The 144179-nt window shown below is 40.5% G+C and overlaps 2 protein-coding genes and 2 long non-coding RNA genes across 10 annotated transcripts; 2 read left to right on the top strand and 2 right to left on the bottom strand.

Annotated features, from left to right (window-relative positions):
* Positions 1-31900: 31900 nt before the first annotated feature.
* Positions 31901-66453, top strand: CR2 (complement C3d receptor 2). Of its 7 annotated transcripts, XM_058701377.1 has the most exons (27): positions 31902-32068; positions 39527-39706; positions 41018-41117; positions 41535-41620; positions 42197-42595; positions 43596-43772; positions 43854-43956; positions 44611-44696; positions 45884-46273; positions 47615-47803; positions 47888-47987; positions 48241-48323; positions 48829-49239; positions 49814-49990; positions 50070-50160; positions 50457-50533; positions 51576-51983; positions 52576-52752; positions 52827-52914; positions 53271-53353; positions 54309-54701; positions 55930-56115; positions 57211-57399; positions 58129-58152; positions 59244-59319; positions 63597-63705; positions 65709-66453. In XM_058701377.1, the coding sequence occupies exons 1-26, from the start codon at positions 32011-32013 to the stop codon at positions 63688-63690; spliced, it is 4425 nt and encodes a 1474-aa protein (XP_058557360.1). In that variant the 5' UTR covers positions 31902-32010; the 3' UTR covers positions 63691-63705; positions 65709-66453. The 7 variants fall into 7 exon arrangements, with proteins under 7 accessions (XP_058557362.1, XP_058557360.1, XP_058557361.1 ...); XM_058701378.1 differs by lacking the exon at positions 52576-52752; XM_058701380.1 differs by lacking the exon at positions 42197-42595 and having other exon boundaries at positions 31903-32068.
* LOC131496143 (uncharacterized) lies at positions 66234-69887 on the bottom strand. The gene is made up of 2 exons (XR_009254343.1): positions 69752-69887; positions 66234-67722 (listed from the first exon to the last, which is right to left on the bottom strand). It is a non-coding gene; the product is annotated as an uncharacterized LOC131496143 (long non-coding RNA).
* Positions 69888-70293: 406 nt separating this feature from the next.
* Positions 70294-140303, top strand: CR1L (complement C3b/C4b receptor 1 like). Its single transcript, XM_058701400.1, has 19 exons — positions 70294-70501; positions 75805-75984; positions 76629-76728; positions 83657-83742; positions 94483-94881; positions 96577-96753; positions 96847-96949; positions 98226-98311; positions 102967-103194; positions 105472-105651; positions 106277-106376; positions 111729-111814; positions 120123-120350; positions 121345-121521; positions 123893-124078; positions 127599-127622; positions 128398-128473; positions 133146-133247; positions 136894-140303. The coding sequence occupies exons 1-19, from the start codon at positions 70384-70386 to the stop codon at positions 136904-136906; spliced, it is 2649 nt and encodes an 882-aa protein (XP_058557383.1). The 5' UTR covers positions 70294-70383; the 3' UTR covers positions 136907-140303.
* Positions 135665-142779, bottom strand: LOC131496140 (uncharacterized). The gene is made up of 3 exons (XR_009254335.1): positions 142128-142779; positions 141223-141332; positions 135665-136382 (listed from the first exon to the last, which is right to left on the bottom strand). It is a non-coding gene; the product is annotated as an uncharacterized LOC131496140 (long non-coding RNA).
* Between the last annotated feature and the right edge of the window lie 1400 nt (positions 142780-144179).

Here is a 144179-nt window from a genome sequence, read left to right as displayed (position 1 = left end):
TTTGCAACTACATCGATGGAACTACAGGGTATTATGCTCAGTGAAATTAGTCAGAGAAAGACAAATATATGATTTCATTCATATGAGGACTTTAAGAAACAAAACAGATGAACATAAGGGAAGAGAAGCAAAAATAACATAAAAACAAGGAGGGGAACAAAATATAAGAGACTCTTAAATACGGAGAACAAACAGAGTTGTTGGAGGGGTTGTGGGTGGGGGATGGGCTAAATGAGTAAAGGGCACTAAGGAAAACACTTGTTGGGATGAGCACTGGGTGTTTTATATATATCGGATGAATCACTGGAATCTTCTCCTGAAACCATTATTGCACTATCAGCTAACTAACTTGGATGCAAATACATACATACATACAAACAATAAAAAGTGAAAGAGTATGATTCTAGAAAATATCTGACTTGAGAGGCAGTACGATGGAGCTCTTAAGACTACACATTCTTCAAGGTAGGATGGTAAACAAGACTGACTTTTGAAGCTTCCCATCCCAAGCAAAGGCTTAGAAAAACTGGATACAGGGGTGCCTGGGTAGCTCAGTTGGTTAAGCGTCCAACTTTGGCTTAGGTCACGATCTCACGGTCTGGAAGTTCGAGCCCCCATCGGCTCACTGCCATCAGCACAGAGCCCACTTCAGATCCTCTGCCCCCCTCTCCTTCTCTGCCCCGCCCCTGCTCTCTCTCTGTCAAAAATAAATAAAACACAGGGGCATCTGGGTGGCTCAGTGGATTAAGCATCCAACTTTGGCCCAGATCATGATCTCAGGGTTTGTGAATTCAAGCCCCGCGTCAGGCTGTGTGCTGACAGCACAGAGCCTGGAGCCCACTTTGAGTTCTGTGTCTCCCCCTCTTTCTCTGCTGCTCCCCTGCCCCTGCTCATATTCTGCCTCTCAAAAATAAGTAAACATTAAAAAATTTAAAAGAAAAAGAAATAAAACATTGAAAAAACTGGATACAATAAACTCACATTTCATTTTTTAAACAGACAGCTGAGCTTGAAATTGAGACTAGGAAATCCCCAGATAGAAGAAACAAATAGAATATTCAAAATCAATGCGGTGAGCAAGAGCTAAACCCAGTGACCTGTGGAGGAGCCAGAATGGAGTAAATCCCTATGGGAACCATGGTTTTAACACATACGAAGCTGTAGACTGGAGTCTGAAGTCCCAGGCAGCATTGCCACGTAGAAATGGGCCCTTTCGTAAATCTGAGAGCCAGTCCATGAAATGGAAACTAGAATAGCCTGCTAACTAAGCCAGTGAAGCAGTAAGAGGGTGGAGACAAAAGAAGTCGGAAGCCTACATCTGAACCTTGCTTGGTGTGGTATATGAATTTGCATTATCCTGTCTATGTGGAAAACCCCAATTTATAAATTCTTATAAAAACGAAAACCTCTGGGGCCTCGGCGGACAGAGTCAAGTGTGCTTCTGCCCCACAGAGGATCCTTCGCGAATCGGGACACTTGATTCCTGTAGAAATAGCTCCCGCTGAAGAAGAGTTCCCAGTGAAAACGTGTGTCCTACGAGAGGAGACCAAGGACTGGGGAAGAGAGAGGACAGTGAATTAAGTAAATCACGTCCAGAGAAATACAGATAATAGAAAAATATAAACATGCCTTAAATAAAGGATCTTTTTTTTTTTTTTTAATTTTTTTAACGTTTATTTATTTTTGAGACAGAGAGAGACAGAGCATGAATGGGGGAGGGTCAGAGAGAGGGAGACACAGAATCCGAAACAGGCTCCGGGCTCTGAGCTGTCAGCACAGGGGCCCGATGCAGGGCTCGAACTCACGGACCGCGAGATCGTGACCTGAGCCGAAGTCGGTGCTCAACCGACTGAGCCACCCAGGCGCCCCAATAAAGGATCTTTACAATGTTCAAAGAGAAGTAAAGAGTGGAAACCACCATGGAAGAACAAAACACAATGAAAAGGAACAGATAATTTTAAAAAAGGACAAAACAGAAATGCTAAAACTTAAAAAAATACAGTCATTCACACTTCCATACCCAGTACCAGACTTGCCCCGGTACCATAAACAACAAGTAAACTGGATAAAATACAGACTGTAATTTTGAGGCATTAAAGAACAGCCCGAGAGAAAGAGAAACAATTGCTCTGGCTTCTACATGGGCACATATTTTAGGTCACAACAGCAAAAGGGAAAACCCAAGCGGAACACAGTGGGCTCAGAGACTTGAAGAGACGGAGATCGGTGTTCGGGGAGTCTGGAGTGGCAGGAGTCGCCGGGCAGAGTGCCAGACAGAAGACAGCCACACGCAGAAGGAGCTCCAGGAATCTGCCAAGGGGTCACCTGCATGAGACCCTGTACCAGACACAGCACTGGCCTGTGATCCTTGTAAGGAGGGGCACAGAAAAGGTGAGCTGCACCGCAGGAACAGCTGGGTACCTGGAGACGGTCACCAAGCCGTAGCACCAGGAGCCAACAGTCTCACCGAGCTGACAGGCAGACGCTGGAGTTTGGTGGGTGCAAGGTGACTCGAATTGCAGGGCTGAGTATCACAGAGAAGACAAGCCGCCCAGAAAGCAACAGAGGGATACGCTCAAGTAGTTGGCGAAGTACTCGCTATATGTGAGAATTCTCCTGAAGCCAGAGAAACAAGCACCAGGTGGACAAAGGCAGAAAATTCTCGAAGCCCAGCAAGCCTAGGAACAATTTGTTTCCCACTGGCAAAGGTAGAAAGACCTCAACACATGAGGCATCATGTAGAAACCTAAAAGGCTATTCATTGCTTCACCGCAGAAGCTAAATTAACTCTAAAGGCTCTTCTGAACCCACTTAATAAAACTTAAGAACAGAAAACCACAACTTAAATGCTTTTTTTTTTTTTTAAGTATTCTTTGTATTGTGGTAAAATACGCATAGCATAAAATTTACCATTTTAGTTACACCTAAGTATACAATCCAGCAGCATTAAGTATATTCACCATTTTGGGCAACCTTCACCACTACCCATGTCCAGAACTTTTTCATCATCCCAAACTGAAATGGTGTCCTCATTAAACAATAACTTCCTATCCGCCCCCCCCCCCCACCCTCCAGCCCTTGGTGACCTCTGTTCTACTTTCTGTCTCTATAAAGTTGCATATTTTAGGCACCTCATATAAGTGGGATCACACAGCATTTGTCCTTTTGTGTCTGGCTTATTACACTTAGCATAATGTCTTCTAGGGTCATCCACGTTGTGGCATGGATCAGAATTCCATTCCATTTTAAGGCTGAATTCTAGGCTGTTGTATGTATATATCACTTCCTAAAAATTCGTTTTCTGTTGATGGACCTTTCGGTTGTTTCCTCATTTGGGCTTTTGTGAATAATGCTGAAATGAACATTGGTGTACGAGTATCTGTTGGAGGCCTTGCTTTCAAGTCCTTTGGGTACATACCAAAAAATGGAATTGCTGGATCATATGCTAATCCCATGTCTAACTTTTTGAGGAACTGTCAAACTGTTTTCCATGGCGGCTGCACCATTTTACATTTTATGAGTAATGCATTAGGGTTCCATTTTCTCCACGTTCTTTTTTTAAACCTCTTAAGACAATTTAATAATTAATTGCATTAATTTCATTAAATTCTTTTTTCCCAGCTGGTGGAAAATTCCTCTTTACTCCTTCCTGTGCCTTCCGTACCCATCCCAGCACTGTATCAAACTCCAAGGGACAGGGTATTAAGGGCTGAGCCCTTTGGCCCACACAGGTGATCATGAAATGATCTTTTCCATTGTCTAACAGATTCAGGGGTGGCAGCTTTCTGTTGTTTTCACACTATCTTTGAGACATAAGACATTCTTATTATGCAGAGAACCCCAGGGTCAGTAATGCAGTCATTTCCCTGACAAATCATGCAAGACCCTAGCACTACCAGAAAGCTCATTCTGATCCCTCGTCCTCTCAAATTCACAGACCCCTCTCTCAATCCCCAGAAGTCACTCTGCTTTCTGAGGGGCAAGTTTCATCTCAGTCCTCCTTCTGTTTCTTCCCAACCCCTAATTTCTCTTAAAAATTTTGCAAACCTTTACACACTCAAACAGAACACCGGAAATCTTGTAGATAACTTCTGCCTTCCTGCTGACCACATAGTTTCCCAGAAGCAAAGTAGCTTGGTTAGTCAGTTACCTGATCAATTGAATGGGAAGGAAATGGGGAAATTTGGGAGGGGTGGGTGTCATTAACACTACAAAGTATTACCCGGATAAATAACCAATTGGATTTAAAACAAAAGCAAAAATAAAAACTTTTCCATGCTCATAGAGAAAATCTGAGAAGGGCATTTTAAGCATAAAGAAAAAAAATGGACATTATTTATAACCACACCATCTAAAGGTAACGCTGTGAAATATATCCTTCCAATCTTTTCTCGGAGCACAGAAAACTACTTTGCAACTTTAAGTTCATACAATGTATGTGCTGCCTTTCAACATTTTATGGCCACTCTTTCTTAAATAACTGAATAAAATATTTTAAGCTTCTATTTCATCAGAAGTCTCGTGCCCTCTCCACTAGTTCTGAGACTTCTGAAAGACAGAGAACCTACCTACTTTCTTGTGATTATTTTTTACCCACTGTTTCTAGTTTACCCAGCCTGCAGCCTGCTCTTCACTGTCCAGTATGGTAGCTGTTAACCACATGTGCCAATGCTTTTTGATTTTTTTTTCTTTTTTTAAGAAAACACTTAAAATTTTACTGGTTGAAATTGAACTGTGATTTTATGGAAAAGCACCTATGGAATTGTGGTTTTGGTTGTACATTTTTAAAAAATATAATTTATTGTCAACTTAGCTAACATACATTGTATATGGCGTGCTCTTATTTCGGGGGGGGGTAGATTCCCGTGGTTCATCGCTTACATACAACACCCAGTGCTCATCTCAACAAGGGCTCTGTCCTTGATGCCCATGACCCATTTTCCCCTCTCCCCCATCCCCCCCATCAACCCTCAGTTTGTTCTCTGTATTTAAGAATCTCTTATGGGTTTGCCTCCCTCTCTGTTTGAAACTATTTTTTCCCCTTTCCCTATGGTCTTCTGTTAAGTTTCTCAAATTCCACGCATGAGTGAAAACATATCTTTCTCTGACTGACTTATTTCACTCAGCCTAATACCCTCCAGTTCCATCCATGTTGCTGCAAATGGCAGGATTTCATGCTTTCTCATTGCCAAGTAGTATTCCATTGTATATATAAGCCACATCTTCTTTATCCATTCATCTGTTGATGGACATTTGGGCTCTTTCCACGATTTGGCTATTGTTGAAAGCACTGCTATAAACATTGGGGTACAAATGCCCTTAGGAATCAGCACTCCTGTATCCTTTGGATAAATTCCTTGTAGTGGTATTGCTGGGTCGTACAGTAGTTCTATTTTTAATTTTTTGAGGAACCTCCACACTGTTTTCCAGAGCAGCTGCACCAGTTTGAATTCCCACCAACAGTGCAAGAAGATTCCCATTTATCCTTGCCAACATCTGTTATTTCCTAAGTTGTTCATTTTAGCCACTCTGAACAGTGTGAGGTGGTATCTCAATGTGGTTTTGGTTTGTATTTCCCTGATGATGAATGATGTTGAACATCTTTTGATGTGTCAGTTGGCCATCTGGATGTTTTCTTTGGAAAAATGTCTATTCCTGTCTTCTTCCCACTTCTTCACTGGACTATTTGTTTTTTGGGTGTTGAGTTTGGTATGTTCTAAATAGATTTTGAATACTAACCCTTTATCTGATATGTCATTTGCAAATATCTTCTCCCATTCTGAAGATTGCCTTTTAGTTTTATTGATTGTTTCCTTTGAAGTGCAGAAGCTTTTTATTTTCATAGGGTCTCAATAGTTCATTTATGCTTTTATTTCCCTTGCCTTCAGACACGTGTTGAGTAAGAAGTTGCTGCGGTCAAGGTCAAAGAGGTTGTTACCTGTTTTCTCCTCTAGGGTTTTGATGGTTTCCTGTCTCACATTCAGGTCCTTCATCCATTTTGAGTTTATTTTTGTGAATGGTGTAAGAAAGTGGTCTAGTTTCATTCTTCTGCATGTTGTTGTCCAGTTCTCCCAGCACCATTTGCTTAACAGACTGTCTTTTTTCCACTGGATACTCATTCCTGCCTTGTCAAAGGTTAGTTGGCCATATATTTGTGGGTCCAACTCTGGGTTCTCTATTCTATTCCATTGGCCTATGTGTCTGTTTTTGTGCCAATACCATACTGTCTTGATGATGACAGCTTTGTAGTAGAGGCTAAAGTCCTGGATTGTGATGCCTCCTGCTTTGGTTTTCTTCTTCAATATTACGTTGGCTATTTGGGGTCTTTTGTGGTTCCATACAAATTTTAGGATTGTTTTTTCTAGAATTTTATAACCGGTGAAAATAACTTTGAAAAATAAAGGCAAGACAATTTTTTTTCTGACATACCGAAAGAATTCATCACAAGCAGACTTAACACTATACGAAATGTTAAAGGAAAAATGGAAATACTGACCTAAACAAAGGAATGTAGAGCTCCAGAAATGGTAACTACATGAGTAAATGTAAGTTTTTTCTTATTATTCAAACACTAAGGGATATTGGAATTCCGAAATGGATTATATAAGCTATTAAGCTGCCACATATGAGTATACGCTATGGGTATCTAGAGGATACTGCGTCCCCAAGAATTTGAGACATACATTGGTAAGAGGAGTTCCAGTGTTAAGTCCTGTGTACTAGATTCTCTTTGCAGGCCAGAAATGATAGTGGAAAATTCTGCTATTGAAAGGGCTTCTTTGAATCCAGTGGGGATGATTGGATCCTGAACTGATGAGGGCCAAGTGGTAACACTTATTTAATGGAGACTTAGATGGTCCTTATAATTAATATCAATACCAAAGCAGTAACATGAATGGTTAGCCCACAGATGTCTTTGGCATTGGCTAATTAATTAAAGTTGACCTTTGATATAAACTAATGGTGAGTGGAATTTTGACTCAGGTCCATATCAAAGTGAGCCCATGTGGTTCCTGGACAAATTTCATAAATGTAACAGTGAAGAATTCATTTTAGCTGAGAAGAAGAAAATGAGAACTGCATTTTTTTTTTTATTAAAATTTTTTTTTCAACATTTTTTATTTATTTTTGGGACAGAGAGAGACAGAGCATGAACGGGGGAGGGGCAGAGAGAGAGGGAGACACAGAATCGGAAACAGGCTCCAGGCTCCGAGCCATCAGCCCAGAGCCTGACGCGGGGCTCGAACTCACGGACCGCGAGATCGTGACCTGGCTGAAGTCGGACGCTTAACCGACTGCGCCACCCAGGCGCCCCGAGAACTGCATTTTAAAGAGATCACCCAGGGGCGCCTGGGTGGCTCAGTCGGTTAAGCGGCCAACTTCGGCTCAGGTCATGATCTCGCGGTCCGTGAGTTCGAGCCCCGCATCGGGCTCTGTGCTGACCGCTCAGAGCTTGGAGCCTGTTTCAGATTCTATGTCTGTCTCTCTGTCTGACCCTCCCCTGTTCATGCTCTGTCTCTCTCTGTCTCAAAAATAAAGAAACGTTAAAAAAAAAAATTTAAAGAGATCACCCAGAATGTTGTCAAAAATGGATGAGAATGGGTGACGCACAAGAACTGAAAGGAAATTAATTAAAAGACTAGTTCACTAGAATGGATAGAAGAGATATTTAGAATAAAGAATAAATGATTTCACTCAAATGGGTAATTTGAGAAACATAACAAAGAAAAACAAACAAAAAACACTCTTTTTAAAAAATTTTTTAATGTTTATTTTTGAGAGAGAGAAAGAAAGAGAGAGAGAGAGACAGCATGAGCCAGGGAGGGCCAGAGAGAGAAGGAAACACAGAATCCAAGGCAGGCTCCAGGCTCCAAGCTGTTGGCACAGACCCCAACATGGGGCTTGAACCCACAAAATGAGAGATCATGACCTGAGCCAAAATCTGACGCTCAACCAACTGAGCCACCCAGGTCCCCCTGGACTCTTAAATATAGAGAACAAACTGGTGGTTGCCCAAGGTGGGTGGAGAATGGAGAAACAGATAAGAGGAATTAAGAGTACACTTATCGTGATGAGCACTGAGGAATGTACAGACTATTGCATCATTATATTGCATGCCTGAAACTAACAGTGCATGTTAATTATACCTCAATAAAAAAAGAAAAAGAAATCTCTACTTAGATTTTAAAAAAATAGATGGATCTCAAAGATGGATTAAATGTTGGGGTTTGAAGAGAATGCAGTTATCATGGATTTTTAACTTATGCAACCGGATGCATGGTGTCCCTATTCAGTGAGATTAGAAACATTGGAGGGAACAAACAAACTTTGCAGGGAGTTTGGCATTTGACATATGGAGGCTAAAGCACCTGCATGGAGATGTAAAATAAGACACATAGGGACGTAGGCTCAGAAGACAGATGTGAACTAGGTTTAGAATTTTTTAAGCCATGTAAATACACTTGGTAACAGCTGCATTTACCTGTGGAAGTATAATAGACTGTGAAGAGATCAGGCTTGAGTCTTGAAAAACCCCAACATTTGGGGCGCCTGGGTGGCTCAGTTGGTTAAGCGTCTGACTTCAGCTCAGGTCACGATCTTGCGGTTTGTGGGTGGGAACCCTGCACTGGGCTCTGTGCTGACAGCTCAGAACCTGGAGCTTGCTTCGGATTCTGCGTCTCCCTCTCCCTCTGCCCCTTCCCAACTCACACTCTGTCTCTCTCTCTCTCTGTCTCGAAAATGAATAAACATCAAAACATTTCAATAATAAGAAAATAAAAGAAAAACATCAAATTCTACCAAGAACTGAAAAATGTCCATTTGCTTTGGCAATAAGGAGGTGATTGCTCACCTGAGTGAGACAGGCAGAGGCCAAATTAAAATAGAATTAACATTAGTAAAAGATGTCAAAAAGAATAGGGAATCTCTAACTCTTTTAATAGGTTAAAACATTTGGCTTTGAAAGTGAGGGGAAAGGTAGGGAGTGAGAGTGAAAAGGGGTCTGAGTATAAGAAGTTGAAAAAAGGCCTTTAAAACATTTTTTTGTGTCTCATATGTAGGTCTTTAATCCATTTTGAGTTTATTTTTGTACATGGTATAGGAGAGTGGTCTGGTTTCATTCTTTTGCATGTTGCTGTCCAGTTTTCCCAACACCATTCCTAGAGCAGAACACAAGCAGTAATCTCTTTCACATCATCCATATCAACTTTTTACTAGACATGTCTCCTGAGGCAAGGGAAACAAAAGCAAAATGAACGATTGGAACTTCATCAAGTAAAAAGCTTCTGCCTAGCAGGAAGGAAACAATCACCTAAACTAAAAGGCAATCTTCAGAATGGGAGAAGATATTTGCAAATGACATATCTGATAAAGAGTTGGTATCCAAAATGTGTAAAGAACTTATAAAGCCCAACACTCAAAAAATGAATAATCCAATTTAAAAAATGGGCTGAAGACATGAATAGACATTTTCCCAAAGAAAACGTACATACATATGGCCACATGAAAAGATGTTCAACATCACTCATTATCAGAAAAATGCAAATCAAAATTCCAAAAAGATATCGCCTCATACCTGTCAGAATGGCTAAAATCAACAATACAAGAAGCAGCAGGTGTTGGTGAGGATGTGGAGAAAGGGGAACCCTCCTGCACTGTTGGTGGGAATGCAAACTGGTGCAGCCACTCTGGAAAAAAGTATGGAGATTCCTCAAAAAGTTAAAAAAATTGAACTACCCTACAATCTACTAATTGCACTACTGGGTACTTACCCAAAGAATATAAAAATACCAGTTCAAAGGGATACAAGTACCCCAATGTGTATAGGAGCATTATCTAAAATAGCCAAACTATGGAAACAGACCAAATGTCTATTGACTGATGAGTAGATAAAGAAGATGTGGTACACACAGGCAATGGAATATTGCTCAGCAATCAAAAAGAACGGCATTTTGCCATTTGCAACAATGTTGATGGAACTAGAGTGTATTATACCAAGTAAAATAAACCAGTCAGAGAAAAACACATGCTACATGATTTCACTCATATGTGGAATTTAAGAAACAAAACAACACAAAACAAACAAGCGAAAGGAAAAAGAGAGAGAGAGAGAGAGACAAGCCAAGAAACAGACTCTCGGCTAGAGAGAACAAAATTATGGTTGCAGGAAGGGAAGGGGTTGGGAGATGGGTGAAACAGGTGATGGGGATTAAGGAGTGCCTTTGTCGTGATGAGCACTGGGTGTCGTATGGAATTGCTGAATTACTATATTGTACACATGAAACTGATATTACACTGTATGTTAACTAACTGGAATTTAAATACAAACTTTTAAAAACCTATTTTTTTTTTAGCATGTTTACCTGTCACTGGGAATGATTCAATGTTAGGAAACTGTTGAATATGCAAGAAAGAGAGAGAAGTTGCTTGGTAATGTAACGTTTACGACAAATCAGGCAAACGTAGAATCCAAGACCCAGGTGAGAGATTGACTTTAAGCAGGAGTAGAGACAAGAGAGAAGGAAAAGATAAACGCAGACAGAGGTTCATAGAATCGGTAGCAGGAAAATGGGACAATAGATCTCCGATGGCTTCTCAGTGAAAAAAGGGAGAACTTCGTCTGCTAAAAGTGGGGAAGAAAACAATTTTAAGCTTGCCACGCAAGGTGGAAGTCCCATTTGCAATTGGTTACCCTGAATTTATCCATGAGGGCTACCTACAGCTGATGAAGAAGAAGGTACAGAGAAAGTGGAAAATAGGCCTTTCTAAACACGTGTAGTAAGAAAACAGAAAAGCAATGTGTTTTTGTTATTGGCAATACTGCTGAATTTGTGGTTATAGTCTCTACACTGATTGAGGAACTGAAGAAAGAGTGGGCAGGTAGACTTGGAAGTTGGGGAGGACAGAGTCCCCAACGTGGTCAAACAGCGGTCAAGGGTGAGTCGTTAAGTAAGTAAGTTGAACGTAGAGGTTATAGACAGAGAGCAGGATGTTTGAATTCGTGATTTTGGAAGTGGTGCAATATTATGACATAAGGTCAGGGTGTGGCCAAGGAAGTAGATTGTTGAAATTCTCTACTTGAAACCATGCTAAATTTTAACCTCACGCTTCAAGGCAGTATAATGACAATTATTATTTTTAACCCTAACGTTGGGGGTTATAGCATTTTTAAAAAAAAACAAATCCATTAGGGATAGGTTTGCATGTTCAGTCTTTGAATCAATTCTCATAGAGTTCATTTACATGTCATCGACTGGTAGCAGCTGTGAAGTTTTATATTTAGGGCGCATACTTCCTCTCGATGGCATTCAGATTTCTCTTACCCATTTACCAATTTCCTAGTTCTGTGATTTCACAACCTTGGCTGATCATCAGAATCCTTTGGAGAGCTTTTTTAAATTCGCAAGTTCCCAGTCTGCCCATGGTTAACTAGATTCAGCAGTTCTCATCTGGGGCGTGGGAATCTGCATATTAACAAATAGCTTCCCAAGTAATTTTTACCGGTTCGCCATAGATGACTACCCTTTCCCCGAGAGACAGGGAAGGATTCTGGCTCTGACCTCTCAAGTCCTCGATACAAACTTCTGGAGCTAGATACCTCAAAGGACCCAGTTGGAATGATGGAAGAAGGAGACACAAACTAGAAACAAATGGAGCCCAAATTTACATTTCATTGAGCTCATTTATGGATTTTGAAGAAATTAAAGATATAAAATGGTGTCGTTATTTATGATACTGATTTCAAGGTTTTCTTATCATTTGATATTCTCCTCTATATCTGGTTTGGGGAGACTGAAAAAAGATAAGTTGGGAAGCTATTGTAGAAGACTGTGCTAAGGAGAATGGTGGTGGAAAGCATAAAAAATTGCAAAATAAATCCAAAGAAGAGCAAAAACCGAAAATGATTTCAAGATAGGATGGAGACAACCTGGGGCTGGAAACCTGGGGCTTCAGATTTCGACAGGAACTCTGAATCAAGCTTTGTAAGAGCTGTACCTAAAGTGCCACACAGTAGAAAGCTTTTTCATTTGGCTGTAAGGACTGTATATATAATCTTATTTCAAATAATAGGATTACTCCTAACATTAGCTTATTCTTTAACAAAAACACAGAGGCTTAAAACCAACTTTCAAAGTGAATGTTGTCACACTCTTTAACTCCAGGACCAGAAAAAGAAGAATCGAAACACAGGTGCAATGTACCTTGGTTCCTATTTCCTACGGGAACTCTTTATGAGAGCTTAAGTTAAAACCCACAGGGGAAGGGAGGAAGTGAACTTAATTATGTAAGTCGGATCAACCAGAGAATACCTAGAGTAAAATAGTTTTAAGACTCACCAATTCCAGGTAGAGGAGATGAACCCCTTTTTAAAGTCCACATGCTCAGAAACCTAGTCAACGTCCATAAAACATGACTGAATGTGCATGATCATGAAGCACATCCATGATCTGAGTTTGTGCATAAATTAAACTCATTTTCCCTTGACTTTAATACTTACAAAATAATGATCCCTTGCAAATGATATCGCACCCTAAAAAAAAAAAAAAAAATCTGACTTTGGCCCTTTCAGTGACTTGAAAGAATTATTGATGGCTTGTGTGTAAAATTCGTGATTGATATGATGGAGGAATGAATAGCCAGAGATAGTTGGAAGAATAAGGATGCAAAATAACATCGATCTAGGAAAACTTTAGGTCAAATCCAATATGAAGAAATGTCACAAACGACTCAATAAACACTGGTACTTAATTTAAAAATGTCTTCAGATGTTCAAATATGTAAGTTTAGCATGGGAACTGACATGGCTTAAGAGCAGAACATGTAAAAATAACTTCTGGCTTTAATTAACTCGGTATTAGCCAATAATGTGATAGAATGATGTAAGTTGCTTCTGTTACTGGAACACACCCATGCAAGTATAGCATTCAGGAAAAGGGAATTAATCTCAGTTCTGCTGATTACACTGCATGGTGCTGAGGTCCACCACACTTTAGGAGCACAAGCAAACTGGGTTGTACCCGATAGCAGGTGAAGACAATGATACAAGAACTTGAATCTGTAATATAATGAATTAAAGAAGTAAAATACTTGGCCTATAGAAGAAAAGACACAGCTGGTGTTAAAAATGTGAAATAACATTAGATTTATTCTGTGTTCTGTTCCAGATGACAGGACTCAGCAAGGCCAATGAGTAAAAAGAACAGGTTAGACAAATTTTGTCTATATGCCATAACAAAGAAGGAGATGATGCCTCAACAAACTTCACCCACAAGAGGAAACTGGTAAAATTCTTCAGGGATAATGCTAACACAAAGAGTCTTGCATAAGGCAGAGGAATGAAATGTGCAGCAGCCTTCAAAAGTTATTCAAATATCGGTGCCAAGCTGCAAAATAATCACGTGGGAGATCATTTTTAAAAGTTTAAAAAATCATCTAAAAAGTCCTTCACCTGGGGCTTCTAAGTTATTTGAACTACTTTGGGTTGTAGCCCAAGAATCTATATTTTTAACATGCTTCTGAGTGATTGTGATGACCGGCCCTGTTCAAAAGCCACTGAATCATATTAAGTCTTTTTTTTTTTTTTAAGTTTATTTATTTATTTTGAGAGCAGAGAGAGGCAGAGAGAGAGGGAGGGAGAATGCCGACACATGGGGCTCCAACTCACAAACTGTGAAATCGTGACCTGAATCAACTTAACTGACTGAGTCACCCAGGCATCGCGAATCCTATTATCTCTAAAAAATATTCAAATGGATAAAGAAGATGTGGTATACATACAATGGGACTTTACTCAGTTCTCAAAAAGAATGAATCTTGCCATTTGCAACAATGTGGATGGAACTAGAGTGTATCATGCTAAGCGAAATAAGGCCGTCAGATGAACATAGTGGAAGGGAAAGAAAAGATAAAAACAGAGAGGGAGGCACACCGTAAGAGACTCAAAATACAGAGAACAAACTGAGGGTTGCTGGAGGGGAGCTGGGTTGGGGGGGATGGGCTGAGCAGGTGATGGGCATTAAGGAGGGCACTTGTTGGGGTGAGCACTGGGTGTTGTACATAACGTGCGAATCACTAAACTCTACTCCTGAAACCATCACTACGCTATATGTTGACTAACTTGCATTTAAATAAGTAAATAAATATGAGTGCCTGGGTGGCTCAGTCGGTTGAGCATCTGACTTCAGCTTAGGTCAATATCTCATGGTTCGTGAGCTCAAGCCCCGTGTTGGGCTCTGTACTGACAGCTCAGAGCCTGGAGACTGCTTAGGATCTCTCTCTGCCCCTACCCCGCTCACGCTCTGTCTCTAAAAAATGAATATTAAAAAAAATAATAAATAAATATAAAAATATATTCCTACTGAAAATGCTATAATTACAAATACTTTTAAAAGATGATGCTATTGGCTAAATTGTCTAATGAAATATTCAATAGGGCTAAGATTTAATTCATGCTTATTAATTTGTCACTAGCTAACTTACATGAATATTCTAGAAATGTGATCTGAAAGAGAATTTGGAAGAAATAAGAAACAAAAACAAACCCTAGCTTGTTTATTGTCTAGTTATTCCACTAGATTCACTAGAAACATTGGTGTTTGCTAGATATTATGGAAGTCCTCAGGTCAAAGACAATACTCCTTTGCCATCCTGCAGAAAGCACCGGTCTTTCTTAGTCTGATACAGGGATTTTCCAAAAGGGAGCAAAGGATCTTTTGTCCCAATAGCCAACTGTATTGCCTGATTGCCACTGCCACTCATTTTTTTAAAAAAAGATATTATAAAAAATCTGCTATGTTAAAAGTTTCACAAAGCACAGATGTCCTTAGTCAGCATGAAGACAAGCCAGGAAAACTCAGGAACTGTTTCTGCAATATCTGATATCTCCCTCTGGATTCTGGCTGCACTGTGCATACGTGCTCACGTGGTACATGGCAACAGGACCTCAGACAACACTTTGTTTCTGTGGAGCAAGGAGAACTGAACTGAAAAGGCTGGGACAAAGTAAGAGCTTCCACAGTTTAGGTCATTGCTGTCCTACCCATTTGTCATTAGTGGTTGAGAACTGCTTATAAGAACATGACTTGCCCTCTATGGGCCCAGCATTCTTTCATAGAGGGGAAAAAAGCAGAAGATCCCAGGGTTTTCAGTAAACAGCCTTGTGTAGAGATGAACTGACAAGGGGCATCCATAGCTGCAGCACCTGTTCTAGACCTTTTCACAATGGATGAAAGATATTCCTCAGGACCAGTCTCTGTGTTTCAGTTATTCTCTCCTTGTGTGCAACTCAAACACTTTTTTACTTACCCCTCCCACCTTCCCTGTACTGCAGATTTTTAGTCTATACTTCAAGTCCTGCTTTTCCCCCAAACCCTGGTGCCATATTCCTGGCTGTCAATAGCCTAAGCCCATTTGGAGATCTCATTGTCATCTTCAAAATTCCAAGTCTTTTCTCATTGTTACAGAAGAGCTTTGTGATTTTTACAAATATTTGTTGAGCCCTAACTACAGTGCCAGGCATTGCCGAGGTCATAGGGATATGTCAATAAATAAACTAGATTTGCCTTTACAGAGTTCAAAGTCTGAGGTGAATATAGGAATATAGGCAGACAAACGGGTGATCCTAGAGTGTGAAAAAACCCTGGGTTATGGGGCAGCCCAGAGTCTAGGAGGTGACAAAGGGACATAAACCTGGATGAAGAGTCAAGAATGTTCCTTGGAAGAAATAAGGCCTAAATTGAGACCCCAGGAATAAGTAGGTGTTAATGATCCTTGTCAAGACTGTTCGTTTTCCCAAGACCCAGCACAGGGCCTAGAACACCAGAAATTCCCAATAAGTTCTTGCCAAATGCATGAATGAGAAAACACATTTCAGACTGAGATAAAAATATATGGGAGACTCTTTCCTATATATTTAAGAGAAACCACTTTGCATTTGGGCAAATGGTAATAACATTGTATGGATAGGAAAGGAGTAAAAATATCCATCTGGGATCAATGATACTGACGCTGAAAGAGGACTATGTATGCCAATAGACAGAAATGTGACCGTAAACCTTTAAAAGTATTAGAAGGATCATCGGGGGATACGATCTCTAAGTTTGAAACCTGAGAGATGAGTAGGAGTCGTCCAAAAGAGAGGTGGTGGTGGCAGTCATGGCAAAAGAGCTGGAGAAAAGGTCAAAGGAAGACTTTGTTCAAGGTTGACATCTCAGAGACTTGACAAGTTCAGGTGGCAATGCAGGCAATTCAGTAGTGTGGAGGGGAAGACCAGACCAAGAAGCCAGAGGATCCTATCGTAAATCTTACAGATCATGTTAAGATAGTTGGGCTTTGCCTGAGGATAATGATCAATCGAGGGATTATAGATAATCAGGTAGAAGGGAAGAGTGAGATCGTGATAAAATCAGCCTGGCGGACCACCTAGACAAGGTTTCTCAAGGTTAATATTTGTGTCCCCACATTCCAAGGCCTAATTTTTGATTTCACAGTTTCAGAAGTGCGGCTCAGTAGGTTAAGCGTCCTACTTCAGCTCAGGTCACGATCTCATGGTTCATGAGCCCCGCGTCGGAGTCTGTGCTGACAGCTCAGAGACTAGAGCCTGCTTCCGATTCCGTGTCTCCCTCTCTCTCCGCCTCTCCCCTGCTCACGCTCTGTCTCTGTCAAAATATGAATAAATGAAAAATTAAGTCATGATCTTGCGGTTTGTGAGTTAGAGCCCTGCTTCGGGATGTCTAGCAGAGCCTGCTTTGGATTCTCTGTCTCCCTCGCCCTCTGCCCCTGCCCCACTCACGCATGCACTCTCTCTTTCAAAAAAAAAAATAAATAAATAAAATAAAACATTTAAAAAATATTTCAAACACACAGAAAAAAATAGAATAATAAGCAACTATGAATCCAATACCAAACTTTGCCAAATCTTACCATTTTGTAAATCTTCAGATTTTCTGTAAAATGAAAGATATGAATTTAAGTGCTCTATACGCCATGGTTACATCCAATTTCTGTCCTCTGCTTGGAGGTGACTACTATCCCCAAAGTGGTAGTCATTATTTCTCTGCACGTTTTATCCTTTTAGCAAAAGTACATGCATTTTTAAATGAATATAAAAACAGTACTTTTATATATTTATACTTTTTACATAAATGGCTTCATCCTGCATTGTAGTAGGCAGTTTTTCATCTTTGCTGAAGAGTATGCTTTTGAGAATTATTCATGAAGATACTTGTAGTTTTAGTTCAACAATTTTCACTGATGTATAAATTACATAAATTTGTATAAATGTAGCTCTCATGCTACAGTTTCTTTGGGGTATATACCTAGAAGTGGAATTGTTGGGTCCACAAGTATATGCACCCTTAACTTTACTAAATGTGACAAGTGTTCTCCATAGAAGCTCTAACTTAATTTCCAGCAGCAGGGCATGAAATTTCCCTTGTGTCACATCTTTATCAACACTTGGCATTGGTGCCGATATCAACTTTCACACTTTTGCCGATTTAATAGGTATGAAATAATATTGGCATTAATTTGTCATTTTTCAATTACTGGTGAGCGTCTTGTCGTGAATTTATTGGCCACGCGGTTTTCAAGGAAATAAGTAAGAGTCATGACGTATTGGAGCCAGCAGCAGAGAAAAGTTTATTACGTGCTTCAGGGAAAATATCTCAACTGTGATTATCGGTGGAAATGCAAAACTGAATACTCATTTGATAATGAATTATGACAAATTACGTGGAAGTATAGGAGAGATACGTGAAAAGTACACTGACATGTAAAAGCCAAAAGTGGAAAAATGTATGCAATTAAATGGTTTAGGCAAGCAAAGGACTCGGATGGAACAATGGAAATTATTTTAAAAAAGGAATTCCTCAAGGTACCTGGGTGGCTCCGTCCATTGAGTGTCCAACCCTTGATTTTGGCTCAGGTCATAATCCCAGGGTCATGGAGCCTGCTTGGGATTCTCTCTGTCTTCCTCTGCTCCTTTCCCTTGCTCATGTGCACTTGAGGACACACACACACACTCTCTCTCTCTCCCTCTCTCTCTCTCTCTCTCTCACACACACACACACACACACACACACACACAAACAAATAAATAAAATAAAGAAAGGGATTCTTCTATATCATTGGCAAAAGAGATTGACTTTTCATAGTTTTTACAAACTTCCACATTTTACCTACCAGATAAATTCTGTCTCATGAGACTTAAGTGAAGAGACTGGGAGAATCATGACAAGATTCACTGACAGGTGGAATTGTAACAGTTGAAGAAACCAATGTTAAAGGTACAAGGAAAGAGTGATGCAATGTGGGAGGGATTCAGAATTAATACAGTGAGAGGGAGACATCAACAAATAACAACCACACCCTTTACTGAGGCCTAAAACAGAGCCTCTGAGTGAGTATGTAGTTTGCTCCATCCAACGCTAAAGGAAAGACTGATGTCCAAGTTAGGTTCCCAGCATCGGATTCTTTCTGCCTGGAGGGTACCTTGTTCTAGAGGCTATCACAAGGTGGTACAAAGAGTATCTAGGCTTGCAAAATCACCAGCCAAAAAAGAGCAGAGGCTAGTAAAACTAAGGATTCCTAGAGGAAAAACTGCAGGTCTAATCACCTTGAGCAAGTTCAGATTTTATTACTCAGCCTACTTCTTATGTAAAGTGTTTTGGAGAAGCCAAGTTTTAGATGTATGATTTACAACATACTGCGGAGTTAGTATCTGTAACTTGGGATGACTGAAAACATCCAAGATGTTAAAGGATAAATGGTTTCTACTAGGACTGGAGAATATGTTTAGATGTAGTGGCTCATTAACATTTTCGTGCATTATTTAACCTCGATGAATACGCTGTTTTCTTTCCTTCCGAAGTAAGAAAGATTTTCTTTTCTTTCATTTGCCATATATCCCAGAACTAAAATGGTCACTAATTACCACTTAAAATTATATGTTAGCTGGCAAGAATTTGTAGACTTTCTGGGAGATTTACAGTTTGGGGGATGATAGTCTAAACTGCTTATCTGCTGTCACTATGGGTTCTATGTATCTTTGCTCCATATTAAGTGGAATCAAAAATGAAATTGTATATATGTATGTGGTTCAGTATATTGACTGTCAATTGTCTTGTGAATTGCAAGTTGTAAACCCTTTATGAGCTTTGACCTTTTCATCTACTTGCTGTATTTGCAAATATTAGCTATCATTGATTGAACTTTTACCAAGTAGGTACAAAAATAGCATAATCCTAAATTATTTTCATGATTTAGGAGGTTTAAAAAGGGGTCTTTGGAATGTTTATAAAATGAAGGTTTTGTTCCGTCGATTGTTGCTGTTGTTTGTTATCGCTTTGAGTTTAATTGCTTTCATTTTAATTTTCAAACCCTATGGACTCAAGTGAGCATACTGATTTGGAGCTTTTACAAATGTGTTAAAATTGCTTTAGGAAGTTTACCAACATTTTGTGTATTTCGTTATTTTTGTCACGAACAAATTAATTTTTTCACTGAGCCAATTATTTGTTATATTAATTACTAATTGTATAGCTTATAGATTGTGATAAAATTCAAAACCACTTTACTTGCTTACTCTTTGGCTTATTTCTGGTGTTGAGAATAATTCTTTCTAATTTTTCTTAATACGCAACCTGAACTCCAACTTAGGAAAATTTGCTTCCTCTTCGAATGCCGAATGCCCAGGTTTTTAAACAAAGCCCATGTTGTTCTTTTGGAAACCTGTATATATATATTTTAATCAACTGATAATCATCTGTATCACTTGGCATTGTCTTCACTTCATCTTCCAACCCTCAGTAAAAATTTTTTTAAAAAATCCTTGATTGCTGAGAAAATTAGGGACCGTGATTTCTTTTTAATGACATTATGTCTTAAGTGTTTGGAACTTAATTTAGTGCCATCAGAAAGTTAGTTGGCGCAAGTTCTTTTCAAAGTGAACTCTAGGCAAGAACGATCAACGACAGGACTTCTTCCCATGTCGGGGACAAATAGAAATAAAGACAATGAGCCATGACTCATTCTGTGTCTTCTCGAAACCAAAGATCTTTGTTGACGTGAAAATTTGGATCAATCCCAAGTAAGAGACACAGAGGAATTATGAAGAAAAAGTGGAGAAGGTCTGAAAGGAGTGTGACTGGACACCCTCTTCCACTGCTTAGTAGTCCCTCATTGTCCTTCTTAATCGGGCCACCCTAGGAGGCAAAGATAGGCCATAGATGACTGCAATCGGTCTCCATTCCCAGAGGCGTGGGCGGGGTGCACCTTTTGAGTATTCTGCACTTTGGAGGGCTGTGTCAGGTCTTTGCTTCCGTACCCACAAACACAAGATCCGCAATAGGTGAAATGCAGTAAATTCTGAGATGCAAATCTGTGACTTTTGCAGGAAGGTAGGGCCAAATGGTAGCAAAAGCCCTTCTGGCTCCTCTTTGAAAATGAGAGCAGAAATGGTGATGAAATGTCTGTCGGGATTTAGGTAGCCTGGAAAGCCCCTGTAATGTCTCTGTCCTCCAGCCTCCTGACCCACACCACATCATGAATTATCATCACTACTACCACCACTGAGCTGGTCTTAAGGTTCTAAAATGCAAGCTGACTTCTGACTCGTTTCCTGAAAAGGTCATTCGTTGACTGGTATTGTGTAACAGAACTTTCTTGAGGTAACTCACTGTTGAGTGCATTGGTTTTAAACTGACAGAAATGATCAAGTGGTTTGGGGGGGAGAAGAAATTGTCCTGGCCATGATCTAGACACTGATTCTATGGAATCTGATATTACATTAATCCTGCTTTCCAAAAGGAAAAGAATATTTCTCTTCATGTGACTCCTGAATGAACTTCTTTCACCATTGAGGGTCCAGCATTACATGCTCTGAAGCCAGTGTGGAAACCCCCCAAAAGGGAGGTTCCTCTTCTGCTTTTTAAATGAACTGACCAAAGTTTTTTTTCCAGGAAATCTCAAGGAATTGGTCTTTCTTTTCTTTTCTTTTCTTTCTTTCTTTCTTTCTTTCTTTCTTTCTTTCTTTCTTTCTTTCTTTCTTTCCTGTGTGCGTGTGCGTGTGTGTGTGTGTGTGTGCATGTGCATGTGTGTGTGTGTTTACCATATGACTTTTTATTGTATTCAAGAGACCCACATTCCAAGTTGTGGAGTTATTTCCAGAGGACATACTGTAAGCCCCTGGGAAAGTGGACGGGGTAGTTGCTGAAACATCCGTGATGTTCTGGTCTCAAGGCTGCCTGAGCCCCTAGCATTATGAGAACAGAGCCCCATGATCTCCCAGGAGCCAGTTAGGAGACAAACCCACCGTAATTGCCCAGGAGTCCTCAAAACTGCACATCTTCCCTCCATGCTTTCACGTAAACACCAGATGTCTGTTCGGTCTATGTCTAGAGGCCTCTGTGTTTTCCTCCCATGCTTTAACATTCTTTGATGTTTATACCTGGAGAACGTGAAATAAAGACTATGTGCAGTTTGCTGCTGCTGCTGTTTTGCTGGCAGAGGCAGCCCTGAGACCTTTTTCCTCAGTGCGCGGCTACACCCAGTAATGTTACTTTAATAGATGGTAGAAACATTGCAGCTGTTTTTAAATTCCATACTAATGCCATGACAGGATTAGTGTCATGACAGCTTTTTAAAAAAAATACTATTTGACTTGGGAAAAATTAAGTCTCATGGAGAATAACTTTCTTCTCTTGTGCCCTTCTCTGGGTGCCCCCCGACTATGCCCATAGACCTACTGTTCTTATGTGTTCCTGGCAATACCCCAAGACGTTCAGGTCCCAGGCACCGTCACCACTGAAAACCACAATGTGTAGATGTGTTAGACCCATTTGTATGATGGCAGTTGCTCAGTGCTGGTGCAAGGAGCTCATCTACAACCTGAAGTCCAAGGTTAACCTTAGCACGAATATATATATATATATATATTTTTTTTAATTTATATATTTATATATATTTATATATATATTTATATATATATATATATTTTTTTTTTTTGTAAGAAAGGGGGATTAGACAGAAATCATTTAGGATGATTTGATATCAATCTATCAATCTCCTTCCTAATTCACCAGAAGCTAGGAAGTTCCAAAACTGGTCGTGGTCATAGACAATATCTTTTGGTAAGTCACAGGCTGGGAAGCGTTTTGCTAGGGACTTCTGGGTTGGTTCATTCAACAAACTTAGCTGTCTTCTTGATCTATCTGCAGTAATGAGCCCAACATTTCCACTATTCACCATTATTTTTATTTTCATCCTTTATTTTTGATCACTGTCATTATTTGTCCAGTTAATTGGACTTTTTCAAGAACACGACTTGTCTCTTACTTGTTTTCTATTTGATTGATTTTAATTCTTACTTTTAGAATCACCTTCATTCGCCTTTCTTTGGATTTCTTTTCCTAACTTCTTGAAACAGATGTTTTTCAGACTTCCTTTTTTCCCCCCAAGAACTGTTTGTCAATTTTTATTTTTATTTTTTTGATATAATTTGTTTCCAAATTGTCTTACATACCACACTCAATGCTTATCCCAACAAATGCCCTCCTCAATGCCTATCACCCATTTTTCCCTCTCCCCCACCCCACCATCTACCCTCAGTTTGTTCTCTGTATATAAGAGTCTCTTGTGGTTTCCCTCCCTCCCTCTCTATCTGTAACTACTTTTTTTCCTCTCCTTCCCTTCCCCCATGGCCTTCTGTTAAGTTTCATAAGATCCACATATGAGTGAAAACATATGATATCTGTCCTTTTCTGACTGACTTATTTCACTCAGCATTTTTTCAGTATCCGTGTAAAACTTTGAACTTCCTTCTAGAACCTGCATTGGCTGAATCCCACAAATTTTAATGTGATATACCCCTATGGTTCACTTTGAAATACATATAAATATATGTTAATTTCTACTGTGATTTTTCTCTACTGCATGTATTATTTAAACATGTCTACCTTAATTTTCAAACATACGGATTTTTAAAATTACTTGTCTTTTAGTTATTGATTTTAGGCTTAAGATATGGAGGTCAGAAAACATACACTTTGTGATTTCAATCTTTGAAGTTGTTTTCCTAAATTTTTAAAATTGTTATTTTTAATAAAGAATAGTTGACATACAATAGTATATTAGTTTCAGATGTACAACATAGACCACAATAGCCCCCTCTGTGTTACCCAGCTTAATTAAAAAATTTTAGGTCAAGTTGCCTACTCAGTGCACTTCCCTACAAAGCTTAGTCTCCTGATTGTAGTAAAACTTGATGCTTGCCCTCAATACAACCTGCCATATATGTATGCCTATAACTCACTGCCCCAGTTTCAATTTTTTTGAGATTTTATATTGGTCGCGTTGGCAAAAATTTCTACGTATTCTGGGTTTTATTTATTATAAATAATCAGAAAATGTTTCCATTGCATACTAATGTCTTAAGTGCAGTACAGGGGGATTACCATATGTAGAATCCCCAGCCCCCCATGGGATTCATGTATTTATTTATTCAACAGATTTCTATTGAGTGTCCATTAACCATGTGCCAGGTAATGTTCTTGGAACTAGGGGTTTTGTCATAAAAAAATAAATACACATAGACGAAATTCTGCCTTCATGGGTCTTAGGTTATAGACACAGATAAACAAAATCAATGTAAAATATATAAAGTGTTCAATAGAGTTAAGTACTAAGGAGAAAAAAAATAGATCAAAGGGAATATAAATAGAAAGGTAGGTAAAAATGTGCGATAGACCATCCAGGGAAGACCAAACTAAGAAGGTATCTTTGAATAAAGGTTAAAAAGAAAAAGGCAGCTGGCCATCGGCATATTGTGAGATAATAGAAAATATAAGCATTGGTCTCTGTCCCCAGTTCCTGGCACAGAGCCCCTAAACTCTTGTAATTTCCTAAGTGATAAGAACCTTAGGAACATATTTCATTCTAATGAGGCTACTGTGAATGAGCTCTTCCTGGATGGCTCCTGGGCAGGAGCTGGTCACCACAAAGACCAACCTATGCTTAGAAGCTTGGGATTTTCAGCTCTCTGCCCTTCTCTAGAGACGGGAGTGGGACTGGAAATGAAGTTAATAATTGATCATGCCTGTGTGAAGAAGCCTCCATAGAATCTCAACAAGTTCAGGGTTTGGAGAGTTTCCAGGTGGGAGAACACATCCACACTGGAGGGAGGGTGATGCACCCCAACTCCACAGGGACAGAAGCTTGTGTGCTCAGGACCCTCCCAGACTTTATCCTATGCATTTTTTCATCTGGCTGTTCATCTGTATCCTGTATCTTTCCCTATAATAAACTGGTAAACATAAGTGTTTCCTGGAGTTCTCTGAGCCACTCTAGCAAATTACTGGAACCTGAGGAAGGGTTCATTGGAACCTCTGATCTATAGCTGGTCAGTCAGAAGCACAGATGATAAAGTGAGCTTGCGTGCAACTGGCATCTGAAGTGGGGGTGGGGGATGCTAGTCTTATGGAACTCAGCCCTTAACCTGTGAGTTCTGATGCTATGTGTAGATAGACCGTGTCAGAATTGAGTTAAGTTACAGGATACCTTGCTGGTTAAAGATAGGATATCTTGCTGGTGTTGGGACTTGCTTGCTGTTATAGGGAAAACCCTACAAACATTCAGGGACCAAAAGTAAAGTGTCCCACGTAAAAATAAAGGAGACACACAGGGAAGAGACACACGTGGGGAAGAGCTGGGATTTTCCCTACATAGGGAGTTTCTTCTTTATAGGTATTTGGGAGAAGAACCACTGGGTAGAGGAAACAAGACACTGAGGTCTAAGGACCTCAGTCAGAACATGATGCCTACATTTTAGAATAGCAGAAGCCTTTGCCATCAGAGCACAGGAAGGAAAGGGAAAGCAGCAGATGACTCAGAGAGGTTAAAGACAGCCATATCACATGGGACCCTGTAGGTCAAAGTTACAACATTAGTTTTTACTTTGAATGAGATAGAAAATTAGTGGACAGTTTGGGGCAAAAAGAAGTGATTTTTTTTTCTGACAAAGATTTACAGAGGATCACTGCAAGATACGAGACACTGAGCACATTTAACCTGCTGAGAACTTGGGTTTTGGTCTTGGTGAAAGGTGTTTATCTCCAAAAGAATATAGTTTGGAGAGTCAAGAACAAGTACAAGAATATACCAAATGTTTTGTGGATTTACCTGTAAAATAAGGAAAATGATACAAGTGCAAGAAAATATGGATGAATTATTTTATTTGTTTATTTTTTGGATGAAATACCTTAACAACCGCGGTAAAGGCTTTCTCACTATGGATCATAATCCAGATACAATTTAAAAACAATAGATCAATTTGACTACATTAGATAATGTTTACAAGGCAGAAAAGCCACAAACACATGATATTTGCACACCTGTGAGAAGGGAAAAAACAGAAAGCTGGATAATGTCTGGGGTTGGCAAGAATACAGAGGCAAAATGTCCCTGATTCACTGTTGCTAGAAGTATAGAATGATGCAGAGGATACAATCTGGTATTATTCTAATGAATAACACACATACTCTACAACCCAGTAATTCTGCTCCTAGGTAAATTTCTCAAAGAAATTATTTTATAATTCCATATAGTAAATATACAAGGACATTCATGATAGCATTGTAATGGCAAAGAGTTTAAAACAATCTAGGTTATGTCTCTTGAGCCAAGGGAAACAAAAGCAAAAATAAATGATTGTAACTTCATCAAAATGAAAAGCTTCTGCACAGCAAAGGAACCAATCAACAAAACTAAAAAGCAACTGACAGAATAGGAGAAGATATTTGCAAATGATATATCTGATAAAGGATTAGTATCCAACATGTATAAAGAACTTCTAAAACTCAGCACCCCAAAAAATGAATAATCTAGTTAAAAAATGGACAGAAGACACGAATAGACAATTTTCCAAAGAAGACATACAGATGGCCAACAGATACATGAGAAGATGCTCAACATCACTCATCACCAGGGAAATCCAAATCAAGACTACAATGAGATATCACCTCACACCACTCAGAATGGCTAAAATTAACAACACAGGACACAATAGGTGCTGGCAAGAATGCAGAGAAAAGGAAACACTCTTACACTGTTGGTAGGAATGCAAACTGGTGTAGTCACTCTGGAAGACAGTATGGAGGTTCCTCAAAAAGTTAAAAATAGAACTACCTTACAACCTAGCAATTGCATTACTAGGTATTTACCCAAACGATACAAAAACACTGATCCGAAGGGATACATGCACCCCAGTGTTTATAGCAACACTATCAACAATAGCCAAATTAGGGAAAGAGCCCAAGTGTCCATTGATTGAAGACTGGATAAAGAAGATGTGGTATATATAGAGAATGGAGTACTACCCAACCATAAAAAGAATGAAATCTTGTCATTTGCAATGACATGGATGGAGCTACAGAGCGTTATACTAAGTGAAATAGTTTATTTTTGCTTTTGTTTCCCTTGCCTCAAGAGACATAACCCAGATTGTTTTAAACTCTTTGCTATTACAATGCTATCATTCATGTCCTTGTATATTTACTATATGGAATTATAAAATAATTACATATATAATATTATAATATATAATTATATATAATATATAATATAATTATATATACAATTTTTATATAATATAAATTATTATTATAAATTATTATTTATAATTTAGGCTCAGGTTATGATCTCACAGTTCGTGGGATTGAGCCCTGATAATTTTAATTTTTAAAAATTTAAAAAAATTAAATTATTCAAACATTAAAAAAAAGAGGAAAAGCTAAAATGAAATCCAAAAAGAACAAATAAATTTACCTGTAAAACATAACCACACTGAAGTCAGCGGAGATGATGTGTGATAATTAATCTAAGTAACTTTTGAACAGAGCAATGTTATTTTTATGCTTCCAGGCTAAAAAAAAAAAGACAAAAGTCTTAAAAACTAGTAGGTTTGCTTTCCACCATGGTATTGGATTACAATTCCAAAACTTTCTGTGTATTCTAGGACTGAACAAATAAGTTAATACATGGTGGATATGAGTACTAGGTACCTTGCTGTTGAAAAAAGGAAGTGCAAATATGGAAAAAGTAAACATTAAAATGACATCTATGGTATTGGATTTGAATTTGAAGAACTGATATGAATTCATGACTTAGATATAAAAATAGATTGGAATAGATTTAAATAGATATAGGAATATATATACATACATATATTTCCTACACTGCCTTCTGAAAGGGTATAGATGCGATGATATTCCAATAGCAGTGAACATACTTAGCAACCAGATCTTGGCTTTCAAATACTGTACTCTGCTCAAAAGAACCAACATTCTTACAAGAAATGGTAGATTTCAATGTTGTGTCTGGAAAAATACAAGTTGAGACTGGAACAACTTGTTTGGACAACCTAGAAGAAATGCATACATTCTGAAAAACATATAACCTACCAGGACTGAATCTGAACAGACCAATTACTAGTGAAAAAATTGAATCAGTAATCACAAACCTCCCCACAAACAAAAGTCCAGACTAGATGGCTTCACTGGTGAATACTGCTAAACATTTAAAGAATTAATATCAATCATTTTCAAAGTCTTTCAAAGAAATAAAAGAGAAGGGAATACTTCCAAACTCATTTTATAAGGCCAGCATTACCCTCAGACCAAAACTAGACAAAGACACTACAAGAAAAGAACACTGCAGAACATTACATCATCAACATAGATGTAAAAATCCTCAACAAAGTATTGGTAAATTGAATTCAACAATACATTGAAAGGATCATACACCATGATTAAGAGGTATTTGTCCTAAGGATGCCAGGATGGTTAAACATCCATAAATCGATCAATGTGATACACCATATGAACAAAATAGAGAGTAAAAATCATATGATTTTTATAGATGCAGAAAAAAATGCATAGATGCAGAAAAAACATTGTCAAAATCCAACATTTGACAGAAATTCATGATAAAAACTCAACACACTGGGTACAGAGAAATGTACCTCAACATAACAAAGGCCATATATGACAAGCCCACAGCTAACATCATACTCAGTGGTGAAAAGCTGAAAGCTTTACCTTTAAGATCAAGAACAAAACAAGAAGGCCCACTCTTGCCATTTTATTCAAGATGGTACTGGAAGGCCTAGCCAGAGTAATTAGTAAAGAAAAACAGGTAAAAGCCATCCAAATCAGAAAGGAGGAAGTAAAATTATCTCCATTTGCAGATGACATGATATTATATATAGAAAACCCTAAAGGGGCACGTGAGTGCTCAGTCAGTTAAGCATCTGACTTTGGCTCAGGTCATGATCTCGCAGTTCATGAGTTTGAGCCTTGTGTTGGGCTCTGTGCTGACAGCTCAGAGCCTGGAGCCTATTTCAGATTCTGTGTCTCTTTCAGTCTCTCTGTCCCTCCCCCACTCACACTCTGTCTCTCTCTGTCTCTCTCAAAAATAAACATTAAAAAAATTTTTAAATAAAAGAAAACCCTAGACTCCATAAAAAAATTGTTTGAACTAATTCAAACAATTTGAATTCAGTAAATTGCAGGATTCAAAATCAATATACAAAAATCTGTTGCATTTCTGTACACTAACAACAAACTATCAGAAAGAGAAATTAAGAAAACAATCTCATTTACAACTGCATCAAAAAGAATAAAATGCCTAGGAATACATTTAATCAGGGAGGTGAAAGATCTCCACACTGAAAACTATAAGACATTGATGAAAGAAATTGAAGATGACACTAATAAATGAAAAGATATTCCATACTCATGAATTGGAAGAATTAATATTATTATAAAGTCCATGCTACTCAAAGAGATTTTTGGATCCAAGGCAATTCCTATCAAAATTCCAATGGCACTTTTCACATAAACAGGGAAAACATTACTAGAATTTGTAAGGAACCCCAAAGACCCCGAATAACCAAAGCAGTCTTGAGGAAAAAAATGAAGCTGGAGGCATCACACTTCCTGATCTCAAACTATATTACAAAGCCATAAAAATCAAAACTGTATGGCATTTGCATGAAATCAGGTACATAGTTCAATGGAATAGTTTAAAGTACTTAGAAATATGCTCAAACATATGTGGTTAATCGATTTATGACAAGAGAGCCAAAAATATACAATTGAAAAAGCATAATGTCTTCAGTAAATAGTGTTGATAAAACTGGACAGCCACATGCAAAAGAATGAAACTGGACCACTCTCTTACACCATACACAAAAATCCACTCAAAATGGATTAAAGACTTGAACATAAGACCTGAAACCATAAAACTCCTAAAAGGAAACATAGGGGGTAAACTCCTTGACATTGGTCTTAGCAATGACTTTTTAATTTGACACCCAAAGCAAGGGCAACATAAGAAAAAATAAATGTGACTACATCAGACTAAAAAGCATCTGCACAGCCACCATGAGAAGATACTCAATATCAATAAATGCAAATCAAAACCACAATGAGCTATCACCTCATACCTGTTAGAATCGCCATCATCAAAAACAGAAGAGGTAAGCGTTGGTGAGGGTGTGGAGAAAAGGGAACCCTCAGGCACTTTTAGTGGGAATATGAATTGTTGCAGCAACTATGGAAACCAATACAGTAGTTCCTCAAAAAATTACAAATAGAACTATCATATGATCCAGCAATTCCATTTGTGAGTATATATCCAAAGGGGAAAAGAAATCACTGTCTTAATGAGATAGATGAACAGATAAAGAAAATGTGAGATACACACACACACACACACACACACACACACACACACATACACGTAGTGGAATATTATTTAGCCATAAAAAAGAATAAAATCTTGGATAGACTTTGAGGGCATTATGCTAAGTGAAATAAGTTATACAGAGAAAGACAAATACTATATGACCTAACCTATATGTGAAATCTGAAAAAAATTGACCTTGTAGAAATAGAGAACAGATTGGTGATTGCCAGATGTGACACAGGTGGGGAGTGGGGAAAATGTGTGAAGGTGGTCAAAAGGCACCAACTTCCTGTTAGGTGATAAATAAATTCTGGGGATGTAATGTACAGCATAGTGACTATAGTTAACAATACTGTATTGTGCATTTATTTTAAATGAATAGATCTTAAAAGTTCTTAATATAAGAAGAACAATTGTAACTACGGTAGTTAACTAAGCTTACTGTGGTAATCATCATCAAATTGTTACATTGTATACCTTAACTACTATGTCAATTATATCTTAATAAAACTGGAGAACAAAATGGAAAGAATAAAAATATCAGTTACCACTGTAAAAAAAAATGTTAATCTCGTCCCAAAACACCCTTACCGAAAGACTCAGAATAATGTTTGACTATATATCTGAGCATCCTACAGCCCAGACAAGTTGACACATGAAATTAACCATCGCACTATCCAGTAGGATACTGTGGAAATAACATAGAGTGACTTCTGAGAACAGATTATAAAAGACATTGTGGCATCTGCCCTTCTCTCTTTTTCTGGGAGAAGCCAACTGCCATGTCACAAGGAGACTCAAATAGTCCTATGGCGAGCTCCACATGTTGGGACTGTGAGGCCTGCAGCCAACAGCCATGAGTGAGCCCTCTTAGACCTGGATCCTCCAGGGCAAGTCCAGCCTTCAGGTAACCAGTTCTGGCTGATGTTTGGACTATAGCCTCAAGACAAGCCTGAGCCAGAACTGCCTAGCTAAGCTGTTCTTGGATTCCTGACACACAGAAACTGTGTGAGATACTAAATTCTTATCCTTGCTTTAAACCAGTAAGCATAGGGTAATCTGTTACTGTGCAATAGCTAACCAACATAAAAATCATTCTACAAAAATACTTGCTGCGTACTCTTCAAAAACATCAAGGTCATGAGAGACATAAAAAGGGCCAAGGATCTTTTGCAGATAAATGAGGGGAAATAAAAGACATAACCCGCTAATGTAATGTGTGAACCTTGAATGATTCTGGACTGGAAAAACGAAAGGGTGAGAGAGAGAGATTGCAATAATAAAGATTACTGAGATGAGTGGAGAAATTTGAGTATAGCCTGTTGCTTAGATATTTCAATGTTTATTTCCTGTTTTTGTGCATTTACTTAGTTATGCAAGAGAATGTCCTTGTTTTTAGGAAAAACGCACACCAAGTATTTATAGCAGGGGGTATCATACCTTCACCTTACTTCAATTCCAAAGTAACAATTCTATAATTATAGAATCATGTATGTATGTGTGCACACATCTAGATCGATCTCTATATAATTACACCTATATGTCATCTGTCTATAGAAGGAATAATAAAGAAAATAATAGTGCCATGTTAACAGTGGATAATCTGGATGACGGGTATATGGGAATTCGTTGTACTGTTCTCAAAACTTTCTGTAGAAATTGCTTCAAAATAAAAAGGGCCAAAGAGCAGAGGGGACTGCTGTTTGTAAATTTCCTTTCTAAGTAAACTATTTCTTTAAACAGAGGATTTGAAACATTAATAGCTTTTGAAAATATTTTAGTGGAGTCAAACCAGAATTTTGGGATAGGATGGGATGGGATGGGATGGGATGGGATGGGATGGGATGGGATGGGATGGAGCATTGTAGATTAGCAAGGGTGAGTCCTAGTTTGTGAAACGTGTTTCATTTCTCCAGAAAAGACGAAGTGGACGCATCGTTGCACGGTAGAAAAGGTTGGAAAGCCACAACGCTGAGGGCTAGAGCCTGAGCCAAAGACCGGGTCACAGTTGCTCCGCCCCTCTGCCCCCCTGACCCCGTCGCCCCCTCAGGCGGACGCCTCGCAGCCCGGGCCAACCTAACAGGCGCCGGCGTCCCGCCCCAGGCAGCCTGCAGGTGTGCGCGCAAAGCTAGCACGTGGTGCCAGGCTCTATTTAAGGGCCCCCCCCGGCCCTCCCTTGTCGCCGTCTGTTGCTTCAGCCGCGTTTTCTCGGAGCTGCCGCAGGCTCGAGCGTCTCGGAACGCATCCCGCCGCTGGGGCTGCCGCCGGGGCATGGGCGCTGCGGGCCTGTTCTGCGTCGTCTTGGCACTCGTCGCGCCGGGGGTCCTCGGTGAGCTGGGAGGGGGAGCACGGAGGTAGGGACACGTCTGGGGCAGGGACGCCTCTGTGCGGCGATGCAAAACGGAGTAAGTGAGAAGGTGGGGTCAGGGCCGGACGCTTGACTGCCTCCCGCTCGCTCTGGGGGACCCCTAGGATCTCCTGGTCCTGAATGTGCTCGCTGGCTCCTCCCGGGGCTGGGATCACTCGCTCTGCGCTGTCTGGGCTCCCGGGCCCCGGGGACTCAGCTGATGCTCCTCGCACTCGCCCGAGGTCTGCAAGCGCTCATAACGCTGGCCACGTAACCAAACCCTACGGGGCCGGCTGTGCGAAGACCTCCCGCTGCGGGCTTGGTTCTCCCACCGTCTGCACTTTGATGCGATGCTGGTAAAGAGATCCTAAATGACAAACACCTAGAGCTATTGGAGGAAACTTGGTATGTGAATTAAAACTACAGCCTTCGTGTTATTTACCTCCTGCAATGGCAAGGGCCCCAGAAGGTCTCCTTCTACGTTGATGCTAACTCCCCCCCACCCGCGATTGGCTTCATTTTAGAGAAGCACAGCAGTTTGTTAAGACTAGAATCTCGTGGCTACGAGGTGGGTCTAACTGTGTAATTGTCTCCAGGGTAGAGTGAAATCTTAGTTAAAAGTTTACTATCTGCACATTCCAATAACTGGGTGACTTTTGGCAAGTCTTTTAGCTCCCTGACCCTCAGTTTCCTCATCTGTGAAATGAAGCTAGTGCGGTAAGCTGCCCTACCACCTTACAGCGCTGCCCTGAGTGTGAGATGAAATTAGGCAAATGAAGGTCAGGCGTTACTTGTTACTACTAAATACCAGTCCTGAGATTACTGTATAGATCCGGTTTTATGGAGCCAGCATCTACGCATAATCCGCAACCCCCCCCCCCCCCCCCCCGCCTTGCTAAGGCATCCTGCATACAATCAATGGTTCTGTTACAGCTTACTTTGCTTCCTGACATTCTGCTTTCTCCGGGCCCTCAGTTGGACATTTCCCCCAGACCAACATCTTCATCTCCCTTTCCTACGCATGAACTCCCTTGGAACAAGTGCACGTTCACAACTTTCTCTAACACCTCTGCATGGCACGGTTCCAGACCTGACTTCTCACTGACGCTCTGTTCCTGTTACTAAATTTTGCAGAGGATATTATCCATTGAAAATCAGGTACTAGGGGCGCCTGGGTGGCTCAGTCGGTTAAGCGTCCGACTTCAGCTCAGGTCACAATCTCACGGTCCGTGAGTTCGAGCCCTGCGTCGGGCTCTGGGCTGGTGGCTTAGGGCCTGGAGCCTGCTTCCGATTCTGTGTCTCCTTCTCTCTCTGCCCCTCCCCTGTTCATGCTCTGTCTCTCTCTGTCTCAAAAATAAATAAATGTTAAAAAAAAAAAAAATTTAAAAAAAAAAAAAAAAGGAAAAGAAAATCAGGTTCTACACCGGCCCTGCCAGTTCAGCGCCCCTTCCAAGTACGCCCGAGAGTTCCCCGCCCCCCCCCCCTCCCCCGTCCCAGCCCAGTACCAGCGTGCCACCGTCCTCTCTGGCCACTTAACTGCAGACTCATGAACGACCAGGCCTCCCTGCCTGCTTCCAGCTAATGTGCTTCCGTTGTTTGTCTTTGCACCCACACACCAATATTCTAATCCTGAGCATATGATTGATTACCTGTGTAACAGCCTCTTCTCTTACCAGTCACTCTGATACCCGCCTTTAACTTACCAGTGGTGACCACCAACATTTTAACATATCTTATCTAGATCTAGATCTAGATCTAGATATGTTTTTTTCATTACTCCACTCCATTGCTCAAAAATGTAAGAGGGCTTCCCACTGCCTGTGGGATTAAAAAAAAAAAAAAAAATCTAATGCCTCAGCCTTTCAAGCTTTTTGTCATTGGATCTCATCTAAACATGCCCCTCCTGACTCCCCATCGCTTCTGCTGTTCATCCTATTGCCTGACTGTCCCCTCCCCCCTGCCACCACCACCAAGGTCCTTTGCTGGTGCTGTGCCCACACATCCCTTCTGACTTTTGCTTCTACTGTGTACATCCCGCAGACCGTTCCTTAGCTCATGGCCAGTTCTTGACCTTGAGCATTCTTAAGAAACTCTTGAGGTACCTGTTGCAAAATGTAGTGATTTTTCCAGTTTTGTTGAGAAATAATTGACATACATCACTGTATAAGTTTAAGGTATACCCCATGATGGCTTCATTTACAGATACTGGAAACGATTACCACCACAGGTTTAGTTAACATGCATCATCTCATTGAGATACAATAAAAGGGAAACGAAAAGTTCTCCTTGTGATGAGAATGCTTGGGATCTATTCTCTTAACTTTCCTATGTATCCTACAGCAGCATCCGCTAGAATCACCATGTTGAGCATTATCTCCTAGTACTTATTTACCTTATAGCTAGAAGTTTGCACCTTTTGACCACCTTCTTACAATTTGCCCTCCCCCAATCCCACCTCTGGTAGCCGCCAACCTGATCTCTTTCTCTACGAATATGGTGTGGCTCTTTGGATTTTGTTTGTTGTTTGTTTTTAGAGTCCACGTATAAGTGAGATCGTACAGTATTTGTCTTTCTCTGTCTAACTTACTTCACTTACATAATGACTTCAAGGTCCATCCATGTTATCACAAATGGTAGGATTCTGGCATTTTTAATGGCTGAATAATATTGTATTGTGTATATATATATATCACAACTTCTTAATCTGTTCATCTATTGATGGACACTTCGGTGGTTTCCATGTCTTGGCTATTGTAAATAATGCTACAATGAACATGGGGGTGCAGATCTTTCTGAGTGTGTGTTTTCATTTCCTTTCGATATATTCCCAAAGGTGGAATTGCTGGCTTATATGGTAGTTCCATTTTTAACTTTTTGAGGAATTGAAGTGCCTTTTAAAAATTCAGGTTCCTGGGTTCCATCTCATTCTTCAGAGATTCATAGGTTTGGGGTGTGGCCCAGAAAGCTGAGTTTAACAAGTACTCTGGAAGATTCTGAAGCAAGTGTCTATAGGGTGCACTGCTATGAGCAAAGTCATATGGGAAGTGAATTCCCTTCTTAGAGTGTTTTCCCGCTTTTCTCCTTTTGTCTGTTTGCATAAACCGATTCTAATGTCCTGCTCTTAAATTTCACTCTTGCCTAGACTGACCACTTCATTTCATCCTACACTAAGAAAACAAAATCATTAAATAGGAATTCCCTTATTTGCCAATCATCTATCTCCATCTGAGCTCAGATTCTTTCCCCTGCTTAAAACCTGCCAAGGGCTTCCAATCACATTAGAACAAATCCATGCTCTTTAACCTTGACCGTAGATCTGTCTGTCTCTGAAATCCTCTGTTCTCCTCCCTCACTCCCTCTGTTCCAGCCACACTGGCCCTCGTTTCGTTCCTTGAACACAGTCACGTTTGTTTAGCTTTGGCACTAGGGGCTCCCTCCGTTGAAATGCTCATCCTGCGTATCATCCCTTGCCTGTCTCTTCGACATTCAGGTCTCTGCTCCACTGTCACCCTTCTCTGACTCTCATCGGAAGTAGTCTGTACCCCAGGTCACGCTCTATCACACAACCGTGTTCTGTTTTCCACAGAGCACCTATCTCTCATCCTATGAAAACTTCTTATTTATTTTTTCACTGGCTTGTCTGTTCTCTCGTTGAAATACAAGTTCCATGAAAACAAGGTCTTTATCTGTCTTCCTGCCTGATGAATCCCTCACACTAGCACATAACAAGGAGTTTAGTAAGAACGTTCTTTTTCCTCCTGTAACAATGGAAAAAGTATCCTTTCTCTTGACTGGAGTCCACTCCTCCTTCAGAATTACGGTGTGCAAGGACTTGACTTCTGCGTATACCCCATCTCGTATCACCTGTTTGTATCTCCCTGTTGGATCATCCCCACCAGCAGTTAAATATGCTGGGACGTTCTTGATTGAGGTCGTCAGGAGACTTCTCACGGCCTAGTGAAACTCCGTTTTCCCAGCCCTCTTCTCATCCTTCTCAGCAAAACTTCTCATGGACTACCTGCTCACTTCTCTTTATCTCCTTCGCCCACTCCAGACAGGCTCCTTCTCCCACATTCTCCCGAAGCTACTCTCTCTAAGGTTACCACTGACCTTCATGCTGACGCATCCAATGGCCATTTTTTCTATCCTTCTCTGTCTCAGTCTTTCAGCAAAAGCTGACTCTTTCTTCTCTCTTGGAACAGTTTTCATTCTCCTCTTCCAAAACAGGGCACTCTTATCAAGTTTTTTTTTTCCTGTACCTCTCTGGTTGCTCTGGGTCTGTTTGCCCTATCTCTAAATATTATAGGGTTTGGGGGCTCAGCCCTGAGCCTCCAGTTTTTCTCCATTCCTTTTTCCTAAGAGATCTCATCCAGTCTCATGGCTTTAAATACTATTTATATGTTGATGGCTCATTTACTATCTGTAGTCTTGAACTCTCTCCTGAGTGAAAAGCGTGTATAGCCGACTTCCCTCCTGCGTCTCCATGTGGGTTCCCAGTAAATGTGTTAAATATACCAAGACTCACATAAAACCAACCGCACACACTCCACAACACACACACACTGGTGCTTTCCCATCTTAGTTCATGGTCTTACCATCAACCGAGTAGCTCAAGTCACTACCAGTGGCCTAGAAGACATTACTGAATCCTGCCATTTCCTTACCCCCCCATCTAATGCAACAAGAAGTTTTTGTTCTAAATTCTACTTGTAAAATATATTCCAAACTTATCCTCACTTGCCAGGATATTCTTTTTAAAAGGTAAATCGGGTCATGTGACTCTCCTGCTTGTACTCTCTGGTAGCTTCCACTTAGAGCATCTAGACTTCTTACTGAAGCCTAATATGAACCCACCCCCCCACCCCCCACCGCTGAACTTTCTAACTTGATCTCCTACCACTCTGTTGTGATCACTACATTAGAGCCACACTTGCCTTCCGTCTATCCCTAAAGTATAACAAATCCATCCCTGCTCTTAGACCTCTGCCTAAAATGCTTTTACTCCATGCTTTACTTGACTGGCTCCTTCTCCGGTCACAACCCAAATGCCTCCTCTTCAAAGGCCTTCCTAAACCATCATAAGCTGATGGTCGAATTCCTCTCCGTCCCCTCCTCCTTCTGGCACGTTACATTGTGACACATCGCCCCATTTATTTCCTTTACATACCGTTTATTTACTGGTAGTACCTGTCTGTCTGTCTCCCTCTATTGGAGTATGAGTTCGGTGAGCGTGGGAACCTTGTTTCTAATGTTCACTAGAGTGTCTCCTGTGTTTGGGACAGTACCTTGGTTCATATGCATAACTGCCATTCAAAAATGATCAGAGGCGCCTGGGTGGCTCAGTCAGTTAAGTGTCTAACTCTTGGTTTTGACTCAGAATATGATCTCACACTTCGTGAGTTCGAGCCCCACATTAGGCCCCAGGCTGTCAGCATGGCTTCTCTCTCTCTCTCTCTCTGTCCCTCCCCAGCATGTACACAGCTGTGCGTGGTCTCTCACTCAAAATAAAAAAGAAAACATTTAAAAAAAAGGAAGAACAAAAACAAAAATGACTAGTCAGGAAACCCATTGTTAAAGCATTTGGTTATAATAATTCTCGTTCTCAATAATAATTTTTCCTATCTGCCTTCTGACCTAATTTTCCCTTTTATTTTTATTATCTTATATATGTGTTCTTCATTCATTTCGAACAGATTTCTAAGCAATTCTAGGTAAAGCCCCTTGGACCCAAGCAAAGAGTTAAATGTATCCCTGCTCTCCAGGAACTGCTTGGCCTCTTTAGTTTTCAACACCTTTTGAAGAATGCATATGTCGATGTCTTAACCACTATCCTCTGTTTTAGATCCAGTCGCGATCTACTCTGATTTTTTTCCTCCTGATAATAGAAAGATGTAAAGAGGGTACAGTGACCCTGAAGAAAAGTCTTCTTACTTAATGGCTCAGGGACTAACCTTTTTTTTTCTGAGATGGCAGAGACCATGATTGATGGAAATTCTTTCTGTGACCTAGATTTTTGGCAATTCGTTACAAATAACTCTTGTCCCCCAAAAGAGACAGGGTCCTCGAGTCTTCTTATCGGGGATAAGGTTTTATCATTATTTCCCATCCAGAAAGTATGACCCTTCTCTCCTTTCACCCCAGAAGATCATGTTATAAAGTGTTCTGCTCTTGCTGCTTTTAGGTCTCAGTTCCATCTCAGGCCATGTCATTGCTACTGCTTATTACAACTTTAAATTGGCTTTCTGGCTTGTAGAGCATTATTTGGTATTGCCCCTATTCACATCATGTATTTAGAGATTAAATCACTTGCTGAGGATGACTTGGTACAAGAAATACCAGGATTGTGAAGATGGTTTCATTGAGGTCAAACCTTTACTTTCCCTACAGAGTCTTGCTGTTTTGCACAGGTATGCAATTGGAGCTATTTGTGGGGGTTAATGAAGAAAAACAAAGGAGTTGAGAGAACTAGAAGAAGACCTACAAGTGATCTGGGTCCTAACAGTGATGGCTGTTCTTAGACCCTGTCTATGACTTCTCCAACAGAAGTGCCTGGCTACCGAAAGGCTGAGTCTGCCTACAACCTTGGGAGCTCTACGTTTGCCTTTGTGTCATTTCGTTCATGTTTGTTCTTGGGCTTTCACCTGTACCTGTGTCAGACTTCTTTGAAAAAGAAAGATTTATAAATGTGATATTCAGATATTCTGCCATTCTGGCATCGAAACTTGAGCTCTCTTTCATACCTAGAAAAATGACTTTTCCAGGTACATCCTCAAGTATGTGGGTGTTACAGTTTCTCACCCATCACCTATGATGATATTTGTTTCATTAAACATCATCATCATCATCATACTATTTTAAATCACAGGGAACTATTCCAAAATGACTAGTTCCTTTTATCTAGTACCCATCAGAATTATATACTGTGGTCTCTTAAGAGGCCTATTACACTATTAGGTTAATGGAATAAAGTAATGAAGAACTAATAAATGTATTTTCGTCTTGCTAAGACCTAAAGGTTTAATGATTAAGAGAGTAATGTTAATTCATTAAAGTAATTTTAGAAGATCATACATGTGCTGAGCTTACAAGGTCTCTGATGCACTTTTGTTCCCTGTGCTATCCCAGAAAAGCTTTGATTTATAAGGCTTAGTTTTTTTAATGAGTCTTTAAGGAGATGAAACAACTCCACGGTCCTTATGGGACTTTGTAAAAATTTATTTTCTCGAGCTCTTCCTCTTAGTCCGTTCTAAAAAGTCTTTGAACTTCTGAGCTTATATCTCTGTATATTCACCCATATGTTCTTTGTCCCAGAAAATGTTGCCCTATTTTAGGATCACTTTCTAAAGATCAAAATTGTCAGGATGATCGGTGACAAAAAAGCAGCGGAGTAGCAGTGTTAGCCTTTCCTAGTTTTGATATTCCTGTGGTCTTTGTCTCTAGGTCAGTGTAAGTTCCTGCCAAGGTATCATTTTGCTAAGCCTAAAATTCAGAGTGATCAGTCTGAGTTTGCTGTTGGGACATCTTGGGAATATGAATGCCTTCCTGGGTATATCAAGATGTCATTCCTTATCACCTGCCTAAAAACCTCCAAGTGGTCAGATCCTCAGCGATTGTGTCAACGTGAGTAATCTGTAATAGAAGCATCTTTGGGTCTATCTGTACCTCTGTGAGAGAGCCTGTTATTTTCAAGGTGAAAGACCAGAAAATTACTAAATGATTTCAAATGAAGGGTGCTCCTGGGTTCTCCATGTTTCTTTTACTCCCAAGAATAATATTGGGTATTGGCGTTAAATCATCACAGCTGGCCAGCCCTGTTTATCCTGTAATCTCCACAGCTTTCTTCTACAGTCTCTATACTGGGTTAAATGAGCTTAAGAGTTAGTATACAAGGAACACTTGTGTGTCAACTCATTCTTGTCCCATTCAATTCAAGAAATATTTTTTAGTAACCATTAGGTGTGAAGCATTAGGCTAGATGATGGGGCTGGGAATACACATAAAAATTAGCTAGTCTTTGCCTTTGAGGAGCTCCTATACTAGCTGTAAAGACTGACTTTTAAATTAATGCTGTACTATGATGTAATTTATGTATAGGTATAAAGCTCTGTAGGGAAGTAAATAATACTGTCTTGGAGAATTAGGCAAATGTAGGCATTATAGGCAGAGGAAATAGCATATTCGAAAGCATAGAGCTATAAAAGAACAGGACATCTTTGGAAAATAGAAAAATTCAATGTGGCTGGAGTATAAGGTACATAGTGGGGAATAATAGTTAATTAAGTGCATTGAAGCTTAATTTTGATGGGCCATGCATTTGTTCCCCAATAAACAGTGGTAAGTCATTGTAAGTTTTTCAGTGTGGGGAGGGGCATGGCCATATTTGTGCTTCCGAAAGATAGTGTGTGCTGTGCTATAGAAGATGTATGAAACCAATGGAGACCAAAGATAGAAAGGTAAATTTTGGTACTTAATGATCCAATGAGAGATTACAGCAATGACTACATAGTTGGTTTGGAGAGAGATTTCTGGAATCCAGTCGCTAAAATTTGGTAACCAATTGAGTGAAGAGCAGTAGGTGGAGGATGAGTTACAGAAAGGAAATGATGTCTGTGAGGTTTTTTAAGCCACAGACTTGGTAGATGATGCCATCAACTGACAGGATATAAAAAAGGGGAAATACAGATTATAAATTATGGTTGACCACAAATAATGTTTGCATCCATGCTCAGAAATAGAGAGTGCATGCTTCAAACAGATAGTGTTCTGAAGTTGACTGACCCTTTGGAGGATAGAAGTTTTGTAGATATCAAAACTGTCTTTGAATTAATTTAAGTAGGCTAGTTGGCAAGTCCAGTCAGGTTGGTATCTAATATGAAACACAGAACATCCCCCAAATCCCAGTCCCAAATTTTGTTTTGTTTTCCATTATAGGTAAATCATGTGGGAGTCCTGGAGAACTCCTCCATGGCTCTGTCCTCATACCCACGGGTGTCCTGTTTGGGTCGACAATTACATATTCTTGTGATAAAGGGTGAGTTGGCAGGAGACATCTCCAGAATACATGGGTATTAGAACAGTGGTTTCAACCATAAACCATCAGTTTTCCAAAAGAGATCCAAGTAATTGCCACTTACCCTTAAACATAGATAAGCAAAAAGAGAATTACCGCCCTGATCTGCTCCAGAGACAACACTTCTAGAATACCCACTAGAAGAGAAAGAAATTTGGGCTACTCTTCTTCTAATTTTACATCTCCAGCATTACTGACCAGGAGCCAAATGTCATTTGGCTTCGGATTGTTGAATTTTTTGTATGAGTCCTTAGTTTATCACCATTACTTGTCTTCCATGATGATCTATTCTTTGCCATTATTTCAGTAGAGGAAGAACTAAGCTTTCCTAAAATGTACATCTAGCTGGGAGATGATCACTCATCTGTTTGTCTTTAGATATCGACTCATTGGTGATTCATCTGCTACATGTATTATCTCAGACAATGTTGTAACCTGGGATAAGGACATGCCTTTTTGTGAATGTGAGTAAAATGATCCCTTTGTCATACCCTTTGCAATTCCTCTTGTCCCCTTCTAGAGGGAAACTGGGCATCTACACAGCAACACAAGTACCCAGGAGAGTTACACTTGGTTTGGGTAGCTCTGGGTACAGAGCTGTGGTTTATCTTCTTCCATGTCTCCCAGTCTCACCACACTTTCCTTCGATTACTGTTCTTACAGGATAAGTTATTTCATAGTGAGTAAGTGCTTGAATCTAAAATACACTATGAGATTACACACCTGCCATCTTTATTCTATGCAGAATGTCGGCCATCCTAGGTGTTTCCCAGAATAGTTTACCTGTACTTTGCAGTAGAAGGGGCGACTGGTGACCAGATCATAGTTTTTTTTTTTAAGTTTTCTTCAGGCCAGTTCCGTGAATCTTCCTACCTTGCTACTTCCTATTTAGAACCGTCTTTGAGATGAGGATGTAGAGTTTCAATAATCTGGGTTAATTGTTGGCTGAATTGGAGTGTGGTTTGCAAGAGTGAAGACAAGAGTCCAAGAAGGTATAACATTTAAATGCCTTCTCTTTTTTCCCACCTCCCCCCCAAAAGCTATTCCTTGTGCACCACCCCCAGCCATCTCCAATGGGGATTTTTACAGCAGCAGTAGAGAGAACTTTTACTATGGAATGGTGGTGACTTATAAGTGCCACGTTGGAAAGAATGGAAAAAAGTTGTTTGACCTCGTGGGTGAGAAGTCCATATATTGTACCAGCAAAGACAATCGAGTTGGCATCTGGAGTGGCCCTCCCCCTCAGTGTATTACTTTAGTCAATTGCCCAATTCCAGAAGTCGAAAACGGAATTATAGAATCTGGATTTGGACGTTCATTTTATTTAAATGATACTGTGATGTTTAGGTGTAAGCCTGGCTTTACCATGAAAGGCAGCAACATAGTATGGTGCCAAGCAAACAGCAAATGGAATCCTCCACTGCCAAAGTGCTTTAAGGGTGAGTTGGGCTGAAACTCTGGGGATCTAGAAACAAAATGAAACTTTTAGAGAAATAGACACATGGTACCTGTGGAAAAAAGAAGGGGAAAGATAGTATATGTAGTTCGGTATCTTGGTTAAAGAATTTGAAGGTATACTTTCAAAGCAATATCTAAATGTTGAAGAAGTAGGAAATTTACTATATTCTTGGACAGTACGAGATGTGCATTAGTGTAGAGCAAATTAGAAGACATTTTGAAAAGCGAAGAAAAGCAGAGCCAATGATCAGAGATTTTTTTTCCAGGACATAGGTGATTAGATTTTATTTAAATGAGGATAAAATAAACTCTGAATCCTATTGGCCATGCCAATAGAGGAAATTGACTGATGTCAATTTAATCAAATCAAATCAGAATCTGATTTTAATCAAATCATAATTTGGTTAAAAATACTGTAGACATTATACACGCTCCTGTTGAAAATGTGGCCTTTATGGAATAAGGCTAGAATTAAGATTGAGTCACTTCCCCCTTCTGCCTTTCTCCCCTACTCTTATTAAGAAATGTCTGACTTACTAAAAACATGACAATATTGGGAGCCCCTCCCACAAGGCTCAGGAACTTCATCAACCTGGTTTGGGGACGACAGGGAGAAAGAGGTAGATTTTGGTAATAAAAATGTATTATAATAGTTAGGTTCCCTTGGCTACAATATTAGTGAGAGAATATCTGAGACCTTTTTAGTTAAATAAAATGGAAAATGATGAGTGGGTGTAATGTTTTCCAGCATAGATCAAGATAGGGAAAGCAGACAGTTTCATGGTTCATCATGTCTAAAGAAGTAATGCATGTTAGTTCCATGCCACCTCCACCCCACCCGAAGGAGTCTCTGCCTTCCGCTTAGGAGAGCTGACATGGCCACCTTCATCCCACCCCTACACACCTCAAGTTGGCTTAGGTTGTAGAGGAGAAAGTTCTTATTTCAGGAATAAAAGACCTCTGGTCCTGTTCTTTTCTCAGGGTGTCTACCACCTCCACCTATCAACCATGGTAGTTATAACATCTTGGATAAGGAATTCTTTCCAATTGGACAGGAGGTGTCCTACAGCTGTGACCCTGGCTACACCCTCATTGGAACTAACCCTATTCAGTGTACATCCTTGGGAACCTGGAGCCATACAGCCCCTGAATGTGAAGGTGCCTAAATCTCTATTCCATCTTCAGGAAACTCAATTGTTTCCTACTCTTCATGTGCCAGCCTTGTCTCTTTTTTCCTAGCAAAATCATGTGATGCCATTCCAAACCAACTTCTCAATGGCCGTGTGGTGGTCCCCCCTAATCTCAAGCTTGGGGCAGAGGTTTCGTTTGCTTGTGATAAGGGGTGAGTGTGAGGTGAGAGGGCCTGAATTGAGACGTATAATATATAGCTAAGCATTGCGAAGAATAATCTGTAAAGATGGTTAAAAATTTTTTGCTCTTTCTGATTTTTTTCTCTTATTTTCTTTACCTTATATGACTCATAATTCCATTGTTAAGCAAATCCTGTTGATTTTCTCCAACTGTATATATTGTGCGTAGCCAGAGAGAGCTAGAAATTGTCCTTTAACCATTTGAAAAAGCAAAATTTAGGGTCAGAAATTAAGGCTCCTATTATGGAGAATAATGGGGGTTCACTAAGAGGGGTTCTTTGGAATGATCTTAGGGAACAAGGTCTTTGACGTTTTCGTCACTAAGAACTGAGGTTTTTTCCTTCTAAATGGTAAAGAGAATCTTGACATTTGGATGCCAAAGAGGAAATGGAGAGTACAAAAACAGAATATGATTGTTAGGAATTTTTTTTCCCTCTGTGTTTTTACCTGGTCTGAAGTCATCACATAGCTGAGCTGATTCACAAACTTGGACTTTTTCCTTAAGTCAGAAATGATTTAAAAAAAATAGAGGCCATTAATAACACGTACTTGAGGGAAGTGATTAATTCCATGCAGCCGAGAACTGATTTGTTCTGGTGATGATTTGCTACCCCTTATTGTTTAAGGTACCGATTAAATGGCCAATCTTCTAGTCAGTGTGTCTCAGAAGGAACGAGAGTACTCTGGAATAATAAGTTTCCTGTCTGTGAACGTGAGTAGAAAACAAAAATCATCAAGTATGGATCTTACCCCTTGATTTTTGGTGTATTCCCGTGCATTTATCAATCATAACATCGTCTTCGTACGTGTGCTTTGAAAGTATGGATGCCAGTCTTCTCTATGTTCTAGGAGGCAGACCAAAGCCAAATTTATTTGACTACCTATTGTATTAGATATTCTATATGTATAAAGACAAATGCTTTGAAAGTTCCCCCTGTTGAAACTGAGTAGCACCGATGTGTTGAAATGGGTTGGCTATGTCTTCTTTTGCCAGTTCCTCTACTGATGAGCAACTCTTGGGAGCTAAATGGAAATCAGCCATCAGTTGTGGGAATTGGCCATTTTCCCTTCATTCTGAGTCTCATTCAGGAAAGGTGTGCATATATCAACACAGCTGTAAGCCATCAATATCCTTCTTGTGCATTAGGACAACTAAATAAAGGATGTGAGGTCATTATTCAAAACCTCTGATCACTTTCTGTGGCTTTTTTAAAGGCGTCCAGCATCAAAGGATGACAAATGATCTGTGGTGAGGCCGTAGTATCTTCACTAGCAAAACAGAATGTGTTCTCACCACTTGTGGCCCCAGTTGTGTATTTGAAACAGACATTGAATTATTAGTATGTTCCAGGTATTGTGCTTGCCATTTTTAGGTACTCTTAGCTCACTGGATGCTTCTTGTAACCTTATAAAGTAGCTTGAATTCTACTATAGACTAAGAAATTGAGGGTTAGAGAGGTTAAGACTTGCCTAAGGTCACACAGCTATTGATGACAGTGGGGGGTTGAAACCAGGTCTGTTGAGCCCAAATTTCATTAGTGCATGGTGCCTCCCCACATGTGATTAACATGTGACTAAGATTATTTTCGTGTGCCGTTTGCCTTTTATTTCACTACTAAGATTGATGAGATCCACAACTATTCAATAAATTCTGTTTCATTGTTACTGTTTGGTCGGGATGGTATTTATAGACCAGTTGATTTGTTTGCTGCAGATTGGGAGAAAGGTAAGAACTTACGAGGTTGGGGATAAGCACAGACTATGAGTAAGAAACAAATTACACAAATATCTGTTTCTGAAAAAAAAATGACATGACCTGTATTTGGACGTTTTATCTAAATTTAGATCTTTTCGTTGTCAGGATCAGTATGACCATATCTTTCCTTGTCTACTTTTCAGGAATTTCTTGTGACCCTCCTCCTCCTATCAAAAATGGTTGGAGTAGTTATTCTTCTGGTCCCATACCTCTTAACACTGTGATACGGTACACTTGTTCTGGTAACTTCCGCCTCATTGGAGAAAGAGTCATTTTTTGTATAAGTAAAGACCAAGTGAAGGCCATCTGGGATAAAGGTGCTCCTGTATGTGAATATTATAATAAAAATTCTTTTTGCTCCGAGCCCATAGTACCAGGGGGATACAGAGATAAAACATCTAGACCACCATACAGACATGGTGATTCCGTGACATTTACCTGTAATACCAACTTCACCATGAAAGGCAACAAATCTGTTTGGTGCCAGGCAAATAGAACCTGGGGGCCAACACCACTACCCATCTGTGAGAGTGGTAAGTAAAAACCCAACACAATGCTAAGTGGGGAGGCTGGAGCCTTGCATTTCTGTGCAGATCAAGTTTTTATTCTGAAGGAAGAGCAGTATGGATATGTGAATGGTGAGGGCGGAAGGAAGGGAAGAGGGTGAAAATTAGGGTTTCTGGCTTGTCCTTAGTTCTGGAGGGATATAAGTGTTCATTCAACAACCATCCACAGAGCAAAGAATAAGAAGGAGATGTAACTGTGAACGTACCTAATAACTGAATGGAATAGATCTCACAAGAATGGGGGCAATGTTGGTTGGGATGTGGGAATTAGATGGTTTTAAACTGCGTATCTGGGTTACTGTTAAATTGAGAAGAAATGTGGGATCTAATAGCAAGATGTACGCAATGGATTTAAAACGCATCTTTGAATAGCTGTTGGGATAGTCTGGCAGAAATGATGCCTCTTTTATCTATGGTCTTTGTGGATTTTTTCTGGAGTGATCCACTATTATCCAAGTCACCTACTAAGTCATCGCATTTCAAATCAAATCCCTTTGAAAACAGGGACCACTGTAAGTTCTTAATTTTCTTTTCATTTGCTTTGGTTTATGTCACTGCCAAAACCCAAAGCTGAATTTCAGTTCTACAATTAAACGGACTGGCAAAACTTGGCAAAAACTATACCATCAAAATTAGCTATTTTCTTAATAAAGAACACTATTGACCAACTCTAAATCAGTGGAGTTGAACACACTGTTGACTCATTAGAAAAATATGGGTCTATCAATACATAGGTAAGTATGTAATCTTGGAGGTAGGGAAGATCTTAAGATAGTCACAAAATGGGGTGACCATGGAAAACAATGAGGCCTTTAGAAAGATTTAGATAGATCTATACATATAGACAGATTATGAGGCAAAGAAAAGGCATAGAGTAATACGTATTAAGTACATACACATACCTGTGTGTAGATATGTATCATATATAGGATCCCCAAAATCTATGTTACTAATGTCTTTGAGGATCCCCCCGTAAATGATAACCTGCTACTCTTGGAGCAGAGAACAGGCTAAGGGTAGGAGGACAGTATGGGTGTAAAGGAACTTCTTTGGGTAACGGAAATTTTTCACAAGGCAAATGTAACACATAAAGTGTAACTAAGAATGAAAACTACAGTACCATTTGTGGTATAAAATGCATACACTTAAACCACACCTGCCTGATCTTGAAAAGACTGAGTTGAAAATTAGTGATGACTGTTTACCGTCCACCCCATGTCTTCTGTCTGGATCTCTGTTCTAAGTCAAAGTCTAGGTTGTGAAGGATGTATCATCTGACAGCCTTTTTCCTAACGTGTGCATGTAAAGATTTCCCGCAGGAGTGTCCATCGCTTCCCAAGATCCCCAATGGACATCACACAGGGGAGAGTGTTGGCTCCTTTGCCCCCGGATTGTCTGTGACTTACAGCTGTGAACCTGGTTACTTGCTTGTTGGAGAAAAGACCATTAGGTGTCTGTCTTCAGGAAAGTGGAGTGCTGCTCTTCCCAGGTGTAAAGGTACCTAAATTTGCAACCAGTTTTAAGAATTTGGGCTATTCTGTGATTTGCCACGCTTCGCTCACCTTTGGCTTGTTTCCTTAGAGGCACAGTGTGAACCTCCAGGACCGTTTCTCAATGGAGAGATAGAGGGCCCTCCAAGTCTTCGGGTTGGTGTAACTGTGAACTTTTACTGTAATGAAGGGTGAGTGTCGGCAGGGCCTGGGAGATTTAATTCATTTGGCTTAAGTGTGCACGGTAGGACCCGTGACACCTGCACAAGGCTCCTCCATGAGGATGCAGGGACAGCCTGGTGTGAGTGAGGCTGTGAGAGAGAATGCTTATAAAAGGAGTTGGTACGTGTCAACTAAGTGCATTTGTCTTGGGTTTTAAGTGGGGGCGGTTGCCCTGTAATGCCAACTGCTTAATAGTCCTGAACGTCCGCCTTCCGTCTCCAGGTATTGGTTACAAGGCCAACCTTCTAGTCGGTGTGTAATTGCTGGACAGCGTGCTTCTTGGACCAGAATGCCAGTGTGCAAAGGTATGTTAGGAAACTGGTTTGCAGCTAGTTCTCTGGTCCTTGACCAGAACACCTCATTCTCAGCTTAACTAAAAGTTTTTGGTTCAGTCATTACTATACAGAATCTCATAGAGCAAAGATCTCACGTAGACCTCTCGAAGGGATAGGTTCTTCACTGAAGCATCCTTCAGCCACTTCTTTATTCCCTGCTTCCTCAAGTAAAACGGGGTTCCTAGGCTTTTCTTTGTCTGGAAACTATGGAGACTTGCCAGCCAGGCCAGGCATATAAAGGAGATTGTATATTCAGTAGAAGAAATCAAAGGATCATGCTAATAGATATAGTCAAGAATAAAGTTCCGAATCATACTTTTAAAATTATACTGCTGTAGGTGTCCTGATTGATACATTACAGATTCAGGTATCACTGTCCCTGAACCTTGGATGGGACCACGGTTTCAAGCAACATCTGAGGCATTCTTTGTTTGCTGTACAGCTGCAATCTTGTCATTATTTCTGATTTCTCTAGAAATTCTTTGTGGGCCACCTCCTTCTATTCTCAATGGAAGGCATACAGGCAACCCTTCAGGGAACATCCCATATGGAAGCATGGTCACTTATGCTTGTGACCCAGACCCAGAGAGAGGAGTGAGCTTCATCCTTACTGGGAAGAAAACCATCCATTGTACCGCCAATAGTCAGAAGACTGGAGGAGTCTGGAGTGACCCTGCCCCACGCTGTGAACTTTCCAGTTCTGCCATTCAGTGTCCACCTCCCCAGATCCCAAGAGGCCAAATATCATCTGGATGGAAAGAGCAATATTCCTATAATGACACCGTGGTATTTGCTTGCACATTTGGCTTCACCATGAAGGGCAGCAAGGTGACCCGATGTAATGGCCAAGGTGCATGGGAGCCATCGGTACCGGTCTGTGAAAAGGGTGGGTGTTCCAATACTCAGAAAAGTGCTACTAATTCATCTTTTTGAAGAGTTAGAAGACGGGGTTATAGATTTAAGCAGGGCCTTTTCCAGCTTCTAGTCCCCTCGATTCTACTAAATATAGTGAATATAAATTATATAGGTTTTCTTAACATCATCACCCCACCATTGTTTCATTTTGTGGAAGCATCCTTGGGAGAAAAAACACTGAGGATCACTAAGTTGCCCACTTCTCTAGGGGAAAAAAAATGCTTGTTTGTCTCAGTATTGATTTTTTTTAAGAGAAGTCAACAAATCCTCTACCCCATGGATATATCCCATGAAACACATATGAGATCGTTCCTTGAGAAACAAAGAGACAGGAGGGGAGTTGGAGCACCAAATGGAAACTGAACTAAATGCAGAAAAGAAAAAAGATGGAGAACCACTGATTTAAAATTACCCCAAACTGGACTGCACAGATTACTTCTATCCCATATAACTGCCACCAGAGCGGATTGTAGATATTCATGATAATTTCTTTGGCTGTTTCTTTCAGTTGTTTATATAAGAAAATTTTTCTTCTTTTCCTTTAGAGTGCCAAGCCCCTCCTAAAATCCTCAATGGGCAAAAGGAAGATGGACACATGGTCCGCTTTGAGCCAGGAACATCCATAAAGTACAGCTGTGACCCTGGCTATGTGCTAGTGGGAGAAAAATCCATACGTTGTACCTCTGAGGGGGTGTGGACACCCACCACCCCCGAATGCAAAGGTGCCAGGCTTTGAATGCAGATGTTTTGTGGTTTTGAGATTGCCTTGAGTTGATTTCTCATCCCGCTCTCTTTTCTTAGTGGCAGAGTGTGAACCTATAGAAAAACAAGTCTTTAAGAGACCCCGGGATCAATTTATTAGACCAGATGTTAACTCTTCTTGCGATGAAGGGTGAGTGAGGGCTCTCAGCCTGAACCAAGTCTGGCTTATCAGTGCACACTACAAGCTCTGTTGCAAGCATCTATCTCAAAGACTCTTCCCTGTCACACGTTTGCAGAAGGGTTGATTGTGCCGTTGTTCCATGCCTGGAAGCTCTGTCCATGCAATGGGTGGATGGTGTTGATGCTGGCTACATTTTTGCTCCTGTTGTTTCTTATCCTAAAAGTGGGGAGTCCGCTTTGAGCCAATAGCTCTTGCTTAGCTTAGTGGGCACCGGATGGCAAAATGACATGACTCTTTGTCTCCAGGTACCGGTTAGGTGGGAGTGTTTATCAGTTGTGTCAAGGTGCGATTCCTTGGTTTATGGAGCGTCGTCTTTGTGAAGGTGAGTAGCAAAAATTACGGAGGACCTCAAACAGGGTAAGATGTATGCGTTTCCCGGGAGATTTCCGCTTGAGGCCCTGTTACGGGAATAAGAATATTAGATTCTATTTGACTCACTCTGTCACCGCTTCTAGTTGTGCAGTCTTGCTGTCTTTCTGCTGTCCCCTCTTTCTACTTCAGAGCATGACCAGCAATGTAAACCTATTTAGTTTCTGATTCTCTTTTGTGATTGACGAGTATAAGAGTAATAAGGACAGTGAGTATATGAGCCACCATCCTTGATAGAGGGAACACTGGAGTTTAGTGGGGAGAAAGGGGAATCGTGTGGGATCTGAACCCAGATTCTGCTGCTATTGCTTGATTGGACCTTGGGCAATTTATGTAACTTCTCGGAAATCCTAGACTCTTACCTGTGAAGTTAACCTAAGGCTGCAGACTTCCACATTATTAGAATTAAGTGGTACTATTCCTATTTAGTAGCTAAGAAAATTACCTGTCAAAATAGGTGCTCAATCGACAGTCTTTCTTGCATAACCTATCATATCACATCAGCACAAAGATGATACTCAAAAAAGCTTAATTCTACTCCCCTGTGCCTTTTATTCAGCTCTTAGTGATTTTTAAAAAAACAATGATTTAAAAAAATTTTTTAATGTTTATTTTTTGAGAGAGAGACCAAGTGTAAGCTGGGGAGGGGCAGAGAGAGAGGGAGACGCAGAATCCGAAGCAGGCTCCAGACTCCGGGCTGTCCGCACAGAGCCCAACACGGGGGGCTTATTTTCTACTGGACTTTACTGCCTCACAACATGATACTGATGTACATGTTCACTTTAAACAAAGATTTCCATTACAAAGATCTTTGCTATGATATCTGTTTAAATCACATTTTACATACATAATGAGCTTTGATGTAACTTCTACCATCAAAACTCATCCATATCCTCCAGGAAACCTGATAACAAGAGGTCTGTAACCAGCCTCCCTTCTCTTCTTTTGTGCCTAATACTGGCACAGAATTCTACAGTAAATTCTTCTCTCTCCAGAAATCACCTGCCCGCCACCTCCTGTGATCTACAATGGGAAACACACCAGGAGTTCCTCCGAAAATGTTCCATATGGCACCACAGTCACCTACACATGCAACCCTGGGCCAGAGAGCGGAGTGGAATTCGTCCTCATTGGAGAGAGCACCATCCGTTGTATAAGCAATGACCAAGAGAGGGGCATCTGGAGTGGCCCTGCCCCTGTCTGTAAACTTTCCCTCCCTGCTGTTCAGTGTCCACCTGCCCATGTGGCAAACGGATACAAGATATCTGGCAAGGAAGCCCCATATTTCTACAATGACAGTGTGACATTCAAGTGTAATAAGGGATTTACTCTGAAGGGCAGCAGTCAGATTCGCTGCAAAGCCAATAACACCTGGGATCCTGAAATACCAGTCTGTGAAAAAGGTAACGACCCAATGAGGTATTTGTTTATTTATTCTTATTATCTCCAACCCAAAACTGGAGTCACGGAAAAAGGCAAGCATGCACACATTACTATCCCATCTCTTCCATTCTGTGACGGAATGCTCTATGTGGTTTTATATATTCTTCATGTGAATGCCCCCATGGATCTGTGATGTATTCAGGGTAGGTAATGAGAGGAACTTTTTATGGTTTCCAAGTTTTTAGTTAAATTCCAGTTAGTTAATATACAGTGTAATATTAGTTTCAGATGTAGAATTTGGTGATACAATATCAGCTGCTCATCACAAGTGTCCTCCTTAATCCCTGTCACCTATTTAATCCACCCCCCAACCACCTTCCCTCTGGCAACCATCAGTTTGTTCTCTGTAGCTAAGCATCTGTTTCCCAACCTTTTTAAAGGCGCCTAGTTCCTGCAAAAGAGCAGAAAACATTCAGTAATGAATTAGCACTTCGTGGTCTTTGGCTTAAGTTTCAGATTGTCTGCTGTCGAACGATGTATACTTAATGTTCTCACGTATAAATTCCTTTTTGTTGTTGTTGTTGGTATTTATGTGGGGAGTTTTCTCTTCAGGCTGCCAGCCACCTTTTGGGCTCCAGCATGGTCGGCATACAGGTGGAAATAGGGTCCTTTTTGTCTCTGGGATGACTGTAGACTACACCTGTGACCCTGGCTACTTGCTGGTGGGAAACAAATCCATTCACTGTATGCCTTCGGGAAATTGGAGTCCTTCTGCCCCTCGGTGTGAAGGTACTTTCAGTTCCAGAGTTGTCTTTCTCTGTGATATCAGGCATGTATAAGTAACTCAAACTTTGCTCGTCCAGAAGCACCGTGTCAACCTGTGAGAGAAGATCTTCGAGAGCCTCCTGTTCACTCACACGTAGTACTGGTTAATACGTCCTGTCAAGAGGGGTGAGTAGAAGAGGGTCCACTCTTGGGAAGGGTCTCCACTAGTTTTATGCATTAATCCTATCCTCAACCTGTCTTGGTGAGGTTGTCATTTAGAAGTCCCTCATTGTCTCACTCACAGGGAACGTGAGGTTCTAAAGGTCTAACATCTAGGACTTTTCAGTCCTTTCTTGACATGGAAATAACCGTGCTGTGAAAAACTCTGTTTAAAGTAGCTTTTGTGCTTGGAGGGCCGAGAGTTTTAGCTCCTGTCCCCCCAAAGTTCTTATTTAGAAATGCCCCTGCATCTGTGATTTGAGGAAGAGAGACGGCAGAGATGTGCTATCAGGAAGAGGAAATGCATTACAGTCTCTCTCTAGGTACCGACTGACTGGACATGCTTATCAGAAGTGTCAAGATGCTGAGAATAGGGTCTGGTTCCAAAAAATTCCACTTTGTAAAGGTAAGTCAGAAAAAAAAAGTTGTTGGAAGGGCAGTAGGGGGTTAGAGAGGGCAGGCCACTGAGGAGCTAGCCGATAACTACCTCAGTGGTCTGTGTGTTCAGTCTCCGTGTACATAAGATAAGGCAAATCTTTCCGTGTTTGATGGGCACTGACACTGGGAAATGAAGTTGTCAAGTAGGAACTGAGTATTTGCCGTATATCTGCTCAAGATTTAAGAAAATATATATATGGCCTAGGTTTCTAGTTCATGGTAGCATAGCCGCATTTATTCCTTTCTGAAGACTTCATCGTGTTTCCTGAATTTTTTTTGAATGAGTATGATGTATTAGTCGTATAGAGAATTTAATAAAGTTGTTTTTTTTAATTTTTTAATATTTATTTATTTTTGAGAGAGAGAGAGAGAGAGCATGAGAGGCAGAAGGGCAGAGAGAGAAGGAGACACAGAATCCGAAACAGGCTCCAGGCTCTGAGCTGTCAGCACAGAGCCTGACGCGGGGCTGGAACTCACAGAGTGCAAGATCATGACCTGAGTCGAAGTCAGAGGCTCAACTGACTGAGCCACCCGGGTGCCCCAATAAAGCTGTTTTTAAATATTTAAATTTTGTTAACATTTATTCATTTTTGAGAGTGAGAGAGAGCACGAGTGGGGGAGGGGAAGAGAGAATGGGAGACACAGAATCCAAAGCAGGCCCCAGTCCCTGAGCTGTCAGCACAGAGCCTGACGTGGGGCTCGAACTCACAGACCGGGAGATCATGACCTGAGCCCAAGTCGGACGCCTAACCGACTGAGCCACCCAGGCACCCCTAATAAAGCTGTTTTCAAGAAAGTATAACCCGGGTCCTAAAACCTAAGTTATTTTATCGCTCTGTGTAATACCTACAGTTGCCTAGTTTCATTCGTGCCTGAAGGAAGACTGTCCAACTGAAGTAGAATTTCCTAACTCTCTTCTACAGCCGTTCACTGCCCGCCTCCACCAGTGATTGACCACGGAAGGCCCAGGGGTGTGATGGCAGAACGCTTCCTATATGGAAATGAAGTCTCTTATGAATGTGACCAGGGATTCTCCCTTGTGGGAGAGAAAAATATACGATGCATCAGTGATTCTAAAGGACATGGATCTTGGAGTGGACCTACCCCCCAGTGCTTCAAATCTCCTCCTGTGACCCACTGCCCTAACCCAGAGGTCAAACATGGATATAAGCTAAACAAAACTCGTTCTTCATATGCCCACGATGACATAGTATATGTCGCCTGCAATCCCGGCTTCATCATGAATGGCAGTAACTTGATTAGGTGTCATACCAACAACCAGTGGGTGCCAGGTGTACCAACTTGTATCAAAATGGGTAAGATATTTTAAGGAATTAAGTATGGGATGGTGCAGAGAATAAAGGAAAGGGCTTTGAATCTCCACCGGCCATTTGAACTGCAGAAAAGCATGTAAAAGCAAAGACAGTCACGTTGTTTTACAAGATACCTGCCTTGTCTTGTCTTTTCATCTGATCCTTTTTTTCCCCTTTTCTTTTCTTTTTTTTTAAATTTTTTTAACGTTTATTTATTTTTGAGACAGAGAGAGACAGAGCATGAACAGGGGAGGGGCAGAGAGAGAGGGAGACACGGAATCGGAAGCAGGCTCCAGGCTCTGAGCCATCGACCCAGAGCCCGACGCGGGGCTCGAACTCACGGGCCGCGAGATCGTGACCTGAGCCGAAGTCGGACGCTTAACCGACTGAGCCACCCAGGCGCCCCTTTTTCCCCTTTTCTAAGTGCGTTGAGCAAAAGTACACGAGAGGATAATGGTTACCTCCCAAACTGATGGAGTCTCGAAAATCTATTCTTTTTACTAATTTATAATTTAAAAAAATACACAGATCTTTGGGAGGGGAAATGTCTGGCGATAATACTGCTTGATGATTTGATATGTAAAACTGTGATAGCAGCCAGAAAGAGAACTTTGTGTTTCTCAAGAGGAATGCTGGCCTTCAAACCCATTGAATTGTCTTTCTTTTTTTAGTTATTGTGTGGCAGTTTTGCTCCTGTCAGAAACTACCTACCACTGAGCCTGCCAATTGGTGCCCTAAGAACCGAAATCAGCTCACCAGAACTGTTCTCTTTGGCTGAAATACGGTGCTTTGCTTTCCTGCAAGGCGCCAGTAGCTTGAATTGGGTAGCAATGGCCGCCATTTTTAGGACAGATGCTCTTGGATTCATCATATATAGCGGCTTCCCTTCCTGGTTCCAGTAGGCATTTGAGTGTGAGACCCTTAAACTACAGCCTCTCTGCTATTTAAAGGGAAAAGAAAAGAATACTATTAGCTGATAGATTACAACTGTGGGCTACAACCATTGATTTTTCATTATTTCACTTCTGACATCTTCAGGTCACGTATGAGAGATGTAGAAAATGCACATTTCCGTCCATTGCTGCTTGGCTTGGGTGGGATGAGTATTTCTGGGTACCAATTCATTGGCTTGTTTCCGACCTTCTTTCAGTATCAATGTCACTCACGGAGAGTGTTGGCTATATGTTCCTCTGTGCTAAATTAACGATCCTTTTTTTTCTTGGTGTCCAAGCTTTCTTAGGATGTCAGCCTCCACTAGATATACCCAATGGGAATCACACTGGTGGAGATATGGCTCGATTTTCTCCCGGAATGTCAATCCTGTACAGCTGTGACCAAGGCTACCTGCTGGTGGGAGAGGCATTCCTCCTTTGCACACATGAGGGAACCTGGAGCCAACCTGCCCCTTATTGTAAAGGTACGGTGTCTATTATTTTCTTATTTGTCAATTAAATTTCTCCCACGTAGATATATTCAGTTCGGTGCTTTCAACTTAAAACAGACAAATGCATTAATTGGATTATTTAATACAATGTATTTGATTGGACTGATTTAATTGGATTAATCCATTAATTAACCACAAAATAAGAAAAAATGACTTAAGGAATAGCTTGTCCGATGAGTGATCGCTTATGTAGTCCTTTAAGTACAGAAAACTGAAGTACTTACACAACTTATATAACTAAATACAGGTTGAATTTATACTACGGTTGTAGTTATGGAAGTGTGCATTCGACAAAATGCTGATACAATGCACAATGACCTTGTCAGTGTATTTCCTATTAGTGGTGGTGGCATTATGGGTCTATTTTTTTAATAAAAGTTTCAGGATTTCACTTTCACTTTCGTTAGCATAAACCACACATGTGAAATACGCAGTGAGTTAATATCCAATACTTGTCGAGCACTTTGTACTAAATACCAGAAACCGTGCACAGCATTTTGCATGCATTATTTCATTAATCCTCCTGAGAACAATATGAAGTTGGTGCCACTATTATTTCTGTATGACAGGTGAGGTCTCGGTAGAATGAGACATTTGTAACTTACCGGAAGTCACACAGCTGGGAAGTCTAGGAGTCATGATTCAAATCCCAAATCTCCCACTATCGCCCCCTACACTGCTAGTTGAAAGAAGAAATGAGGGAGCATGTTCCTGTAAGGAGAATTCTAGGTAACCGTGAAGCAGATGAGATAGTCATTCAGAATTCTTAACATTACCCATTCAGCCCTCACCATTTCTCTGGGAAGCCATCAAAACGATCCAACGCTATCCGTGTAGAAACTAAAGCACAAAGGAGGAAAATAATCTGGCTTCAATTGCCTAGAGGTAATCGAGATGGATTGTGGACACGAAAAGACTGCCTAAGATATCCTTTTGTGTTATCACAGTGAGGCTTTACTTAGAATGAACCGAGTTGGTTTCCTAAACCATTCCCTTCAGGGTGGCATCTATTTCCTTGAGAAAAGGCTAAACTATGACCCAGCTTCCATTAGCTTTCTTCCATTTCAGAGGTGAACTGTAGCTCCCCAGAGTATATTAATGGAATCCAGAAGGGGCTGGAGCCTGGGAAAATGTATCAGTATGGAGCTATTGTCACTTTGGAGTGTGAGGAGGGGTATACCCTGGAAGGCAGTCCCCAGAGCCAGTGCCAGGATGATCACCGGTGGAACCCGCCCCTGGCTGTTTGCAAATCGCCAGGTAAGTACCAAGGGCTCTATTGCAGCTCGTGTACTTGCCTCACTGGCGAGAAGAGAGCAAGGGCTATGCCTCAGCATTAAGTTCTAGGTTTTAACTTGACATGGGTCTGTGACCAGCACTACACTGATGGAAGAGTTTGAAGTTAGTAGTCGATTCTACAAAAGGCAAAACTCTCTGAGGATGGAGGAAATAAAGGAAATAACGGGAGAGGAATACTAACTTATAAGGTGCAAGACTAACAACCTTACGTTTTGAAAGGAGTCACTACTGAGCTTTCCCTTGCTGAATCTTGTTTTATAGCCACTTACCGATTGGACAACGGTGAACATTGTTGTTATGCCAACTAAGGGCGTTCGTTCACCTGTTACAAACTATATGGTTCACCTCTGACAACTCTCTATGGTGAACAACCTGTTAGAATTAATGATAAATATCAACAGCTAATATCTGCATTGTAACCTGAGAGGTCTCTGATTATGAAATTGACTATGTTGGTTTTTTCGTTCAGGAACTACCCCGACTTAAAGTGAATTTTTTTTTTTGAAGTCCAGTGAGTTGTCACATAAAAAATGAAGCGTGATTATAATCCAGGGTCCCATCACATCTTTTTTAAGTGGATTTTGAGAGAGAGGAGCTGAATGTTAACTTTGGGGACGTGACCATGGGACTTTGGGCTGCACTGAAGCATGCAACTAGACTAATATTTTCATGATTCTGTATTCTCTTTAGCCTCACTTGCTCCTCTTCTTTCTGGTAAGTTGTCTTAAATATTTGAATTAAATCTCTACTGATGTTTTTTTAAGTTTATTTCTTTATTTTGAGAGAGCCAGAGCATGTGGGAGGGGCAGAGAGGAAGTGGGAGAGAGAGAATCCCAAGCAGGCTCTGTACTGTCAGTACAGCGACCGATGTGGAGCTCAGACCCATGAACCATGAGATCATGACCTGAGCCGAAAGCAAGAGTCGGACGCTTACCTGATTGAGCCACCCAGGCGCCCCTCTAATGTTTTATAAAAAAAATATGTAAGTCGTGCCTGGGTGGCATCCCACTTCGGCTCAGGTTATGATCTCGTGGTTCGTGAGTTCGAGCCCTGTGCTGGGCTCTGTGCTGACAGCTTGGAGGCTGGAGCCTGCTTCAGGTTCTCCCTCTCTCTGCCCCTCCCCTGTTTGTGCTCGCTTTCTCTCTCTCTCTCAAAAATGAATAAACATTTTTAAAAAATATGTGTGTATTTTGAGGCCCTATATCCTGCCTGTTATTTTTTTTTTCACTCAAATCTAGGAAATTATCCTTTTTGCTGTTTTAAGGCTCTATTAATGTGTCCTCCATATTACACACTGACACTTTTGCGTTGAGTTGAATAAATGGTTTAAACAGCCAGCTATTCCAAGTTTTTATCCTGAAAGTGTAGTTTATATTATTAACTTCTGGTCATTTGCATGATTCGGTACTATCAAATAGGTTGGCTTATTCTGCAGCGGCCAAATATATTTCACAGCTGAGTTACGCTGTTAGGCCAAGTCGTGGGACCCCGGTGTCCTGAGCTCCTCATATCATCCCAGGAACGAGAATATTGCTAATAAAACTGAAAGGAGACACAAAGGTGACCGGAGCCCTGTGGTCACATGCTCAGTGCTTTAGATTAAATGTGGGCTGGACTGAATCAAAAAAAACCCCACTTAATCCCAAGTATGATTATTTAGGAATTCAGTATTTATATGGCTGAAAAAGGATAGGTATAAAATCACATAACATTCCCCCCACACACTAGGAATAGCCCTGCAATGACTTCAAAACAATACAGGTCACACTTTTCTGGCATTTGATACTTGCTGTTTTGTTTTCTAGGTCTTTCTGCAGGTTCAGTACTTCTTATATTCTTGATTGGTGTCACCTTATGCACGATATTAAAACACAGAGAACGGTAAGTTCATTACACGCTTGACCAAAAGGCACAAAAGGTTTTGGCTTCTTGCCTGAAACTAAATTCAGAAGCACACGTTATATGCCATGAATATTGTGGTGTGATCACTGGAGTAAGGGATCTTGTGTGGATCCCTTGTCCTCTCAAGGGCTCTTGAGAGGAAGCCCTCTCTGTAAGAACTTAAAAAAATTATCAAACACTTACTTTATTTGAATGATGTTTATTCAGGTGATATATTATTTAAAAAATCTAGAAAATTAAAATTTGAAAAATCGCAGTGGTAACAACTGCAGATATTTTGGTATATTCCTATCTGATCTTTCTCTTACTTTCTTTCTCTTTTTCTCTCTTTAACTGAAATTTTAGCATGATAGTGTCCCACCTAAATTTTTAAAATTTGGCCTTTATCTTTTGTATCGTATGTTTTCTTTTTAGTTACTTAACAGCAGATTGTTCTATGTATTTCTGTATTGTAGAAATTTTAGGTTGCTTCCACATTTACTTTGATAATAAATAAAGATACAAGAAACCCATCTGAATAAAACCTTTTTGAATAAAACCTTTCCCCCATCTACTTATTTCTGTAGCACAGATGTCTAGAATTACTAAGAGTATGAACATCTAAGGTGCTTAATAAATACTGCCCAATGACTTTCCAAAAAGTTTGCTCTAACTTGACCAAACGTTGAATAATTAATGTATTTTGGATGTGTTGTGTTTCTGGACTTTTTTTTCCTGCTGTATTGACTTATCTGTTCTTCTATCACAAATCACTTTGTGTTTAATTAGTATAGTTTTATACTGTTCTAATATACGGCGGGGCAAGAATTCCCTTGCTATAATTTTTACTATTTTCTTTTCTATTGTCTTCTGTTTATTCTTACCAGGCGACTTTTAGATCATTTGCCATTTCCAAAAAAAACATATGTTGTGATTACACTTAAGTCTATGGATTAGTGGGTGAGAAATTGGCATCTTTTTCTGTAATGTGTTCCTCTTTGGAAGCATCATAGGCCTTTCTATTCGTTCAAGTGATCTTTTCTTCCGCTTGGTTGTTGTTTTCATGACTACTTTTAAATATATTACTAGGTTTTCTGTGTTTTGTTATATTATGTTTTATTATCCAGAGATTAGATCTAGTTTTATTTTTAACTTATTAAAGTTTTAAAATATTTTAATCTATAATGTAATATTGACTGCCATAGTAGGTTATGTGCTATTTGGTGGGTGCACAAAGCAAATGGTCAAGTCACAGAGAATTTGTAGCAGAAAAAAAAAAAAATTCCATGGTGAACAAAATGTTTCAAAAGCGCCTCAAGAAACTGTAGACCAGGAGAGAAAGGCTTTCCTGGAAAGAGTAAGCGAGCAGTTTGAGTGAAAACCCAGAGGCTTGTCATTCCATCATGTGTTATGAGAACCACGCAAGCAATCTGACACAACTGGGACATGGTGACTGAAGGAAAAGGCAGCATAGATTTAGGTGGAGAGATGGCGTAAAAGGCCCCTCTAACCCATAAATCTTGTTTCAAAATATTCTGATAAGTGCAAAGGATACCTTTTTAGCAAATGAGACCATCAGATGTCAGCCTAGGGATGGTCTGTGTGCATAGGTTCTTGAATCTCTGTATGTGCCAGTGTTAGAGAAGATAATCAGGTGAAGCCTTACCACGTCTCAGGTAACCTCTAGTGTGTGTGTGTGGGGGGGGGGGTGACCACGTCATGTCACCCCAAACATGTCACCCATAAATTCCAGCAACATTACTTTCACATGCTAAGTCACTTGGATCTATCAGGGCTGACGCACTGTTCACCGTTGTAAAATGCCTGATGGAGGCATTAGACATGACGGGTTACACTGAACCTCTGTAACGATGACATCTATGGACCTGAGTGCTTTGTTCTGAGCCCGGCGGGGCCTGAGCACCGCAGGTCCTACAAGGATCTACAACTGTGATATACTTTAGCCTGTAGTGTTTACCAGAATACGGACCATAGAGCCCTCATTTTGTCAATGACTTCAGGAAATAAAAAGGGTGTTCTGTGACCAAATAACATGCGTTATCTTTCTCATGAAGATTCGCAATGACCATGAGAATATTTAAAGCCCTACAACGAAGAAGCCTGTTTCATTTTATTTTCAAACCGGAGTTCCCCAAATTAATTGGACTGGAGAACCCTTTCTCAACTAATGCTTGAACATCCCATGGAACTAATGTTCCATTGAACAGTCCCTGGGAAATCTAGAGAGGTGGGCAGTAGCTAGATCATCAAAAGCCTTGCATACCATGACAGAGGAGTTGGTGGGTATCCCGTCAGATCTTGAGCAAGGTAATAATATGTTCAGATACGCATTTTCAAAAGAAGGGCAGGATTGGGCTTCCAACCAAAGCAGCCGTGGTGGGGATCGGGAGGATGGAGGTATCATCACTGTTTAGAAGAGAGGATTTCTGGGACTTAGTGACTTGCCAAATGCGGGCAGAAGGGAGAGAAAAAGAATGACTCATGTGGAGTGGATCCAGTGGTTCACCAAAAGAGGAAAGGGGCAGTTTTGTGGAGAAAGAGGAGTTCACTTTGGGGGCACTCACGACGCAGGACGCAAGAGAGGGACCCGGACTCCAGCAGGTGACATTTAGATCACATTTGAAGCCTTGAGACCACAAAGAACATAAAAGGTAAGAATAGGGATGAAAACGGACCTCAGAAGGACAGTAATGCTTAAAAGGGAGGAGAAGAAGGGACAGTCAGAAAACGGAAGGAGTAGTCTCACAGAATCAAGGGAGAAAGGGTCTCAAAAAAAAAAAAAATAGGGATGTCAGTCACATGGCTTTCCTCACAGGAAGTTAGAAGATAATTTTAGCCAAGAGTAATTAGAAATTTAAATAAATAGAAAATGTGGTCTCTATCACTTTCCTTCATACTACTAATTTTGTTATCAGAGAGTCACATGTGTAGGAAAATTGGCAAGCTTTAGGAATGCCTATAAGCTCAAATAATTTATAATGTTCCAGGCAGATTATTTAGTTTATGAATGGGACTATATCATGTACCATACTGAAGCACCTCCATTGATAAAAAACAAACCTATATGTTAAACTCCATTCCTAAGCATCACTCACTTGTTTTATTTCCAATTTGTAACTGACTTCAATTTATTTTCTGATAGTTGATCTAGACGTTTGAGCTGCCTTAAATACTTTCTGTAAACGAGATAAATAATCGGTCACTTAGAAATTTTGCCTAAGTAACAAAACTAAATATTTTCTAAAATGTTTATTTATTTATTTTGAGAGAAAGAGTTTGCACGAGGGTGAGGGGCGGAGAAAGAGAAAATCCCAAGCAGGCCCCACGTTGTCAGCTGTCAGTGCAGAGCCCAAGGTGGGGCTCAATCAAACTGTGAGATCATGACCTGAGTCGAAATCAAGAGTCAGATGCTCAACTGACTGAGCCCCCCAGGCGCCGCGAAATTAAATATTTTTTAAAGCCACCCAAACATCTGAGAGAGACCACTCTTCTTCTCTAGACATCTAAGATCTTTTAATGAAACCTAAATCTCACGTAGACCTAAAAATTACCATTGTATAATATTCTTGACGCCTCTATCTATAAGCTGACGTCTTAAATATGGTAGTAAGTGACATGCTCTGAGTAACCTTAGCAGAAATCATTCTTTGGTGATTCTGTAATACTTTATTTCAGAGTGCTACCTGGTAATGTGATCACATTTTCATGTCTCTTGCTAATTTTGGCCAAGGGGTTTTAGGAGCACAGTGAAGTGCGTGGGCTTTCAAAGTGTAAAAGTAAAAATGTCCTCTTAAAAATTATCTCAAGCTTTTAGTGCTGTAAGACTACAGAAGGGTTCGGAATTTAACATCAAATATGAAAACTTTCCTTTAAGTTAGACTGGAAGACTGTGTCCCACAAAGGTAAATTTATGGTCATATCCTAAAATTAAAGCTTCTTTTTTAAATTTATTTTTTCAAACTGAGGATCATAGTTCTAAGTTATTGAGGGCCCTGGATCCGAGGGAAGGCAACCTTGTACCAACTTTTGATTTGGACACTTAGCATCCTAGCAAGTTATTTATTTTTATGGGTCTTTCCAAATAATAGGGGTTATAGTGATCATCTCATCTGATACTTAGGACATCAAAATGAACCCATTCATGAAAAGTACTTGTCACGTGATGGGAATTACAGAAAACAAACAACTATGACATGTTTATAGTAATCATGGCCAATGAGCAAAGAGTTTACTTTTTTCTTCCTTTTTCCATTTAGGAATTATTATACAAACAAAAGCCCTATAGAAGGAGATCTTCATTTAGAAACACAAGAAGTCTATTCTATTGATCCATACAACCCAGCAAGCTAATCGGCAGACAAACTGGTATCTAATGAAATTGAAATATTTTTATTCACCCAGCCGTAAAAATGCCTTCAGTTTATATTTGTCAATAAGTATAGTACTAAGTGAGTACGGTTGTATTGCACAAGTCTTCAGCAGTCATGCCCAGAAATTAACTTACCTGCTTCGTATTGTCAAACTAATGCCATGGGTTCTTTTCAGTTCATTCAGCCATTCAACAAATACTGAACACATAGTATAATAATTAAGGATACAATGGAGAAGGTGATATGTATTTTGAAGAGAAAGAAAGCATACTCCTATAGAGTATGCCGGGTCATTGTAATGAGCTTGGTGAGTATTCTGAGATGGAAACCAGTGGAGGGTTTTAAGCAGAGGGGAGAATGGTCACTTTAACTGCTGTGTGGAGAACGGACTTTAGGAAGACAAAGGTGGAAGATGGAGGCATCCATGAAGACTTTATCACAACAGTCGAGGCAGGAGGTTGTGAGTGGCTGCCACCAGGATGGTGAGAAGAGGGCAGCTTCTGCATTACTTTGAAGTTTATTTATTTATTTTTGAGAGCAAGAAGGAGTGGGGAGGGAGAGGAAGAAGAAGAGCAAGAATCCCAAGTAGGCTCTGCACTGTGAGCGTAGAGCCCAACATGGGAGCCATCTCACAGCTTATGACCTGAGCCGAAATCCAAGAGTTGGACACTTACTGACTGAGCCACCCAGGGGTCCCTGCATTATTTTTAAGAGAGCAACAGTAGGGTTTGCTCATGGTTTGTAAGGGAGGAGGCAGTGACGATGGCAAGGTTTTTTGGCCTGACGACTGGAAGGACAGAATTGCCACTAATTAGGATGACTGGCAATGTGGAAAGGCGGGATTAGGGAGAAAAAAAAACAAGAGTTTCACGTTGGAGAGGTTAGAAATGAGATATCTAACGGGCATCCAAGTAGAAGTATCAAGAAGGCAGTGGACGTACAAGTCTGTATTTCAGAGAATAAGTCCAGGCTCAAGACATAAATACGGGCCCTGTCAGCATATGGATGTATGTAATAATGAAATCAAATAAGATTAGCAAGGGGGTGAAAGGGGCTAGGGAAGAGAAAAGGTCCACGTGCCGGACCTTGAGTCCTTCCACATCCAGAGTCATGGAGTATGAGAGGGAACCTCGGTATTATTTTGAGATAATACTCACTTTTCATGCCTTGTCTCAGTCCCCGCTACAACAGTGAAAAGTATTATCTCCAAATAATACCGAGGTGAGCATATACTCTCCAAGGTGAGAGAAGCAAAGCTAAACTATCGGTTAGGGTCTCAGGATCAGTAATGGGCAGAGGCTGAATTCAAACTCAAATCTACATTCAAATTGTTTTCTCTTACATAATCTATAAAATACAAAAATAAACCCCTTTGCCCGCTTGGAACTTACTTACAACAAAAAATAGACAAAACAATAGAACAAAAAATAGAAAACAATAGAGCAATATAGAATGGAAAACAGAAATAGAAATATAGAAATAGAAAACAATAGAACAAAATAAAAAACAATAGAACAAAAAATAGACATCGACTTATCATAGTGTGAGAGTAAGTACCTTAAACAAGATACAGAAAAACTGGTGTGGTAGCTAAGAAAGCCAAGATTACCTACTGCTGGTGAACCATGGAAAGAGGAAAGAGAACAGCAGAGACCAGGCCCGAGTGATACCTAAATCCAAACCGCTAGGGGTCCCAAGTAAAACTAGTTTATGAATAATTTGTTGAATGAATGCATGAATGAGAAAGAATGATACCATTGCTTGGATTTCTATCTCATGACTTATTACTTATCAACATAAAATTTAATCATCATTTCCTTCAGATCCTGTTTCTGAAGAAGGGATCTCTTGATAGAAAGTGTCTTCTAAGAGGCTTGATGCTCTATCGGTTATAGCACATTTGGGGGAGAGAGAGAATGTTAACATTCTCATTATGTAAATTTTGAGTCACATCACTGCTCTTCCTGCTGCCCCCTGAACAGAAATTCTCTATTGCAGTGTGCCTTGTTTGGATCCTACTGAACATCAGTTGGGACGAAACGATTTTAATATCAGCCAGTCTATGAGTATGGTCTCAACATCAGTGAAATGTCTTCATAAGCTATGATTTCCCATATGCACTTTCTCTCAAGCAGAACAAAGAAAGTTTGCTTGATAATAAAGATGGGATCCCAGTCTCACCGCCACACTCTCTTCAAGGACTTTTTGACGCCTCCCCTGTGATGTGCCTGGAGCCTGGCTATGGCTACAAACAACAGAACTCCTTAAGTGTCGCCATTTTAATTAAGGAAGGCGCTAAAAAGTGCTGCCCTCCTATCTCGACCCTTCTTTTGTAATCAGCATACTTACTGTCACCATATATTTTTGGTTCTAGAGTGGTTTTAACTATTTAAGCAAAGGAGAGAGGATTTCATGCAGTTATGATGGGCATTCTTCTGTTGGGAAGTCTAATTTTATTTTAATAGTAGCATCTTGCTCTCATATGGTTAAACATTTCACCTGTATTTCTGCTTGTTTTGAGGGTTGTTGTTCTTTTTCCACAATGTATACTTTGCCTTTCCATAATCACTCAGTAATTCCAATTTGCACATTTTTTTTTTCCTTATAAGAGTCAAGTTTTCACTGTAAGGTTTTGGTGTACAATTCAGGCTCTGGATATTTCCTTGGCAGTTTTGTCAAAGCTCTGTGTCCTTTAATAATGTGTACAGTGGTTACTCAAATAAATTTTATCTTTTAACAAAAACATTTGCTTTTCAGGATTTTTTTTTTCTTAGAGTCAATGAACTCTTAGAGTTTTTTTCATTTTTTGTTTTTAATTTTAATTGCAGTTAGTTAAGGTTTCTGGAGTTCCTGATCTAACATTTATACATTCTGGATCTTCCCACTTTGTTGTTTTAGCCGACTTGCAACCCACAAACTCCATTCCCTCATCCTCAAGATATTCTCTATTCATCCAGACAACGCCTTTCCCTAGCCCCCTGCCACCACACTCGAAATCCAGCTGACAATTTTCCTTGTTGTAGCATTTATACTATTGAGAAAATAAAACCTTGCTCCATGGCTACCACAAATTTCTCTTGCCATCCTCTCCTAGACTACGTATTCTGTTTGGCATCTTTTTTGTTTTAAAATATACATAACATAAAATTTAGAATCTTAACCATTTTCCAATGTACAGTTCATAAATGTTTGCATATTCATTATTGTGCAACAGATTTCTAGAACTTTCTCATCTTAGAACATTGAAATGCTATATCCATTAAACAATAACTCTACATTCCCCTCTTCCTCCAGCCCTCAGAAACCACTACTCTCTGTTCCTGTGAATTTGACTACTTTAGATACCTCCTATATGTGGAATCCTACCGTGTTTGTCTGACTGATTTATTTCACTCAGCATAACGTCAACTTTTCTCCATGGGTAGCATGTGTCAGAATCTCCTTCCTTTTTCAGACTGAATGATATTTCGTTGCTTGTATATATCACATTTAGTTCATTCATCTGTCAGTGGACATTTGGTCTGTTTTCATGACTACCGTACATAATGCTGCTATGAACGTGAGTGTGCAAATAGCTCTTCAATTCAATTCTTTGCTTTCAATTTCAATTCAGTTCATTGCTTTCAATTCAATTCAATTCATTGCTTTCAATTCAATTCAATTCATTGCTTTCAATTCAATTCAATTCATTGCTTTCAATTCGTTAGACACATACCCAAAAGTGGGATGCTGTTCAGCATCTTTTATTCAGTCATAATCAGTACTATTTTCATTCCTCCAAATTATCCGTCCATGCACCTCAAGCCATCTATTCTACCTTTGTCTCTATTCTCCTTCTCTTAGGAGCTGATGAAAGCATCACAGGGTAACTAGGTCAATCTCCTCTCCCTCCACCTCTGTCACTTCACCCAAATACTTGTGTCTGGCTTGTACAGCTTCCTTAGCTTCTGTGAGTATGGGGATGGTAACAGGAGTAATGGCAGAGAAGGCTGCTCTGAGCTGAGAACTAGACCTTCAAGAAAGGGGGTGAGAAAGCAGATGTCAGGAAATCAGTGCAAAAGGAAGTGGTAATGGGTGGTCTAATATCTGCTACTATATCTTCCCACCCCCATCCTCCTCCCTTCTCTACAGCATTTGACGGTTGCAATTATTCCACTCTCCACACAACTCATTCCAAGTCTTGCTTTACATACAACTGACTCTTATTTTAACTAACTTTTAAATCTGGGGTCCCTAGGGACCACAGACCCCCAAAGGTTTATGGCTAGAACTAAATTTCAATATAGCCGCTTTCCTTTGTAATCCTAGATATTCTATTTTGTGCATTAAAAAGATTAATTCTAGGGGCACCTGGGTGGCTCAGTCGGTTAAGCGTCCGACTTCAGCTCAGGTCATGATCTCACGGTTTGTGAGTTCGAGTCTCACATCGGGCTCTGTGCTGACAGCTCGGAGCCTGGAGCCTGCTTCAGATTCTGTGTCTCCTTCTCTCTCTGCCCCTCCCCTGCTCTCTCTCTCTCTCTCTCTCTCTCAATATAAATAAACATTTTAAAAAATTAAAAATTAATTCTGGAGGCACCTGGGTGGCTCAGTTGGCTAAGTGTCCAACTCTCAATTTTGGCTTAGGTCATGATCTCACGGTTCTTGAGATCAAGCCCTGCAACAGGCTCCGCATTGACAGCTCAGAGCATGCTTGGGATTCTCTCTCTCTCCCTCTCCCCCCGCCCTCACACTCTCTCTCAAAATAAATAAATGAACATTAAGAAAAAATAATTCTGAGAAGGGGTCCAAAGGCTCAGCCAAAGAGACAAATGGGTCCACCATACACAAAAATATTAAAAACCATGAACCACATGTGAACCACATCTAAATGTCTCCATCCTGATCTTCCTATCATTTATTCTACATACATGTTCTCCCTTAAGAGTGCCATCAATTCCTGAGGTTTTGACCCTCTACCACCCATTTCCTTTTCAAAAGGCCTCTTGCTGGACATCTCTGGAAGTCCGGTTTCATAATCAAACTATATTCCCAATATTTTCCTAGAACATTCTCACACTTCCTGGCTCTCACTAAAACTCCATCTGTCTCATGCCCCCAAGTCTTTCTCAGGTTTAAAAAAAAAAAAAAAAATCCTTTGACACTCTCTCTTTAAAAAAAAAAAAAAACAGTTTATTTTTGAGAGAGAGCATGTGAGCTGGGGAGGGGCAGAGAATCCAAAGCGATGCGGGTCTTGAACTCACAAACTGTGAGGTCATGACCTGAGCCAAAGGCTGACACTTTACTAGCTGAGCCACCTGGGTGCCCCAACACACTCTCCCTTGATCAAGCTACACACACTCTCCCTTGATCAAGCTACCCTCTCTCTCCCATATGTTTCCTACTGGTGCTGCAACAAGTTACTTTGTAGCTGGAAATGACTCAGATTTATTCTTTTAACAGCCTGGAGGTCAGGAGGCAAAATGAATCCTACAGAGCTAAGACCAAGGTGCTGCCTTTTCCAGCATCTAGAGGTGGCTGTCTTTCTGTTCGGCTCATGGCAGCACCTCTCCAGTCTCTGCTCCGGTCATTGCCTTCTCTCACTCTAATCTAGTGCCTCCCTTTCATAAGGACCCCTGTGATAATACTGCCCACCTGGATAATCCAGGGTAATCTCCCATCTCAAAGCCCTTAAATCAATCACATTTGCAAACCCCCTCTTGCCGCCTAAGATAACATAGTCACTGGTCTGGGGATTAGGATGTGGGCATCTTTGGGGTCATTATTCAACCCATCACAGACACCCATTTCTCTCACCCTTGAATTCTTAACCCCCTGCTCCAAATGCATCCTTCCCCCACGTTTTTGTTCATTTCAATAAATAGCACCATCATTCATTTTGAATCCTGAGGCTAATTCAGGATTCAAGGCTAATTCTCTTTCTCAGCACTAACTTTAAGAAAGGAAGTAACCAAAATCCAATGCATGAATAAATTCTGTTCATTCTGTCTCCAGTTTCTTAATTGTCCACTTTACCTCCAGTCAAGGCCACCATCAAATCTCACCTGGTTGATGGCAAAACCTCCTTGCTGGTCAGCCCCATTCACTATTGCCTTATTCCAAGCCAGTCTCCCCGCCGTATAGACAATTATATGTTTAAAATGTAAATCTGATTAGGTCAGCTAAATTTTTTTTTTTTTTCCAGTGGCTTGGTATCTCTCAATTCAACTTAAAGGAATTAGTTTCTGGTATTTCCTACATATTGTACATGTTGCCCCAAACGGTGGCTTTCACACAAGGAGCAGGCATTTCGTTTGCTGACCTATTCACGCGGATTCTTGACCAGGGGAAAAGTCATGCGGAGGCGTTGGAAAGCTGAGCAGCAAGATTCCACCGCCTTTATCCGGAGCCGCCCAGCCTCCACGCGGACGACATCAAGGAAACGAAGCATCACCAGCTTTTGCTCCTGCGGAGGGCTCCCAATGGTGGTCGTGGGAGCGAAACTCGTTAGAAACGATGCAAATTAGTAGTAAACAGGACCTCGCCCCTTAAGGGGAAGCTGCGGTCAAAGTCTTTCCGCCCCTCCCAGCTGCGCTCTCCACACTCCGCAGCGCTGGGAGCGAGCGCGTTGCCTCTCATCTCCCCCCTGCGCTCTCTGCTGCGCTTTCCTTCGAGGTCGCACCTCTTCCTGGAGAGAATGGGAGCCTCTTCTCGGAGGAGCCCGCAGCCTCTCGGGCCGCCGGCGCCCCCTCTCTCCCGCTCCGGAGGAGCCCTCCTCGCGGTTCTGCTGCTGCTCACGCTGCCGGCGGCCTGGGGTGAGACTCGGGGCTGGGCGCTGGGTGGGGCGAGAAGGCAGGGGGACTCTGAGATCCCCGCCCATGCCCGGACCCTGGTGGCTCTGGGTGATCCCCTCTGCCGGGGCTTGTGTTGTGCCAGCGGCCCGGGAGCGCGCAGGTGCCGAGCAGGTGCCGAGCAGGTGCAGCAGGAAATTTCTCTGCCTTTGTCTGTTAACAAAGGCCGGCGAGAGCGGAGCGTAGTGCGGATTGCAGCCAAGAAACGGGGGGCTGGAAATACGACCACCTTGGGTTCTGATCCTAGCAAGTTCTTAAGTGTGAGGAAGGTTCCTGCACCTGCCCGAGTCCGTTTCCTTTTCTGTGTGGTGTGAACCCGGATTTCTACCTCGCGGTGTTGTACCTAAATGGCATGAAGTGCGTCCAGGGGTCTAACACACAGCCTGTCACTTAAGTTCTTTCCTCCAGCCATTCTTTCTGAACTTTGTGCATGAGCGTGTTTGGACAAGGAGTCCTGCCGGTGGAGTTTTCACCGTAAACTGCTTCGCATCTGGTTGGATGCGTCCCACTCACACCCCAGACCACCACGTGCACCTATTGAGCGCCAACGTGTGAAGAAGTCCCACGGGGTTGGAAGAGCCAGCGAAGTTCCAGAACCCTCAGTGTCACTAGTCGCAGATAGAAGGGAAGTGTAGAGATGTTTTCACGGTGTGGCAGTTTGGTCATGTGTTTTAGTAGAAAATAAAGCCTGTTATAACTGATGGGAAATTTTGAGGTGGCATCTTGCCTTCCTTCCTTCCTTTTAAATAGGTAAACATTTTCAGTTTGAACCCTTCTCTTCTTATTTTTGGCTTTCTGAGAAGTCTTAGTTGCTTGGACTCATTGGTAAAACCTCTCCGTTGAAATGAGAGTCTTAATTATTTTTGTCCAGCCTCTTCTTGACCAAGTGACTTTGTTCTCTGTTGTCACTAGACATTGTGTGTTCATTGTTTGTGCCGTCTAAGAGAGTAAGGAAAAAGGAAAACCAAGTTTCCACTGAAGTCATTACTAATAGACATCCTAAAGTAACCAACCAGGTGAAGAAACGTGATAAAGCCGAAAGTTTTATTACTAGAAGAGAAGCAAGCCAAGTGTATTAAGCAATCTATGGTCAATGCGTAGAAATTTTTGTGAACCTTTTGAGTATATTTGTGTCTCTTCTTACTGGAATGTTAATTGCAAAAAAAAAAAATATTTACTAAGGTTATCATAATAACCTGAAAATGTGAAACAGCTTAGTAATTTACTTGCCAAAGGAATTTAGGTAAAGAAAATGTTTATGGAATGCTGACAGTGTGCACAGCACTTTGGACTGTATGAGAGAGCTATTTCTCCAAGTTGCATTCATGTAGAAGCTGTGTGGTGGAGTTTTATGAACTTTTCTTAATTAGGAGGCCTGGGTTCTGTTTTTTTCAGCCGCTACTTACTATCTGTCGGCCTGGAGCCCAGCAAGCCAATCACATCCCTGACTTTCAGTGTCCATACATACAAAATGAACATAGTCGACATCCTGCCATATGAGAGGACTATTGTGAAAATCAAATGAGGTAGTGTATGTGACAGTGTTTTTTGTAACCTGAAAAGCCCCTGTAGATCTGAGAAACCATGAGTAGGACCTTCCCTGACAAGAGCCTAAAGACAACAGCATGACTCAAAAGGGGGACATCTCAGCTTTGATGATCAGAGAAGGCAGAGGGCAAGGAGCATGGCGCTCGCAGCATTTAAGGAGTGAATCCAAATTGGACATGCGGATTCACCCAGATAGTTATTTCACATACACATGAGCACACTCGGGGTATTAGGGCAGTGTGGAACATAGGACGGACTCTGGCGCCCTCACCTGGTCCTTGGGGCAGCCCTCACTCTGTTGCCGCGCTGTGTAAAGACGCAAGGTAGAAAAGATGGCAAGTCCAGTGGCTTTCTGTGAATTGTCCCCTATTTCAGTTTACATGTGTTCAGATGAGCAGGTTTATGGTTTATGTTACCTCGTCTTATCTAATATAACCTCTTTGATTGCACAAGTAACTTCGAAGTGTTTCCACATAGAAACAGAATGAAGATAATTCTAATAAGGCCAACTTAAGCAAACGAGACAATCCCTTCCACGCATGGACACACGCAGACATGCGCACACAGACACACGCAGGCGCACACATATCCAAGCTCTTTGTCAGAGACACTAAGAGGAAGAAACATTGTCAGTCTAATCACAAGTGACCAGAAGTTCACAAAATTAAAAAAAACGAGAAAATGTCAAGACTACTTGAAATGAACATCCACCTTGTGAACAGAGAAACTCATTGACTATTTTGTCCCTTTAGGCATTAATTAATGATCATATTAAGTCATCATGATTAGCAAAGCGTTTAAAATGTTTATTTCATCTCTATCGCATATTTTTAAATTTCTATTTATGTATAACATGTGATATTATATAGTTTTATAAATATCAAATTATCACATATATTTAAATATATTTACTATTTTAATATATAATACATGTAATATAGTTCTTTTATATAACAATGTTATATAAATTATGTTATATTTATATATATATAACATGACATTACAATTTGTTATATAATTAACATATATAATGACATCATACACATGTGAAATTTATTAAGGGGTATAATATGAATATAATTTAATGTGTAGTATTAACTTGTTATAGTTTGTATATATAGTTTATAAGTAATTTATAATACACATTAATCTGTATAATAGATATAGTATATATTATATATTATAATATAATAAATTAATATGTTATATATAACATAATATTCCAAACTATATATTATAATACATAATATTATATATTACATTAGATTACATAATATACCAAATATAATATGTAGTATGTACTAATATTATAAAATATATAAATATTTTTAAATATTAAATATAAATACATTAATTTTTTTTTAATGTATGCTTTTTTCCCTTAACTGATGAAGGTGTTTTAACAAAACATTTGCAGACATTTGCAGATCTTTTCATAAAAGAGTAGAATCTGCAGACTGGAGACCAGAGTGTGCCCCAGGTTGACAGTTCATGTTTGAACAGAGGCATGGAAGTAATAAGTAAATTGTGTTTCTAGCACAGAATAAAACAATCTGCCTTGAATGGAAGTTTGGATTGAGAGTATTTCAATGTGGGCTGGGTCACCCAAGACAAAACCACAGTGAGATGATTGCATACACCCACTAGAATAGCTAAAATGTTAAAAATTGCCAACAGTGTTGGCAATAAGATGAACTAACTGGAATGACTTCCAACTCCTTTGGAAAACAGTTTGGCAGTTTCTTAAAAAGTTAGGCACAAATGTGTCATACGACTGAGCGTTTTACCCCTAGGTATTTACTCAAGAGATGTGAAAGCATGCGACCACACAAAGACTTCTATAGAATTTTCACAGTGGCTTCACTTGTAATAGCCCACAACTGGAAACAATCCAAATAACCTCCAGCAGCTAAAGAGATGAACTAAATTAAGTATATTTGTACAACTGAATATTACCGAGCAAAAAGAAATAATTTTTTTTTTAATGCAACAACCCGGATAAATCTCAAAATAAGCTTTCTGTGTAAAAGCTAGACCAAAAGAAAAGAAAAAAAAAAAGTACCAACTGAGTGATGTGGTTTATATGAAATTCTAGAAGGTCAAATCAGTCTGTTGTAAGAGGAAGCAGGTCAGAGATCACCTAGAGGAGGAGGTGGAGAGATGGATGCATTACAAAGGGACCTGAGGAAACTAGAGGGAGCCTGATGGAAGTGTTTGTTATTTCCATTGTGGTAATAGTTTCATGGGGCATACAAGTGTCAAAAGTCATCAAATTGAATACTTCAAATATTTTTCAGTTATTGTATTTAATATACTGTAAAGCTATGCGGAAGAGGTTTTTTTTAAATAAATTAGAGTAGATCTTGAGTTTATGGAGTTCACGTTAATATATTTATTAATGGACAAATAGGATAAATAATTTATTTATTATAGGATAAATAATTTGAGGGATTGGAAATGAAGGAGGAAAAGGAAGCTAGGTCAAGCTTTCTCTAGTGAGGATTCATACATTCTTTTTTATTTGGGCTATTATCCATATTTGCATTTTTACTTTTGCCTCACAGCTAGTAAGTAGAAGTTCAAGTCCAGATCGATACGAATCCAGTTCCTAACACTATGCACCATTATATTTTGTATTAGTTTCTTATTACTGCTGTTACAAATTACCACAAGCTTAATGAACCAACTTCAGTTCAGGTCATGATCTCACAGTTTGCAAGTTCAAGCCCCACATCGGGTTCACTGCTGTCAGTGCAGATTCCCTTTGGATTTTTTGTTGCCCTCTCTCTGCCCCTGCCCCACAGGAGCTCTCCCTCTCCCAAAAATAAATAAAAATTTTTAAAAATTTAAAAAAATTAAAAAAATTTTTAAATAATAAAAATTAAAAATTTGAAAAAACAAAACCGACAGATTTCCAAACCTAGAATAAAATATTTTTCCAACAGATATTTCTTCTTGATTACATACTGTTTGACTGTAAATATTATTTTTATTACCTTAACTTAAACCTATTAGGCCTGAAGGGGAGATAGCTGAGTCTAGTATTTAAATATATATATATATATGTATATATATAATATACATATATTATTAATGTATAATAATTAAATATATATTTATATATTAAATATATTTTATATATATTAAATATGTATAAATTACATATTATATATAAATATATATATATTTATATATTATATATTATATATTTTATATTATATTTATATTATATATATTAGATATTATATATATTTATATTATATATTATATATTTTTTATATTATATTATATATTTTATATTTTATATATATATTTTATATATATTACATATATATATTTATATATATTTATATATATTTTGTATTATATATTATATATTTTATATATTTATATATATGTATATATATATTTTATATATTTATATATATAATTATATATAAATTATATATATAAATATATATGTACATATATACACATACACATACACACATATATATATATTTAACTCTTAATTGCCTTCAAAATAGCAATGACTTTCTAAGTGAGTAGATGCTGATTTAAAAAGTTCATATCTAAGATCGCTACTAAGGGAAGCAATAATTTTACCATTATTACAGTATTCTTCTTTGATCACATCCATGAAGCATATTGGAGACAAACAGACAGCAGAGTAGAAGTTTCTCCATTAACTTTGATGCGACTGTGGTCTTGGTCTCCAGGTAATTGCAAAGCCCCGGCACAGCTCCCGTTTGCCAGGCCTACAGAACCGATTGAGAAGTCTGAGTTTCCCATTGGGGCATCTTTGAACTACATATGCCGCCCTGGTTACTACAAGAAACAGTTCCGTATCACCTGCCAAGAGAACTCGACCTGGTCAAGTGCTGAAAACAAATGTGAACGTAAGTACCTTTAGACTGAGAATTCCACTGTGTCAGTTAAACGTCCATAAGAGCTGATTCAATTGTTCAGGTTTTGGAACCAAGATGCATATGACTTAATAAGTTTGCCTAAAAGGGATTGCAGATGTGAGAGTGATTCTTTGCATCCTATCTTCCTATTGCTTTGACTTCCTGACACCTTCATTACAAGTTCGATTCATGAGAAATGACTATCACAAGGCATGACTGAGGGAAAACCTCCATTCAGTAGGGGTTCCCCGTTGTCACCACTGAAACTGAGTAACGAGTGACTTGGGAAAGGAAAGAGAAGTGTAGGCGGGGAGAAAATCCCACACTTCGAGACCCTGATTTACACTGGTTGAATTACAAAGTGAACACTTTGGGAATAAGGGAAGTTTACATTTTTCTGGGAGGCACAGTATGAGGATGAGGTAGATCTGGAGGAAGGCTCTTTTTGAAAGTGGTGCTTAGTGGGTGGCTGGTCCTAAGGCAGTCTTGTAAGTGTCTTTCAAGGGGGCAAAAGCCTTGGAACTACAAATGCTTTTCAGTAAAGGTTGGGACAGCCAGTTGGGATCTTATGTACTTACTAAGAGAAGTTTGGAGTGTTTGATGTCCGGTCCCCAAATTCTACTCCTTTCCCATAGGTAAATCATGTGGAACTCCTCCAGAACTCATCAATGGCAGAATGACCATAAACGGAGACACCAAGTTTGGATCAACTATTAATTATGCTTGTAATGAAGGGTGAGTCTAGTGCCAAGCATCACTGTTTGGGAGGACAGTTCCAGAATTGTAGCACCAATCTCTAAGCAATAGTCTTAGAAAGTCTACCTGCCTATTAAAAACATAGCAATAAGAGAGGTGCCCGGGTGGCTCAGTTGGTTAAGCTTCTGATTCTTGGATTTGGCTCAGGTCATGATCCCGATATCATGAGTCCGAGCCCTGCCTCGGGCTCTGCTCTGATGCTGAAAAGCCTGTTTGAGATTCTCTCTCTCACCCTCTCTCTCTTTGCCCCTCCCCTGCTCTCTCTCGCTCTCTCTCAAAATAAATTTTTTAAAAAAGAGGTTAAAAAAACAGCAATAAGATTTCTAAATAGAAGTGGTGGCTTGAATCCAGGCATTCAACTCTGCCTGAAATGACTGAACAAATATTGGAAAAATAGGAAAAAACCTATATCCGTGCTAGAAACCTGGGGGTGGAGAGGAAAGATGCCTACTGCACAACCAATTAATGTACCTAAAACCAAGCGAAACATTCATTAAATGGGAAGGACCAGCTCTCTAAAGACGCAAATGGAACAAACAGTAGTTGATCCATGCATATATTCTTGCCCCAAAGCGCCAAGAACTAGAAATGTTGGACTGAGAAGTGGGAAAGAATGATTTGTTTGGGATGATGGAGCTGAATGGTAGACAGGCAAATTTCAATTGTTAGAGCACCTCTCCAGAAACGCACACAGTGCAGAAATCTTGCTGTGGGCATATTCTTGGCTTGTCCTGAAGGGAGACAACCAATTCAGGAAAGAAGTAGAGAGACTGCTTTACCATAGATCTTAACTTTTGCTTTGTTTTTATTATTTATTGCTCACTTAAAATACATTTACTATAGCATAAGCAATAACGATAAAATGAACTTCGGCGTATACACCACCTACCTTAAGAAACATTGCTAGTACCTTGGAAGCCTCCTATGTGCCTTTTCCAATTCCCCTTCTACCTCCAACGTCTGTGTGGAAGTAACGACCATCCCGAATTTTGTGTGGTTCGTTCCCTTCCATTTGTTCCCCTTTTCTCCCATACATACTCCAAGTCAGTTTCTATTTAGCTTTCCCTAGTTTAAGCTTTATGTCACTGGCATGATCCGCTATGTACTTCTCTTCAACTGGCTTTTCTATTTAACAGTTTGTTTTTGCCAATTATCTATGTGGTTGTGGTTAATTCATTTTCACTTGGGAGAGTATTTCCTTATGTGGGTATGCCACAATTTATTTTTTCTTGCTTGTTATATTTGGATTGTTGCCAGTTTGTTTTACTTTGTTTTGTTTTGGCTACTCTAAGCATTCCTGATATGAATATACATGCCTCCTAGCGCACATGTACAAAAGTTTCCTTAGGACAGTGGTTTTCAAACTTCTCTTCCCATGATCCACAGCTAAGAAATGTAGTTTTATAACACACACACACACACACACACACACACACACACACACATACACATCACACACAATTTTAATATAAATTAAAAGTTATTGGGGCGCCTGGGTGGCTCAGTCGGTTAAGTGTCTGACTTCAGCTCAGGTCATGATCTCGCAGTCCGTGAGTTCGAGCCCCGCGTCGGGCTCTGTGCTGACTGCTCAGAGCCTGGAGCCTGTTTCGGATTCTGTGTCTCCCTCTTTCTCTGCCCCTCCCCTGTTCATGCTCTGTCTCTCTCTGTCTCAAAAATAAATAAACATTAAAAAAAAAATTAAAAAAAAAAAAAGTTATTGAAAACTTCTTACCACTTCTAATCAACATTGTACTGGAGGTTCAAGCCAGGATGATTAATCAAGAAAAAGAAGCAAAAGGCATCCAAATTGGAAGGAAGGATTAAAACAGTTTCTGTTTGGGGGCACCTGGGTGGCTCAGTCAGTTAAGAATCTGACTTCAGCTCAGGTCATGATCTCACAGTTCATGGGTTTGAGCCCCGCATTGGACTCTGTGCTGACAGCTCAGAGCCTGGAGCCTGCTTCAGATTCTGTGTCTCCCCCTCTCTCTGTCCTTCCCCTGCTCACGCTCTCTCACTCTCTCTCTCAAAAATAAACAAACATTAAAAAATTTAAATAAATAACTGTTTGAAAATGATGTGTTGTATAGAAAATCCTAAGGAATGTACACACACACACACACACACACACACACACACACCAAAAAACCTATTACAGCTAATAAATAGTTCAACAAGTTTCAGGATATCAGACCAATACACAAAATTAAATTGTATTTCTATACTCTAGCAATAAACAATCTGAGAATGAAATTAAGAAACCAGTTCCACTTACAATAACATCAAAAAAATAAAATCACTTAGAAATAAACTGAACCAAAGAAGTATAAAAGTATACACTGAAGATTATGAAATATTTTTGAAAACAAAATTAAAGAGGATATACATAAATGGAAATATATTCTATATTCATAGATTGGATGACTTAATATTGCTAGTGTTATAATAATAATATTGAATATTATAGAATTATAGAATATTGACTTCACCAAATTGACCCGCAGATTTAATACAATCCCTATAAATTCCAGCATCCTTTTGCAGAAATCGACAAGTTGATCCTGAAATTCTTATGGAAGTGCAAGGCACCCATACAGTCAAAAAAAATCTTGAAAAAGCAGAACTTCTCAATTTCAAAACTTACTATAAACCTACAGCAATCAAGAATGTGTGATACTGACATAAGGACAGATGTACAGATCAATAGAACAGAATTGGGAATCCAGAAGTAAAACCGTACATTTATCATCAACTATTTTGCAACAAGGCACCAAGACTGTTCAAAGGTAAAAGAAGAATCTTTTCAACAACTGGGCCTGGGGCAACTGAATAACCAAATACAAAAGAGTGAAGTAGGAGGAATGCATGTCATGAATTGCGGCTAACAGATTAAACCTGAAATGTTGGAGGAACCCAACTCAGTCTGGAAGTATAATAAATATTTTCTATATACTGCTAGATCGGTTTTATAATATTTTATTTCAGATTTTTTTCCTTTTTATTCTCATAAGTATGATAGGCTTCATAATTTCCCATTCTCATGCTGTCCTTGTCTGGCTTTATAACCAATTTATCCTCATAAAATGAGCAGAGTGTGTTTCTTTTCTAAAGCAGGCTTGATCTATCAATTTTTTTTCCAATTTCCTCTTGTATTTCTGGGTTTTGTTTTATATATTTGAGGCTATGTAATTAGGTGCATACACATTTAATACTTCCATTATCTTCCAAGAGCATTAAAACTTATGTCGATTGCAAGAACTTCCAGTTCCAGGACACGATGGGCAGACTCACTTTTCTCTGCGTCTCTATGTAGCTAAATACCCTGGAAACTGGTCAACACGTAACCATGAAAGGACCACAAAAGGTGGAAAGGAGATGGGCTGGAGGACTATAAAACTTAAAGAATGACCCCGTAGTGAGGTCCCTGGATTTCCTTTTTATCTCCAAGACTGGGTGCTTGGAAGGAACGCAGCCCTGAATATTCAGCAGGCAGGAAGAGAGGGAGAGAGAAGCCTGTTCTCTGGTCAGAGGGCTGGGAAAAGGGAAGCTTAGTGGGGAGGTGATGGGGAGACATGTGGATGGCAATAGTGGTCTAATCTGCCCAGCTTAGCAGCATAAGCAGAAATCACGGATGGGGCAGGGGAGCATCTCTCCTTCTCAGAGAAGCCCTGAGAAGCAGCAGGTCCCCAGGTCACCAGCAGCTGTATCAATGGTAGAACCTGGGCTTCAGTCCCAATGACAATTTTATCTAATGCCCCACACCAGCCAGCAGCAGTGAGCTCTCTTCTGCCGGTGGTGACGGCGTCAACAGAGCCCAGTTGGTGAGACCTAGACTTCAACCCAGCAGCAGAAAGGGAACCAGGTTCGGGGTTTCCTCCTCCTCCATGCAGTAGGAGAGAGCCTCCCAGACCCATGACTCCTGGTTCTCCACCCAGCAGCAAAATGCAGCCTAGATAGGGGCTTCCCTCCCCTGGTGGCCACAACACAAAACGAAGGGGGAGCTCCCCCCTCCCCAGATAGCCAGAGAACAGGCCAGAGAGGTTCCTCTCCGTGCAAGGGTTGAACATCTCTCACGCCTCACCTAGTGGTACCAGGCAGGTCAGAGAAGCGCCTCCGCCGTCCCAGGCAGTGTCAGCAGGGATGCGGAGCCAGGAGAATGAAGCCGACCAGAATAGCCCTGCAAGACTGGAAAATCCAATTGTCGTTGGAACTAAAGCCCACAAAAATAGGCCAGAATCTACACACTACCCTAAAGAGAGCGGTTACGTGCTAAACTTGATTTCACTAAGAGCAAGAGTCGCTTAACACAATATCCCAAGTGTTAGGATCCAAGAGAAAAATCACGTGTCACATCAAGAACCAGGGAAATCGCAGCTTGACTGAGAAGGGATAATCAATACCAGTAAGGATGCCAATGCCAAGATGAGTCAGATGTTGGAACTATCTAACGAAGATTTTAAAGCAGCCTTCATAAAATCGCTTCAATAAGTAATTACAAATTCCCTTGAGAAAAATCTTAAAGGCAAGCAAAGAGAAAGGACACACTACCTATAGGGGAACACAATTTGAATGGCAGTGGGTTTACTATCTGAAAATATGGAGGCAAGAAGGAAGTGGCACACCTTTTCCAAATACGAAAGAAAAGAACTTACTAACTGTGAACTCCATGTCTTTAAAAATATTAATCGCATACCTGGAATAAATCCCAGTTGGCTATTGTATATGATTCTTTTTATGTACTGTTGGGTTTGATTTGTTAATACTTTATTGAAGTTTTTTTTACCGTCTATAAAATGTTAGCAAATCAAACCCAGTAAGGCATTAAAAAAATTGCCTACAGTGACCACAGTGGAAACTACTCCGGGTATGCAAGACAGATTCAACATCCAAAAATCAATCAACATAATCAACTATATTAACGGCCTAAAGAGGAAAAAATTTTTAATATTTTAGAAGTGTTTTATGTATGTATTTTAAGAGAGAGAGAGAGCGGAAGAGGGGCAGAGGGTGAAGGAGAGAGAGAATCCCGAGCGGGCTCCACACTGTTAGCATAGAGCCCGATGTGGGTTCTAGCTGGTGAACTGTGAGATCATGACCTGAGCTGAAATTGAGTCAGACACTTAATCGACTGATCCATCCAAGCTCATATTAATTTGTATGCTCAAAGTAGAAAATATATATGCTCACATCAACGGTCCCAGAAATTGCAGTTGACAAAGTCCAATAACAAATCATGGTAAAAACTCACAGCAAGTTAGGGATGGAATTGAACAAGTCTGAAATCAAGGTGTTAGCAGGTTGGTTCCTACTGGAGGCTCTAAGGAAGAATTTATTCCATGCTTTTCCCCTAGCTTCTGGTGGTTACCAGCAGTCCTTGGTATCACTTGGCTATAAACACATCTCTCCATCTCTGCCTCTGTCTGGCTTTGCCTCACATGACTTTGCCTCTGTATGTGTTACCTTTGTCTTCCCTCTGTGTGTCTCCTTGTCCAAACTTCCTTCTTCCTTTGAGGACACCAGTCATTGGAGTAGGGCCCCCGCTAATCCAGTGTGACCTCATCCTAACTCTGTTACATCCGCCACAAACTTATTTCCAAACAAAGTCAGATTCTGAGGTTTCAGGACGTAAATTTAGAGGCATACTATTGAATCCAGAATGGACATGAATGGACATGTCATCGAAGAGAATATGCGATGTAAGTACATGAACATATATTCAGCTTCATTAGCCATTAGGAAAATGCAAACTAAAACAACATGGCGGGGGGGGGGGGGCGCCTGGGTGGCTCAATTGGGTGAGCGTCCGACTCTTTGGATACATGTCATTTTACATTTGTCCAAGCCCATAGAATGTCCAACACCAAGAGTGAACCCTTATGTAAACTATGGACTTGAGATGATAATGATGTGTCCGCGTAGCTTCATCAATTGCAACAAATTGTACCATTCTGGTGGGGGATGTTGGTAATGTGGGAGGTTGTGCATGTGTGTGGAAAGGGAGTATATGGTAAATCCCTGTACCTTCTGGTCAATATTTCTGTAAACTTGAAAATCCTCTTAAAAATAGTCTGTATAAGAAAGACAGATACCATATGGTTTCACTCTTATGTGGATCCTGAGAAACTTAACAGAAACCCATGGGGGAGGAGAAGGAAAAAAAAAAAAAAGAGGTTAGAGTGGGAGAGAGCCAAAGCATAAGAGACTGTTAAAAACTGAGAACAAACTGAGGGTTGATGGGGGGTGGGAGGGAGGGGAGGGTGGGAGATGGGTATTGAGGAGGGCACCTTTTGGGATGAGCACTGGGTGTTGTATGGAAACCAATTTGACAATAAATTTCATATATTAAAAAAATTTTTTTAAATAGTCTGTATAAAAAAAATTGCATAGATGTAAATACACATGCACCCCTCACACAAATTAGCACAAATAAAACTGAGGAAATTTGAACCAAATTGGCAGATCATACCTATGCCAATGTCCTGGTTGTAATATTCTACTATAGTTTTTGCAAGACCTTATCAAGGGGGGAGATATTCCACATTTATGGCACGCTTGGAATAGTTTGTGGCATACTAAGTGAGAATTTCTGCCTTGACCATTTTAAATATGAAATCAGTGTTGGACTTCTGTTGTTCTGTTTGGATTTCCTTCGGTTTGAGGTTGATGAATCTTAAATACTGTAGGTTTCTACAAAACCGTGGCTTAAAGTAAAGAAGAGAGAGCCCATTTAGTTGAGAAGGCGTGAAGAAAAAAATTTAAAGTCCAAATGAAGACATAAACTTTGGGAAAGTGATCGTACTATGACAAATGGAAATTGTCCCGAATTCTCCAAGATTGCGAGCTCTAGTAAGTAGCAATATAAGTAGGAAAATGAACAGGGAATATAACATTCATTCTTCTTTATCTTTAGATACCGACTCATTGGTCAGCCCTCTAGCACGTGCCTCATCTCGGGCAATATTGTCGTCTGGGATAACAGCCCACCTACTTGTGAAAGTGAGTTGAGATATTCTTTCCTGTTACCTTCACCAATGGATTCTAAGTTTCCTCCTGGAGTTGTAAAAATCTTAATTGAATTCCTTTTGTGCATTCTGTCCCTCAATCCCTAGGGGGTTTCTGGCAACTGTTTCCTTAAATGTTTCCTTATCCCAGGATGTACCTTTTCTGAATCTGGGGACTTAAATGCAGAAAAGCCTTCAAACTTTATTTTTACTTCAAATAATTTGGAATTATGTTGACTGTACCACCCCCAGTATAACAATCATTCTGCTTGGCAAATTAGTGAAGATTTTTTTTAAGTGTTACTCTCCAAGGTTGGTGAAGCTGTGTATGAATCAACACTTTCATGTACCTAGAGTTACACAAAACCTCTTGAAGGGTACCATGTACTGTGACCCTCAAAAGTGGGCATCTATTTTGACCCAGTTCTTAGAACTTATGCTTGGGAAATAAACACAGACTTTTACTAGGAGTTCACTGTAAATGTTTCATTGCTGCATTCTTTATAATGGCAAAAATGTTAAAGTAACCTAAATGTTTCAAATCATGGTCTGGAAAGTACTGGAAGGAGTCATGTTAAAATGACTATGGAGAGGGGCGCCTGGGTGGCTCAGTCGGTTAAGCGGCCGACTTCGGCTCAGGTCATGATCTCGCGGTCCGTGAGTTCGAGCCCCGTGTTGGGCTCTGTGCTGACAGCTCTGAGCCTGGAGCCTGTTTCAGATTCTGTGTCTCCCTCTCTCTCTGACCCTCCCCCATTCATGTTCTGTCATTCTCTGTCTCAAAAATAAATAAACGTTAAAAAAAAAATGACTATGGAGAATTCCCTAAGAAACATAAAATCAGAGTTAGAAGAAATACCAGCCATGCACCAGAATATTATTCAGCCATTAAAAAAAGGGGGGGGGGTCACCTGGGTGGCTCAGCTGGTTAAGCTTGGGACTTCAGCTCAGGTCATGATCTTACAGTTTGTGGGTTTGAGCCCCTCCATCGGGCTCTGTGCTGACAGCTCAGAGCCTGGAGCCTGCTTCAGATTCTATGTCTCCTCTCTCTCTGACCCTTCCCAACTCTTTCTCTCTCTCTCTCTCTCTCTCTCTCTCTATCTCAAAAATAAATAAGCATTAAAAAAAAAGATGTCATGGAAAAGCACTTCATGACATGTAAAGATGTTAATTATATATTTTATGTGAAAACATTAGGTGACAGGACAGTACTCTGGCTAGATCTCTTAATTTAAAGATAACACACCTATATCTATTCCTGTATTTTCATCTCTGTTTCTAAATCTGTAACCTTTTGGGGCGCCTGGGTGGCTCAGTCGGTTAAGCGTCCGACTTCAGCCCGGGTCACGATCTCGCAGTCCGTGAGTTCGAGCCCCGCGTCGGGCTCTGCGCTGATGGCTCAGAGCCTGGAGCCTGCTTCCGATTCTGTCTCCCTCTCTCTCTGCCCCTCCCCCGTTCATGCTCTGTCTCTCTCTGTCTTAAAAATAAATAAACGTTAAAAAAAATAAATTAATTAAAAAAAAAAAAAACCTGTAACCTTTTGTATATCTAAACCTTGGTGAATGGCTTTCTGCCTCCTTGGTGAAAGTGGGAGGAAACTTCTGGTATACATTTTGACCGTGCAGCCGCATGCTTTCTCAAGAAGATCCAGTCTCCTATTTATTCAAACTGCCCTAGGTCCATAAACTGGCTCTCAAGTCTGGGCATTGGTTGGTGAATAACCATAACTTTTTTTTTTTTTTCAGTGATTCAAGTCAAACCTAGATCTTTTCTGCTTCTGCCCATCTAATAACACTGTAGTCCGTTATTCTTCTATTTCGGTTTTAGAGATTCCGCAATCAATCAGCCCGGAGCAACGATTTCTGCAGGCAAATCATTCTCATTTCTGTTTCAATTGTCTCTGGCCCTCTGGCCTTCGAGTGCTGCCACTTGACCTCTACCATCCTGAGGTCCTTCCGTCACCATTAAATTCAGGGAAGACAATTCCATAACTAAATCCCAACGTCATCCCCAGCCTACAGAGAATAAGCACCATAGATGTTTTTCAAGGTTACTGAATATTCTGCATGAATGTATTACTCAAAGCCTTGGGTGAAAAGATAAATGTTCTCTCTTTCTTTTTTTTTTTTTTATTTTTTTAACACTTATTTATTATTGAGAGACAGAGCATGGGCTTGGGAGGGGCACAGAGAGGGGGAGACACAGAATCGGAAGCAGACTCCAGGCTCTGAGCTGTTAGTACAGAGCCCAATGCGGGGCTTGAACCCACAAACCGCGAGATCCGGACCTGAACCCAAGTTGGATGCTCAACTGACCGGTCCCCCCAGGCGCCCCTAAAAGTTCTCTCTTTCAACACCCCACCCCTGTGCACATTGGTGGGGAGTTGACAAACAGATACTACATAAATCCACTCTGGCATTCGTAAATCCCCAAGTCATAGAATTGCTTCCTCAGTAGTATCCTGAAAAAGATCTGGTATTTCAGCTTCGTTCAGCAGAGGCCAGACTCTGACCCGCTGAATTCACAGTCTCATTTCTGGTGTTCTGCACCTTCTTGTAGGTCATAACTTGTACTCCCCACCCCCTCCTGTACTTCCAGGTCTGCCAGGACTTAAATCAGGTTTAAGGACCAGAAACAATGTGAAGTAGTAGGGGTAGGTCCGGAGGAGGATCAGCGGTCCCTGAAATTTGGGCTGCCCGATTTAGTAAATAAAAATACACGATGTTCAGTTAAACTCAAATTTCAAATAAGCAACAAATACTTTTGTATTCTAACTATGTGCCTTGCGATATCGGGGGTATACTTACCCTTAGAGTTTTTTCAATGTTTTTCTGAAATTCACATTTAACTGGACATTCTATATTTTCTCTGGCGATCCTATCAGGGCAGCTGCCTCATGAGAGACCATTACAGTTTCTTTAGAGAAGGGGAGGACCCCCTCAGATAGGGGAGGAGGGCCTGTTTCCCCTAGCAAAGGAGACTCAGCAGAACTCCCAGATTCAAGGTATTCAGCTTTGTTCGAATCTGTCCATATATCTCCATTCCAATTTTCAGAGTCCTCCTTCCAATCAGTTCTCAAACTTTAACATAAGAGACCCTGTCGTGAATTCAACTTGTCGTGGAATCCAGCTACAGGATTGATTAGATGTTAGATTTGTGCTTCAGAAGTTTTGGCTCTGTGGCTACGGAATGCAAGTGTTTTTCTTTTCTTTTTTCTTTTTAAGTTTATTTATTTATTTTGGGAGACAGAGAGAGGAGAGACAGTGAACGTGGCAGCTGGGGAGGAGCAGAGAGAGAGGGAGAGGGAGAGGGAGAGGGAGAGGGAGAGAGAACGCTTTCAGCGCAGAGCATGAAGCGGGGCTCTATCACACCAACCTTGAGATAATGACCTTAGCCCAAATCAAGAGTCAGACACTCAACTGACCGAGCCACCTAGGTGCCCTACAAGTATTTATTTTAGGGCAGGTAGAGAAGCTTTCAGAACCAGACCTTGAACAGGAATTTAGAGCATTTTCTTTCTCTTAAGTTCTCCAAAGCACTTGGAAGCAAGCAACCAACCAGCTCGCTTTTCCTTCCTCCCTCCTTTCCTTCCTTCCTTCCTTCCTTCCTTCCTTCCTTCCTTCCTTCTCTCCTACTTGCTTCCTCCCTTCCTCCCTCCCTCCTTGTCTTCCTTCTCTCTTTTGTTCATATACTAGATAGGACCCCTAATAAAATCTTGATGAAGGTATCTTTGTCTTGTTCCCCATCTCAAAGGGAAAGATTGAAATATTTCACCATTGGGGCGCCTGGGTGGCGCAGTCGGTTAAGCGTCCGACTTCAGCCAGGTCACGATCTCGCGGTCCGTGAGTTCGAGCCCCGCGTCAGGCTCTGGGCTGATGGCTCGGAGCCTGGAGCCTGTTTCCGATTCTGTGTCTCCCTCTCTCTCTGCCCCTCCCCCGTTCATGCTCTGTCTCTCTCTGTCCCAAAAATAAATAAAAAACGTTGGAAAAAAAAAAAAAAAAAAAGAAATATTTCACCATTAACCAATATTTGCTGTAGGCTTTTGTAGATACCCATTTTTAGATTAAGAAAATTCCCCCATTTTTAGATTAAGAAAATTCCCTTATAATATTCTTCATTGCTAAGAATTTTTTTTATCATTAAACCGTAAAGTTTACCAAACACATTGGCTACATATATTGAACAATCGTATCTGTTTCTCTGTTACTCTCTCTCTCTTTTTTTAATGTTTATTTCTTTTTGAGAGAGACAGAGACAGAATGCGAGTGGGTTGGGACAGAGAGAGAGGGAGACACAGAATCCGAAACAGGCTCCAGGCTCTGAGCTGTCAGCACAGAGCCCCACGCGGGACTCGAACCCACGAGCTGCAAGATCATGACCTGAGCTGAAGTCGGATGCTCAAACGACTGAGCCACCCAGGCGCCCCTCTCCATTACTCTCTTAATGTAATGAATTGTTTTAATTTCTTTTTGAAAGACAAACTGATTTTGAATTCCAATTTTATATTCTTGGAATACATCAACTTGACAAAATATTTTATAATTTTTGTATGTTGCTTAATGTGCTTTTGTAATGTATTTTAGATGTTTTTGAGATATAATTTACATATCATAAAGTTGCTCTTTTAAAGAATACACTGTAGGGGCGCCTGGGTGGCGCAGTCGGTTAAGCGTCCGACTTCAGCCAGGTCACGATCTCGCGGTCCGTGAGTTCGAGCCCCGCGTCAGGCTCTGGGCTGATGGCTCGGAGCCTGGAGCCTGTTTCCGATTCTGTGTCTCCCTCTCTCTCTGCCCCTCCCCCGTTCATGCTCTGTCTCTCTCTGTCCCAAAAATAAATAAAAAAAAAACGTTGGAAAAAAAAAATTAAAAAAAAAAAAAAAAAAGAATACACTGTAATGATTTTTAGTATATTTGTAAGGTTGTGCGACCAGCACCACTCATTCTAGAACACTTTTATCACCCTATTCCTAATGTTTTTTAGAGAGATCAGACTGTAATATTTTTCCCGTGATTTAAATATCCCGTGTAATATTTTTCCCATTTCATTTCTCCCGTGAGAAAAAAAATGAAATATTGTTCTCATGTCCTTATGAGGTTTTGGTATCAAACTTACAATAGACTCATAAAGCCACCTGATTGTGTTCCATAGATTTGTTTCCCTTTAAGGCATTATTTCTTCCTTAGATATTTGAAAAAAACTCACCAATAAAGCCCTATTGCCTATAGTTTATGTTGCTGGCAGTTCTTTTTTTCTTCTCCTTTTTTAAATCTCCAAGTTTTTATTTAAATTCCAGTCAGCTAACATATAGTGTAAAATTAGCTTCAGGAATAGAATTGAGTGATTCATCACTTATATACAACAGCCAGTGCCCATTACAAAGAGTGCCCTCCTTGATAGCCATCACCTACTTAACCCATCCCCCTGCCCGACTCCCCTGGAAGGTCTTTTTTGCAACAATTTTTTCACACCATCTAGACTTTTTATTGAAAGACATATATTTGTATATTACTACATATATATATATAAAGTGCTCAGTAGTAATCGTTCACTTCAATGAAACTTTACAAAGTGAACACACCCACATTAATAGCATTCAAATAAGATACAGCACATCAGAAGCTTCCCCATGCTCTTCCTCAGTGATCATCTTTCCCAAATAACCATTATTCTGGCTTCTATCACAAGGATTAGTTTGCCCTGTCTTGAATTTTCTATTAAAGGAATCAAAAAGCATGTACTCTTTTGTGTCCAACTTCTGTTGAGTGTTATATGTAGGAGACTTATCCATGTTGTTGTATATGGATCAATTGGATCTTTTTTTTAATTGTTGTATGTATTTGTTGTATGTAATTGTTGTATGTAATTGTTGTAAGAACTTAACAATTAATTTGTAAACTCAGCTGTTTATATATCAGCAGTATTTTATGCATGTGCATGTGCAATAAATATCCACATATATGCAAATACAAATTTTCAAATCTTTATATATATATATATATATGCACATCTATATAGAGTTTATATTTACATAAGTGGAATTGTTGCGTATGAACGTAGCCAGTCTTAATAGATACTGCCATAAGATTTCATACTGTGGTTGTACACATTACACTTCTACCAAAATCAGATGAAAATTCCAGCTGCTCAATATCTTTGTCAACTTGATAGTTACCAATTGTTTAAATTTCAGTGATTCTAGGGGCTCACTGTGGCTTTAATTTGCATTTTCCTAATGACTGATGATGCAGAGCACCTTTTCATATCTTTGTGCAGTGCCTGTTCAAAATTTTCACCCAATGTTTGCTAGTTTGCGTATCTTTTTTATTGTCTTGTAGAAATTCTTTATACACAATAAACATAACACAATAAACAAAACACATTTTCTTCCAGGCTAAAATTGGTCCTTTTGCTTCCTTAATGATGTCTTTTGATGATAGAAGGTATACATTTTTATAGTGTTTTTTAATAAGACTTAATAAATCTTTTCCCTTCTAGTCACTGCTTCCTCTGTTCTTTTTTTTTAATGTTTTTATTTTTTATTTTTGAGAGAGAGAGAGCAAGTGTGAGTGGGGGAGGGGCAGAGAGAGAAGGAGAGAGAGAATCTTAAGCAAGCTCCACACTCAACATGGAGCCTGACATGAGGCTCGACCCCACAATCCTGGGATCATGACCTGAGCCTAAATCAAGAGTTGGATGCTCAACCAACTAGACGGGCCACCCAGGCGCCCCACCACTTTCTCTGTTCTACGTAAGGAAGTTTGCCTATCATTTTATCTCTTAAGTTGATGATTCACCTCAGATTTATTTTTTGTGTGGTGTGAAGTATGGTCAAGGAATGTATTTCCTTTTTTGTATGTGTTTTTGTTTGTTTTTTTCCTAATGGGTAGGCAATTCACCTAATACTAGTGATTTTGAAAACCGTTAAAAAAAATTTTTGTATATCACAATACAATAGTTTAATATCTGTGTCAGGTGTCATTATATGTGGGTCTCATTTCAGAGAGGTTCTGTGCTATTTTCATTACTATAGTTTTCATTACTATAGTATTTCATTGCTATAGTATTCATCGCTATAGTATTCATCGCTATAGTATTCATCGCTATAGTATTCATCGCTATAGTATTCATCGCTATAGTATTCATCGCTATAGTATTCATTGCTATAGTATTCTAATAAGAGTTGATATCTGGTGGCATATCCTCTGCCATGTACTTCTTCCAAGATTTATTTGGTGATTCTTGGCCCTTTGCATTTCCATATAAAATTTAGAACCAGTTTGTCAGTTTCCACAAAAAGAATACTACTTGAATTGGCATTGGGTTTCTATTGACTCAGCAGATGCAATTTTGGGCCACTTACATTTTTTAATTTTAAATTCATGAACATGAATCTTTGAAATTTTTGAAATCTTAATAATATTTGCCAATTTACATTATAGAAAATAATGTAAACATAGATATGTAACATTGAAAAATGTAACATTTTCTAATTGTTTCTTAAACACGCAATCATTTGACTTTGGAACCAACAATCTTGCTAAATTTACTTAGAAATGCAGTAGTTTATCTGTATATTCTTTTGGATATGCTGTATACATAATCATGTCATTGGTAAATAATTATCCTATTTTTTTAATCTTTTCCTTTCTTGCAGCTTTTTATTTCTCTTGCTTCACTGCATTGGCTAGAACCTCCAGTACAATCTTGAATGGAAGAGAAGATACTGGGTTTTAAAAAAAATTTTTTTGTAATGTTTATTTTTGAGAAAGAGAGGCAAAGTGTGAGTGGGGGAGGTGCAGAGAGAGAGAGAGAGAGAGAGAGACAGAATCCAAAGCAGGCTCCAGGCTCCAAGCTATCATCACAGAACTTGACGTGGGGCTTGAACCCACAGACTGTGAGATCATGACCTCAGCCGAAGTCAGATGCTTAACAGACTGAACCACCCAGGTTTTTTAATAGTCATTATATTGGTTTTTTAATATTGGTTTTTTAATAGTCATTATGAAGCATGATGTTTACAGAAGGTTTTAGGGAGATATTCTTTATCAGATTAAGGAAGTTGCTTTTTATACCTAAGTTGCTAAAAGATTTATCACGAATGTGTATTCTAATTTATCACTGTGTATCTAATGAGACGATCCTATTTCTCCTTCATTGTGTCAGTTTTTGTGCTTTTACATTGATCTCACAAGACATTATTGTTGTTTTTATAAAAAGAGTATTTATACTCCTCCATCTGTTAACTCTTTCTGCTTTACTTCCTCCAAATTGCAGTTCAGTCAGTTCTTTAAGACACTATTTTCCTTCAATCTAAAAAATTATCTTTTAGCATTTTTGTATTGTAGGTCTTCTGGCAATAGATTCTTTAAATATTTTTCTAGGCATGGTTTCTTAAAAGTTATCACCCGTGTTTTCTGGCTTCTTTTAAAATTGATTGCTCTTGATTTTTTTTTTTACAATATTACTATGATGTGTCTAGGTAAAGTTTTTCCTTTTTTTTTTTTTTGTATTTGTATTGTTTGAGTTTGTATGGCTTCTTGAATCTGTAGGTTTAATGATGTCTTTTATTGGTTTTGGAAAATTCTCAGCCTTTACTTCTTCAAATGTTCACGCCCTGTGTTATCGCTCTCCTCTCATTATCGGAATTCACTTAAACATGCATTAGGCCTTCCTTATCCCTCTATCCTATAAGTCTATTACTCTTTTTTATGTATTTCTGATCCTTCTGTGTCTCTGTGTTTTATTCTGGATATTTTCTTCAGTCCTGGCTTCCAATTCATTGATCTTTATTCAACTGTGTCCCACCTGCTGTTAATTCCATCAGATTCTTAATTTCAGTAACTGTATTTTACAATGACAACAACTTTTATTGGATTCCTTTCAAAATTTTCCCTGTTGTTTTTAGTTGTTTCTTGTTCTTACCAAAAGTTTGGGTTTCGTATATTTTACCTTTGAATAGATAAACATAATTATCTTAAATCTGTGAGTGAAAAGTCCGATAGCTGGGGTCCTAACGGTTCAGTTTCTATTGTCAGTGATAACGCTGCTTCTCATTCATGTTATTTTATCTCATTAAGTACTCATTAAGTATTTTATCTCATTAAGTATCTCATTGATTGTATGTCAGGAATTATACTTGAGAACCTTTCTCTGTACAAATAAATTCAAGGTCTTAGAAAACGAACCTTCTTCAGGAAGGATTTTTGTTGTTGTTATTTCTTCCAGAAACCTGGGGACCTAGCAGTCTGGGACCACTTTCATTCAATTTCAGAAACTGTTATTTTTCTAGGCCACCCACAGTACTTGAGGAACAACTCCAGTAATCTTGATTCCCAAGGCCTATTTCTTTGAGGTCCCTATTAGTATACAGCAGAAGATATTACCAAGGCTTCCACCTTGCAAGATCTGGATTCCACTTTAGTTCCTTGACTCCATGAGACTATCAAAGTCTGCTCACCACTCAGATCCCCCCTCCTGATTCAGCTATCCTTCCCGCAGAACAGCAGCCTAAATGCCTCTTACCCAGTTTTTTATCTTCTATCAGATTATGGTCTGGTAATGCTTCACTAGTTCATTGCTTTCTGATACATCCACAGACATAGTTTATATTTTATCCAGCATTTATAGTCTTTCTTGGGGCGGGGGGGAGAATGCAGGGGTAGAATGATGTTTGATTTAAATTGTTAAGGTTACCCTTATCAGAAGGAGTATCCTTCTTAAGAATTTCTATTTTTAATTTCAAGTGTTTTGGAGTTTTGGCTGAAGTTACTTCATTCTAGTTATACAGTATTATAGTCGTACAATGTACTATGTCCTACTTCTAGATTTTCAACTGTATTGCGAGTTGTTTTTTTTTTATGAACTAATATATGATCCCTTTTACATGGGTATCATGTTGTGATACCAAACTTAGGCTTGATGAAATGAGTTGGTAAGTTTTCTATTTTCTACATCTTGTGAAAAATTTGAAATTACATTTGAAAGTACATATTACCTGAAAGTAACTTGATAGCATTTTTATGTAGAATATTTTCTTCTATTCTTACAAGTTTCTTTGCCCATTCTGGCTTTCTATATCTTCTTGAATGCATATTGGTAATTTACATGTCCATTTATATCATTTAGATTTTCAAAATGTTTAATTAACATATATTAGCCTACAGCTTTATAAATTTCTCATATATATGCAAATATATTTAATACTATTTCCCACTGTTGTATATCTGTGTTGTTTCTCTTCCCTTACATTTTTTTCTTTCAGCAAGGGTTTTTTTTTATTTTTTTAAAGCTTTACTGAGCTAATAACAAAAATGAAAATTAAGAAGGAAAATGGAAAAGAGTAGGGGGAAGCTGTGTAAAGTATGGTAAAATAAAATGATCAAAGAGCTGTTTAAAATGAAAGGAATATGAATTATATTAAAAATGCATATGCTTATAGGAAATAATGTAAGTAAGAAAGGCAGTATGCATGCTATTTATTATGCCCACCTAAATTACGACTTTGTACATTGAGGAGGGCACCTGTTGGGATGAAAACTGGGTGTTGTATGGAAACCAATTTGACAATAAATTTCATATTAAAAAATAAATTAAAAAATAAATTATGACTTTGTAAAAACATACCCACATGTGAAGAAAGATCAAAAGCAAATAGCAAATGTAAAAAGAGTTATACTCATTGGATCTCTGACTAGTTATTTTAATTCACTATTATTTAAGTCACTGTCTCTTTTCCCAGGAATTCCTTGTGGGCCGCCCCCGAACATTGCCAATGGAAGTTTCACTAGCATCAACAGAGAATATTTTCCATACGGGACGGTGGTGACCTATCGCTGCAATTCTGGACAGAGAGGGAAAAAGCCGTTTGAGCTTGTGGGCCAGCCGTCAATATATTGCACCAGCAAAGACAACCGCGTCGGCACGTGGAGCGGCCCTCCCCCTCAGTGCATTATACCTAATAAATGCACACCTCCGGAAATTGAAAATGCAATAATAGTATCTGAGCGCAAAACCTTATATTCCTTAAATGAAATCGTGGTGTTTATGTGTGAGTCCGGCTTTGACATGAAAGGACCCTCCAGTGTGAAATGCCAACCTCGAAACAGATGGGAGCCACAGCTGCCAAGCTGCTCTAGGCGTGAGTCTGACTGAGGCTTTGTAGGGGCCTACAAACGGCATGAGTTGTAAAAGGATCGGGAGATTATTGTTTGTTCCGGGGGAGGATGCGTGGGAAGCAGTGTGGGTCAATCTGGGGGGATGGAGCATGAAATTAAGAAAGTGGGCGTGTGCATGTATGTGTGTGTGCACTTATGTGTACGCGCCTTCGTTTTGAAAGCAGGAGCTTAGTTAATCAAGGAAGGAGACATTTGAGACTCTCCTGTTGAGCACGTCTCCGGGCGAAATACCAGCTCCAGTATCTCTCAAATATATTGAAAACTGAGGTGGACTTTCTACTCAGCTGTGTCACAAGCACTCCAATTTTTTTAGTCTTTATTTATTTTTGAGAGAGCAGGCAGGGAAGGGGCAGAGAGAGAGGGAGACAGAGCATCCGAGGCAGGCTCTGCACTGTCAGTGCAAAGCCTGATGCGGGGCTCGAACCCACTAACTGTGAGATCGTGGACCTGAGCCGAAGTCAGACGCTCAACCGGCCAGGCGCCCCTGCGATCAGCACCTTAAATGCATGATCTCATCTACCCTTCACAACACTCCTTTACAATAGGGCTATTCTTATATCCATATGGCAGTGAAGTTTGGTATTTCAGAGGTTGAGTAAACTGTCCAGATCACGTGCTATTAAGTGGAGTACCCAGGAATGGAAGCAAATGGGTCAGACTCCAGGGCCCGAGTTCTCTGGTCCTAGTTATACTTCAGTCAGCATCTCTCCCAGAAAATAAGAAACTGGCTTATGAAGACAGATATCATAGCCTCAGACTAGTGGCCAAGACCTTAGAGTTTGTCTGTTCTGGTCCATCTCCTACATTTTGTCATTAGGAATCTCAAGTTGAGAGTGAAAGTTGCTTAAAGCCAAACAGATCTTCCCTCATTGTTAATTGGATATAGATTAGGTTGAAGTGCAAATGAGCTCAGATGCCTTGAGCACGAAGAGGGCTATGAATGGAGGTCGCCAGACCTTGAGTCAAATACTCTTTAAACAATATGCCGTCTCGTTACAAAGATGGGTTTATTGAGTGGACGTTGTTCTCAATGGCTTATCTCAATGGCCTTGTATGCCACAATAGCTGCCTTAGGAGTGGATGGGTAAATGCTGTGGCTGATCCGTAGGGACAAAGACGGAGTTTACCATTCTTGTACCAACTAACACCAGCCTTGTACAACCACTGAGAGCTGGAAGGACAAACAGACAAAGTGATATAAATATGAATGATTACTACATTCGATCATAGGAGTACAGTAAAAGACATGGGAAATCTATTAAATAGATTTAGGCTCAGGCAGCCGTCTCCTGTGAAAGATGAGCCTGTAAATTGGATCGCCTTTCTACCAAATATGTGGGTGGAGAACCCCACCAATACTAATAACTCCATCTTGAATAGCCAGCACTAGAAGAAGGGACTTGTAAATGTATTTCACCTTGTGCTGGGGAGAACTTGGCTCTAATTATCTGCTTCAGACCAGCTGTGAGGTCTTCGGCTACATCTCCATATTTTTAACTTCCATATCAGTAAAAGGAGGGGGCTAGAGTATCGTTTGATTTCCCTTCTTGTAACACCAAACCCCTTTAACTGTGTCTCTGACTCCTCAGAAGGGTTAGAATTTAGCAAAAGATATTTCTCCATAAATGACTGGTACTTTGCACCTGTGCTTTCCACAGTATGTGCGCCGCCTCCAGAAATTCCGCATGGTAAGCCCACCCCAAGCGACAAGGACAGTTTTTCCCCTGGGCAGGAAGTATTCTACAGTTGTGAGCCTGGCTATGATCTCAGAGGGACCGCTTCTGTGCGCTGTACGCCCCAGGGAAACTGGAGCCCAGCAGCCCCTACATGTGCAGGTACCTGCGGTTTCCTCTGGTTTGCAGATCAGTCTTCTTGTTCTTCACAGAGGCAGTCTTACCTCTTTGTTGTTGTTGTTGTTGTTTTCCTAGTGAAATCATGTGATGACTTCCTGGACCAACTCCCTAACGGTCGTGTGCTCTTTCCACTTAATTTCCAGCTTGGGGCAAAAGTGTCCTTCATTTGCAATGAGGGGTGAGTATGATGACCTGGCACGGAGACCAGGGACTCAGTTCTGGATGCTAATATGATGGTGCCCTGGGCAGTGGGGGTTTATCCAAAGAGCAAGCTGTCTAATGGAACAGAAGTACCAAAAAAGACTAGTATTTGAGGCAACGATTGAGAAGTATTGTAGCAACCACATAGAACCATGAACGGATGCTTAAAAAGGAAGAACAGTAAAATATACTGAACAGCGGAAGTATAACAACAGATCTTGACTATTGAAGTGAAACTATTTATTACTACTGATGCCTATTTATTACACGTATGAATAAAAAGTAATTTGTAGGTGCGAAGGGAGAAATATTGCAGAGGGGTTGTTTTAAAAAAGTTTGATATAGAAAAGAAAGTTACTTATAAGATAAGTGACATGCAGGGACTGTTTTAAGAAAAATTTGAAACCAGTCAGTAGTGAAATGTGGAATAGGAATGAAAGAGTAAATGGGAGTATTTTTGAATCTAATTATATGTCATCTGATTAGGATTAGGCTGTGTTGAAGGAGCATGAAGACTGATGTTCATGTTCCAAGCAATGTCATTAACTCTTTATGTGACTGTAAGTGATCTTGGTATTATGTTCCCACACTGCTGACAGGTAAAAAGCATGTTGTTCTCAGTACATTCCAAGGGCCCTTCATCAGGCATCAAATATCTGTCACCCAATAAACACCTGGAGGCAACTCAGGCAGCTATTGGTCCAACAATAAGCCAGATGTTTGGGGATGATTGTCCTCCAAAGAATCCTCTCTTCTCACCTTTTCTTATTTTTCCTAGATAATTGGTTTTCTCATCAATAATCTGGATATGCCACAGGTGTCATTCGGGAATATTCCGAATGTGTTGGCAAAAAAAGGGCACTCTCTGATGCCTTTCTCTTTGCTAACTTGAATTGGAAGTTGTTTCCCTCCTGGTCCAGTAAGAAAGGAAAGGGCTACGGGTTGCGTTAGAGGACAAAGTTCCTTACAGAGACAAATAGGGAGCTGTCCGAGGGCAGTCAGGGGCAGACGACCTCCTGAAGGCCGAGGACCAGAGACAGTTGTTACTGCTCTGTCCTCACTGGAAACTGCAATCTCTCCAGACGTCTTGGTGCCCTCTATCAGCTGAGAAAACAAATGAGCGGAAGTTTTTCACCTGGGGTTTAACTTAGGAACGAAACTGTATTTCAGCAGAAGGACAGAAGCTGAGATCTGTCAGTGAAGGGGAGAGAGACATGTGCGCTCGCCTGGTCACTACTGCTTTTGTTCCTCAGGTTCCGTTTAAAGGGAAGTTCTGCTAGTTACTGTACCTTGGTTGAAATGAAAACCCTTTGGAACAACAGTGTTCCTGTGTGTGAGCGTGAGTACAAGGGATATCTGTTCAGGTCTGCACCTTCCTCCTTGTTTGTTTGTTCAATGTGCTTTGCCTGTAAAATTATCTAACGTTTGCCCCTCTGTTTATCTTCACTTTTGATTGAAATATTTCTTTGTTGCAAGGATTGTTTCTGGGGGAAATAAATCTGCGCATCGTGTGTTTTGGATACTATGCTATAAACGTTTACGAGCATCCTTTGTGCTCCAGGTGGAGAGACATGCTTCACAGATGGAGAGAAATTTAAGGCCTGGGCTCTTTTTCCTGCCAAAAATGATACTCCCGCTTCCGCTTTTCTGTCCTCCTTCAATCATCTATTCATTCCTGTCCTCATTCTTTCAACAAAAATTTTTGAGCACCTGTTATGAGCCAACAACCAGTCTTCTAGACACTAGGAATATACCTGTCAACAAGAAAGACTAGGACCCTGCTTTCGTGTTGTTTATATTCTTGTGCAGAAGGAAAGACAAAGGAAATAACAAACAAATGCATAGATGATTTCAAATAACGCCAAGTGTTATTAAGAAAAAAAAAACAGAGTGATGCAATAAAATGGTTATATGAAGGGGGATAAGGAATGCCAGGAAAAGAATAAAGTCTCCATTTAAAATAAGGTGATTATAGAGGGGCACCTCGGTCCCTCAGTCAGTTGAGCATCCGACTCTTGGTTTCAGCTCAGGTCGTGATCTCATGGCTTGTGAGACTGAGCCCACGTCAGGTTCTGCACTGGACAGCATGGAGCCTGCTTGGGATTCTCTCTCTCTCTCTCTCTCTCTCTCTTTCTCTCTCTCTCTCTCTCTCTCTTTCTGGCACTTCTTCACTTGTTCATTCTCTCTCTCTCTCTCTCTCAAAATAAATAAATAAACATTTAAAAATAATAAATAAGTAAAATAAGGTGATGATGAGAATCCTCACTGAGAAAGTGATATTTGAGTATTGATGGAAAGTGGTTACTACCAATGGACATAGACAGAGGAATAACTTCCCATACAGATGGTAGAAAGACCCAAGGCAGACACGTTCCCGGCATTTTCTTTGGCAAACCTGTTTTTGACATGTTCTCAGAAGCCGATATGGCTGATACGGGGCGAGCAAATAGAGGAGTAGTCGGAGGTGATAAGAGAGCGGTAACTGTACATCCCGTAAAAACGTGGGTTTTCATTCTGAGCAAGATAGAAAGCCACTGGAGCATTATAAGTAGAAAAGTGACATGATGGAATTTATTTTTAGTGATATCACTTTGGCTACTCTAGAGAGGACTCAGTTGGAAGGAACATACCTTAGATCGAGATTCCCTGGAAAACAGTGTTGGAGGCAAAGCATAAATTGTCACGCTCTATTAGAGGGTGCCGTTCTGGAGCAACAAGAGTGAAGGAGGAAAAAAGGGTGCAGGGAGGAAAGAAAAGCTGATAAATAAAATATGTTGTGTTGCTGAGGTGGCCGTAAGCTTTACCAAAACGAGCAAACAAAAAAAACCAGCTGGCTGTTGGCTCATATAACACATCCCTGAAGAGGTTCTGTGAAACCAGAACGGTCTAGTAGAAAGAGAAAGAATGAGCAGTTTATTTGCTGGATCTTCCCTGTCTCTTGTCTCCTGTTTATCCCAAGGGTATTAAGGCTCTTGTTTCTACGCTGTATTATCTCATCCCTCTGGACAAACTCTGAAGACACCGGAGCCCATGACCTGCTCCATTTAAGACCAGAAGTGGTGGAAGGAGCCAGAGTGGCCATGGATCCCAGTCATGTTGGCTTGGATGTGGGAGTTACTGTGACCTCTACATAATGTGCGAGAGCCCCTATCTCCCCCTCACTTCCGGGGGGCTGAGACAGCCAGTACTGTTAGAAAAGGAGGTGACAGGGGTGTCAATCAGCATTCCCAAGTGAGAAAGCAGCTGAGGGCCCAAAAGGGAGATGCAGCCAAGGAAATGTAGGGGGATGGCTGAGGGTATAAGTTGGAAGGCTGTTACACAGATCTAACCACAGATGTTGGATAGCAGTGGGAGAAGAGGTAAGATGTGGTCACAGGCTGGGTATATTCTGAAAGGTGAAATGACACAATTTGCCAATGGTTTAGAAACAGAGGGTTTTTTTTTTAATGCTTTTATTTATTTTTGAGACAGAGCATGAGTAGGGGAGGGGCAGAGAGAGAGAGAGACACAGAATCCGAAGCAGGCTCCGGGCTCCGAACTGTCAGCACAGAGCCCGATGTGGGGCTCGAACTCATGGACCGTGAGATCATGACCTGAGCCGAAGTTGGATGCTTAACCAACTGAGCCACCCAGGCGCCCCAAGAAACAGAGTTTAAAATAGAAATTCAGTGAGATCACCGACGGGGGGGGGGGGGGGGGAGAATGGGGCCAGAAGAGGGATGCGTGGGCTGAGCCTTGTAAATCCAACACTAATAAGTTGGAGAGGTGAGAATGAATCAACAAAAGAGACGAAGAAGCAGCAGCCAGTATATTAAGAGAAAAACCAGGAAAGGAGGAGGTACAGGCTTCCGGTTACAGAACGAGTACGTCACGGGAACAAAAGATGCAACGTAAGGAATACAGTCAATGATACTGTAATGGCAATGGGTGTGGACATACAGGAGCTTCACTTGTGGAGAGCAGAGTGTAAGATATGGGAAGGGATAGGGTTGTCCAGTCACTATGTGGGTCAACTGTACCCAGGGAGAGAGAGAGGGAGACAGAGACAGAGAAACAGGAGGGTGATATATCTTGGAAGCCAAGAGAAAATTCTCTGAAGGAGGTGAGATTCTCCAGAGAGGTCAAATAAGATGGTGGAAAATTATTATTGGGTATAATGACTTGAAGGTACCAATTGGCCTCAACAAGGAGTTTCAGTGGAATTGTGGGACAAATGTCTGATTGGAATGAGTTCAAGGGGGAGTGAAGGGAAGGAAGGGCAGACCATTGGCCACATCTCAGAGGAGTCCTGGTGTCACAGGAGTAGAGAAATGGGATTATTGCTGCACAGGGAAGTGGGATGAAGGGAGCTAGTTTTTTGGTTTTGGTGTTTGTGTGTGTGTGTGTGTGTGTGTGTGTGTGTGTGTGTGTGTGTGTGTTTTAATGTTTATTTTTGAGAGAGAGAGCTCAAGCAGGAGAGGGGCAGAGAGAGAGGGAGACAGAGGATCTGAGGCAGGCTCTGTGCTGACAGCAGAGAGCCCGATATGGGGCTCAAACTCACAAACCATGAGATCATGACCTGAGCCGAAGTCAAACCCTCAACCGACTAAGCCACCCAGGCGCCCTAGTTTTTGTTTTTAAGAGGACAGAAATATAATGTGTTAAATACAGAAATACTATGAATATATTCAGTCTGCCCATTTACTTCTTCACTAAAACAAACAGCATGTTGCTTCACCTTCTGATCATAACTATTGAAAAATATGTTTACAATAGAATTTTTTTTTTTCAAATGAATGTTTTGCTCTAAAATTGTTTGGAACTTTGGTATTTATATAACGAAACTTGATCATTATATCCTTCATATTAGGAAGCCAGCTATTTGAAAATGTTAACTTTCCTGGAATATAGTTAATTACGAAGCATGAAAGAAAGAAAAAAATGCTCCCAAGAAGCCAGATACAGCTAAAATCACTTGCTAGAGGACAAACGATTGGTTAGGTTAGTCCACCTTTGATTAGTTTATCCATAATCCTTTCAAGAGTATCATCTTCCCAAATATAGATCAAAGCAGAAGGGGAAAGGAGCTTCTCCAGATCGTTATTTAAAAACAAACACACAGGGGTGCCTGGGTGGCTCAGTCGGTTGAGCGTCCAGACTCCGTCTTGGGTCATGATCTCACGGTTTGTGAGTTCGAGCCCCGCGTCAGGCTCTGTGCTGACAGCTCAGAGCCTGGAGCCTGCTTTGGATTTGGTGTCTCCCTCTCTCTCTCTGCTTCTCCCCCGCTCTCTCTCCTTCAAAAAAATAAAAACATTAAAAAATTAAAAACAAAAACGAATAAAAACAAACAAACAAACAAAAACCCCTGTAGAAACCAATAAGTATCTCAAAGTCGTAAAACATTTCTGAGTCTTCTGGAGCATGAACAGGGGCATTGGGATGTTTCATTTCATTATGATGGCATTACTACAACCATTCATTTTGCTTTGGAGCCTAACAGCCTCAAGTCATCAAGAAAAGATTAAATCAGTGATAGATAGTAAATGTATAATATATTTTGAAAGATTTCTCTGGGATGAAGAGCCTCGATGTTAAAAGATTTGGTCTATCTTGTACTTAAAATAGTAGGGGATGTACAGGAGGTCCTCAAAAAAATTCCTGTTGAATTAATGGATAACTTTCTTATTAAATGAATGCCTTCCTTGTCAATGTGGTTAAGATTTTTGTCTATTTTAAAAGAATGAGCTCTCAATTATCCAGAAGTTTTACATCTTCAAAGAGTTCAGGATGATTAAGTCCCTCCTAGACTTTGTAATAATAAACATTGGTTTCAGTGTCATTTCATTTGGAAGCATCTCAACAGCGGCCTAATATATTTATTTTATGGTTTATACTCTCCCTGAGAGTTTAATCATTTAATTGGCTACACAGTCACAGCATCCCATAATTGTAGAATCAACTCGGGTTAAAATGTAAACATTTTGATGTAACTTATAGCTCTTGTGTTCCTTCTAGAAATCTTTTGTCCAAGCCCTCCATCTATCCTTAATGGGAACCACACCGGAACTCCTCAGGGAGGAGTTCCCTATGGAGAGGAAGTTACTTACATGTGTGACCCCCGCTCAGCCAGAGGGATGACCTTCAACCTCATCGGGGAGAGCACCATCCGCTGCACAAGCGACGGTGAAGGGAACGGGATTTGGAGCGGCCCTGCCCCTTCCTGTGAACTTGCTGGTCCTGCTGGTCAGTACCCACGTACCCCAAGTGGATTCAGAATATCAGGCCCAGATCCTTCATATGTCTCTAAGATTATGGTGTGTGCTTGTGAGTTCAACTTTGTCATAAGTGGAAGCGTCAAAGTTCTAAAACTCTTCTTGCTCGTGCAGTGGTGAGCAGAGTGGGGTAAGAAGGGAGAGGGACGGGGAGGGGAAGATCAAGAAGAAAAACGTATTCACTGGAGAGGACATGAAAACAACTGGCTATGAACAGTAACCAATGCCGGATGATTGCCAAACACTCCCCGCAAGTTCATCGTCTGCCAAACTGGCAATATGGATATTATTTAGCTAAGGCTTTAGCCAGTCCTATGCCAAATAGGCTAAGTGACCAAAGAGACTACTTTTGTAGCTTAAGACCTTGACTCAAAGTATGCCCATCTGTCCGCTGGCTTGTGGGGCCCACCTTAATCTTTGCCCTTGAACTTATCCGTTCTGAGAGTTAGAAGCAAGGAAAGATCAGCTCAAGGGAAAGAGTATGGAAAGGAAGAGGCTGTTTCTTCCGAAGGACTGAAAATTACCTGGTTCTTGAGGACTGACTGTAGGCCTTCCCAAGACAGAGCAGGGTACACAGGGAGGTGGCACCAGACTTGGGATACCACATGACAGAGAAAAGCAATCCGATGAGAAAAGGCAACACATGATAAAATGCGTTTAACTTTTCTTTGATGCCCCTCCCCTTCCAATTAGAATCTAGTGAGATTTCTTTAAAAGCAGTTGCCTAGGCCACCAGGCACGCTTATGGAATGGCAAACAGAAGCAGTCTCCTCCAAAAAGGAGATCGTTGAGGTCAGACTCTATTTGAAATATGCAGCACACAATATACCCTCTCATAAAAAAAGACATAGCTTCTTTTTTTTTTTTTTTCTCCAGTGCAAAAAGGTGTTTTTATTAAAGGATGGAGACAGGACCCATGGGCAGAAAGAGCTGCCTCGGGACCTTGAGGAGAGACTGGTTATATGGGTGGGGGTAGGGGGCATGGGGGGGAGGTAAAGGCAAGGGGAAGGGGAAGTTTCCAAAGGGATTTTCATATGCTAAAGAAGCTACTTGATGGCTTCCTCTGTTTTGTCCTTTTCCTTAAATCTCTGGTTTAGCATCAGGAGAAGAGCGGTCTGTTCGTTCCCTAGGACTGCGTACAAATTACCACAAACTAGGTGGTTTAACACAATAGAAATTTATTCTCTTCACTGATCTGGAGGCTAGAATTCTGAAATCAGGGTTTTGGTGGGGCTGTGCTCCCTCCTGTGACTCTAGAGGAGAATCCTTCTTTACCTCTCTTAGATACTGGTGGCTCCTGGCATTCCAGGGCTAGTGGACACATCGTTCTAATCTTTGCCTCTGTCTTCACATGGCCTTCTCCCCTGTGTCTCTGTGTCTCAACTGTCCCTCTCGTTTCTCTTATAGACACCACCAGTCATTGGATTGAAGGCCCACCCTGGTAATCCAGGATGATCTCATCTTGAGATTGTTACCTTAATTATAGCTGAAAAGATCCTTATTCCAAGTACGTTTCCCTTGTGAGGTCCTGGATGCATGTATCTTTTCGGGGGACATCATTCAACCCACTACAAGTAGTGACTGCTATTTAGTGCCAGAGAAGCTACTTATGGTGCACACCCTGAGAATGAGGTTGGGAGGAACAAATGGAGACAGAGGGTAAAATATGTCTTGATGGATATGAGTATATTAACGCTAATAAATGAGGGTATGAATGGTTAACTCTACACAGAGGCAGTCTGATAGGCCTGACACATGACATCCTTAGCTAAAATTCTTGCTTTGGGTGCCCAGGTGCCTCAGTCGGTTACGCGTCCGACTCTTGGTTTTGGCTCAGTTCATGATCCCATGGTTTGTGAGTTTGAGCACCGCATTGGGCTCTGTGCTGGTGGTGTAGAGCCGGCTTGGGATTCTCTCTCTCCCTCTCTCTCTGCCCCTCTCTTGCCTGTGCTCTCTCTGGCTTTCAAAATAAATGAATAAACTTTAAAAATCAATGAAATTCTTGCTTTGGTGAAACAAGAGCAAAAAGGCCAAAAAGGTGAATCGTCTTCCAAGTAGTAAAAATTTCCTGATGAGTAAATGCTGCTGGAAAGCCCCATCCTAAGGTAACTTGAAGGGGAAAAAGACCTTTTGCCGTTTTTAGAAGTCTGTCTCCATGAACCCATCTATCAGCTTAACTGGACAGAAAGAGGAGGAAGGGCGGAAATCTCTCGGCTCACTTTTGTATTCCTGTGGTTTTGCTCTCCAGGTTACTGTAAAGCCCCAAAAGAGTTTCCATTTGCCAAGCCTACAACTCAGACTGATGAATCTGAGTTTCCAGCTGGGACATCTTTGACTTTTAAATGTTCCCCTGGGTATTTTGAGTCCACGTTTTCTATCACCTGCTTAGAAAACTTGGTCTGGTCCAGTGCCGAAGATACGTGTAGACGTAAGTAACCCCATCCTGGGAGCTAATTCATGTATGTCAAAGCGTCTGTGGGATCTCATTTAATTTGTTCAAATTTTGTAGACATCTGAGTTTGCCCACGGTATTTAAATGGAGGGTGAACTTGTAGGTCAGCCTTTCTTGCTGCCTGGAGTTTTTGCAGTCTTGACTCAATATTTATTTCGCAAGAATGTCTCTCACAAAAGGAATCAGGGGGGAAGTTTCGATTCCCTGGAGGTTACTTTTGATGGCTAAAACCATGACATGAGTGAAATAGGGACACAAAAGAAAATCACGTAGATCACAGTGACCTGTGCTTCAATAACCAAGATGGAGGGGAAATCTCAAATTCTGAGGCCTTTGATTTAGGCTCGTGGGATGAGAAAACAATTCTCTATCCATATATTTCTTCTGTTGGGAGATTCAGGCATCATCTTTTAAAAAGCAGTGCTCCAGAGCTGCTTGAGTCTGCACTTGAGCTGCTTGTTGCACTTCCTCAATGTGGTCAATCCTTTGGAACAATCAGAAGTAAATAGACTGTTCAGTCCGCTACACTCCAGACTGAATCGTAAAAGCAAAGGTAATTTGAACTCTACACCTAGTCCCAAATTTTCCTTCTCTCCCATAGGAAAATCATGTGGAGCTCCTCCAGAACCCTTCAATGGCATGGTACATATAAACACAGATACCCAGTTTGGATCAACAGTTAATTATTCTTGTAATGAAGGGTGAGTTGAAAGCACTATCCCTGGAAGATGAGTTTCAGAACAACAATGCTATCTCTGACCTACTCCCAACCAGACACACTAGACTATCATCTACACTTCAAAAAGTTGCCAATAGGAACTTCCGGATAGAGATGGTAGCTTGAACATGGGCATATGACCAAAGGAATATAAAAAAGAAATAGCAACAGCTGGAATGCCCAGGTGGCTCAGCTGGTTGAGTGTCTTGACTCTTGATTGCTGCTCAGGTCAGTATCTCATGGTCTGTGGGTTCAAGCATCATGTTGGGCTCTGTGTTGGGCACAGTGCAGAGCCTGCTTAGGATTCTCTCTCTCTCTCTCTCTCTCTCTCTCTCTGCCCCTCCCCCCACCTGTCTCAAAATAAATAAGTGAACTTTTAGAAAAAATAATTTAAAAAATAAAATAAATTCTCAAAATAAAAAAAGGAGTAGCAAGCAATTTGTATTTTAACTAGAGGACAGCACCAGGTTCCTGCTGAAGGTAGTATGTGTGAAGCCTGGTAAGATATTCAGTGGATAAAAAGGACCAGTCTATTGGGGCGCCTGAGTGGCTCGGTCAGTTAAGCGGCCGACTTCGGCTCAGGTCACGATCTCACGGTCCGTGAGTCTGAGCCCTGCGTCGGGCTCTGGACTGACAGCTCAGAGCCTGGAGCCTGTTTCAGATTCTGTGTCTCCTTCTCTCTCCGCCCCTCCCCTGGTCATGCTCTGTCTCTCTCTGTCTCAAAAATAAATAAACGTTAAAAAAAAAATTTTTTTAAAAAAAGGACCCGTCGGGGCGCCTGGGTGGCGCAGTCGGTTAAGCGTCCGACTTCAGCCAGGTCACGATCTCGCGGTCCGTGAGTTCGAGCCCCGCGTCAGGCTCTGGGCCGATGGCTCGGAGCCTGGAGCCTGTTTCCGATTCTGTGTCTCCCTCTCTCTCTGTCCCTCCCCCGTTCATGCTCTGTCTCTCTCTGTCCCAAAAAATAAAATAAACGTTGAAAAAATAAAAAATAAAAAAAGGACCCGTCTATTAAATGAGTAAAAGGAAAAATGCTAGTTGTACCATGCATGGAACATTCTTTAAAAACATTTTTTTTAATTAATTTTGAGAGAAAGACAGAGTACAGGTGGTTAAATTGGACAGAAGTATCAATTGCATTATCTGGAAAGTATAGGTTTTGCCCTGCTCACCCCTTGCCCCCAACAAGGAGTTCTGACTTCTTAGTTCATCAGTCCTTCAAATGACGGGAGCCCCCAGGCAACACCAGGGACATATCAAGGCAGTGACAGGACAGCCCACAGAATGGGAGAGAATATTTGCAAATCATTTCTCTAATAAGGGTTTGATATACAGACTATATAAGGAAGTCCTGCAACTAAACAACAAAAAAACTAACAACCCAACTTAAAAATGGGCGAGGGATTTGAGTAGACATTGCTCCAAAGAGGACAGACAAATGCCCAGGAAACACATGAACAGATACTAAATATTATTAGTCATGAGAGAAATGCATATCAAACCCACTCCATACCTTATAGGCTGGCTATAATGGAAAACAAAAGTGTGGTGAGGATGTGGACAAAATGGAACCCTTGTGATTGCTACTGGGAATGTAAAATGGTGCAGCCTCTGAGAAAAACCGTTCGGTGATTCAAAAGTTAACACAGAATTACCATATGATCCAGCAATTCCGATCCTAGGTACATATCCAAAAAGATTAAAAACATACACTCAAACAGATACGGGTTTATCAGCTGTTCTCCCTATTTTTAAATACATCTTGATACATTTTATTTTTCCTTTAGATTGATCCATCTCATGGATGTTTTCAATTTCAGTAAGATAGAGAGGATATAATATTTTGATAAAGTATTGAGTTGTTTCTTTTTTTAATTTTCTTTAACGTTTATATATTTTTGAGACAGAGAGAGACAGAGCATGAACGGGGGAGGGGCAGAGAGAGAGGGAGACACAGAATCGGAAGCAGGCTCCAGGCTCTGAGCCGTCAGCCCAGAGCCCGACGCGGGGCTCGAACTCACGGACCGCGAGATCGTGACCTGAGCCGAAGTCGGTCGCTTAACCGACTGAGCCACCCAGGCGCCCCTTGAGTTTTTTTAATATCTGTGATGATAACTACTTTCTCGTTCATGTATATATATTTGTAGAAGTGTCGTTTTGTGAGGTTACAATTGGCCAACTTCTGTTTATTTCAATCGGCCACTTTAAAGAAATGGCTCTTAGATTTATTCATCATTTATATTCTATTTTTCTTACTTATTAATTTATTTTAGTAATTCCTCAGACCAGCTTCTTTCATATGTTCATGTTTATAGTCTATAAACATCTAACATAAAATGTTGTGTTCATTTATTTGAAAATTTTCTTGTCAAATAACAAAAGTACTAAATATTTCTCTAAGGACGGTTTTGGCATCAGTGTCCTAGAAATTTTCAAAGAGTAATATTTGCATCAGCATTTGTAATGAAGTAGCTGAATAATGTAAGGTTTATTACTACAGGCTGTTAAGGCCAATTAACATTATTCAAACTCGAACCTCAATATCTGTCATGTGAATTTGAACAAATTTGTTAAACTCTCTGTTTCCTCTTTTGTAAAATGGGAGCTATGCATAACATTCACTTCAAAGCATCATTTTAAAGATTAAATTAATTGGGGGCGCCTGGGTGGCTCAGTCGGTTAAGCGGCCGACTTCAGCTCAGGTCACGATCTCACGGTCCGTGAGTTCGAGCCTCGAGTCGGGCTCTGGGCTGATGGCTCAGAGCCTGGAGCCTGCTTCCGATTCTGTGTCTCCCTCTCTCTCTGCCCCTCCCCCGTTCATGCTCTGTCTCTCTCTGTCTCAAAAATAAATAAACGTTAAAAAAAATAAAAAAAAAAAAAAGATTAAGTTAATTGATGCAAAGCACTTTGAAGAGTTTTGGGCACCTGACTCAATGATCATGCGTCATTGTTATCCTATAGGTAATCTGCAATGGCTGTTTTACTTTTGTCTTTGACCAAGATCCAAAACTTTCAATTTTGTGTTTATTCTGTGATTATTAATTCCTAGTGTTGTTATATTATAATGAGGGTGTAGAGCTGTTTTGATTTCTTCTCTGTGCAAATTCTTGGGGTACACTCTGCCGAGTGATATGATACAACTTTTATAAATGGCTCCTGGAGAGAAAGTTTATATTCTCTGTGAGATGCAAAGTTTAATACACGATTGTGTTATGATTTATTGTTATGATTTATCATATTGTTATATGATTTGTGCCGCAGCATCCTATCTGTGAGCAACTTTTAATCATTTGCAGCCTATTGAATATCTCCATAGATTCCCTCTACTCCCAAATACTTAGAAGTCCGTGAACAAATAGGAAGGATGGAAGGAGCACCACCCTCCAGCCCTTAATTATCCCATCCCTGACCTCATGCAATGGACTCTCCGATGCCTGTCTCAGCATGCTTCTCACAGTGTGTATATTTGCTTATAGGGAAGGGAATCTCATGGCTCTTCTTGAACAGTGGTTTCGCTTTATGGCCACCCAAATTTCTAAAGCTGATGGAAGCTAAGGAGTAAGGCTTGAGTAAAATTATGAGTTTCGGAGAGATGGGTAATCGAGTCAGGAAGAATTACAACATAATGGCGATCGTAGCATATTAGTGTCTTATAATACTTTAAAAAATATTCAATGTTTTTTACAGCCACACATAGGCTGGAAACTGCTTCACATTTTTTTTACTGCAGATCTCTAACTTAGTCATAGTGAACACATTAAGAGCAACCTCTATAGTCAGAAGTCGAGCAACATCCGTGATGTTGTGCTCGTAAGACAACTTTTAAATGTAGGACAGAAAGCAGGCGGAAGGAAACATACTAGTGTCTCTCAAGCTGTTTCTTTGAAGAAATTTTGAAGATTAAATATTTGTTGGCACATTTGAAAGGATTTTACACTATAATCAATGAAAAGTAACAGTAAGTAAAATTCACTCAATTTGTCTACGATTTGTCAACCAAAGTGACTCAATATGCCTCCAAAAGTATTCACTGTCATTGCTATACCCACATAGCTCCCCATCATCTTTATATCACTATTTTTGCAAGAGCTGGTATATATTAGGGTTAGATTAAGCTGTAGAAGAACAAATAAAATAATAGGAGCTTAAACAAGATAGTAGCTTACTTCTCTCTGAGGTTAAGAACAGGGGCAGTCCTTCAAAGAAGACTGTAAAGTTTCCAACTCCAGGGCTGATAGCTGGCTCCATGATCCACATAAACCTGGGAGCCTTCTATTTGAGACTCTGTGTCATCACATGGCCCAAACTCCAGCCAGCAGAGAGAAATAATGGAAGAAGAGAACACCCATTCCTTTAAAGACACTTTCCAGAAGTTTCACAAGACCCTCCAGGGGCATCCCTTTAGCCAGAACTTAGCCATATGGCTGTACGCAACTGTAGGGAAGCTGAGAAATGAAGCCTTTAATGAGGTGGCCAATGGCCCAGTTAAAAACACACAATTTCATTACTAATGAAGAAGAGGAAAGGAGATACTGGAGATATCAGTAGACTCTGCTACAAATGGTTACTGTCCTGATCACGTGTCTTGGGTAATCAAGAAGCCAAGTTCTTAGCTCTTCCAGTAACTGCTCACTATTATATGACATTGCATTATATCCCTTACCTTTTACTTAATCAAGTTTAACCCTACTGTAGTACATGGAACACGTGAATGGTTTAGCTGGATATCCTTTGTGACTTGTCTTACAGTAACAGTATAGTTACCTAATCAATAAAAAATAAGTGATGACAAAATGTTTCAAATTTTGTGGCCTGCTCTGAGTGATTTGATGGCAAAATAGTTAAGTACCTTTTACATTTAAGGTGTGAAGATGGTTAGCTGTTTTGCCTGCTTCTCACTTTTGAATCTTCTTAGTAAGGCCGTCTTTCTGTCCTTTGAGTACCAGTTGCTTGATCTCTAGGCAAGGTGCTAGAGGATGTGAATATTTCAATAAGGCATCTTCCCTGTTAATCAAGGAGCTTATCATTTCCTTGATGGAAGTGCGCATGAATAAAATAACTCCTGAGGTTCCCTAAAGACAAGTACAAAATGTCCCACGACGAAGGGAATTTTTGTGTTCAGTGGTGAGGGACTAGCAGTAAACATGGATAAAAGCAGTAAGAATATAAGCTTGTCCTTAGAAATAAAGGACTAATTCGCAGATAGAGATGAGGTTTCTTCCTTGACTTCTCCTGTTTTAATCTGCCTGTAATTTGTAGCATCTACCTGCAATTATTTTCTCATGGCGACTTAAGTAAGAAGTGTAGAGTATAATCATTTTTCATTCTTTGCTTCTAGGTATCGACTCGTTGGCTCCCCTTCTGCAGCTTGTCACCTCTCAGGCAATACTGTCACTTGGGATAAGGAAACACCTGTTTGTAAGAGTGAGTTGAAGTATTTATTCCCATAATTCCCTCTGCTCCATCCATATCTGCCTCATGTTACGAAGAGGAAATCCAACCCATCTTGCAGAGAGTAGTCTCCCCGATATTTGAAATCCAGAGTCCTATGCTACATAGTTGTCCAGATTTTTCTTTATTTTAGGAGGTTATTTGTCTAAAACTGTGAACCTGAACTCAGGTAAAATTGCTCTCCTTTCCTACTTTGATAGTAAATGCTTCCCAGTGGAAGGCTTTTCCCCATGACTAAATTAAAAGACATTGAAGAAAATAAAATTTGTCTCTGCCACCTCTTAGTAGCATATGATAAGCCCAAGAAGTAGGTAACTCCCTTTCGTATTATTTTTACTCTGAAAAAGGAAATAAGATCTCGTAAATCTTAGCAATTGCCCCAAGCCTCTGATTGTTCTGCGCTTTATCCTTTCTTTAAATTCTTCCAGGTTGTATTTGTTCTTGATTAGTTGACCCTGCATCTTTTCAGTGGGATATTACAAAGTGAACCTCCAAAACTTTGAGGAACGTGGAAGAATGACCGATTGCAAATTGGTAAAATTTTAAGGCTCTGAGGAAGTCAGGATCAAACACACAGGACTGATGGCAGTAAAAGTGGGCACAAACTTCTGGAAGGCTTATGAGCAATATATACAAAAGCCTAAAGTAAATACCCTTTGACCTAGTAATTCCATTTCCCAGAGTTTATCCCAAGAAAACCATCGTGGAATTTTCCCATGATTTTGGTTCACAGACACTCAATGCAACAATACTTATGACAGTGGAAAATGTTAAAAATCTAAATGTTCAGCATGGTTGGAAAACAGCTAATGGAAGAAATAAAGCTTATTAAAAATAAGTCTGACAAATTTTTAAGAAACGTAAAAAGTATACCATGAAGAATTAGAGATTGCCCTTTTTTTTTTTTTTATTTTTTTTTTTTCAACGTTTTTTATTTATTTCTGGGACAGAGAGAGACAGAGCATGAACAGGGGAGGGGCAGAGAGAGAGGGAGACACAGAGTCGGAAACAGGCTCCAGGCTCCGAGCCATCAGCCCAGAGCCTGACGCGGGGCTCGAACTCACGGACCGCGAGATCGTGACCTGGCTGAAGTCGGACGCTTAACCGACTGCGCCACCCAGGCGCCCCGAGATTGCCCTTTTTAAATCAGACTGTTTGGCTTTTGCCAGTGAGTTGTTTTATGAGTCCTTTATATTTTTTGGATATCAACCCCTTTATCTGCTATATGATTTGTAAAAGTTTTCTCCCATTCTGTAGATTGCCTTTTCATTTTGTGAATTGTTTCTTTTGCTGTGCAAAAGTTTTCAGGTTTGTTGTAGTCCCATTTGTTGATTTTGCTCTTGAGGTTTGTGCTTTTGGTGTCATGTCCAAAAAATCAATGCCTAGACCAATGTCAAGGGCATTCTCTTCATTTTCTGCCAGGAGTCGTATAGTATCAGGTCTTTGATCCATTTCGAGTTAATTTTTGTGAGTGGTGTTCTTGGCTGTCTTGCCAACTATTAACTGACTGTATAACCAGGAATTTCATTCTGGGCTTTCTATTCTATTTTATTGGTCTATGTATCTGTTTTTGTGCCAGTACTCTACTGTTTTTATTACTGTAGCCTTGTAGTATAGTTTGAAATCAGAATGTATGATACCTTCAGCTTTGTTCTTTTTCATCAAAATCGCTTTGGCTAATCTGGGTCTTAGTGTTTTGATTTGTTTTTACATTGTGGTTCCAAACAAATTTTAGAAATGTTTTTTTTTCTATTTTCTGTGAAGAATACCATTGATATTTTGATGTGGATTGTACTGAATCTATAGATGGATTTGGGTAGTGTAGACATTTTAACAGTATTTATTTTTCCAATCCATGAACATAGGTTGTCTTTCCATTTGTTTGTGTCTTCTTTGATTTCTCTCAGCAAAGTCTTGTGATTTTCATTGTACAGATCTTTCATTTTCTTGGTTAGACTAATTCCTAAGTATTTTATTCTTTTTGACGTTGTTGTTAATGGGAAATTTTTCTTGATTTCTTTTTCAGATATTTCATCCTTAGTGTATAGAAATGTATCTTGATTTCATATCCTGCAGCTTTACTGAAATCATTGGTTAGTTCCAGCTGTTGTTTGATTCATTTGAATTTCCTATATATAGAATCATATCATCTGCAAAGAGTGACAGTTTTACTTCTCCCTTCCTGGTTTGAATGCCTTTTCTTTGTCTTACCTAATTGTTCTAGCCAAGATGTCTAATACTACATTGAATAAGACCAGTGAGAGTGGGCACCCTTGTCTTGTTCCTGATCTTAGAGGAAAAGCTTTCAACTTTTCTCCACTGAGTATAATGTTGGCTGTGAGTTTGGCATATATGGTATTTATGACATTAAGGTATGTAAATACTCCTTCTATACCTAATCTGCCAAGGGTTTTTATTATGAAAGGATGCTGTATTTTGTCAAATGTTTTTTCTGCGTCTGTTGAGATGATCATGTGATTTAAAAATTTTCATTTTATTAATGTGATATATTATATTTATTGATTTGTGTATGCTAAAGCATCCTTGCATATCAGGGATTAATCCCACTTGGTCATAGTGTACAATCCTTTTTTTGTGTTCTTGAGTTTGGTTTGTTTGCTAATATTTTGTTGAGAATTTTTGCATCTATATCATCAGGAATATTGATCTATAGTTTACTTTTTTGTTGTGTCCTTATCTGGCATTGGTGTCAAGTTCTCATAGAATGAGTTTAGATGTAGTTTAGATGTAGTCCCACCTCTGCAGTTTTTTGGAAAGGTTTGAGTGGGATTGGTATTAATTTTTCTTGGAACGTTTGGTAGAATTCACCAGTGAAGTGATCAGCTCTAGAGTTTTCTGTGTTGGAAGGCTTTTGATTCCTGAGTCAATCTCTTTGCTTGTCATTGGTCTTTTCAGATTTTGTATTTCTTCCTGAGTTGGTCTTGGTAGGTGTTATGTTTCTAGAAACTTATCCATTTCTTCTAGGTTATCTAATTTGTTGGCATATAATTGTTCATAATAGTGTCTTACGGTCTTATGTATTTCTGTAGTATCAGTTGTCTCCTTTTTTATTTCTAATTTTATTTATTGAGTCTTCTCTCTCTTTTTTTGGTGAGTCTGGCTAAAGGTCTGTCAGTTTTTGTTTACCTTTTCACAAAACCAACTTTTAGTTTTGTTGATACCTTCTATTGCTTTTCTGTTCTCTATTTCATTTATTTCCACTCTGATCTTTATTATTTCCTTTCTTCTCATAACTTTGGACTTAATCTGTTCTTCTTTTTCTAGTTACCTGAAGTGTAAAGTTAGGTTATTTGAGGTCATTCAATTTCTCAATATATGCGTTTATCACCACAAACTTTCCTTTCCGAACTGCTTACGCTCCGTCCCATTAGATTTGATATGTTGTATTTCCATTTTTATTTCTCTCAAGATAACTTTTTAATTTCCTTTTTGGTTTCTTCTTTGATCCATTGGTTGTTCAGAAGTGCGTTGTTTAGTGCACATATTTGTAGATTTTCCAGTTTTCCCCTTGTTGTGGATTTCTGGTGTCCTATTATTGTAGTCAGAAAAAAATAGTTGGTATGATTTCAGTCTTCTTCAATTTGCTGGGATTTGTTTGGTGCCATATCATATGATCTACCATGGAAAATGTTTTGTGTGCACTCAAGAAGAATGTGTATTCTGCTGCTGTTAGGTAGAATGTTCTATATATGTATGTCGAGTCCACTTGTTCTAGAGCATGGTTCAATTCCAATGTTTCCTTGTTGGTTTTCTGTCTGATCTATCCTTTGCTCACAGTAGGGGTACTGAAGTCGCCTACTATTATTGTAGAGTTTTCTGTTTCTCTCTTTATATCTCTCAGTATTTGCCTAATCTATTTAGTGCTCCAGTGTTGGGTGTGTATATTCGTACAATTGTTACATCTTCTAGATATATTGACCCGACCCTTTTATCATTATATAATGACGTTCTTTGTCTCTTATCATTTTTGGCATGAAGTCTATTTTGTCTTACATAAAGTATGGCTATGCCCACTTTCTTTTGATTTCCACTTGCACAGAATATCCCCTTCTATCTGTCCACTTTGAGCCTATGTGTCTTCAGAGCTGAAATGAATTTCCTGTGGGCAGCATGTGTTGGGTGTTATATTTTATCCACTCAGCTACTCTGTGCCTGGTGATTGGTGAATTCATCCATTTATATTTAGAGTAACTGTTGCTACATAAGGACTTACTACTGCCATCGTATCATTTGCCTTCTGGTTATTGTCTTGTTTCTCCTCCCCCCCCCCCCCCCGTTTTTGTCTTTGCAAAATGGTGGTTTTCTAGGGTGATTTGCTCATTCTCTTCATGTTTTATGTTTCATGAGTCTATTCTCAACTTTTGCTTTGTGGTTGCCATGTGGCTTACATGAAGCATCTCATAGATAAACAGTCCTTTTTTATGTTGATAACACCTTATCTTCATTCACCTATAAAGCTTCCACCCTTCTACTCGTCCCCTTTTATATTTTTGATGTTACAGTTTACCTCTTTTTATGCTGTGAATTCATTGAGAAATTATAGTAGGTATAGTTATTTGTAAGTAAGTTTTCCATAAGCTTTTTTTAAAAAGACCAGGGTATATTTTTTTAAGTTTATTTATTTGTTTTGGGAGAGAGAGGGAGAGGGTCGGGGAGGGGCAGAGAGAGAGAGAGAATCCCAAGCACAAAGCCCAGCATGGAGCTGGAACCCATGAACTGTGAGATCATGACTGGGCCAAGATCAAGAGTTGGACACTTAACTGACTGAGCCACCCAGGTGCCCCTCTGTAAGCTTTTATATTATAATTAAGTGGTTAATATGCCATTCCAATATAGAGTTACAGTTTTCTTTATTTTTCACCTTGGCCAGAATGCTGTGTACTTTCGTCTGCTATCATGTCACTCGTTAACGTCTCTTCGTTTCAGCTGAAGGGCTTCCTTCAACATTTCTTGTAAGCAGGTCTAGCGGTGATGAGCCTCCCTCAGCTGTTTTATTTTCTGGGAAAGCCTTTATCTCCCATTCATATTTGAAGGCCGTTTTGCTAGATAAAGTGTTGGTGGCTGGCAACTTTTATCTTTCACCACTTTGAATATATCATTCCTCTCTCCTGGCCTATAGAGTTTCTGCTGAGAAATACACTGATAGCCTAATGGGGGTTCCTTTGTAGATTGTTTTATTCCCCACCCCCCTCCACTAGCTGCTTTTAAGATCCTTTCTTGATCATTGATTTTTGACAGTTTCATTATAATATATTTTAGGAGGGTCTTTTTGCAATGGGATAATAGGGTGTTCTAGTAGCTTCTTAGATGTGTATGTTCAATTTCTTCCCCACGTTAGAAAAATTCTCAGCTACTGTTTTCCAAAAGACACTTCTTGCTCCCTTCCCCCTCTCTTCTGCTTCTGGCAAACCAGTTATATTTTTTTTTCTCATATCGCATAGCTCTAATAGGGTTTCATCACTTTAAAAAAATCTTAGCTCTCTCTCCTCTTCAGAGTCCTTTCTAAATTCCTATCCTCCAAGTCACTAATTTGTTCTTCAATCTGATCCATCCTATTTCCTAAGCTCTCCATTCTGTTTTTCATCTGATTCATTGAATTTATCATCTCCGGAATTTCTGGGTTTTTTTTTTCTTTTAGAGAAATAGAAAACTTTATTGTACGTGAATAAAAGGGTAGTTTAGTGGGTGTCTGGTTCTTTTTTTTTTTAATTTCAGTCTCTTTGGTAAAGAACTCTTGTCCATTAATTTTATTCCTAAACTCATCGACTCGTCATGCTGAATTTTCTTGTAGCTCATTGAATCTCTTCATAACAGCTGTTTTGAATTCTTTATCAGTTAGATTGCAATACTCCATGCCTTTGTAACTGATCGCTGGAGAATTATCATTTCCTCTTTGCGGTTCAATATTCCTGTGATTTTTCATTGTGTTTGACAAAATGTATCTCTGCCATTGCATTTTTTTTTAATATGAAATTTACTGTCGAATTGGTTTCCATGCAACACCCAGTGCTCATCCCAACGGGTGCCCTCCTCAATGCCCATCATCGGCCCTCCCCTCCCTCCCAACCCCCATCAACCCTCAGTTTGTTCTCAGTTTTTAAGAGTCTCTTTTATGGTTTGGCTCTCTCCCTCTCTAACTTTTTTTTTCCTTCCCCTCCCCCATGGTCTTCTGTTAAGTTTCTCAGGATCCACATAAGAGTGAAAACATAGGGTATCTGTCTTTCTCTGTACGTTCCTCTGAAAATTAAAAATAGATCTGCCCCGTGGCCCAGCAATAGCGCTGCTAGGAATTTACCCAAGGGATACAGGAGTGCTGATGCATAGGGGTACTTGTACCTCAATGTTTATAGCAGCACTTTCAACAATAGCCGAAGTTTGGAAAGAGCCTAAATGTCCATCAACTGATGAAGGGATAAGGAAATTGTGCTTTATATACACAATAGAATACTACTTGGCAATGAGAAAGAATGAAATATAGCCTCTTGTAGCAACATGGATGGAACTGGAGGGTGTTCTGCCATTGCACTTGAAGTAACACACACCTTTATTTTACTCCAGTTCAACTAACTTGCAATTAGAAACCATTCTTTTGTTTTCCAGAAGGTGGCGCCTTAGCTCAAGTTTTTGGTTTCTCTTCACCTGCAGTGGCTCTGGGCTGCACAGGGGAGCATGCTGGTTTTGAAAAGCTGGTGTAGAAACAGCTGACGGTGGAGTGGGAGGAAGTGTGGGTTTAACACCTGTTGCTCTGTGGGTGCCCACTGCCCACAGATCAGGGGTACTCCCAGAGGTCTGAGAGCAAACCTCCCGCTAACATCGCAAAGCTGATAGCCAGGGAACAGGTCCCTTCAAGGCCCTTTGTTATTCTTGACTGCCTCTCCTTCCCTTTCCTCTCTCTCCCAGGTGCACAGGTGCCCCCCTCAGAAATCTGTGCAGCTGGATAGAAATGGGTCACAGTCACTCACCACTTTCACTTTCCACCTCTTCTGTGAGGGAAGTCACTGGCCCTAAAGACGGAGCTGGCTCCTCAAGATCCTTCTCCTCTGCCTCTGTCCTGCCTAGATGGGTGCCCGCTTCTCCCATCAAGTTGGCTGGGCCTCTGCAAAACCTCTGTCTCTGGTGCATGTCCACCATGTTTTTCTCTCTCCAGCAAATGTGGGTGGGGCAATTCCCCCCAATTCCCTTGGATCCCAGCTCCCTTGGATCCATAGCAGCCTCTGAGATAACTATCCTCATTGTTTTTCGAAGCGCAGGTGTGCAGAAATGTAATGTACAGAGGCACCTTTGTTCACTTGTGAATGGCTATTTTCATCTGGATCTTGTTGAAATATCTTTGCTAGAAATCTATTTGGACACCTGATGGGATAGTGATGGAACTTTACAAGAACGATCGGTATAAATAAAACTCAGATATCCAACAAAAACAAACTCTACTTTCCTGAGACATGTAAATCTGAAAGTAAATACATAAATAAACTTTAGATAAACATAAACACATGGGTAAAATCCAGATATGAGAAGTCAATCACTGTTTGACGTCCTAGGACCTTCACTTTGTTTATTCACACAATTCTGACAGGCTTGGGTATCTATTCTTAAGTTCATGCCAGATTCAAAGCATCAGATTAGTTTAGGGAGGGAACTGCTAGAAACAGATACACTAACAGCAGAAAGAAAGGACAGCTGGTCACCTGAAAGAAAGAAAAAAAAGCAAAAGGGGAAAAAAAAGCCTCCCTAGAGCCACTTAAAAGCTCTGTAAAGCTCTGAAAAGCCCTGTAATCAGTGTATCCTGAAGATATTATTGTGTATTTGTTAATGACACAGATAATGGTCTTGAATTATCAAGAAACGTTTATATCTGCTGAAGGTGGTCATCTGTGTTTAATAAAGATTTACAAAGATTTCTTGGCAACTTCGGATCTTTGAGGGCCAATCTTGTCTGTCTTGTGTCTCAGTGTCAACCCAGGACCGTCTTTATGCCAAACAGAAAGTAGACAAATGATAGTTGCTGAAAAAGCAAATTAGTTACCTTTCAAATTGATTAAAACCTTAGCTACCTGGAGGGTCTTGGCACTTTTGCAATAAACTGTAATTAAAGTCTCACTTCAGTTCGTTCCTTCTCAGAAGAAGCCTTACATACTTAAGTCCACCCACTGTAGTTGTGTTCTCATGGAAAAAATACAGTCCCAGGGCACCCCTGCTACATGTACGATCGTTCTGATTAAAACTCTAATGGGATCTAAAGCTCTTGCTCTCTTTCTAGGAATCTTTTGTCCAAGTCCTCCATCTATCCCTAATGGGAACCACCCCAGAACTTCTCAGGGAGATGTTCCCTATGGAGAGGAAGTTACTTACATGTGTGAACCCCGCTCGGCCAGAGGGATGACCTTCAACCTCGTCGGGGAGAGCACCATCCGCTGCATAAGCGACGGTGAAGGGAACGGGATTTGGAGCGGCCCTGCCCCTTCCTGTGAACTTGCTGGTCCTGCTGGTCAGTACCCACATCCCTGTGCCCCAGCCGGATCAGAATATCTAGGCTAGAATGTCCTCATTTCTGTGGTGACAGCTGTTTTTGCTTGTGAGCGTGGCTTTGTTATAAAAGTCAGACACACAGAATTACCTGCTGAGCAACCTAAGAGATGGGTTCTAGACGTGCCATGCTGTGTCCCAATCCGTGGTACTCTGATGATCCTTCCCACGGGGGTGAGGAGTGTGGGATAGTGAAAAGAGGAGGAGGTGGAGAATGGGGAGAATCAGCGAGGCCCAGATTTTCTCGAGAGTATTTTCAAAGCAGTAAAATACAAGTGCCAAAGAAAAAACTCTGTCCTGCCATCTCCAGTACAAGTTGTCTTTATACTCGCTAAGTGGGTGTGCAGAGCAAAAAACACATGTCGATGGCCTCATTTTACTTCAGTCTGGAGGCTACAGAAATAAAGAAACTCCAATGTAGGCACTTGTATTCCTTTTGTTACTTCTAAGCGTTCTGCTCAGCCTGTAACTGCATTTTGGTGACCCTTTGTCTCACTTGTAGCAATAGGAACTCAACACGCCCTAGAGAAGCGGAGTTCAAGGTTGTGCTCTCAGCAGCTCATTCCTTTTACACATTAGTCTGGCATGAAGTGACAGTGCCTGGCACTTGGAGGCTCATCTGTGGCTGTGATTGTCCACACAAGCTCTGTGAGCCAGCGAGGACAGACAGCATGCAACTGGTCATTTGAGATCCTGGTGGTATTCCCAGCCAGTGCAGTTTGCAAGGGACAACGCAGATGGTCCTGCTTAAAGGCTGAGAGGTCTCCGTTTGAAGAATCATTCTTCCCAGGGATCAGTAAATATTTAGTGCCTTTGGAACCTGCCTGCCTTGGGTCTCCGTGTGGCTCTAATAGAAATGTTATTAGATGTGTTGGCGTATTTGTACTTCTTTGTTTAACTGAATGTCTTTTCTTGTGTTTTTTTTTTTGGGGGGGGGGTGGGGGTCTTGTTCTTAGCATGCCCACATCCACCCAGGATCCACAATGGGCATTACATTGGAGAACATCCATTTCCATATCTTCCTGGGATGACGGTCAGCTACACTTGTGACCCAGGCTACTTGTTGGTGGGAAGGAGCTTCATCTTCTGCACATACCTGGGAACCTGGAGTCATTTTGAACATTATTGCAGAGGTATTTCTTATTCTTGCTGGGTTTTGTTAATGGGAAATTGATGAATGAGGCTGCTAAGGCTAAACCACCTTTCTGAGAGGATTGTGAAATGAGTAGCAATAGAAGGGGGAGAAAAGCAGAGAAAAAGATAGGAAGGAGGCTGCCCAAGGATTCTCAGCTCTACCAAACAAGTAAGAAGAACTGATGGAATTTCCGGTAATACAGTAGACATCAAACACCAATTTAAAATGCTTTGCCGGCTTTTCACTAATAAAATATCTCAGCTCTAAGAGCCCTCAGAGGAGTTACAAGTGGTCCTCATAAATACCTTCGAGAGGAGGCTGGAAGCACACTTTCTTGTGAGGAAAACTGAAATGTGGAGGAAGGTTGAGAGCAATTAATTACCGGAATTACTGGATATGGGTCCTCATTATAATTTCCAAGACCAAAGGTGAAATGTCTGTTTCATCTCTTCCTTAAAACAAGTGCCAAAACTTACTTCCTTTATTCCTGTCTATGTTTGCGAAACTGGCATCTGACTCAAAACATCTTTTGTTGGCAATATTCTTTAAAAAAAAAAAAACCCACAATTGGGGCGCCTGGGTGGCTCAGTCGGTTAAGTATCCGACTTCGGCTCAGGTCATGATCTCGCGGTCCGTAAGTTCGAGCCCCGCATCGGGCTCTGTGCTGACGGCTCAGAGCCTGGAGCCTGTTTCTGATTCTGTGTCTCCCTCTCTCTCTGACCCTCCCCCGTTCATGCTGTCTCTCCCTGTCTCAAAAACAAATAAACGTTAAAAAAAATAAATAAATAAACCCCCACAAAATATGGAATTAAAAATATTATTCAGTGACTAAGCATGGTACCGAGGTCTTTATAAAAGTCATTTGTGTTAGTCTCCAAAAGAATCTGATGAGATGGGATTATTCTTGCTATTTTACAGAAGAGGAAATAGAGAGCCCCAGTAACCAGTCGATGATAGGCAGCTCCCAGACGGGGGTGCCAAGACTGGGTGACTGCCCAGCCCATGCTTTGGAACACTGCACTGTATTCTGTCTCCTATTAAATGTGGTTCTTTTGACTTGGCACAACTTTAAGTTAGCAGTTTGCTCTTTGTCTCCTTTGTAGTAAACTAGGCGAAGGGCAGGGATGAGGTAGGAGGGACTTCAGACAGGCCTGTGTTTCCAACGTTAAGGAGCAGTTAGTCCTATGGCTGCTGGGGTGGTCACAGGATCATGGGGCTCTCCCCAACCTAAAAGTCTCAGAAGTCCTTCTTGTCTAGCTGACCTCTGGTTTTAGAGATAGAGAAAATATCCTCTACAGAGACGGTAAGTGGCTCTTTATTCTCCACGAACTGTGGAGTCCCTGCGCCTCTGCAGGAACAGGAAGAAAGCTCACCCCTCTTTGCTTTAAGTTACATGGAGAAGTATGAAGATTCAGAGAATACTTCAATGACGGATTATTCAAATTAAGACTCCAGGAAGTTTCTTCTCCTGAATATAAAAGGGTACTATTCTAGCCTCTTGGCAGCTGCTTCCAAGTGAAATTCGTTTTGTCTTAATAATTGTCCTCGTCAAACGTGCTTTCTAGCAGTCATTCTGTATTTAACATTAGCAAAATCAGCCAGGCACCTAGTTAAGAAGATTCCAGTCTCAAGCTCCATTCCTAAGAACTCTGATTCTGACATTTTGAGGTGGGGTCTCGAGGTCTATTTTTAACAGACCCATCAGCATATTCTGATGTAGGAAGACCACAGACCATATTTTGGGAAATACCACTTCGCCTTGTTGGTTCTTTGAAAATAATAATTTCGCCTAATTTTGAGATAATTACAACTGGAAAGAGGGCTTTGCTGGTTGAAGGAGGTATCAATAGCTGGGCAGAGAAAGAAAGCAAGACAAAGGATAAGATAAACGAGACAAAATAAATTAAATTTTAAAATTATGTTTTAAATTGAGAATCATGATTTACTAGCTTCTATGCATAGAAATGAGCCAGAAACATGCATTTAACCAAGAAGCAAAAGACCAGTATTTGTTGTATCCCTAGAGAGAGTTAATGTGATATTCCTCTTTCCTTACGGTGTGACCCAAGCGGATCCAGGATTAGAACGTGGTTATCATAACTCCCAACCTGTCGACCACTTTACAGTTGCAGAGTTGTCAATAATCAAAAGCGGACTGCAGTACCTTCCGTATTCTCTTTCTTTACCTAAGAAATGAAAGAGAATTTAAAATTGTACGGTGTTGGGTAGGTGTCAATAGGTCTTGATTGAAAACATGACTCATCTTTGCTGAAAGCAGGGTAGTTTGGGGGTCATAGATCTTTGCATTATGGCAGTTTCAACTAAAAGTTAATAAAATGTCCATTTCCTTCTGATTTTTCTATTTTCAGAGGCAAAATGTAGACTCCCAGCGCATATGAATGGAATCCGGAAGGACGTGGAAATGAGAAAAGTCTATCACCATGGAGATAATGTAACTTTTGAGTGTGAAGAGGGGTATACTCTGAAAGGTAGTCCCCAGAGCCAGTGCCAGGCAGATAACACGTGGGACCCTCCTCTGGCCATATGTGCATCTAGTAAGTGCACCTGCAAGAAATGTTAGGTCCTTCCTTCGTCATGGTCACTGTTCATTCACTCGTCCATCCTGTCATTGAATGTGGTGTGACGTTCATGGCACCTGCTAAGAACGAAGGAGTCCAGTGGGAGAGCCCCTAATTCTTCCAAGAAAGCCCTTGGCAATGAAAGTAAAGCAAGCCTTGCTCTTCTCACAGTGCTCAACCCATTCAACTCTCCTCAGGACCCCCTCCGACCCTTTTTTGTCTATATTACTCTACCACTGATTGCATGGCATGGAAATGATGTCGTAGCCTGTGGGCCTTAAGAGTCAGAGGGAGCACATCAGTGGTAAAGTAGACCTTCAAGAACATTTCAACATGAGTGAGGGAGCACTTTCCAAGTTGCAGAGACCAGATGGTCAGCCTCGCTCACTGGTGTAGGCTACAGGATTTTAAGCTGGTAGAGTTGACTAGAGCAGTTTAGAAATCATGTATCCTTGAGCTCAGTAGACGAGTAGCCCTCTGCTGGCAAACAGAGAATGATGTAAGATAGAAAATCCTAAACCCCAAACGCGTACACAGCAAGTTGCTGATGAGCAAAGTCAACAATGCATAATCATCCTTAATCTAAAGTGGTGCTAAGCTGCCCTCCATAATTCTTGTACCTTTTTTTTTTTAAAGAGGATTTATTACAATATTTGTTGGGCAGAAGAAACAGGTAACAAAAAAAATCATTTATTTCAACAGTCTCAATTAGTGCTAGGCTGCCCTCCACAATGCTTAGAACTCTTTTTTATAATACATGATTGAATACTAAGATTGTTCAGGATCTATTTTTTTATAGTTAATCCCTTAAACACGTTAATTAAGCTGACTCAGTAATATTTCCAAATTGTAAACTTGACCCTCCCTTCATGTCAAATTATATTCACTTCTTTGGCAATAATCTCACCATGGAACTGACTGGATGCCTTTAGAGTATCCTGAAGAGGTGGCTGTGAGAGAAAATTCACATAATTGAGGAACCAGCCCTACCAGATATCAAAACAAAATATAAAACCACATTACATAAATCACTTTATGCTAGCACAAAAATAAACTTATTTTTTGTAAGTGGAACAAAACAGATATTAATAAAATAACGATTACCAAAAAGAAAAGTTATAAGTAAAATTTAATAACGAACATCAACCCATGGGAAAGGAAAAGATGGTCAGATACTCGAGGTAGCATGGAAGAAAATTTAGACCCTTTCTTTTTATCTTACAATAAACACCAGATTGAATAAAGAGAAGTTTTCAACGCGAATACGGAAAAGCCATGGTAAACCATAAAAAAAGAATGTTTATGAAACAGCTAGAAGAAGGCCAACAGCTTGAGCCTGTTGATAGGATGGAGGAAATCATGAAAGGTCAACAAATTTGACTTAGAATTTACGTACGTTGAAAAGTAAATGGGCGACGTTAGCCAGATGAGAAATATGTTCAATATAACGAAGAGCTAATATGTTATCGTGCAAATTAGCAATAGTGATGGTTGTGAGGATTGCAAAAGTTGATTCCATCGTTCAAATATTAGATGCATATAGAGAGTCTAGAACCACGTAAAAACTTAGATGCATGGGAAAATGTCCCAGGAAAGAACATACCAAAACATTTCAGGATATTAAAAAAAAAAAACAGAAACCAAAAAACAACAGTGCTTCTCAACCAAAGTGATTTTGTTGTCTAGAGAAAATTTGGCAAAGAAAAAAAAAAGAAGGAAACAAATTAGAAAGAAACAAAGAAATCACTTGATGCTTCCTGGATGAATACTGATTATAACCAGTTTTTGGCTTATTACATCCTGAGAATTCATTTCATAGATGCCCTAGGAAGAAAAGTCCACCAAATACATTGAGCCTTTTTTTTTTTTTTTAATGTTTATTCACTTCTTGAGAGACAGAGACAGAGTTTGAGCAGGGCAGGGGCAGAGAGAGAGGGAGACACAGAATCCAAAGCAGGCTCCAGGCTCTGAGCTGTCAGCACAGAGCCTGACGCGGGGCTCGAACTCACGGACCACGAGATCATGACCTGAGCCGAAGTCGGATGCTTAACTGACTGAGCCACCCAGGTCCCCCCCCCCCCCCCAAATTCTTAACAGTACAGGAGAATATTACAGGGACTCTTATTTTTCCTTCACATGTTTGTACATTATTTGGATACTATTACATTTGTGATGAAGAAAAAATACATATACATTATGAACAGTAAACAAGAACTAATATCTATTTATTAATACCTTTACGACAAGCACTTCTCTGAGTCCTTTACATTTGTTCTTTTAATTCTATGAAATCTTGAGCAAGTTAATTAATGATTATGCCTAAAGTAATAAAAAGTTTATCCCATTAAGTGGTTTTTAATATTTTTTTTAATTTTTTTTTTAACATATATTTATTTTTGAGACAGAGAGAGACAGAGCATGAACGGGGGAGGGTCAGAGAGAGGGAGACACAGAATCTGAAACAGGCTCCAGGCTCTGAGCGGTCAGCACAGAGCCCGACGCGGGGCTCGAACCCACGGACCGCGAGATCGTGACCTGAGCCGAAGTCGAACGCTTAACCGACTGCGCCACCCAGGCGCCCCCCTTTTTTTTTTTTTTATTTAATTTTTTTGGTTTTTAATATTAAATTGGGGGAAATATATGACTATAGATAGAGAAATAGAGAGATATAGGAATATAGATGTATAAAACCTCCATGAGGGCAGAGATTTTTGCTCTTTATTTCACTGCTGTGTCCCCAGTACCCAGAATTAAAGAGCTCATAATATGTGCTCCATGAATATTTACTGAATGAATGATGTTATGAGTTAGATGTACTGTGAACCCCAATATACAGGTAAGATAAATGAGACACAGAGAAATCAACATGGCAAATATATGGCTATTTAGTAATAAAACTGATTTTTAACCAAGCCAAATTGACTGCAAGGACTTGTACCCTCTTCTATTATTCTCCTATTATTCTTTTTAGAACAAGGTAAAAAAGAGATAGAAGTGGACTTAGTCCTAATAAGTAAGATCGAATTAAAGGCCCTCTAGTCCCTGAAGACTTAACCAGAGTTATGAAATCATAACTTCCAGAAATAGCTTTTTAGAGCTGACTGTGGGAAAAAAAGGTACCATTAGGCAAGCATAGTCTGCCTAGGAAGCTGGAGAAATGTACCCCACAATTTTTGGACAGTCCTTACCAAGAACAAAAAATTTCAGCGTAGTGGGACCAGGTGTGATATTTTTCTTTGGTACTGTTTTAGAACTCTCTGCTGTAATTATGTTACTTTTATGCTAAAATGTTAAGTTAAAAAGAAATAAAAACCTACTTTGCTGAGGGCACAAGATAAAATGAGGTTGTGTGAGGGAAACCAATGGCTTTGTATATTAGAAAAACATTAGACTGTGTGCTGAAAAATATCGGATGAATTTTCACTGGCTGAGAGCTTCCTGTTTGATCACCCGGTGTACCAGACTGATGTCGTCCTGCCTTCTGTCTTCCCTTTAGGCACACATGATGCCCTCATAGCTGGTAAGTTCTGTGAAGGGTTTGCTGAGGAGCTCTAGCACGTTCCACAGTAAGTACTCACTTACAATGGGTGAGATGTATAAGGAGAGATCAAAATCTGTAACGTTACAATTTCAGTCAGAAGGAAAAGAGTCTACATTCAGGCCATGGTATCTTCACAGGCACAGAGTGAGTGTCCTCTGTCGAAGGTTCTACACCGTCTTTGAATCATTACAAATGAATAATCGTCATCCTTCCTATTTTAACGGGGCTGGAGAACACAACGTCCCCTTTGGTTTACAACCTGGGAAGATTCTTCAGGGTGGTAGTCATGCCCACTTGCGCAGATTAGAAGCCACAAAGATCAATTTTCTTAGCCATTTCTGTGACCTGCCTGTGCAAGAGGAGTGGTTTGGTGAGACTTTGCCTGTAGGGATCAGTGGAGTCGTAGCCTGTGCCTGACATAAGACACGAGTGCGAGTGCGGGGCCCCGGGCGCCACAGCCAGGAGCTCCCGGGCGGTTCTCGGCTTCTTGATGAAAGCCTGCTTTGGACTAAAGGTTACACACTGCTCTGCTCACCCCTCGTCTGTGACCCTGGGGCAGGAAGACTAATGCGCCAGATCAAACCAGGAGCAGAGGGAAAATCTTCAAGCTAAGCCTGTGTGAGGGGTTTCTTAAAGGCAGAATTTATAGTTTATAAAAAACTCACTGGCAGCCTCTAGAGGGACTAGATATTCATTGTTTAAGACCCATGGGTTATATTTGCCATGCATCCAATGACTCTGTTTTACTGCCTAGGCATTTTCTTTGGCACGATCTTCTTTCTTTTACCCATCATCGTGGCCGGTTGGATAATTGTAAAGCACAAACAAGGGTAAGTACAACCAAACTCGCCTAGAAAAAGGTTGTTAAGTGTCCTTGCCTCCTCTTGGAAGCCAAGAGGAATAAAAAAGAAAACCTCAAAAAAAAAAAAATTAAAAAAAAAAAACACCCCACCACTACTATATAAACAGATGTAATAATCGTCAAGAAGGCCCTGAGGCACACTGTGGATAGATAAGTATTCACACTAAAAGAAATATATATGATAATATGTTTTTAAAAAGCTTAGGATTTTAAGGACTCAAATTTTGCAAAAGGGAAAACGGACAGAAGGAATTTTTCCAAAGATGAGTGAGACAGTTGGTATCCCAGTTTTGCCGAAACATTCCAGACTCAGACCTCTATACACAGCCCTCATCAAGGCACTAGAAGTTAGAGAATGTGACCCACTGGTTGCCATCACAGGCTGCCAGTATGGAAGAAATGAGACTTGCTTTGGAGTATTCAAAAAAAACCCAAACTTTTATAAACACCATTTACTTTTTAACCTTGCAAAACCTTTGCAAAGATTAAGATCTAAATAAACATTTTGACTGGGAAAAGAACGCATACAGCTTTTGTACTATTTATTTCTAACAAAATCATTGGGTCAAAGTCAATGAGATCAATGTTATAAGCTTGATGAGCAAATCCTAGATCTATGAGAAAGTTTATAACTTTAAGTGAACAGTTTTCTGCGGTAAACGTTCTAAGCAAAGAGTCTCTTAAACAAGCTTTACAGAAACTGAAATGTTGATAATTTACAGAGGATGCCAATCCAATGTAAACTTTTTAAAAAGCAGAGGGTCATGTGTTTCCTCTCTCTGCCCTGCATTGGGCCTTCCCATGCTCTATTAAATTAGCTCTTGTCTCCTCAGTCCTCTCCCTAGACGATGAACATTTTATGAGCAGGGACCTCCTGTAACTACTCAAAATCATTTTTTAGGTGATTTCTTTTGTTTTTGTTTTGTATACGTATTTTTGAGAGACAGAGCATGTCTCTTTGGAGACAGAGCCTCCAAAGCAGACTCCAGGCTCTGACCTGTCAACACAGAGCCCGACGTGGGGCTCGAACCCACAAATCGTTAAGATCACGCCCTGAGCTGAAGTCGGAGGCTTAACGCCCTGAGCCACGCAGATGCCCCTAAGTGATTTCTTTTTAACTGAGGTATAATTGACATATAACATTATATTGGTCTCAGGTGTGCAACATAATGAGTTGGTATTTGTATACGTCGCAAAATGATAACAACAACAAGTCTAGTTTAAAAATAATTTTAATGATTTTTTTTTTACTTTTCCTTGCATTAGTAGTTAAGATTCATGAAGAGTTGTAACAGCTAATATATTTGTTTACAAAATACTTTACCATTTATTGTCTTGTTTCTTCCTCAAAGCAACCCTATGAGGTAGGGAAGCCCAAAAACGGTGTTATCCCAAAGCAGAAGGCTCTGAGTTTGCAGAGACATTCAGTGGCTTGCTTAAAATCGTACTAGCAGGAAGTTGTTCAGGGGTAGGGCTTCAGCCTGATGATCTTAGAATCCTGAACCCATTTGGCTCTCAGGTAAAAATTTCAGCTGCTCATTTCTGAATCTGATTCTGTATCATCCAGTACAGCATACAGCACAAAACGGGAATAATTCTGTTTTTCTTTCAATATTTCCCATCTGCTTTATTGGATTTTTTTTTTTTTTAGGGACTCTGGTACATTAAGAGTACATTATTCTCCTAGAGAATAGTATGCAATCTCTTCCTTTTTATTCTCAGTTATTATACTATAGGATAATTATAATATTTCTGTCAGGGCCTCCGTCCTTATGAAGCCCTTCATTAGCCTTTATTAGGTTTGCTGAAAACTTAGGGAAGTCCATTCATGCAGACTTAAAGTTCTGTGACTTTTTAAAATCGTTACTAAATAGGTCCTTTTAGGCTCTGAAGATCATGTAGACCAGAGTAAATTACAGTTTGGTTTGGGTCACTATTCATTGTCAAGTTCATTGGGATGATCATGTTTGATAAATGCGTGTTCACTGGAAATATTTTGTTTTCAGATGCTTAACTGGGCAATGAAAAGTAACCACGGGTTCAACTTTCTCCTGCTTAATCTCAGGCTAAATGTAAAGGTTGTTTGTAAGGTTTGAATAAAAGTCTGCTTACTCATTTTGAGTGACTGCATGTTTAAAAATTGAAATTGTTCATTTTGTGATTACAAAACCTCACTGGCCTGATATTTCACTAGTGAAAAATGCTGTTATCTGCACAGTTGGCATTTCACTGTGTATTTACTAAATACTTGCGACAAATGTTAACAAGGTAAGTCATGCGCTTGATCACTGAGGAGTAATGCTGTTACACTTGTCCATTCAGAGCCCGTTTATCCTTGCCTCGTTTCTGCCGCTGATCTATTTCCTTTTCTCTACAAACAGCCTTCTTGTCCATAGTGAGACAGCACTTTAAGGTCTTTGTTGGCTTAATGCTTAGTGTGACAAAACTATTAAAGCCCCTCTGTGCAAAGGCTCCCTGTGTTTTCCTATGTTCACATTAACCACAATATTACAAAAATCTGTCTTTCCTCCTGGGTCCCCTTAACTGCTCGCACAGAACACTTCACTTTTGACTTCTGGTCACTAAATGTGCGGGGGTTTTTTTCCCCCCCATACCAAACAATTCTGTGACACCAGCTGTGTGTCCTACAATTTAACTTAATTCAATTCTTAAACTGTCTACCTGGAGATAATGTCAGATCGCACAGCTTCGGGTCTCAGTTCTGCAAGACTATTCCCACCCCACTTCACATGTCAATCTCAAGTACAAGTTGTCATCTGTGCTTCTGACAGATGGGCTATAAATCTGAGTTCCCGGGAATCCCTCCTTGAGTTTGATGTATTTGCTAAAGTGGCTCATAGAACTCAGGGAAGCATTTACTTATATTTATCCGTTTATTAAGGGATATGAGAAAGAATACAATGAACAGCCAGCTGAGGAAAGACATAGGGTGTGGTCTGGAAGGGTACCAAGCACAGGAGCTTCTGTCCCTACAGAGCTGGGGTGCATCACATTCCCCAAACATGGATACATTCACATGCTAGGAAGCTCTCTGAACCCCATACCTCTTGAGATTTTATGGAAGTTTGTTGATGTAGGCATGATCAATTATTAATTCCATTTCCAGCCTCTCTCCCCTCTCTGGAGGGTAGGGGATGGGGCTGAAATTCCAACCTTCTGATCACAGTTTCATCATTCTAGTGACCAATGAGCTATCCGGGAGCCATCCACGAGCACAGCCAGAGTCACCTCATTTGAAAAAGATTCTCCTAGTGCTCTTACCACTTAGGACTTCACAAGGATTTTAGGAGAACTGTGTCAGAGATGGGGTCAAAAAATAAATATTAAAACAAGAGATCATCCTAGTGCTTTTAAAATTATACATGGGCTTCAGATATCCGTGCCAAGGACTGAGGGAAGAAAACAATATATATTTTCTGTTATCTCATAACCACCATCAATCAACTGGATAGGTATTCATTCAACGTATATTAAGGTTGTATTTTCTCACACCCCACGTACCACTCACCCAAGACTGCTTTTACGCCATTCCTCGGCTAACCACTTAGTCATTGCTCCGTGGACGCCCATAACACCTGTCAGTACAACCCTCTACTCTTCCTCAGGCGTGGATCTCAAGTTCGTCCTTCCTCATTCTGGGAATACTTTGGCTTCTGACTCAGTCTTCCTCTTTGTCTCAGGGACACCCTCATTCTAATTTCCACCAAAGGGTAAAGACGAACTGAGCAATGAGGAAGCACTGGGAGGCAGTGGAGTGAGTTAACTCTTTGCGCTTCGATCCTTAAGTCCCTAATACCAACACATATTTGACCTCTAAGGGTACTGGTATTGTACCATTTACCATTTCGTTTATGTAAAATGAAGTGCTTAAACAACTGCCAAAGAGGCAGAGTAGCATCCCAGGTAAGATGATGGGCTTTGCAATCATTAGGAGCCGTGTCATACCCACGTACTAGCTATGAAACCCTCAGCAAGGCACTCATCTTCTCTAAACTTTATTTTCCTTGTCTGTAATGTGGGGACAATAATAGCTCCTACTTCACTTAACATGGTGCCTCAGTTAGGATGAATGTCAGAAAGTGTGAGCTATTGTTATTTACATGTGATTGTTATTGACATTTAAAAGTGCTTAAATGCTTGGATTTACCCTAGTCCTCACACACCTCCCGACAACTGCTGCTGCTTTCCAAACTCTGGGTGTTAACTGTACACAAAACAGAACTTCTATCTTCGCTGTAGAGGAAGAAGGAAGCCTTGTGTAAGATTGTTGTGCAAAGCTGTTGCCCTTGTGAAGCTTAAATGTCACCACCTGGTGGTAAACAGTATTTACCAGTCAAAATGACTTTGGAAGCAAATGTCGTTTGAAGGCATGGACACTTGTGTATAAGCAATTCAGTCTCCTGGCAACGTACAGGATGGTTTTAGTTTTATCTCCTACTCTGAGTTATTTAGTCTTGAGAGGTGGGATTTGGTTGTTTTCCTCTTACATATCGTGCAAGGATTTCAGAAACTTGAGGCAAATTATGCCCTCAATTTCAAAATGAAAGCCACTGACTACTTTCTTCCAAGACTGAAATGTATAAAATTATTTGTCTTATTTTTCTCCCTCTGCCAATTAGCAAAACTACAGATGAAAAACGTAAGGAGAGTATCCATTTACATCCTCAAGAAGAGAGCGGTGTAAGTCCTCAAACTGTGCAAACAAATCAGGAGAACAGCAGGTACGTAATGTACATATTGAATTCATAATGTTGTCAGTAACTCAGAGCGAAAGTGAGAACAGGATGTGCCTAAGATGTTGCTCTGGCTGGATCACTGGGACCACCGGAGATAGAAAGTTCTTCAGGAACTGGAAATGCCTTGGTTGTTGTTTTCTTAGATTCTTGTTTCCAGGGAGTTGGGTGATGGCTGTCTGCGCTGTGCTCCGGGCACTGTTTTCTCAAAGCATTCCTGTATTTTTGTGCGCTGGTGCTATAAACCTTCGAGAAGAAGCAAGCTTTTGTTTTCTTGTGGAACGCAAGCATTTGGCACTTGGGTGTCCCCCTGGCTCCCCCTTCCCTTAAATGTGCAGGATCACCTGGGGATCCTGTGGAGACTTTGCATTTACCACCCCCTGCTTTCTGACTCCCACTGAATTCTCTGCCTCACCAGGTCTCCTAGGACTGCTCTCTCCTTCCTGTTTCCTGTCCTCCCCAACAGGGGCTTGTCACCACACCTCATCCATGCATGCCACCTAGTCAAAGTACCAGCCTACTACCGTAGCTGTTGGGTGCTCACTGTTTAGCTGTTTGCTACAGGACCGGGGTGAAAAGGGAAATTACCAAATTATGTGTGCCAAAGTGGCACACACGTAGAAGTGAATATTAGAAATCAATGGACTAAAAATTGACTGTTTTGTAAATATAGGTATTGGAACCCAGCCTCCCCCACTGTTAGCCTATTCATGGCTGTTTTCCTGCTCTAACAGCAGAATTGAGTAGAAGCCACACAGACCAAGACTTACTATCTGGTCCTTCAGAAGAAAAATGCCAAACCCTGAACTCTATCATATGATCAGGGTTTTCTCACTGTTTAGTTCCCCTGTAAGCCTTGGCTTTCCAGTCTTTTCCTAGGCCACTCTCACATTAGACACTCGTCAGTTTTGTTAAAATCTTTAATGTGTTCTCAGGGTACCTCATTTTGACTCTTGGTCTTGTCGTAAATTCAAAATTCCATTTTTTCTTTACCATACAGAGCAATTCACCCAGTCCTTGCTTCCTCTGGCTGTGCCTAAGTATCCTAAAATTTTTATTCAGATTCTTGGGTGTCTGAAACACCAGCACGAAAATGCCATAAAGGGGATTGGCCACTCCTGTAGAAAGCAGAAGCAAAAAGTATCATGTGTTTTCGTCAATTTCCTTTCTGTCCTCTTTCCCATATATCAATGTGCACTTATCTAAACTTGGCATTTTATATCTGCACACATGTCCCAAATCTTAAACTCAACATCGGACAGTAGAAGTGGCCACAGGAAAAGGCAAGGGGTCAGAGAGGCATTTTATAATCAAGACATAGGCAATTCAAATCGTTTGAACAAATATATCGGGTATGGTCAACTTTCTCCTAAATAGAAATTTGCGAATCCCCACGTTTATTTTCTGGCTTGTACTCACCTTGCTTTTGCTGAACAGTTTGTTTTCCATGACTGTTTATGGAAGCAAATGAAATGTGCATTGCTTTTTAAAAACTCAGTATTAGTAATTAACTTTTTGAAGCTATAATAACCATCAGCCTGATTCTTCTCACAAGAGCATATACTTAGAGAAGCTTGACTAGTGTATCAGTAGGATATAGAAGTCATGAGACAGGAATGGCATGATTTCCTAAGAGAGTGTTTTTTTTTCCTACTGTGATCCCAGTAGTTTGAAATGAAAAGAGCATTATTTATATCTTAACACAAATACATAGGTATAGGAACAGAAGTCAAATAATGCAGATTTTAAGATAAAATAAGACAGATAATACTATGCTTTCAGGAATACTTTACATTATGCCTCTGAGGCTCTTGGGGTGATGTACTGCTTGTCCTTTACTATGATGGAAAAGCTGGGCCAGACTGATTCATCCCTAGCCGGATTGCCACCCACTGTAAACACACAAAGTAACTGCCCACTGTGAGGGCAATGGTTGTCTTTACGAAAGTCAATTCAAAAATAACACAGAATTATACCTAAAATATCATTTGATATCTCCTCAATCCTGGCCGGTTACCCACCTAAACGCTTTACCATTTTCCTTCCAATCCTATCTGCATTACTCCACTCAGAATTCACTCACCCAAGAAGCCCTCCCAATGTGCTGTGGTCCAAAGTAATGTCTTTCTTTGGCACTCATAGAACTTAGTGCCTATACCATTTTTAAAATAGTGTCTTTTAATAGTAATATGTGCTTATTGAAAACGTAGAAAATACAGAAAATATAAAGTATATAAAAATGACCTATAATAGCCTTCATCCAGTGGCTAGTACTCTTAAGCTTCTTCACATTTACAGGGTTATACACTGAGATTATATTGACTGTATAACATTATTCCTGGTGTGGTTTCTACCAAATAACCACCATCCTTTTATCATTAAAAACTGTATATACGCTTATATGCCATAGTCTCCAATATTTCATTTATTGTTTTTGCCCAGTAACACCAATGCATTCATTCGCTTGCTCATTCATTCTTCAAACATTTGTCACTTGTAATCTACCAATATTGTACTTATGTGTTTTCTTTCCCATGCTAAATTAACTTATGAGTAAGTTAATTTCCCCAAATTCTAAGTACAGACTTACTAAAATGAGAAGTGTACACTAAACAGTTGAGAATAAATTTATCAAAATTTCATTTATCCTCAACTTTTTGGACACATTTTTTTATATCAAGGTGCATCTCAAATTGTGTAGACTGACTGTTGACCACCGTTTGAATAATAATACAGGAAGTCCGAAATGAATTTGTCACAAGTCTCTTTTTCAAGATTGGGATTTTGGCCACAGTGCTCCACAGGAGCGAGGTTGATCATTTGTGGCCACATATGGCAGACAAGGAGTGAGTTAGTGTCTGTACCAAGCTTAGGACCCGTGCACTCGAGCCAAGTGCAAGGGCAGAGGGTGATACAGGGCAAGAGGCAGACTCCAAAGACACAGCTGCATGCCGAAGGACGTGAGAATGTTCAAAGATGACGCAGGTACCAAGCGTTGGGACGTGTCACGAGGTAGAAAGGGAACAATGATGGGGGATCAGGTGGCAGTAATAACGGGGTGTCCGGTGAGCCGATGGGCCTCAACAGGGATCTGTCCGCTGGCGGAAGGACAGTCTTCCCGGCCTTGAGGAAGAGGAGAGGCTTCAGCATGGGCAGGGAAGCATTTGGACATCACGGACCATACAATAATTTCTTTCAGTCTTGACGGTGTTGGGGGACGAGGACTTGTTCTCTGAGGCTGGCCCTCCTCCAAACTACCAGCTCCTGTTTGCTTTCCCCTGCCACAACATGGCTCAGAAGACACTCAGAAACATTTGGTGTGTTATGAGGAACCTCTGTTTCTGGAATGAGGCTCTTTTTATTTAGTTGCCCAACGCTGAGAAACATTTTTCCTTTGACAAAAGCAGCAACGGGGAAAGGTCAGCTTATTCATTAATCTCTCTCTTATCTATTAAGTGTCTCAGCTTATGCAATACCTTCTTGTGCCCTGCACAGCAACCGCTAAAGAAGGCAATAAACACTTCTTCTGAACTCATAATTGGTGTAATACTGTCCTCATGATTATTACCAGCAAGTTCCGGGTAATTCATTTCAGCCATGCTGTCATCTGAATAAAAATATCCTGTTATTTCAGTGTCCTTCCTTGACAAAGTATATAAAGCTGGAGAACACCTCGAATTAAAACGTTGGTCGGGAAGGAAGCGATTCATTTCAACAGAATAAGATGTGAAACGCATAAAATCCCAACTGGAAGTGACCTCACAGAGATGCAAGCATGTGCACTTGAAGATGCCGAAATGCCTCCAGAATCTAGAAAAAGCTCCCTCCTCTTAGTTTGGATTACTGTCACCCCTTCACCCTCTGTCCTTGTGCTCAAAGCACACACCATCCATTTAGGGGAAAAGACTGCCCTTGGGCTATATAAATAGCCTCACTTACTTAAAGGACAAAGGTGTTGCCTAGGATCTTGGTTTACCAGTTTGTATTTTCTTTCTTATTTTCAAATGTCCATACTATGGAATGGGCTCATTAACGAGAATTTGAAAATCCAGAGGGACGATGTGAAAAAAAAGTCACATAGAATTATACTACTCTGTGATAACCGCTGGTAATATTTTGATTTTTCTGCTAACCTTTGATTTTTTGCTAACCTTTCTTCATGTATGTTTCTTTGTACACAAGTCTTACTTAAATAGTTAGGTTTTCTGTTATAGAGCAAAATCTCCTCCTATTAGATCTGAGTAAAATATAGCTATATCAGTTTTTACTTTCCTTAGAAAAAAGAATATTTTCTGTGTATTAAAAAAAACATTAAATGATTCTGGAGAAGAGGTTTTCAAGAGAAATATCTGAAACAATGAGTTTTGGATATCCCTAAGTTGATTTTCAAAAGCACTTTTACTCTATTCTTTACAAAAACATAACTATTTTAAATAAAAGAATAATTTTATTATAAAAGCAAGTGGCTTACTTTTGTATGGATTCAGAATACACTAAATAAACTAAGAAACTATGACTTTAAGAAGTTAAAAAATTGGGGCTCCTGGGTGGCTCAGTCGGTTGAGCGTCCGACTTCGGCTCAGGTCATGATCTCACAGTTCGGGAGTTCGAGCCCCGCGCCGGGCTCTGTGCTGACAGCTCAGAGCCTGGAGCCTGCTTCAGATTCTGTGTCTCCCTCTCTCTCTGCCCTTCCCTGCTCATGCTCTGTCTCTCTCTATCTCTCAAAAATGAATAAACGGTTAAAAAACATTTTTTTTAAAAAGAAGTTAAAAAATTAATATATAAATAAGTGGTCTTGGAGTCCTTAACTAGTCCACATACTTACGGATCAAAAATTATCTGGTGTGATATTATGGGTCATGCTAATAATCTAGAAAATATCAGAATCTTCCTGGATATTTAACAATAGATTCGCATATGACTACTGCTATCTACGTGTAATCCTGGGTTTTAAGTTGCTTTTAGAGTGTATTCTGCCAAATTGACCTTGATAAATATAAAGAGTGAGCCGAACATCAACTGGAAGTTTTCTTTAAAATCATGGAAGGTAGGGAAAAACAGAATAAGCAAAGTCAACTGACAAACCAGAAGAAAAAATTACAGCTTATATCATGGACAGGGGAAACAGGCATATTTAGAGAGTTAAAAATTCAAAAACCATCCCTCTCCATTCCCCCTCCCTGCAAAAGGGCAAAAGATATACAGCCAGGTCACCAAAAGAAGAAAGGGAAGTGACCTATGAATATATAAAAAGATCCTAAATGGCTTTGCTTAGCTGGAACACAGGGAAATCTATTACATCTTAAGCTTCTGAAGAAGTACATTTTTTTTTAATTTTTTTTAACGTTTTATTTTTGAGACAGGGAGAGACAGAGCATGAACAGGGGATGGTCAGAGAGAGGGAGACACAGAATCTGAAACAGGCTCCAGGCTCTGAGCTGTCAGCACAGAGCCCGACCCGGAGCTTGAACTCACGTACCGAGAGATCATGACCTGAGCTGAAGTCGGCCGCTAAACTAAGCCACCCAGGCGCCCCTGAAGAAGTACATTTTAAAGGAGGGCTAGAAAATAGTTGGGCACTGGGCTGTTTTAGAATCAAAATTCCCTATCACATGAAAAAAATGTAAATTCCTTTTTTTCCACCCAGCATGAAGTAGGTCTGTGAGTATTGTGGTTAACAACTATCTGATGCCTGGGACATTTAATTTCAAGAAATTCATGAGACTTTTTTTACCTGTGCAACATTTATATAAGGGAAATACTCTATATACTAATTATGGGTAAAATACTGAATTTCAAGTTTAAAAATTTTTAAATTAAAAATTTTTAAATACAAACTTTATTTGTATTCTTGAACAATTGTGTTAACCTCTGGCCTTACATTTTCCTTCTGAAAAGCAGGGGCTGGTCCAGCTGGTCTCCAAAGTTATTCCTAGTGCTAATATTCTCTTTTTTCTCATTTGCCTTTTGTGTACATGCAAGTGTGAGGTGTACGTTAGTTTAAATCTATGACGTTTAAATAAAATGTTCTGTCTCCATCATTATAATAAGAAAGGGATAAAAGATTTTCCTTTCTAAATCTACTTGTGGACTATGGTTTGTAATATATTTACATTTTAAACCTTCACAAGCCAAGAGGAAACAAAAGGAGTATGTGTTCCTTCTAAGAAATGCCTTCCTTTCTGCACTTGATTGTTTTAGAATCCCGGGGCAGGTAATGGCTTACCACAGGAATGCCCTCGCTGGTAAGAGCTAAATAAGAAGGTCAACTGAATGGCAGGTGTTTACCAGATACAAAGGGCGGTGGCACAGCCCCCAGGGCCAACATCAGCAAGATGGTTGAACCATCCTGTTTAGCCATCCTCTTTCGGGTTTTCACAAACGCCTCGTGTGTAATTCACCATGGCAGCGGAAAGCCTCTCCTGAGAGCACTCACAGGCCCATTCCTGCTGCTAGCCCGACCTCTGATAAGCGCGATGGAAACAGACTAATTTAGGAGGCCAGGGATCATCCAACATGACGATTTATTTTCCAGAAGTTGGCCTGTGTTTAATGACAGCCTCACACACCTACCTCCTCCCCACTGGCCTTCACAGTCTGAAAGGAGATGTAGCACGTAGCTCCAAACCTGGTCTACGCACAGGCATGTTCTCCGTGCTCTCCTCTCCTGCACTTCAGCAGTGTGACAGAATCTCCAGGGGGAGCGGCAGAAACCATGAGTGTTTACTCCCCTGCTTCACTCAAAGCCTGGACTCTTGAGTGCCATTCCCGTCAGGGCTTCAAGGAGTTCACTGTCGACACTCTCCCTTTGAACCAAGTCACTAAAACGATCTCAAGGCTAAGGGACAGACAGCAGCTCTGCTTCGTAACACAGCTTGCAGTGCCCGATCCAGGAACGGTTTGTGTGCACACAGTTGTAGCTCATTCCTTTTAGAGGCAAACCCCACTTTGCTCCCAGTATCTTAAAATTCTTACAACAAAATCTCTCAGAGCTTCCCCGGCATTTGGTAAATCCATGGTGGCGGAGAATTGGCAGAGGCATGTTAGATGCACGAGACAGCAACTCCCATTTATTTCATTCAGTATATATAGGTTTTTATTATACACCTTACAGACACAGAACTGTCTCAGCACTGGAGCTACAGCAAGAGAACTCTGACCCTGTTTCATAGAGCTTGTCCAGAAAAATAAGGAACAGGGCTCGGGACCTTTCAGATAAATTATGTGATGCATCGCGTCAAATAAAAATAATCAATGTGAAAGTACTCAATTATATTAAGAGTGGTTTGATGAACACCAGGCATAGAAACTTGACTGATTGAAAGTTCCAGCAAAACCCCAAGTCTTGAATCTAATCTAGTATATGACACTAAGAAACCAAACACTAGCCATATACCGTTCCACATCTTTTAAATTTTTTCATGAGAAAATGTGACTTCCAAGCCTAGAAATAAACGTGGAAGTTTTTTTCAGCTTTACTGACATACAACTGACATATATCGTTGTGTACAGATGGTTGCAAAGACTAAGAAATAGATTGTCTGTTTGCAGAAATAATGTCAACATTGAGCTGAAAAACATTTCTGTCCTATCACTCTTAACAATTCTAAGAATTTCCAGAAATGATAATTCTCCCTCATTTGAGTTTCCAGTGTTTCCTTAATTATATATACCTCCTTCAGTTAAGTGTCATCATGGAGTGTTTCATTTTTATACTCCAAGATAGTAGGTAAGGTGTTGATTTTATACAACAATCCACAATTTTGTGGCCTACAGGCTGCCCCTAGAATTGAAAATAATGTTTTGGTCTGGGAAGAGGAAATTCCACGGTTTGTCCAACCCAGAATGTCTTCAGTGCATTTTGGGTACAGAATTTTAAAAATAGAGAGAGATTTCTGTAATTCCAGAATATGAATCTGAAGTGTATGCAGAGAGCTTACATGTCCTTCCCATCGTCTCATACCTCGACTCTTTGTGGTGCAGGTTTCATCAGTACCATTCATGAAAACAATAGCAGTTGGTTTTTTTTTTTCTTTACTGATTCCAAATGTAATGTAAGACCGTAATAGAAAACTGAAAAGCACGAAGAAAATGAAATATCCATAATCCTCTCAAGTATTAGTTAATTTTGGTATATGTCCAACTAATCTCTATTTACATGTATCAATATACTACTTTCGTTTTAATAAAGGAATACCAAAAGGCACATACTGATCTGGAATCTGCTTTTTCCACTTACATAGGTATCATATTTTTAACATGGGTTTTTTTTTTTACACTGCTTGCTGCCTAGACATTCATACCGTAAAGCCACCTATCAAAACTGCCTTCTACTTTTGCTAGACACTTAGGATTTATTTTCCTCCCCTAAATTATACATCTTTGATCACAGCTCTGACGATTTCTTTGGCATGAACCCTAAATGGAACAACTAGTGGTTTAAAAGTCATGTCCATTTGAAAACTTAATATATGGACAAGTTAACTTGAAAGCCAAAAGTTTGAGGGTGTTGGCCCCCCGATACATTTACTCACGCTGGTTGAAAGCCAAAAGTTTGAGGGTGTTGGCCCCCGATACATTTACTCACGCTGGTTGACATTTATCCTTCTTTGCCAGCTAATAGGAAGAAAATGTCACCTCCTTTTGTGTGCTCTTTTAATAAAGGTCATGTTACTTTTCCTCTTACTAGTCATACAGGTTTAATCACAACGCTACAAATAGATCTGGCTCATTCTTCATTTTCCGCTTGACTTTCCACCGAGAGATTGTTTCCCCAGAAGAGCTCTCTCTTATCAATTCCTCGCATCCCGACAATAACGGCTTTGAGTATCTCCAGGAGATTGGCAATTAATACTCCCTTGTCCTTACCTTTGTCGTGCATGTTTTTTCCTCTTCAATAAAACATTCAGTTGCTCAAGGGCAAGGGCCCCAGAGAGGTGAGGCCCGATATGCTAATGGCCCGGTGTCCTTTAATAATTCATCTCCTATCCTTTCCTTAGGGGTTGGGAGTGCAGTGGCCAAACCTTTGAGATTCTGAAATCTAGCAGGCCTTGAGAAGATCCAAGAGCAGGTGCTGAGCCCCGGAAATCACAAGTATTGTCCCTAAATATGCCCGATCACTGCCAACTCTTGAAACAAGGGCCCAGGGGGTCCGGACAGTCCCGAGTGCCTCAGGACACGACCGGAGCCCCGAGGGGTGCTGGCCCCACGACGACCCGCTGCCTGGGCTCTGGGTTTGTATTTTCAGGGCGAGGCGCTTTTCCGCTCCGGAAAGGAGCGGAAAGGATGACCCCCCAGCTCTCGTTTCTTTTCGACCCTTCCAGATGCGGCGGGGAGCCGGCCGAGTCCCGCAAGCCGCCGGGGGCCTCGCGTAGGTGAGCAGATGGGGGCGCCGCAGGGCGCCCGCGGAAGTGGACGCAGGCGGCTGCCCACCGGGTGGGGAGACCCCAGTCTAAAGGGCCCCGCTCGCAGGCCCCGCCTCCAGCCGCCTGCCGGCCCCGCCCACACTGTCTGGAAGTCCAGGCACTTCCGCCCAAGCACCGCCCAGGCCACGCCCCCGCGCCTGGGCGAATGACACCTGGGTACTGGGGGAATTGTTGCGTCTGATACTGCTCTGCGGACTCTCGGGTTCCCACAGATATCCAGGAGGATGATGGCGTCCTGCGCGCGGCGCCCTTGCCGTCCCCGCCTCCCCGAGAGGCGCCTTTCTTGGCGCGTGGTCGGGATTCTTTTGGTAGCCCCAGTGCTCCTGCTCTCTCTAAACTCTGGTAAGAGCCTGGAGAAGGTGTGTCCCCTGGCTGCAAGGGGGAGCGGGTCCAAAGGCCCAAGGCCCCGGACCTTTACTTTCCTAACTTTCGGATCCTTGTCTCACTATTGATCTGGTTGCAGTCACATCGATAAGCAGAGACTGCATGACTCACTGTGAGACCCCCAGTGCCATGCACACAGTGGCCGTCAAGAAATAGTTGCTAAAATCTATTGGGAGTGGCAGACACCAAGCATACTACTAATAAATATGTTGTAGCGCAGAAGTGCTCTGGAGGAAAGGAGCTTGAGTCCCTGACAGCATTTAACTGGAGGCAGGAACAGTTTTCTCTTTAAACAGGCCATGCTCTGCCACTGTGGGGCTTCTGCACTTGTTATTCCCTTAGACTTGGAGCATCCACCCCCGGCCCCTTGTGCCGAAGGCTCCTTTTTGTCCTTCACACTCAGCTGAGATGTCGCCCCCTCGGAAGGCCCCTCTCTGACCACCCCGTCTCAGGTGGACCCACTCACTCCACCTCAAATCCCCCGACTGGAAGTCACCCTTGCAAACCTGTGTCTTCTGCTCTCCCCACTAGAATGCAGAGAGCTCCTCTGTCTTGTCACACTTGTGGTTCCAGATGCCCATTTTCTGCGGCAGCATCAACACTCTTGTATACACATTAAGTACCAGAAAATGAAATAAAGGATTCAGGTGAGGCTTACAGTACCGGAGGAAGGTTCTTTAAAGAATCGTGCTTAGGATGGCCTATCCGTGGTGCCTAAGCTAAGGCAGGGGCGCCTGTCAGAGGGGCTCTGTCTTCCACTGTTTATGTAGAGTCTGCAGTGCTTACAATAGTCTTGCTTGATACTGATCATCAAACAGTTCATTTCTGTGTGGGGGGAGTGGAGTGGAGAGAGGCCAGTGGTGGTAAAAAGAAAACAAAAAGAAGTTTTTAAAAAGGATCAAGGTTAGATTAGCCTTATAGCTAAAAGTGGAAGGAGACTCTGAATGTTATTTGGAATAGAGGAAAGAGACAAATGAAATGAACAGAGTGCAACATGGAAGGGAATAAGACTTAAAAACGAAGAAAAGGGAAATCAAGGCCAAGTGTAAGGTTCAAAGGTAAAATCATGGGGTGCCTGGGTGGCCCAGTCGGTTGAGTGTCCGACTTCAGC

This window comes from Neofelis nebulosa, chromosome 15 (assembly GCF_028018385.1).
Source record: "Neofelis nebulosa isolate mNeoNeb1 chromosome 15, mNeoNeb1.pri, whole genome shotgun sequence".
Taxonomy (NCBI): Eukaryota; Metazoa; Chordata; class Mammalia; order Carnivora; family Felidae; genus Neofelis; species Neofelis nebulosa.
This window is presented reverse-complemented; position numbering and strand designations above follow the sequence as displayed.

What these genes read in the sequence shown, in the direction of transcription:
- CR2 (XM_058701377.1), top strand. Translation starts at nt 32,011, where the DNA reads ATGGGCGCTGCGGGCCTGTTCTGCGTCGTCTTGGCACTCGTCGCGCCG. An exon ending in TAAGTTTCCTGTCTGTGAAC is followed by an intron (nt 44,697 to 45,883) that starts GTGAGTAGAAAA and finishes TCTACTTTTCAG; the next exon opens with GAATTTCTTGTGACCCTCCT. An exon ending in ACCAACTTGTATCAAAATGG is followed by an intron (nt 54,702 to 55,929) that starts GTAAGATATTTT and finishes TTGGTGTCCAAG; the next exon opens with CTTTCTTAGGATGTCAGCCT.
- CR1L (XM_058701400.1), top strand. Translation starts at nt 70,384, where the DNA reads ATGGGAGCCTCTTCTCGGAGGAGCCCGCAGCCTCTCGGGCCGCCGGCG. An exon ending in TTTTGAACATTATTGCAGAG is followed by an intron (nt 121,522 to 123,892) that starts GTATTTCTTATT and finishes TTCTATTTTCAG; the next exon opens with AGGCAAAATGTAGACTCCCA. An exon ending in ATTGTAAAGCACAAACAAGG is followed by an intron (nt 128,474 to 133,145) that starts GTAAGTACAACC and finishes TCTGCCAATTAG; the next exon opens with CAAAACTACAGATGAAAAAC.